At 51.6% G+C, this 116,161-nt stretch overlaps 4 protein-coding genes across 12 annotated transcripts; all 4 read right to left on the bottom strand.

Annotated features, from left to right (window-relative positions):
• Positions 1-1,922: 1,922 nt before the first annotated feature.
• On the bottom strand, positions 1,923-7,529 carry EPHX3 (epoxide hydrolase 3). Of its 2 annotated transcripts, none has more exons than XM_068421765.1 (7): positions 7,487-7,529; positions 5,535-5,806; positions 4,669-4,754; positions 4,213-4,550; positions 3,427-3,530; positions 3,060-3,208; positions 1,923-2,205 (listed from the first exon to the last, which is right to left on the bottom strand). In XM_068421765.1, exons 2-7 carry the CDS (start codon positions 5,778-5,780, stop codon positions 1,977-1,979), a joined length of 1,152 nt encoding a protein of 383 aa, XP_068277866.1. In that variant the 5' UTR covers positions 5,781-5,806; positions 7,487-7,529; the 3' UTR covers positions 1,923-1,976. The 2 variants fall into 2 exon arrangements, with proteins under 2 accessions (XP_068277866.1, XP_068277867.1); XM_068421766.1 differs by lacking the exon at positions 7,487-7,529 and adding an exon at positions 6,780-7,174.
• A 3,074-nt stretch (positions 7,530-10,603) lies between these two features.
• BRD4 (bromodomain containing 4) lies at positions 10,604-74,769 on the bottom strand. Of its 6 annotated transcripts, none has more exons than XM_068421753.1 (23): positions 74,550-74,769; positions 54,290-54,414; positions 52,873-52,966; positions 51,382-51,493; positions 49,144-49,462; positions 48,112-48,249; positions 45,197-45,332; positions 43,559-43,842; positions 42,178-42,537; positions 40,078-40,206; positions 37,141-37,350; positions 35,583-35,782; positions 33,240-33,541; positions 30,851-30,961; positions 22,812-22,864; positions 21,800-22,187; positions 20,946-21,485; positions 17,167-17,279; positions 16,802-16,961; positions 16,056-16,186; positions 14,722-14,933; positions 13,227-13,452; positions 10,604-11,283 (listed from the first exon to the last, which is right to left on the bottom strand). In XM_068421753.1, exons 4-23 carry the CDS (start codon positions 51,399-51,401, stop codon positions 11,215-11,217), a joined length of 4,101 nt encoding a protein of 1,366 aa, XP_068277854.1. In that variant the 5' UTR covers positions 51,402-51,493; positions 52,873-52,966; positions 54,290-54,414; positions 74,550-74,769; the 3' UTR covers positions 10,604-11,214. The 6 variants fall into 6 exon arrangements, 5 of the variants coding, with proteins under 5 accessions (XP_068277854.1, XP_068277853.1, XP_068277852.1 ...); XM_068421752.1 differs by lacking the exon at positions 74,550-74,769 and adding an exon at positions 73,744-73,805; XM_068421751.1 differs by lacking the exon at positions 54,290-54,414.
• Positions 74,770-75,599: 830 nt separating this feature from the next.
• AKAP8 (A-kinase anchoring protein 8) lies at positions 75,600-98,092 on the bottom strand. Of its 3 annotated transcripts, XM_068421712.1 has the most exons (15): positions 98,002-98,092; positions 93,259-93,297; positions 92,571-92,603; positions 91,334-91,616; positions 89,369-89,957; positions 88,499-88,640; positions 86,976-87,023; positions 84,143-84,239; positions 82,837-82,978; positions 81,821-81,914; positions 80,883-81,013; positions 79,570-79,665; positions 76,309-76,420; positions 75,855-76,227; positions 75,600-75,674 (listed from the first exon to the last, which is right to left on the bottom strand). In XM_068421712.1, the coding sequence occupies exons 1-14, from the start codon at positions 98,018-98,020 to the stop codon at positions 75,875-75,877; spliced, it is 2,178 nt and encodes a 725-aa protein (XP_068277813.1). In that variant the 5' UTR covers positions 98,021-98,092; the 3' UTR covers positions 75,600-75,674; positions 75,855-75,874. The 3 variants fall into 3 exon arrangements, with proteins under 3 accessions (XP_068277813.1, XP_068277810.1, XP_068277812.1); XM_068421709.1 differs by having other exon boundaries at positions 75,855-76,420; XM_068421711.1 differs by having other exon boundaries at positions 75,855-76,420; positions 86,976-87,020.
• A 1,427-nt stretch (positions 98,093-99,519) lies between these two features.
• AKAP8L (A-kinase anchoring protein 8 like) lies at positions 99,520-115,427 on the bottom strand. Its single transcript, XM_068421713.1, has 13 exons — positions 115,358-115,427; positions 113,904-113,936; positions 112,644-112,857; positions 109,263-109,731; positions 108,079-108,202; positions 107,914-107,969; positions 107,426-107,462; positions 106,009-106,117; positions 104,524-104,665; positions 103,940-104,045; positions 103,411-103,541; positions 101,787-101,882; positions 99,520-100,718 (listed from the first exon to the last, which is right to left on the bottom strand). Exons 1-13 carry the CDS (start codon positions 115,368-115,370, stop codon positions 100,155-100,157), a joined length of 2,094 nt encoding a protein of 697 aa, XP_068277814.1. The 5' UTR covers positions 115,371-115,427; the 3' UTR covers positions 99,520-100,154.
• Positions 115,428-116,161: the final 734 nt, after the last annotated feature.

Below are 116,161 nucleotides of genomic sequence, written 5' to 3'. Positions count from 1 at the left end.
ATGCCGTACTTGATCATGGTGGGGCTGGTGTAGGAGAGGAGGGGTCAGCGGGGCCCCCTCCCCACCCCAGGGACCCCCTCCCCACCCTAGGGACCCCCACCCACCCCGGCCACCCCCCCACTCACCGCTCCAGCGAGAGCCCCCAGGCGATGACGGAGACGTTCTCGGGCAGCCCCATGGGCAGCAGCAGCTCGGGGCGGAAGACCCCCGAGTTCCCCACCTCCACCCACTTCTTCAGCCCTGGGGGGGCGGTGAGGTGGGGGTCCCACGGGGGGGGAGGTGAGACAGGGGCACCCCAGAGACCCCCCACCTCAGAGAGACTGTGACCAGGCCACCCCCGAGAGACCCCCCCCCCCCACCCTCCAGGGGAGAGGCTATGGCTCACCCCCTGCACCCACCCCCCTCTATGGGCACCCCCCCTCCCCCCCCAGCACCCATCTCCCTCGGCTGGGGGCTGGCACCCATGGGTGCTGCAATGTCACCCAGGACATGGCACTGGCACCCATGGGTGCTGGGAATAGGACCTGGGTGCTGGCACTGTCACCCTGGACCTGGCACTGGCACCCATGGGGACTGGCAATGGCACCCAAGGTCTGGTATAGCACCCATGGGTGCTGGGAATGGGACCTGGGGGCTGGCACTGTCACCCTGGGGCTGGGAATTGTCACCCATGGGTGCTGGCTCTGCCACCCTGAGGCTGGGAATTGTCACCCATGGGTGCTGGCTCTGGCACCCTGGGGCTGATCTTGGCACCCAGGACATGGCCATGTCACCTATGGGTGCTGGTACTGTCACCATGGGGCTGGGCACTGTCACCCATGGGTGCTGCAATGGCACTTGGGGACTGGCAATGGCACCCAAGGTCTGGTATAGCACCCATGGGTGCTGGGAATGGGACCTGGGTGCTGGCTCTGCCACCCTGGGGCTGACCTTGGCACCCAGGACATGGCCATGGCACCCATGGGTGCTGCAATGGCACCCAGGGACCCGGCCCTGTCACCCATGGGTCCCCACTCTCACGCTGGCCCTGCAGGTGCAGCACCCACCTCCCCCCCCTCCCATCTCCTCGGGTCCCCTCCCCCAACAGCACCCACCTGCTGCCGCCACCCAACTTTATTAAGGCACTTGGGAGCCGAAGGGGGGAGGGTCCCCTCCAGATGTTGAGGGTCCCCATACAGATGTTGGGGTCCCCATCCCACCCCCAGGGTCCCACCCAGATATTGGGGTCCCCGCCCAGAGCTTGGGCACCACATCCAGATGTTGGGCCCGTCACCCATTGGGGTCCTCACACGACCACCGCTGACATCATCCAGATGTTGGGGGTCCCCATCCAGATGTTGGAGTCCCCACCCAGATGTTGAGGGCCATCACCCAATGACCATGGTCCTCACCCAGATGTTGGTGTCCCCACTCTGACTCCAGGGCCCCCACCCAGATGTGGATGGATCCACCCAGATGTTGGTTCTCCACCTCGACCTTGGTGCCCCCATCCAGATGTTGAGGGTCATCACCCAATGACCATGGTCCTCACCCAGATGTTGGAGCCCCCATCCAGATGTTGGGTCCCACCCTGACTTGGGGACCTCACCCAACCCCCATCCAGATGTTAGAGCCCTCACCCAAAGACCACTAACCCCCAACCAGATGTTGGGTCCCCACCCTGCCACTAGGCCCTCACCCAACCACCACCGTCCCCATCCAGATGTTGGGGTCATCACCCAGCTCTTGGGGTCCCCACCCGTCCCCATCCAGATGTTGGGGTCATCACCCAGCTCTTGGGGTCCCCACCCAACCCCACCCAGATGTTGAGGTCCCACCAACCCCCAGGGTCCCCACCTCAGTGTCCAGCTCCTCATCCAGATGTTGGAGCCCCGCCCAGATGTTGGCTCCACCCCCCCCACCCCACCCCAGCTCCCCTCCGCCTCCCCAACCTGCCCCCCCCTCCACCCAAAGGTGGGGAGCACCCATGGGTGCCCCTAGGGGTGCGGGTGCTCGCCCTCCAGGAAGTTGTGCAGTAGGTGGGCGAGGGGGCGGGGCTGGTCCTCGGGCAGCCAATGGCTGGCGCCGGGCAGCAGGCAGAGGCGGGCCGTGGGGCGCAGGCAGTGGTGCAGGCAGGGCGCCAGGCGGGCGTCCAGGAAGGCATCGTGGGTGCCCCAGAGCAGGAGGGTGGGGGGTGGGGGGGGCTCGCGGGGGATCGGGGTGTCCCTGGGGGGGGAGAGGGGAAGGGGTCAAGGGGGTGGGGGGGTAGGGCACCCAAGTGGGAGCACCCACCAGGAGAACCCAACCCAAGAGCACCCAACTGGGATCATCTCAAATGAGAGCACCTCAATGGGATCCCACCAACCCCAACCAGGAGCACCCACCAGGAGCACCCAACTGGCACCACCTCAAGTGGGAGCACCTCAATGGGAACCTCCAACCCCAGACCCCCATCCAGGAGCACCCAACCCAAGAGCACCCAACTGGCACCATCTCAAATGGGAGCACCTCAATGGGATCCCACCAACCCCACCCAGGAGCACCCAACCCAAGAGCACCCAACTGGGATCATCTCAAGTGGGAGCACCTCAGTGGGTTCCCACCAACACCAGAACCCCAACCAGGAGCACCCAACCCAAGAGCACCCAACTGGGATCATCTCAAGTGGGAGTCCCTCAATGGGATCCCACCAACCCATCCAAGAGCACCCAACCCACGAGCACCCAACTGGCACCACCTCAAGTGGGAGCACCTCAATGGGAACCTCCAACCCCAGACCTCCATCCAGGAGCACCCAACCCAAGAGCACCCAACTGGCACCATCTCAAATGGGAGCACCTCAGTGGGTTCCCACCAACACCAGAACCCCATCCAGGAGCACCCAACCCAAGAGCACCCAAGTGGGATCATCCCAAGTGAGAGCACCTCAATGGGATCCCACCACCAGCACCACCCCAACCCAAGAGCACCCAACTGGCACCATCTCAAATGGGAGCACCTTGATGGGATCCCACCAACCCCAACCAGGAGCACCCAACCCACAGCACCCAATTTTGACCCCCCCCCTAAACCCCACCCACCGGAAGAGGTTCCGGTAGTAGTTGATGGGGGGACTCAACCCCCCGGGCTGGGCGAGGCCGTAGATGTAGGCCTCCACCTCGTCCTCCGTCAGCCGCCGCGCCGGGTTCTGGATCCCCGTCCAAGGGCTCGTCAAGAGGATCCTCACGAACTACGAGGCCACCAAAGAGGTGACAGGATGAGGCCACCAAAGAGGTGACAGGATGAGCCCCCCCCCCGCCCCGGGTGACGATGAGACTCTGCTCCCCACCGTTGTTCCTCCTCAAGTAGTTCTTGAGGAGCTTCTTGGGGTTAAGGAGGTGGAGAAGGTGACACGGAGCATGCGAGGGGACAAGGAGGGGACAAGGGGACGTGGGGATGGGGTCCCACCTCGAAGTCGGCCAAGGAGAGGAGGAGCTCAGGCAGCCAGGGCAGCTGGAAGAGGAAGATGTAGCTGGAGCGGAGGAGCTGGGTGGGGTGGCAGGCGGTGAAACCTGCGCCGGGAGAGGGACACGGGGGTCAGTGGCCCCTGGGACCACCACAAGAGGTGGCACCTGATGGTATGGTCATGAGATGGCACTTGACGGCATGGCCATGAGATGGCACCCAACAGCCTGGTCATGAGATGGCACCCAATGACATGGCCATGAGCAATGTCACCCAATAGCACCGTGGTCATGAGCGACGTCACCCAATGGCACCATGGTGGCATGGCATGGCCATGAGATGGCACCCAATGGCATGGCCATGAGATGGCACCTGATGGCATGGACAGGAGAGATGGCACCCAACAGCCTGGTCATAACAGATGGCACCCAATGACATGGCCATGAGAGATGGCACCCAACGACACGGCCATGAGATGGCACCCAACGACATGGCCATGAGATGGCACCCAATGGCATGGCCATGAGATGGCACCCAACAGCCTGGTCATAAGTGTTGGCACCCAATGGCATGGCCATGAGATGGCACCCAATGACACGGCCATGAGAGACGTCACCCAACGCTGCCACGCCCCAGCCACGAGACCTGTGCCACACCACGCCATGCCACCACACGAGGTGCAACCCCACCGCACCCAGCACCCACCCACGGCCACAAGAGGTGCCACCCGATGACCTGATCCACCCCCCCCCGGGTGCCCCACCCTGTCCCCAAGCAGCCACCCGGTACCTGCCATGACGGCTCGGTGAGGAGCGTCCATGATGACCAACTTGTCCACCAGGGCCGGGTGGCTGGAGGCCAACTCCCACGCCAGCACCCCGCCCCAGTCGTGTCCCACCAAGATACACTTGGGTGACGCTGAGGTGGCACTGGTGGCTGTTGTCACCTCGCCCTGGCCCTCTGGTGTCCCCAGGAGCTCGATGACCTGGCGGACGTCCTCCAGGAGGAGCTCCAGGCGATAGTTGTCCTTCCCTGGTGGCTTCTCAGAAGCTCCGTAACCGCGAAGGTCCAAAGCCACCACCCGGTACCTCGCCCCGAACTCCTCCAGAAGGTGCCTCCAGCAGAACCTGGGGAGGAAGAAGATGATGGTGACGGTGACACGATGGTGACACGGTGGGGGGGGGGGAGGTGGCTTTGGGTGGGGGGGGGGTCACCTCTTGACCCCCCCCTTGGTGACCCACCCACCAGTTCTGGGGGAAGCCGTGGAGAAGCAACATCAAAGGCGCCGTGGTGGGACCTCGGGTGACGTAGTGGAGCCGCAGCCCCGACTCCTGGGGGTGGGGGTGGGTGGTGGGTGGGGGGTCAGTAGGGTGCGCCCACCCCAAAACTCAACCCCCCCCACCCATACCCCCACCCCGGGACCCCCAAATCCCACCCCCCCACGTCACATGGAGCCCCCCAAGTTGTCCCACCAGCAGGTCCTTGCTGAGCACCTTGGGCCCCACCAGGGCCCCCCCCAACCCCCCCAGGGCCTCCCAAGACCCCCCCGAACCCCCCTCAAATCCTGAGACCCCCCCCAACCCCCCCCTGAGCCCCCCCAAAGCCCCCCAACCCCCCCCTCAGGACCCCCTAAGTCCCCCCAGGGACCCCCTCAACCCCCACCCCCTGACCCTCCACCCCCCACCCCGGGCACCCCAAGACACACCCAGGACCCCCCCACGACCCTCCAAACCCCCCCCCGGGCACCCCAACCCCCCCCGGGCCCCCCAAGTCCCCCCCCAGAGCACCCCAAACCCCCCCAGGGCCCCCCTAGTCCCTCCCTGAGCACCCCAACGCCCCCCCAGGACCCCCTAAGCCCCCCCAGGGATCCCCTCAAACCCCCCCCAGACCCTCCAAACCCCCCCCCGGGCACCCCAAGACACACCCAGGACCCCCCCCCACCAACGACCCTCCAAACCCCCCCCCGGGCACCCCAAACCCCCCCAGGGCCCCCCCAGTCCCCGCCCAGAGCACCCCAACCCCCCCCAGAGCACCCCAAGACACCCCCAGGACCCCCCCCCCCCCCGGGCACCCCAACCCCCCCCCCCCAGGGCACCCAACCCCCCCCCCACCTTGAGGTGCAGGTATCGGTGCTCCCCAAAGGTGCCATCGGCCAAGCCCGGGGGGGGCCGGTCCCTCCTCCGCGCCCCGAAGGTCCCTCGGGGTCCCCGACGCAGCAGCACCCCCACCCCCCACAGCCCGTAGGCCACCCCCGCAGCCACCGTGGCCACCGTCACCACCAGCCGGGCCACCATGCGCCGCAGGGCCAGCAGGAGGCGGGTGGGGGCCAGCAGCAGCGTGCAGAGGGACAGGAGCATGGCGGGGGCAGGGGGGGACGTGTCACCTGGAGGGGGGACGTTGTGTCACCTGGGTGGCCATGGCACCAGGGTGGCCCAGAACCATGGTGGCCCCATCCCCAAGGTGTCCCATCCCTTTGGTGGCCCCATCACCAGGGTCCCATGTCCCCAGGGTGCCATGTCCCCACGGTGGCCCAGCACCAGGTGGCTCCATCCCCATGGTGGCCATGTCCCCAAGGTGCCGTGTCACCAGGGTGGCCCAGCACCAGGGTGGCCCTTTCACCAGGGTCCCACATCACCAGGGTGGCCATGTCCCCATGGTGACCCCATCACCAGGGTCCTATGTCCCCAGGGTGCCACGTCCCCACGGTGGCCCATCACCAGGTGGCCCTATGCCCATGGTGGCCATGTCCCCATGGTGGCCCCATCACCAGGGTCCTATGTCCCCAGGGTGCCACGTCCCCACGGTGCCCCATCACCAAGTGGCCCCATGCCCATGGTGGCCACATCCCCACGGTGGCCCAGCACCAGGTGGCCCCATGCCCATGGTGGCCATGCCCCAAGGTACCATGTCACCTTGGTGACCCATCCCCACCGTGGCCCATCCCCAGGGTGGCCCCATTGTCCTCATCATACCCGTGGTGGCCCCAATGTCCCCATGGTGGCCCCCTTGTCCCCAACGTCCCCAGGGTGGCCCCATTGTCCCCATGGTGGCCCCCTTGTCCCCATCATCCCTGTGGTGGCCCCATTGTCCCCATGGTGGCCTCCTTGTCCCCATGGTGGCCCCCTTGTCCCCATCATCCCCGTGGTGGCCCCATTGTCCCCGTGGTGGCCCATTCCCAGCTGCCGTGTCACCAGGCTGCCCCATCATTAGGGTCTGACCATCAGGGTGTCACCGTCACCACGGTGGCCCTGTCACCACCACGTCCCATTCCTGGGCTGCCACGTCACCGGGGTGGCCCCGTTTATCCGAGTGTCCCTGTCACCAGCATGTCCCCACCCCTGCGGTGGCCCTGTCACCTTGGTGGCCCTGTCACCGGGGTCCCTGTCCTTGGGGTGTCCCGACATGGGGGTGTCCCTGTCACCAGTCACCACCCTGTCATGACACGAGGGTGTCCCTGTCACCTGGGGGCCCGTGTCACGGGGTGTCCCTGTCACCTCAGTGTCACCGGGGTCCCTGTCCTTGGGGTGTCCCGACATGGGGGTGTCCCTGCCCTCTGTCACCACCCTGTCGTGACACGGGGGTGTCCCTGTCACCGGGGTGTCCTGTCACCTCCGTGTCCCCGTCACCGCAGTGTCCCTGTCACCGTGGTCCCCGTCCTTGGGCTGTCCCGACATGGGGGTGTCCCTGTCACCTCCGTGTCCCCGTCACCGGGGTGTCCCTCAGGTGTCCCTGTCACCAGTCACCCCGCGACACAGCGGGGGGGGGGGGAGGGTGTGTGTGTCCCGTGTCCCTGTCACCGCACGAGGGTTCCCTGTCACGAGGAGGGGGGGAGCATGTCGCGACACGGGGGTGTCCCTGTCATGGGGGTGTCCCTGTCACGGGGGTGTCCCTGTCACGGGGGTGTCCGGTCACCAAAGGTTTCCCTGTCCCCAAGGGGGGTGTGGGGGGGGTCCCTGTCCGCGCGCTATCGCGACACGACGGTCCCTGTCCCCGCGCTATCGCGACACCGGGGGGTCCCTGTCACCGCCCCCCCTCCCCTCCCGCTCCCCCCCCCCCGCCCGACCTTCTCGCGCCGCTTCCTCCGCCGCCTCGGCCCCGCCCCCTCCCGCCCATTGGTCGGCGCCGGGGAGCGGGGGCAGGGGGCGGGGCCTGCGCGGGCGACGTCCAATGGGAGCGCGGGGGGGGGGGGCCGGAGGTCACGGGGCGGGGGGGGGAGGGAACCGGCGGGGTTCGGGGTTCGCCCTTTTTGGGGCCATTTTCCCTTTTTCCCCTTTTTTTTTAAACTCTTTTCACCTTTTTTTGGGCCTTTTTTGTATTTTTTGGTGTTTTGGCCTTTTCCCTCATTTTTTCCCTTCCTTTCCTTGCCTTTTCTGGGACCTTTTTGGCCATTTTCCCCTTTTTTTGGCCTTTTAAACTTTGTTTACTTTTACCTTTTTTTTCCCACTTTTTTTTTCCTTTTTTCCCCTTTTTTTTCCCCTTTCCCCCCCCCCTTTTGTCTTTTCACTTTTGCCTTTTTTCTTTGGCTTTTCCCTTTCCCCCCCCTTTTTTCCTCCTTTTTTGCACTTTTCCCCCTTTTTTTTGCCTTTTATTTTCCCTTTTTTCCCCCTTTTATTTTCCCTTTTCCTTTTCCCCTTTTTTTAACCTTTTCTCCCCCATTTTTAACCCTTTTTAAACCTTTTTTGCTTTTTCCCCCTTTTTAACCTTTTCTCCCCAGTTTTTAACCATTTTTTTAAACCTTTTTTACCTTCCCACCTTTTTTTTCCCCTTTTTTAACCTTTTTCCCCATTTTTTTAACCAATATTTTAACTTTTTTTTAACCTTTCCACCTTTTCTTGGCCTTTTTTAATCTTTTTCCCCTTTTTGACCCTTTCCCCCCCCCTTTTTCCTTTTTCCCCTTTTATTTTCCCTTTTCCCCTTTTCCCTTTTTCCCCTTTTTTAACCTTTTCCCCCCATTTTTTAACATTTTTAAAACCTTTTACTTTTTTCCATTTTAAATTTTCCCATTTTTTAACATTTTTTTAAAAAATGGAATATTTCCAACATTAAAGTGAAAATTTTTAACATCAACTTCAAATGTAAAATTTAACTTTTAATATTTTTTAAAATTGAAATTTTCAACTTGTTTTCAAGTTAAAATTAGATTTAAAAAATCTCAATTAAAATTAAATTTAAAATTAAAACTAGATTTAAAAATCTCAATTAAAATAAAAATAAAAATTAAAATTAGATTTAAAAATATCAACTTTCAATGTAATATTTAAATTTTGATTTAATATGGATTTAAAAAACGGCTGATTTTCATTTTTCAAGTTAAAATTTTAAAAATCTCTGCTTTCAATGTCTAAATTATCTTTCAATATTGTTTAAAATCAAGGATTTAATGATTTAATAATTCTTAATGAATTTTTAAAGATTTGATTATTCAATTTTAAAACTTAAAATGTTAAAAATATCAAATGTAAGTGTAAAATTTAACTTTTAATATGATTTTTTTAAAATTTGGTATTTTATTTTCGATTTCAAAGTTAAAAGGTATAAAATGTCAAATATATGATTTTATCTTTTATTTTTTTTGGGGAAAATTCACGATTTTTCCCATTTTCCAGTTAAAATTCACTTTCTAACCCCCATTTTTCTCCCCCCCGGGTTTTTTCCAACCTCAAAATCCATTTTTCCAACTAAATTTTTCCATTTTTCATTTTCCAAGTTTAATATAAAAATTATAATTTTCATTTTTTTATATTAATTCCCAGGGCGGGAGCGCGGCGGGAGCCCCCCCCTCCCCCACCCCACAGTCCTTCCCGGCGAGTGACGTCACTGAGGGGGGGAAGAAATGGGGCAAAAAATGGCGTTTTTGGTTAACCCCCCCCCCGAGCTGCGTTTATTCCCGGATCGGCGACGCCCAAGTGCAGGAAGGGGAAAAACCCCCCAAAAAACCCGGTGCGGGGGGGGAGGGGCTATGGCACATTAAATTCTTAATTAAGAAAATTAATAATAACAATAAAAAAAATAATAATAATAAACCTCCAGCCCAGGGAAGGGGGAAAAGACCAAAAAATAGTAAAAGGGGGAAAAAGGGGGAAAAAAAAAAGGAAAAAAAAAGGAAAAAAAAAAGGAAAAAAAAGGAAAAAAAAAAAAGGAAAAAGGAAAAAGGAAAAAAAGAAAAAAGAAAAAAGAAAAAAGAAAAAAGAAAAAAGAAAAAAGAAAAAAGAAAAAAGAAAAAAGAAAAAAGAAAAAAGAAAAAAGAAAAAAAATGGAAAAATGGGAAAATAAAGAGGGAAAAGGAGGAAAAAAGAAAAAATAGGAGAAAAAAAGAGAAAAACTAGGAAAAGAGAAAAATAAGGAAAAGAGAAATAAAGAAAAAAGGAGGAAAAAAGAAATGAGAAAAACAAGGAGAAAAAAAAATTTGGGAGAAAAAATCTGGGAGAAAAAATTTAGGAAAAAGAAAGTATGTGGGGAAAAAGAAAAATTAGGAAAAAAATGGGGAAAAGAAAAAAATTGGGGAAAAAATAAAAAAGGAGAAAAACTTGGGGAAAGAGGAAAAAATGGGGAAAAAAGGAGAAAAAATTGGGGAAAAAAAGAGAAAAAATGGGGAAAAAAGGAGAAAAATGGGGAAAAAAGGAGAAAAATGGGGAAAAAAGGAGAAAAAAATGGGGAAAATGGGAGAAAAAATTGGGGAAAAAAGGCAAAAAAATTTGTTTAAAAAGGAGAAAAAATGGGGAAAAAGGAGAAAAAATTTATTTAAAAAGGAGAAAAAATGGGGAAAAAAAGGAGAAAGATGGGGAAAAAAAGGAGAAAAAATGGGGAAAAAAGGAGCAAAAATGGGGAAAAAAGGAGCAAAAATTTGGGAAAAAAACTTTGGGAAAAAAGGAGAGAAATGAGAAAAAGACAAAAGAGAAAAAAAGGAGAAAAAAGAGGAAAAAGCTGAGAAAGGTAAAAAGGAGAAAAAATTGGGGAAAAAAAGGAAAAAATCAGGAGGAAAAAAATGTAAAAAGGATAAAAAAGAAAAATGGTGAAAGAACAAAGGGGAAAAAATTAAGAAGAAAAAAATTTTATAAAAGTAGAAAAAAAGGAGAAAACTTCCGCGCCCCCCCCGCCCCTCCCCCCTTCCCACACCCCTCCCCCTCCCCCCGCCCCATTTTCTCCCCCAAAAACTTACTAATAATTATAATAATAATAATAAAAGAACCATCCGAAAGCGGGGGTTTATTTGGAGCCGCCCCAGTCGCCGCCGCCCCCTTTATTTTCCCGCGAAACCCCCCCAAATCGGTGCAAAAAAAAAAAAAAAAAAAATCAAGAAACAACCAAAAAAAAATTAATAATATACAGTGAGGAGGGGGGAGGGGGGGATTTTTCCCGGCGGAGCCGCGGCCGGTCGCGGGGTTTATAATTTTTTTTTTTTTTTTAATTTTTTTGGTGTGAAAACAACAAAAAAAAGGGAAAATAAGGGGAAAAAAAATTAAAAATAATAAGTCCTGGGGAGGGGGGGGAGGGGCAGCGCCCACCCCACCCCCCCCACATCCCGCTCCTGGATTTTTAATTTTTTTAATACTTTTCCAGAGAGTCCGAAGGGGTTTTTTTTGCCTTTTTTGTGTTTTTTTTATGGCTGGGGGAGGGGGGAAAAAAAAAGAAGAAAAATAATAAAATAAAAAGGCGATTTTTTTTTTTTCTGGTGAATTTTTTTTTTTTTTTTTGGTTTTTTTTTTTTGGAAAGAGTCAAATCGGGAGGAAAAGAACCCAAAAAAACCCGCCCCCCCCCCCACCCCTCAACCCCGTCGTCTCCGGGCGCCGCTAGAAAAGATTTTCCTCGAAAATGGCCAATAAATCGCTCTGGAAATTCATGTCGATCGTCGCCGCCATCTGCCGAGAGAGCGAGAAGGGCGTCAGGGTTTGTGGCATTTCCACGGTTTTTACCATTCCCAGGATTTTTTTTTTTGAATTCTTGGGATTTTTTAATATTCCCAGGGATTTTTTTTTGAATTTCTGGGTTTTTTTGGCATTTCTGGGTTTTTTTTGGCATTTCTGGGATTTTTTTTTTTAGCATTTCTGGGATTTTTTTTGGATTTCTGGGATTTTTTTGGCATTTCTGGGGTTTTTTTTGGCATTTCTGGGTTTTTTTTTGGCATTTCTGGGGGGTTTTTTTTGGCATTTCTGGGAATTTTTTTTCGGCATTTCTGGGAATTTTTTTTTGGCATTTCTGGGATTTTTTTGGGGCATTCCTGGGACTTTTTGGCATCCTCAGGTACTTTTTTGTTGGCCTCAGGAATTTTTGTGGAATCCCAGAGAATCCCTGGGGATTTTTTTGCCATTCCCAGAATTATTTTTGGCATTTCTGGGATTTTTTTTTTGAATTTCTGGGATTTTTTTTTCGGCATTTCTGGGTTTTTTTTTTCTGCATTTCTGGGGGTTTTTTTTGGCATTTCTGGGATTTTTTTGGCATTTCTGGGATTTTTTTGGCATCCTCAGGCATTTTTTTGTGTGGTATCAGCGATTGTTTTGCCATTCCCAGGATTAGTTTTGGCATTTCTATATTTTTTTTGGCATTCCAGGGGTTTTTTTGGCATTTCAGCGTTTTTTTTTGGCATCCCCAGGTATTTTTTCGGTGGTATCAGCGATTTTTTTCCCATTCCTGGAATTTTTTTTGGCATTTCTGGGAATTTTTTGGCATTTCTGGGTTTTTTTGGCATCCTCAGGCATTTTTTTGTGTGCTATCAGGGATTGTTTTGCCATTCCCAGGATTATTTTTGCCATTTCTATATTTTTTTTCCCATTCCTGGGATTTTTTTGGCATTTCTGGGATTTTTTTGGCATTTCTGGGATTTTTTTCGGCATTTCAGGGGTTTTTTTGGCATCCTTGGGCAATTTTTTGGTGGTATCAGTGATTTTTTTTTGGCATTTCTGGGATTTTTTTTGGCATTTCAGGGATTTTTTTGGGGTATTCCTGGGAATTTTTGGCATTCTCAGGTACTTTTTTGTTGGCCTCAGGAAGTTTTGTGGAATCCCAGAGAATCCCTGGGGATTTTTTTGCCATTCCCAGAATTATTTTTGGCATTTCTGGGATTTTTTTTTGGCATTTCAGTGTTTTTTTTTGCATCCTAGGACATTTTTTTGGTGGGATCAACGACTGTTTTGGCAGCCCTGAGGATTTTTCGGCACTCCCACCATATTTTTTGCCATTCCCAGGATTTTTTTTTGGCATTTCAGGGTTTTTTTTTTGCCTTCCCAGGTATTTTTTTGGTGGCATCAGCATTTTTGGGGCAGCCCTGAAGATTTTTGGGCACTCCTGGGTTTTTTACCCTTCCCAGGAATTCTTTTTTTGGCATTTCAGGAGATTTTTTGGTGTCCCCGGAGATTTTTTTTGCCTTCTCAGGAGATTGTTTGGCTTCCCCAAGGAGGGCGACCAAGGTGGGGAAGGGTCTGGAGGGTCTGAGCTGCGAGGAGCGGCTGAGGGAGCTGGGGGGGTTTAGCCTGGAGAAGAGGAGGCTCAGAGGGGACCTTAGTGCAGTCTGCAACTGCCTGAAGGGAGGGTGTAGGGTCAAGGTTGGCCAGAGGAGGGTCAGGTTGGCCATGAGGAAGCATTTCTTCTCAGCAAGGGTCACCAGACACTGGAAGGGGCTGCCCAGGGAGGTGGTGGAGTCACCATCTCTGGAGGGGTTTAAGACAAGACTGGCCATGGCACTTAGTGCCCTGGGCTAGTTGCCATGGTGGTGTCAAGGCCATGGTTGGACTCAATGAGCCCAGAAGCTCTTCCAACCTCGTTGACTCTGGGATTGACCCTGGGATTTGGGGCAGGCGCCACTCACCGCCTCCCGGCGCCTCCGTTCCTGCTCCCGTTTCCTGGCCATCTCCCGTTGCTGATCCAACATGGACTGGGAGGACTGGGGCTGCGAGCTCTGGGCTTGGGGCGCCGCCGCCGCTGCCGCCGCCGCCGACACCTGCTGCTGCTGCTGCTGCTGCTGCTCCTGGCGCCGCCGCACCTCCTCGTGCACCCGCCGCGCCTGCTCCAGGGCGTCCTCATCCTCCCGGCTCCTGCCAAAAAACGGGAGACGCCGTCGGGCAAAGCCAGGGCCCGTCAGCTCCCCGCCACGGTGGCACCCACACGGGTGCCGAAATAGCCCGGGCAGGGGTGTCTCCGGCGCACGGCACCCGGTTTTGGCACGGCACGGCGGGGGAGCGGGGCTGCTGGGGGGGTGTTGTGGCACGAGATCGGATCATGTTTGTGCCACGAGACAGGGTCGGCTTTGTGCCGTGAGGTGGGATCGTGCCACGAGATGGGATCAGATTCGTGCCATGAGGTGGGATCGGATTCGGGCCACGAGACGGGATTCATTCCACGAGACTGGGTCGTGCCACAGACTGGATCGTGCCACGGACCAGATCGGATTCGTGCCACGAGACTGGGTTGTGCCACGGACTGGATTGTGCCACGGGCCAGATCAGGTTCCTGCCACGAGACTGGATTAATTCCATGAGATCGGGTGGGATTTGTGCCACGAGACTGGATAGTGGCACGGACCAGATCGGATTCGTGCCACAACATCGGATCAGTTCTACGCCACGAGATCAATCATGCCACGGACCGGATCAGATTTGTGCCACGGACCAGATCGGATTCGTGCCATGAAATCGGATCAGTTTTATGTCGGGAGATCAGATTCGTGCCTGACTGGACTGTGCCACGGGTCAGATCGCATCCATGGGACGAGATGGGAGCACGGCAGGGGTCAGCGTGGTGTGGATCGTGCCATGGATCGGATCGTGCCACGGGTCAGATCGGACTCATGGCAAGACATCGGATCGTGCCACGGATCAGATTCGTGCCACAAGAGCAGATCATGCCCCTAGAGCACCATCACCACACACACCCCTCCCCATGCCCTTGGCCAAGGTGAGGACGCCCCAAAACGTCTTCATCATGGTAGCGGATCACCACCATCAGATGGTGGTGATGGTGGTGGTGCTGGTGGATCACCACCATCAAATAGTGGTGGTGATGGTCATGGTGGATGACCACCATCAGATGGTGGTGGTAATGGTCGTGGTGGATGACCACCATCAGATGGTGGTGGTGATGGTCGTGGTGGATGATGACCACCATCAGATGGTGGTGGTGATGGTCGTGGTGGATGATGACCATCAGATGGTGGTGGTGATGGTCATGGTGGATGACCACCATCAGATGGTGGTGGTGGTGGTTAGCGTGATGGTGATCATGAATGGTGGTGGAGCATCTCCATCATCAGATGGTGGTGGTCATGGGGGATCACCATCATCAGACAGTGGTGGTGATGGTCTCACCTCATCCGCTCCTGCTCCCGCCTCAGCCGCTCCTTCTCCCTTTCCACCTGCTCCGCCTGAGCCTTCAGCGCCTTCTCCCGCTCCTCCTTCTCCCGCGCCGCCCTCTTGAACTGCTCAAAGCTGTCGCTGGAGGACTTGGCCGTGGAGGACGGCGTGGTGGGGTGTTTCTGGACCAAACTCGCCCAGGAACCCATGTTCTTGATTTTTAGGTCCTACAAAGAGAAGAACGGATGGGTTAGGGTGAGCCAAGCTGGGGAGGGGGACGCCTGGCCGGCAAATGCCCGTCCTGCTGCTGCCCATCACCGCGTCATCCCACCGCCTCCTCCGGCACCTCACGTTTTCATGGTGTGGGTTGGGTTGGAAGCGACCTTTGAAGGTCATCTAGTCCAACCTTCTTGACATGAGCTGGGACATCTTAACTGCATCAGGTTGCTCAGAGCCCCGTCCAACCTGAACTTGATTATCTCCAGGGATCGGGCACCGCCCACCTCTCTGGGCAACCTGGGCCAGCATCTCGCCACCCTCAACGTAGAACATCTCTTCCTTACGTCCAACCTCAATCTCCCCTCTTGCAGTGTAAAACCGTTGCCCCTTGTCCTCTAGGTCTTGGTCAAAAAGTCCTTCTCCATCTTTCTTCTACGTGGAAAGGCCACAGGGTTTCCCTGGAGCCTTCTCCAGGCTGAAGAACCTCAAGTCTCTCAGCTTGTCCTCATAGCAGAGGTGCTCCAGCTCTTGGATCATCGTCACGGCCTCTTCTAGACCCGCTCCAACAGCTCCATGTCCTTGTCCTGATGACCCCAGAGCTGGACGCAGCACTGCAGGGGGGTCTCAGGAGAGCAAAGGGGGACCATCACCTCCCTCGACCTTCTGGCCACGCTTCTTCTGATGCAGCCCAGGACACGGTTGGCTTTCTGGGCTGCGAGCGCATGTTGCCACCTCACATCCATCTTTCCATCCATCAACACCCTGAAGTCCTGCTCTACAGGGCTGCTTCTCCATCCCTTCATCCCCCACCCTGTATTGATCCCAACCCAGGTGTAGGACCTCACACTTGACCTTGGAGAACCTCATGAGGTTCTCACAGGCTCACTTCTGGAGCTTGTCCAGGTCCCTCTCGATGACATCCCGTCCCTCAGCTTGGTGGGGTCCCATCTCCACCTCTCAAACCTCCCTCGGGTGCTTTCCACCTCCAAATGTCTTCTTTGGAGGTGGAAAACCACCAAATCTTGGCCACACACCAAGGTTCAGGTGACTGCCACCATCCTGCTTCATTTTGGGAGGTGGAATTCTGAATTTGGGGAGGTTTTCCCCCGATTTTGGCTGGGGTCTGTTACCTTTTTGGGGGCGACGGGTGTTTTTGGCTCCTGTTTCTGCCGTTCCTTCTCCTGCACGCCCGGAGGTGGGGGGTTCTGCTCCGGGGGTCTGATGACGGGGCGTCCCCCTTCCATGGGTTTCATCTCCGTCCCTAAAAACCAGCGGTTCCCGTCAGAGGTTGTGGGGGTCCCCCAGGAGCTCACCAAAATGGGGGGTGATGGGGGTCTCAGCCACCAAAACAAGGGGTGATGGGGGTCTTGGCCACCAAAACTGGGGGTGATGGGGGTCTTGGCCACCAAAACTGGGGGTGATGGTGTCTCGGCCACCAAAATGGGGGGTGATAGTGTCTCAGCCACCAAAACAAGGGGTGATGGGGGTCTTGGCCACCAAAAAGGGGGGTGATGGAGGTCTTGGCCACCAAAACAGGGGGTGATGATGTCTCAGCCACCAAAACGGGGGTGATGGTGTCTCGGCCACCAAAACGGGGGGTGATGAGGGTCTTGGCCACCAAAATGGGGGGTGATGGGGGTCTTGGCCACCAAAACGGGGGGTGATGGTGTCTCAGCCACCAAAACGGGGGGTGATGGTGTCTCAGCCACCAAAACGGGGGGTGATGGGGTCTCAGCCACCAAAATGGGGGGTGATGGGGGTCTTGGCCACCAAAACGGGGGGTGATGGAGGTCTTGGCCACCAAAACGGGGGGTGATGGAGGGTCTCGGCCACCAAAACTGGGGGGACACCTGACCCGGCGTGTCCCCGGACTCACGCTGGGGGATGTGGGCGGGCGGTTTGATGTTCTCGGGGTGTTTCGGCGGCTCTTGCCGTAACGGGGGACTGAAGGTCTCGTTACGGACGACGGGCGAATGCATCTTCTCCTCCTTCACCACCATGGGCTGCGATTGGACGACGGAGGCCGCTCGCATCTCCTGCCACGGGGCAAGAAAAAAGGGTCACGAAAGGTTGGGTGATGCCCTTCCCTCATCTCCACCAGCCTCTTTGTCTTCAAACTGATGCAAACCGTTGGCCAACGGCCTTGGGCTTCCGGCGCTGGCTCCCGAGCCGGCGGTGGGCGGGTGGTGGTCCCCGTTGGCCGGGACCCCCCGCGGTTGGGTGCTCTGCTCCCCTTTTTACCTGTTTTTTTGGCTGGATGGTTTGTTGAGGTGGCGACTGGTGGACCATGCCCTGGAACGGCGGCATCTGTGGGGAATGCATCATGAGAGGGGAAGGGGCTTCCCTCAAGTGACCTGGGAACAGTTCGGCACCAATCAGTTACACCGTCGTCACCATCATCACGCCAAACATCACCCGTAACGACAACCGAACGAGCCACCCATCGCCCCACGGGACAATCCCTCCTCCTGGTTGAAGCGTGGTGGCCCTGGGATGTCCCCAACGGACTCCAATCACCTCCTCCCAACCGGCACCTTCCAAATTGGGTGCTGCCGTGAGCGAACACCACAGAGCAGAAGATGCTCTGAGGCTGCGCCGTGGCTCGTCCTGCCTCGGTGATGCTCCTTTGTGGTGGCCCCCCATAATTTGATCCCTTCTGCTTGTTCTCCTGATGTTCCATCAACATTCCTGGCTATAAAACTGCTCTCCTGGGGACACCTAAGCACCAGCACTTCCCTGCCAGCACTTCTCCCTGCCTGCACTTCTCTCTGCCCAGAGCCACACCTCGGCTCCACGAGCCAACGGGAGGTTTTTGGGAGCCACCAGGCTCCATCTCAGGCATCACGTCCAAGTTCACCATCTCAGGCATCACGTCTGAGGCAGGAGAAGCAGCCCCAAGCGCTGCCTGCCCTCACCTGGCTCCATCCCTTTGTGTCCGGGGATTTTTGTCCTACCTACGCCCATGGGGACAACTCCAGGAGCAAAGACCCAACGGGCCACAACCTGAGGAACCACGCGGCCGAGCAAAAGCAGGCGCAAGACTTCCCCGAAGCGCAGAGGGTTTATGGGTGCTTGGTCCCGAAAGCACAACGCTGCCAGAGTTATCCCGGCCGGAGACGTTCTCCATCGGGAACGTCGGTGGTGACACCACCAAGTCTATGGATGTCATGGAGATCTGGGATCTCCCAAGTCAACCTTGAAGGCTGAGCCCCGTGGTGGCACCACCAAGCCCACGGCTGTCATGGAGATCTGGGATCTCCCAAGTCAACCTCGAAGGCTGAGCCCCGTGGTGGCACCACCGAGCCAATGGCCATCATGGAGACCTGCGATCTCCCAAGTCAACCTTGAAGGCTGAGCCGCATGGTGGCACCACTGAGCCCATGGCTATCGTGGAGATCTGGGATCTCCCAAGTCAACCTTGAAGGCTGAGCCCCGTGGTGGCACCACCAAGCTGATGGCCACCATGGAGATCTGGGATCTCCCAAGTCAACCTCAAAGGCTGAGTCGCGTGGTGGCACCACCGAGCCCACGGCCGCCGTGGAGATCTGGGATCTCACACGTCAACCTTGAAGGCTGAGCCCCGTGGTGGCACCACTGAGCCCATGGCTATCGTGGAGATCTGGGATCTCCCAAGTCAACCTTGAAGGCTGAGTCGTGTGGTGGCACCACCGAGCCCACGGCCGCTGTGGAGATCTGGGATCTCCCAAGTCAACCTTGAAGGCTGAGCCCTGTGGTGGCACCACTGAGCCCATGGCTATCGTGGAGATCTGGGATCTCCCAAGTCAACCTTGAAGGCTGAGCCGCATGGTGGCACCACCAAGCCCACGGCTGTTGTGGAGATCTGGGATCTCCCAAGTCAACCTTGGAGGCTGAGCCCCATGGTGGCGCCACCAAGTCTATGGCCATCATGGAGACCTGCGATCTCCCAAGTCAACCTTGAAGGCTGAGCCACATGGTGGCACCACCAAGCCCACGGCCGCCGTGGAGATCTGGGATCTCCCAAGTCAACCTTGAAGGCTGAGCCCCGTGGTGGCACCACTGAGCCCACGGCTGTTGTGGAGATCTGGGATCTCCCAAGTCAACCTTGAAGGCTGAGCCACATGGTGGCACCACCAAGCCCACGGCTGTTGTGGAGATCTGGGATCTCCCAAGTCAACCTTGAAGGCTGAGCCCCGTGGTGGCACCACCAAGCCCACGGCTGTTGTGGAGATCTGGGATCTCCCAAGTCAACCTTGGAGGCTGAGACCCGTGGTGGCGCCACCAAGTCTATGGCCATCATGGAGACCTGCGATCTCCCAAGTCAACCTTGAAGGCTGAGCTGCATGGTGGCACCACCAAGCCCACGGCTGTTGTGGAGATCTGGGATCTCCCAAGTTAACCTTGAAGGCTGAGCTCCGTGGTGGCACCACCGAGCTCATGGCCCCCATGGAGATCTGGGATTTCCCAAGTCAACCTTGAAGGGTGAGTCGCGTGGTGGCACCACTGAGCCCATGGCTATCGTGGAGATCTGGGATCTCCCAAGTCAACCTTGAAAGCTGAGCCCCATGGCCACGTTATCTCAGCTGCTTCCTGCCATTTCTGGGACGGCTGGAGGTCATCGCACCGGATTTCCCCCCCAGATCACCCCTTCGCCTCCAGCCAAGCAGCTGCGTTATCGGAGGTCGCGCTTCGAAAAAGACCAGGAGACCCCCATGGGGCATCCACAGCCCTGATCTCCTCTAAGAGTGGGGAGCAGACCTCCTGCCGCCTCAAGAGAGGCCACCCAATGCTGGCACACAGCTGGGACTGTGAGGAACACCAGGCCAGCGCTCTCCAACATCAGAGCTGCACTGAGACTTGAAAAATATGAGATCCCCGAGATCCTCAAAGATTTGAGAGCCTCTTTCCTTAAAAATCTGAGAACCTGGAGCTCCTCAAACACTTTTGATCCTCAGGATCCTCAAAACTTTGAGGTCCTTTTTCCTCAAAAAACTGGTATCCTTGAGATTCTCAAAACCTTGAGATCCTTGAGTTCCTCAAAATCTCAGAGATCCTCGAGATCTTCAAAGATTTGAGATCAAGATCCTCAAAAACTCGAGATCCTCAAGATCCTCCAAAATCTGAAACCAAGATCCTCAAAAACGAGATCCTTGAGCTCCCCAAAAACTTGAGATCCTCGAGATCCTGAAACACTTCAGATCGAGATCCTCAAAGATTTGAAATCCTCTAAATCCTCAAATATGAGACCCCTGAGTTCCCCAAAAACTTGAGTTCCCTGAGATCCTCAAAACCTTGAGAACCTCGAGAGCCTCAAAATTTTTGAGATCCTGGAAAGCTTGAGACACTTGAGATCCTCATAAATGAGGTCCTTGAGTTCCTCAATAACTTGAGACCCTCAAAAATTTGAGATCGAGCTCCTCAAAGATTTGAGATCCTTAAGTTCCCCGAAAACTTGAGATCCTCAAGATCCTCAAACACTTAAGATTGAGATCCTCAAACAGCTGAGATCCTCTAAATCCTCAGATATGAGATCCTTGAGTTCCTCAAAACCTTGAGACCCTTGAGAGCCTCAGAATTTTTGAGATCCTGAAAAATTTGAGGCACTCGAGATCCTCAAAAATGAGGTCCTTGAGTTACTGAGGAACTTGAGATCCTCAAAAATTTGAGATCCTCGAGAGCTCCCCAAAAACTTGAGATCCTCGAGAGCTCCCCAAAAACTTGAGATCCTCGAGAGCTCCCCAAACACTTAAGATCGAGATCCTCAAAAATCTGAGATCCTCGAGTTCCTCAAAAGCTTGAGATCCTCGAGATCCTCCAACACTTGATATCCTCACATTTTTGAGGATCTGAGATTCAAAGAGGCCTCGCTGGGCGGCTCCATCAGGCTCCGGGTAACCGAGGCTTCCTCCGCACCCCGCCACTGTCTACCGACGGGTGCTGGCGGACCCCGAAGGACGCGAGGAAACCGCCCCACCGCTCATCGCGCAACGCAACTTGGCTCAAGCCGTAGACTCAACCATCATCCCCCGACTCCCGCTCACCGGTCGAGTAGGGATCGGGCTTATGGTGCCGCGGCGACGGGTGGTGTTGGATGACCTGCTGCGGTTTGGCCGGTTGCGGCGGCGGGGGCGGCGGGGGCGGCTGCGGGGGCGGATGTTGCTGAGGCGGCGGTTGGGGTTGGGGGATGTGGGATGGGAAGGGCATGGGTTGCATGTGCATGGGCCGCGGCGGCGGCTGGTGCTGCAGCTGCTGCACCGCGGGGTGAGCCGGCGGCTGCAGGGGCGGCTGCGGTTGCGACTGGACCTTCACTGAAGGGAGAAGAGGAGTCTGCGGCTGCACTTTCTGCAGCTGCTGAAGGTAGAGGTGCATCTGGCTGGTGCTCAGAGGCAGGTTGTGGTGAGGCGGAGGAGGTTCTTCGTCCTCCAGCAGGACCTGGGGAGGTTGGGGCAGAGGCGGCTGAGGAAGCATGGGTTGCTGGCTGATGGCCGGCGAGACGGCCGGCGGACGCGAAGGCTTCGGGGGTAGCGCCGCGGCTCGGTTACTGGGTCTCGAGGGCTGCTGAGGCAGAGCGTTGTGCAAAGCTGGGGAGAAAGGGAAGGAGATGGTGGCACCGCGGACATCGGGAGCGGAGAACCTCCCCGTGCCCACCCACAGAATCCCAGAATCAACCAGGTTGGAAGAGCCCTCTGGGCCCATCGAGTCCAACCATTGCCCTGACACCACCATGGCAACTAGACCAGGGCACTAAGTGCCATGTCCAGTCTTTTCACCCACCCCTCATCCATCCCGGTCGTCTCGTGGGAGGAATAAACCCCCCACCCAACGCCATCCTCTTCCTCATGGCTTGAGGAAGGATGCGCCGTGCGTTGGGTTTGACCCAAGAAGTCACACTCACCTGGAGGAGACACCACGGCATGCTGGTTGAGGTGGGGAGGAGTGCTGTGCTCGGGGGGTTGGGGCAGATGGGGCGGCATCTCCGGTTGAGGCAGATGCATGATGGGTTGGGTGAAATGCGTCATGGTGTCGAACATGTTCCCCGGCAGCGGGTGCTCCAGGACGGGGACTTGCGCGGGGACGAAAGGCGGAGGAGAAGACTTCATCGGCGGAGGAGCTTGTTGAGGGACGGGCGGGGGCGGCGGCGGGGGCTGCTGGGGCGGTAAAGGCTGCGGCGGTAAGGGCTGCGGCGGCGGCGGGGGCGGAGGGGGCTGCTGCGGTTGCGGCGGCGGGGGAGGTTGAGGCGGTGGCGGTTGCTGCTGCACCGGTTGATGGTGGTGATGGTGATGCTAAGGGAGGAAAAGACAACCAGCAGTGAGTCACCAAACCAGCTTCTCGGTCACCAAAATACCTACCTGGGCAATGAAGTGCCCTCCCAGTCACCAAAACACCTTCCCGGTCACCAAAACACCCTCCTGGTCACCAAAACACCCTCTTGGGTCACCAAAATGCCTTCCTGGTCACCAAAAGCATCCTTCTGGTCACCAAAATGCCTTCCTGGTCAATGAAGTGCCCTCCCAGTCCCCAAAACACCTTCCTGGTCACCAAAACACCCACCTGGGTCACCAAAATACCGACCTGGGCAATGAAGTGCCCTCCCAGTCACCAAAATGCCTTCCTGGTCACCAAAATGCCTTCATGGTCAACAAAGTGCCCTCCCAGTGACCAAAATGCCTACCTAGTCAATGAAGTGCCCTCTCCCAGTCACCAAAACACCTTCCTGGTATCCTTTCAACCCCATCTCCCCAAACTGGGGCTGGCTCAGGACACCTCCCAAGCAAACCAAGCGCCTCTTTGGCCAAGCAACCGGATGGTATCAACCCTGCCAAGCGCCGGTGCTGCCGGCGCTCCCGGACCTCCCCAGGGATTCAATCCCAACTCAAGCGAGACGAGAAGGACGCCGCGTCTCCTACCTTTTTTTGCTCTCGCCCCGGATGCCCTTTTTTCTTCAATTTTGGTGCGATTTCTGCCAAAAAAAAAAGGGGAACAGAGCAAATGTTAGTGACCCCACCGCTGCCGCTCAACCCCAGTGCCCCCGTAAAAACCTAACGGCACCGATTCGGTCCCAACAACGGCAAAGGGAGAAGGTTTTAGGGACATCTTGCCCGAAGGCTGGGGGTTTTCACCATCACCACCCGATAGCGGAAAGGAGAAGAAAATGAAGGTGAAGACCCCCCCCATCTCCTTCCACCGGTGTCTACGCAGTGAAAAAGAACCCAACGGCCCAAAAAATTATTGCTCAACAAGACTCAGCTATTCCAGGAATGTCGCCCGGCTCCGACGGGGAAGATAAGGCACGAGAAACTTGGCAGGAGGGATTAAAAAAAAAAAGAAGATCTCAAATATCGCGGCTCCGCAAACAGCAATTTTCCACCCCCCCCTTTTCCTCCTCCTAAATCCGGCGGGTTTGGCTTTGCCGCTTCCCGCGGGACGATCCCTCAACGCCTCCTCCCCCTCCGGAGAGATATTTTTAAAGTATCATCATCGAAAACAACTGGTTGAGGGCCGGGGCGCCGATTTCCCAGGATTTCCTCGGCAAACCGTGCCAAGAAACAGCGAAGGAACAAAAATCCGTCAGCTGAGAGAGCGTGTCCAGCCCCGAACGATCCCACGGTGGGGGGTTTTGGCCTTTATTTGGCCCAGGAAAACACGAGGGATAAAACTCTCGTGGCAACGATTCCGTGGGGGAAAAAGCTCCCGCTCCCCAGGGAATATCTTCCAAATCTGATTTTCCCTTAAATCCCTCTAGAAATTAAATTAATTTATTAAGTTTTCTTCTTCATCTGTTTTTTTTTTTAATTATAAAGCAGTACCGGTGACTGGTATGGGCACCAGAGCGTGCCCAGACGCCCGGTGATGGGCTGCACCAGTCCAGTGGCACGATTTTGCAGATTTTAAGGCTCAAGTAGATAAAAAAGTAGGGTTTTTTTTTTGAAAAACCGATCAAAAAGTGGTTGGGAAGAGGAGAAGGGGAAATCTCAGCGCCAGGCGCTCAGCTCCTGTTAATCCGCCTGGAAATGTTGGGTTTTCAATGCAAGGAGGAGTTGGGTTCGAGGTGGAAAAGACTCGAAGAGCGCGTGGTCGGTGATTCCTGACGTCACAGCCCCGATCCGGGGGATAACGGAAGAGTGGGAGAGGGGAAGAGGAAGGTCACAGGGGATGGCGGCATCCAGGGACGCGGCGAAGAGCGTGGTGGGGGTTAAAATGCCACTGGGGTATTGGGAAGAGGAGAGGTGGGATTCCTTGGAGCACCAGGATGGTGGGCTTGGGTGGTCACAGATTTGGATGGGCGTCTGTGGCTCTGGATGGGTGTCCATGGCTCCAGATGGGTGTCCAAGGATCTGGATGAGCATCCCTGGCTCCAGATGGGCTTCTGTAGCTCCCGATGGGCATCCACGGCTCCAGATGGGCATCCATGGATCTGAACGGGCGTCCACGGCTCCAGATGGGCATCTCTGGATCTGGAAGGGCATCCACAGATCCTGACAGGCATCCACAAATCCAAATGGGCATCCATGGCTCAAGATGGGTGGCCGCAGCTCCAGATGGATGTCCATGGCTCTGGATATGCATCCACGCATCCCGATTGGCATCCACAGCTCAAGATGAGTGCCCATGGATCTGGATGGATGCCAGGAGCAGACCCACCTTCCAGAAAGACCAAGACCTGATGTCTTCTTCCATCAAGAGCAAAAGAGCTTTGCAGGACTTCACTGCTCGTCCTGCTGATGCCAGAGAAGAAGCAGGGACAAGAAGTGGAGACAAGTTTCTCCGGCAAACGCTCCCTATGGATGACACAGCGTCGGCTGCTCCAAACCCCATTTTTCCTCCGGCGTTGCTCCTGCGGGGAAGATGGTTGCGCTCTTCTCCATCCATCCTCCCACGTGCCACAACCACGTGATTCTCCCAGGGAAGCTCTTTTGGCGTGGGCTTTGTCATTGCTCTTGGTACAAGTCGAACATCACCATGATGAACCGAGGCAAGACCCTGGCACAGGATGGGCAAATCCTTCCTGAATCACTCAATGGACCACGACCACAGCTGAAAGCACCCACCGGTGAACAGAGGCTTTGGGAGACCCTTCACCAAGAAGACGAAGCCAACAGAGACCGTGAGTGGCAAAGCCACGATGGTCCCGGGGGGATCACCCGGTGGCATCAGTTATTTTAGAGATGTAACGAGCTTGGCTAACCCCACTGAAGGATGGAGCTTCTTCACTGTTGAAGACGGTTGTTGGGTTACAGTCAGTACCGTGTGGTTCGGCATCTCCCCAGGGAGCAAGAGCACCAAGAAGAAGCCCTGTCCCATCTCCAACCTTGATGGTGTTTCACGTTGGCCGGAGATGTCTTCATCAAGAAGACGAAGCCAATGGAGACCACGAGCGGCAAAGCCACGATGGTCCCACAGGGACGAGCCAGTGGCATTGGTGACTTCAGAGACGCCAACCCCTCCAAAGGGTGAAGCTTCTTCACCGTTGAAGACGGTTGTTGGGTTACCGTTGGCGTCGCGCCGTTCAACATCTCTACCGGTGTCTCACCGGGAAGCAACAGCACCGAGAAGCCCCATCCCATCTCCGACCCTGACACCAGCTCACACTGGCCGGTTAAATCTCATCCGCGGTGCTAAAAATCACGGGGGTTAAAGAAAAAAGTGATTTCTGTGACGTCATTTCGAGGCGTTTTTAGAGCTGAAAGGTTAAACCGGGGCACGAGGCTCCGCTCCCGCCGGCGTGTCGGCAGCCACATGGACATATTTTTTTTCCCCCTAAATTCTCATCTTTTACTCCCCCAAAATTTACCCAAAAAGAGCAAGACACTGAGATAAGGTTCACCATCATCATAATTTCCACATTATTGGTTAAAATTCCGTGATTATACAAAAAAGTGCATTTTCCGCAGCGAGCCACTTTATTGATTTTATTATTTAAAAATAAAAATATCCAAACTATACAATTTTTCACTGGTTTTGGGGCGGAGGGGGGAAAGCTGCTAAGTTACATGGCTGCAAAATCCCGAAGCATGCAGAGAGAATATAAAAATAAACAGATTTATATCAAGTTCTTTGTAGCAGATCGAGGTTAAGTGGGGGGAAAAACCCCAAAATCTAAATAAAACGGTTACGGAAACAGTTGGTTTGTGGTTAAATCCATCCTGGTTTTCCAACAGGTTGGTGAAATCAAGAAAAAAATTGATCTAAAATTACAAGTTTGCTAAAAACATGCAGTTATACATTGCAATAAAATCATGATCGCACGGAACTCCCCGGAAAAGAACAAACTTATTGGGGGGAAATATGAGAAATGTGAAAAACGACTCGAGTTTAAAAAAAAAAACATCCGAAAAGCAACTTTTTGATATAATATTGGTTATAAATGTGATTTTTTTGATATAAAAGGGAATTTGTTGGGTTTTAGGGCAGCAGAGCTGCGGTGGGGGGTCTTCGGGGAGACCTGGCCTCGAGCAAAGCCATTGGGAAGCATTTCTAGGGTAAAACTAAAACATTTCTAGGGTAAAACTACAGGGATTTGGGTTTTTCTCGGCACCATTATCGGCACAAGAGGTGCTGCCTCCCTGTCTGCATGTCAATGACGGCCTAAGTCTTCTAAGTCAAGATTAACCGGCACGGTTGTAGCTTGTACCCATGTGGTGGCACCTTGCCATGGGCAAACGCGGCTAAACCGAGCCTAACAGATCTCTGTCCTCTCCTGCCAAGCATAAAAGGTGGCAATGAGCTGGGGCAAGACTCAACAAGGGACTCAAGTCCTTCCTATCGCACACGTTTAAGCTGCGGGTTAAACCCAAGTACCCGGATTTAAAACTTGAAATGAAAAAGAGATACGTGTGACTTAAAACTTTAAATTAAACCCAGGTGCCTGTGAATTAAACCCAGGTAATTCTGAATTAAACCTGTGTGCCTCTGAGTTAAACCCACGTGCCTGCGAATTAAACCCAGGTAACTTTGAATTAAATCCAGGTACCTTTGAATTAAAGCCAGGTGCCTGTAAATTAAACCTGGCTGCCTGCAAATTTTGGGTACCTTTGAACTAAATTCAGGTACCTGCGATTTAAAACCTGGGCACCTCTGAATTAAACCCGGGTACCTGCGATTTAAACCCAGCCAGGTCTGAATTAAACCCAGCCAGGTCTGAATTAAACCCAGCCAGGTCTGAATTAAACCCAGGTACTTTTACATTTAAATTTAAACAAGCACCTGGGATTTAAACTCAGGTATTTTGGAATTAAACCCAAGGGATCTTCGAGACCCACCAAGTGCCAGCCTGCTGCTAACCCAGCCTTACGTTAACACCTCCCCTCCTAAAGCCAACACCTAGAACTCGTTAGCAGAAGCAATTAAAAGCTTTGCTCAAAGCAGTTCCGCAACCCCAGAAACGAGTTTCACAGCATTGCTAAGCCAGACCTAACCCCGATTTTTAATCCTTAATAAAATGCAACCGCGCTGCTGAAGCCTTGAGCAAGCGGCAAAGCCTTTAACTGCGTAAAACGCGCCGATAAATGTAATTTTCCTTCGGGAAATTTCAGCAGAAAAGCAAAATTAGCAACCGCCAACTAATTGAGCCTCAGATTTAATCGCTACAGTTTTAATCACTGCTATTAATTAGGGCGGCTGGGTGATTTCTCGCCCCCAACCCCTCTTTCAGGGCTCCTGGGAAGCATCTCCTGAAATATCTGGGGGAGAAAATAACCCCGCTCAGCTGAGCAGTGACAACAAACAGGCAGAACGTGTCCAGTTTACTGTTAAATAACCCCAAATTTGGCGTCTACTAAAAAATAAGCCAGGTTTTAAGTTGCCCAAGCACCAACCACGGTCCAGCCCAGGCACCGATGCTTGAAGCCGGGAGAAGCATCCGAGCTGCTCGGGAGAGCTCGATCCCGGCCGTTTGCAAGCAAAAATTCCTCCCTAGATGCTTCACGGATGGAGTTTGGGGTCATTTGCATCTACTAATTGCTAATTACAACAAGTTAAACCGGAATAACCCTCTCGCTTGGCACCTCTGGTTTCCCAGAGCTCGAGGCAAAGGCTCAGTCCCATCTCCTACGCTATAAAACCGGTATTAGCATTATTTTTCTTCCCTTTGAAACCTCCTATTTTCAGAGTTTCAGCAGATTTTCAGCAAAACACTCCTGATTTAATCAATTAACGCGTTTAATTGCTGGCTACGCGGAGGGACAGAGATGTCGCGTGGATACCAGTGGGGAAAATAAAAATAATTACAATTTTCAAAGCTCTGGATTGCCAAAAGGCAAGAAGCAGCTCGTGGGAGATGCTGCCGAGCAACAAACCCGCACTTTAACGAGAATAAAACGGAGCTGTCGTTAATTCTAGTTTATATTCGTTAGCGTTCACCGCCTCGTGGTTTTTTTAACGATAAACCCAAGCAAAAACAAAAACCGAGGTAAAAAAATCCACGTAAAACTGCAAATACCTATTGCACAAAGTAACCCCCCCATGCGGCGGCTCAGGGCGGGAACAAAAGCCTCGTTAATAGAAAATAAGATCACTAAGATGCCAGAGCTTATTAAAAATTCCAGGGCAAATTTTGAAGCTTATCAGCAAGTTTAAAATCTAATTCTCCGCTTAAACCAGGGCTGGTGTTGCCACTATTGTCCTCCCAGAAGAAAAAAAGAGATCTATGAATATTTGACAACAGCAAAACAGCCCCGTCCCGCTCGGGGGTCGTTAAAAGAACGTCATCGTAAGCTACAAGGACAATGCACGGTGTGAAAAATATGTCTTAAAGTGCCTTAAATGCCTTAAAATGTCTTAAACCATCTTAAAAGAAGGTCTTAAAAAGCCTTAAACCATCTTTAAAAGGTCTTAAAACATCTTAAAAGTCTCAAAAAGTCTTAAAAGATCTTAAAAGGTCTTTAAAACGTCTTAAAAGGTCTTAAAACATCTTAAAAGGTCTTAAAACATCTTAAAAGGTCTTAAAACGTCTTAAAAGGTCTTAAAACGTCTTAAAAGGTCTTAAAACGTCTTAAAAGGTCTTTAAAACGTCTTAAAAGGTCTTAAAACATCTTAAAAGGTCTTTAAAACATCTTAAAAGCTCTTAAACAGTCTTTAAAAGTCTCAAAACATCTTAAAAGGTCTTAAAACATCTTAAAAGGTCTTAAACAGTCTTTAAAAGTCTCAAAACATCTTAAAAAGTCTTAAAACATCTTTTATAAGGTCTCAAAAAGTCTTAAACCATCTTAAAAGGTCTTAAAAAGTCTTGGAACATCTTAAACAGTCTTTAAAAGTCTTAAAACATCCTAAAAGGTCTTAGAACATCTTAAAAGGTCTTAAAAAGTCTTAAAAGGTCTTTTATAAGCTCTCAAAAAGTCTTAAAACATCCTAAAAGGTCTTAAGAGGTCTTAAACGGTCTTAAGAGGTCTTTAAACGGTCTTCGGGCTATCGGGCAATCCCTGCGGGGGAGGGCTTTCACCGCGTACTTTCTCAGAAAGAGGAGGAAAAAAGGGGTTTGAAGACCAAAAACCCATCGGCATTGGAAATTAGTTGACTAAAAGAGATTAATTATCCTAATTAAGCTCCTACGCAAAGAGTTACGGGTTGGATTCACCCCCGACGGTGCCAAGGCCGGCGCAGACCGAGGGCATCCGCGCCGCGACGGCGTCGGTTAAGCCTTTCCCAAGCGCCGAAGCGGGAGCTCAGCCTGGATGATGTCGGTCTACGTTGGCCAAATGAATCCCAACGCTCAACAACCGGGATGGCAAATACCGGCAAGACATTGGATTTGGGGAAAAAGCAGCCAAAAAAGGGCAAAAGCATGTAAAAACTCAACGGCAAGAGCACCCCGCGCTCCTCCGCGGGCACCGTTTGGGGAGAAACACCCAAAAAAGAGCGTTTTCCGCTCCATCGCAAGCCGGTTTTGCCAGCGCGAGAGGAGGTTTTGGGGCCTTTTTAGGTTTTTAATTAGTGCTGCTCATTGAAATGAGCCGAGTTTGGCACTGGCACATCCCGAAAATTCCCATCTTACACTGCACAACCCCACCGCCGCGCTCCGGAGCGATCCCCGGGGTTAAAAAAAAAGAGAATTTTAAATAAAATGCGATTTTGGGATTTGTTGCAGGTGGGTTTAGCGGGTAAATTTTATGGGATTGGTTCCGTTTAGAAAGGGGAAGCCAGGATTAAGGCTCTGGATTTGGGATGAGTTGACGTCGGCCAAGATTAACGCGACACGCTAAGGCAGGTCGCGATAAAACTTGCTCGCTCCGGTTTAATTTGGTTGATGTGCACGTAAGCTGGGCACAAATCAAGATAAACCGGATAAAACCACGTTTAAGAGTGTAAATATGACAGGTTTTGACTTTCCCTTGAGCCAGGGCAGAATTTAGCACCAAATAATTGAATTTTTTGGAGATGCGTTAAGTCTTAGTGTCGATTTAAGTGGTGGGATAAGCCCAGCTTAACCACCGGAGTCCAAGTTGAGTTAGGAGGTAAAACCAGCTTTAAGTGACGGCACAAGCTTTGCTTCCCTAAAACCAAGGGGGGAACGCTAGCAAGGAAAACGGAAGAATTAAGAAAAATACAAAACCAGCCTAATTTCAGCCTAATTTCAGCCTAATCTCAGCCTAATTTCTCCTTTTAGGGAAAAATGCGGCTTTTTTCTAAAAATACCCATCTAGGGCGTTAAGCGGACAACGAGCTACCACGGCGCACGCTGGTTTTTAGCTCCCGCACTCGGGTTCAAGTTTGGTGAGGAAAAAGCTTATGAAAAATCGTGTCGAGCTTAAGAAAGGCCAGAGACAACATCGCTACCGCCAAGTTGTCCACGTCGAGCCCCAAAACGGGCAACGTGCGGCCACGTAATTGGGATTTTTTTGTTGTAAAGATCAAAAAAAATAATTAAAAGACGGAGCCAGGACTGAAAAGATATTTATTTATACAGAAACCAGGTCTAAAACTTGAGTCGTTTAAATAAGCTGCGTCTAACCTGTTTCTGAATCTTCGCTGTCGGAGGAGCTGGACTCGCTGGTGCTCTCCGACTCGGAGGAGGAGAACCCCTTCATCTTGGAGGAACCAGCAATGACATCCACTTTCTCCGCTGCACGAAGAGAACAGTAAGACGTTGTTAACGCTTAATTAGGCCTAAAAAGTCCCGCCTAGTCCTCCTAAACCTGTGTGGCTCCTCCTAAACCTGCATGACTCCTCCCAATCCTGCCCAGTTCCTCCCCTGCCACCACCACCAGCCATGCTGGGAGCTCTCCAAGACCCTGTGGCGTCCAGCCAGTCTTAAGCCAAGCTTTAATCCTGCTTCTTGGCTTATTTCTGTCGCTGATTTGAACTAGGTGGGATGCAGAGGGGGGCTTAGGATTTAAGCCCATCCCAGCATGTCTGGCTGCACAACGTGCCCCGGGGTTGTTCTTCATCCTCCTAAACCCCTCCGGGGTAGAAAGGTCTGGCTTTACCCAGCCGCTTTAGGCTGGCCTAAGACCACGAGGGTCTCCTCCACCCTGCTCGTGCCCAGCCAGGTGCTTAATCCCGCGCAGGTGCATGATACGGGGCTGAAAACTCACTTTTAAAACTCAGTTCGCTGGTCTAAGGAGGTGGGAGGAGGCGGAAACGGTGGAAAAGTCTAAAATTGCCTTTTTTTTAATTGCTTAAATGAGAATAAAATAGATTTAAAATAAAAATGGGTATAAAATAAATATTTAAATGGCATTTACGGATATAGCAAAGGAATATTAAAGACATGTTTAAAACAGATTTAAAATAGATTCAAAATAAATTCAAAATAGATTTTAAATAGATTTAAACCAGATTGAAACCAGATTCAAAATAGATTCAAATAGATTGAAAATAGAATTAAAAGATTCAAAATAGACTTAAAATAGATCTGAAATAGATTAAAAATAGATTGAAAATAGATTCAAAATAGACTGAAAATAGATTCAAAATAAATAGATTCAAAATAGACTTAAAATAGATGCAAAATAGATTTAAAATATTAAAAATGATTAAAATAGATGGAAAATCGTTTCGAAACAAACTTAAAATGATTCAAAATAGGTTCAAAAGATTGAAAATAGACTTAAACTAGACTTAAAGTAGACTTAAACTAGATTCAATAGACTTATGTTCAAAATAGGTTCTAAATAGATGGAAAATAGATTCAAAATAGATTGAAAATCGATTTAAAATAGATTCAAAATAGGTTCAAAATAGATTTAATGTATTAAAAGAGATTAAAATCCTCGTCTCTGCTCCGTCTCTCCTTGTCTCTAAAAAGGAATTTTAGAATTCCATTTAAAAAACAAATCTAAAAGAATAAATTTAAAAATGAAATAAAATTTAAATTAAATTTTAAAAGGAGATCGAATCTTAAGAATTAAAAGATTAGATTTTAAAAATCAAATCTAAAAAATGTAATAAAATTGTAAAAAGTTTAAAAATGAAATATTTTTAAATTAAATTTTAAAATTAAATAAAAAATTAAATTAAAAAAAGTTAAATATTTAGAAAAGTAAATTTTAAAAGGAACTCAAATCTAAAAAATTAAATTTTAGTAATTTTAAAATCAAATTTAAAAAATCAGATTTAAGTGAAATAAAATTTAAAACTGAAATTTTAAAATGTAATAAAAATTTAAAAAAATCAAGTCTAAAAATCTAAAAATAAAAAAAAAATAAATCCAAAAACAAAATAAATTTTTAAATTAAATTTTAAAATTAAAAAAATTTTTCGAAAAGTAAATTTAAAAGGAACTCAAATCTAAAAAATTAAATTTTAGTAATTTTAAAATAAAATTTAAAAAATAGATTTAAAAGTGAAAATTTAAAAATTACATTTTAAAATGTAATAAGAAATTAAAAAATTCAAATCTAAAAATTAAATAAAATTTTAAAAATTAAATTCAAAGATGAAATAAATTTTTAAATTAATTTTAAAAAATTTAAAAATTAAATATTTAGAAAATCAAATTTAAAAAGGAACTCAAATCTAAAAAATTACATTTTAGAAATTAATTTTAAATTCAAATTTAAAAAATCAGATTTAAAAGTGAAATAAAATTTTAAAATGAAATTTTAAAATGTACATTTTTAAAAAAATCAAATCTAAAAATTAAATTTAAAAATTAAATAAAATTTTAAAAATTAAATTCAAAAATGAAATAAATTTTAAAAATTAAATTCAAAAATAAATTTAAAAGCTTAAATACAATTCAAAAGATTAGATTTCAGAAATTAAATCCAACCCTCATTTTCACCGGACCAGGGCACTGAGCACCTAAACACCTGCCCCCATCTCTTTCTCCTCCCCATCCTCACTGGGCAGCGCTGGCCTAAGGAGTAAAGCCGGGTCTAAGGCTAAACCAAAGGTACCTTGCGGTTTCCTCTTCTTCCGCAAACAGGACGTGACGTATCGCTCCAGCTCCCGCAGGGTGGAGGGCTTCAACGTCTCGAAGTCGATCTCGATCTCGTCGGGGTTGGAGTTCTTGAGCGAGGGCTCCCGCGACTGGATGATGTGCACGACGCGGCCCAGCTTCTCCCCGGGGAGTTTGTTGATGTCCAGGCTCAGCTGCCTCTTCTCCTCGTAGGACATGGGCTTGCACTTGTCCTCCTCCTCCGACTCGTAGGCTGGAGGGGGCTTGCTGCTCTTCACCGGCACGGGCTCCTTCTTACTACTTAACAACAAGTAGAAAATGTTATTACGGAACACACCGGAACGCCAAAACGCTGCCGCTCGGGTCTAACCTCTTAAACCCGACCCCAAAACCACGCCAGGTCTAAGATTGGGACTTTCTGTCCTGGAAACGGGCATCGTTTTCATTTAGAGCTTGAGCTTGAAGCTCAACCACAAGGCTGGGGTGCAGAAAGCTGAGCTCAACCTGCTCTTAAGACACCCACAGCTGAGCTCAACCTGCTCTTAGACACCCAAGGTTGAGTTCAACCTGATATTAGACACCCAAGGCTATGTTCAACCTGCTCATAGACACCCAAGGTTGAGTTCAACCTCCTCTTAGACACCCAAAGCTGAGCTCAACTCACTGTCAGATACCCAAGACTGAGCTCAACCTGACGTTGGACACCCAAAGCCGACTCAATCTGCTCTTAGCCATCCAAAGCTGAGTTCAACCTGCTCTTAAGACACCCAAAGCCGAGTTCAACCTGTTCATAGACACCCAAAGCCGAGTTCAACCTGCTCGTAGACACCCAAAGCCGAGTTCAACCTGCTCGTAGACACCCAAAGCTGAGTTCAACCTGCTATTAAGACACCCTAGGATGAGTTCAACCTGCTCTTAGACACCCAGAGCTGAGTTCAACCTGCTATTAGACACCCAAGGCTGAGTTCAACCTGCTCATAGACACCGAAGGCTGAGTTCAACCTGCTCATAGACACCCAAGGTTGAGTTCAACCTGCTCATAGACACCCAAAGCTGAGTTCAGCCTCCTCTTAGACACCCAAAGCTGAGCTCAACCTGCTCTTAAGACACCCAAGGTCAAGCTCAACTCACTGTCAGACAAGATAGCTGAGATCAACCTGCTGTTAAGACACCCAAGGTTGAGCTCAACCTGCTGTTAATAGACCCAAGGTTGAGCTCAACTCACTGTTAGACAAGAAGGCTGAGCTCAACCTGACGTTGGACACCCAAAGCCGAGCTCAATCTGCTGTCAAACACCCAAGGCTGAGCTCAACCTGCTCTTAGCCACCCAAAGCCGAGCTCAACCTGCTCTTAGCCACCCAAAGCCGAGCTCAACCTGCTCTTAGCCACCCAAAGCCGAGCTAGCCGTCCCAACACGGCTCCAGGAGATCGTTCAGAGCAGCCGGAGTGGCTCCGGAGCACAATTCCTTCCGTCCACACTTGGCCAGACCAAGGCTCAACTGCTGCTGCCCGTTTCTTGCCAGGAAAGGCACGAGGTTGGGCTGTTCCAGAGCGGGACAGACCGGACGGAGAAGTTAAACCCAGCATTAGTAAGAAGGGAAAAAAATCCCAACTCCGGGGACTCCTTGACATCACCGTTGGGGTTACCTACTCCCCAAACCCGGCGGGAGGGAGGGTGGGAGATCTTTATCCCACCGTTCGCAGCGGATTTAGTACCAACGCAGTTAAGGAATTAAGTTTGGGTAGAAAATCACCCCAGAATTAGTCAAGGCTGAGGTTAACGCCACCACGGACGGTCCGTTTCCCTCAACCTCTTGCCGTGTCCGTTGGGGTTTAGTCACACTAAACGCGTGACAGAGCCAAGCTCCAAGTTCTTGCTTATTTTTTTCTCCTGTGTTATTTCCTTCTTTCTTAATTTCATCTCCTTAAACGTGCCCAACGACCCCTTTTCACCTCAGGTTTAACACCGAGATCTCGCCTCCTCTTCGAGCCAGCAGCTGTTAAGCAGCAGAGACTGGGCTCTCGGCAGCTTATCTCTTAAATTTAAACCGTACAGCTTGCAAAAAAGGGAGATGGAGGAAAATTTAAGAGGATTCGAGGGTTTGAGATGCAACAGAGTGATTTTTTTCCCCACTTTCTCCCGTACTCGGCACATTCCCAGCAGCATCAGCCCTGAAAAACGACACTGAACTCATGGGTGGAGCCTTGACCTTGAGCCAACGCCTCGGCTTTGCCGCGTTCCTCATCAAGAATCTTCCGTATCGCTAATTAGCAAAAAAGGATTAAAAAAAGAGATAAATAGCGGTAAAAGGGCAGGTGATGGAAGAGGGACGGGGCCGACCTGGAGGTACTGGTGGTGCTGTTGCTCTTCTTGGTCTTCTTGGGCGGCGGTTCCTTGGCTTTGCTTTTCTTGGCGTCTTCCAGCTCTTCCTTCTTTTTGTGCTTCTCTTTCTTCTTCTCCTTCTTGTCTTTCTCTTTTTTCTTTGGTTTGTTCTGCTGCGGCTGGGACAAGGCTGCGAGCTGCTCGTGCACGGCTTTGAGCTGAGAGACACAGACAAAAAAAATCAAGATACTTTCACCCTAATATTTTTTTCCCTAATAATTAATTTCTTTTCCTCTACTAACGTTTTCTTATTAATTAAATTAAGTCAGTTCTTCCACCCTGATTTCTGTATATCAAAGTGTCGACGGCTGCAAGAGGATGGAGACCTCTTCATGGGTATTTCTCCCTGCTAAGGCTCCCTTCGTCAGCACTAGGGACGCTTTAATTACTGGCGCTAACGATGCCATGAATGGGGAAGATGCGGGAGATAAGGCAAGGGATTGGAGCATCACTCGTTATCTCACAGGCTTTCCTCACACCAGGGAAATCCTCGCTCCAGCCCATGAGTTCAGGCTGTCCTGGAGTGTCCTCTGCCTGCTCAGGACCATCCAGCTCAGCTGGAAAGCTGCCCGGGGGAAAAGGACCTGGGCGTGTTGGTTGATGGCCGCTGAATATAAGCCAGCGGCGTGCTCAGGTGGCCAAGAAGGCCACCAGCATCCTGGCTTGGATCAGCACTGGTGTGGCCAGCAGGACTAGGGCAGGGATCGTCCCCCTGGACTCGGCACTGGGGAGGCCGCACCTCGAATCCTGGGTGCAGTTTTGGGCCCCTCATGACAAGAAAGACCTTGAGGTGCTGGAGCGAGTCCAGAGAGGGCAACGAGGGTGGTGAAGGGTCTGGAGCCCGAGGAGAAGGGTCTGGAGAAGTTGTGAGGAGCAGCTGAGGGAGCTGGGGTGGGTCAGTATGGAGAAAAGGACGCTCAGGGGAGACCTTCTCGCTCTCTACAATGACCTGAGAGGTTGTAGTGAGGTCGGTCTCTTCTCCCAAGTATGAGAGGAAACGGCCTCCAGTTGCCCCAGGGGAGGTTTAGGTTGGAGATCAGGGACAATTTCTTCCCCCAAAGGGTTGTCAAGCACTGGCACAGGCTGCCCAGGGCAGTGGTGGAGTCCCCATCCCTGGGGGGACCTAAAAGCCGTGGAGATGTGGTGCTGAGGGACATGGGTTAGTGGTGGGCTGGGCAGTGCTGGGTTATGGTTGGACTCGATGATCTTAAAGGTCCTTCCCAATCCAAACGATTCCATGATTCTCTGCCTGCTCAGGAGTGTCCTGCCTGCTCAGAAGCCACCACCCAGGTGCAGGCAGCAAACCCCTGCGGTTGGGGACCATCCTGCATGTCCTAACAGGAACCAGAAGGATCATCCTGAAAAGCTCCACATCCTCCGTGCTTCACTTTTAACAATTTTGGGGCGCTTTGCAGCTGATGGTCACTACTGTGCCTTCAGAAAGACCCCGAAGCCCCCAAGTTCAAGAAGAAGGGACACGTTGGACACCCCTAACCCATCACGACGGAGGCGGTACCTGTTCCTGGAGCTCCGCTAACCGCTGAGCTCGCTCTTCCTCGGAATCATCCGACGAGCTGTCGCTGTCGGAAGAGCTGTCACTGCTGCTGTCACTAGATGAAGGGGGAACCACCTTGGTGGGAGGTGGCACCACCACGGGAGAAGAAGCTGGAATCACAGGTTCCTCCGGTTCATCCGGCATCTTGGCGAAGCGCATCTCAAACACGTCCTGAAAAGAGAAGGAAAAACAACGTAAGGTTTGAGAGTCGGATACTACAAGTGTGGTTGTGATCTCCAGGCTGTTCCCTACAGACTCGTGGTCTCTACCCAACGAATCACCACACCGTGTGTCGCAGACAAGATAATTTCCTGAAAGCTTCAAGTCCACTTGGAATTTTAACCATCTCCAAGATTGTTTTGGGGGGAAAATTTACCGGCAAGAAGGACAGGACTCATTTAAAAGTCGCATTGTCCAGGTTCTTGAGATCTTCTACAGGTTCTTGAGATCTTCTACAGGTTCTTCTGCAATGGATTCGTGCTTGCAACTCCACTTCTCGTCAGCCCGCCTGGATTTTCCCAACCCACATCCCGTGAAAACCACCTCGATTCTACCCAAACACTTGCACAAGGACATTTCCCGTTACCCTCCAGAGCGATGGGTGCGAAGCTGGTTTAATTCCCGTCATCCCAACGACGGGAAAGTCCTTTTTTTCTCCTAAAGCCTGCGAGGAAAATCCGTTTTCACTTAAACCCAAGACAAGGCAGGTAAGGTGGGACACCCTGGTTGTGTTTAGAGCCTAGTTTTATTTCTCAGTGCCTGCTGACATCGTTTGAAGGTTTTTGATGTGTTTTTTTAGTTTCCCAGAAGAGGAATGAGTGCCACTTCCATCCAAAAAGACATTTTCTTCCCCCAAGGTGCCACCTTGCGAAGGGTGAAGCACTCGCAAACAAAACATGCCATTTTTTTGCATCTCCTAGAAGGCGAGACCCCAAAACAGGCTCGATTCACCTGCTTTGAGGTGTTTTGAAGTCAGGCATTTACTTCTGAGCGTAGCGACTCCCAGAAGACTCAAGTGATGGTGGGAAGGAGAACCCAAAGACAGCACAAGCGTCGGCGGCCACCTCTTCAACACAGAGTCGTAACAAAAGATCATTTCTCCTCCTACCCAAAAGTTTGACTTTCAGCCTCTAATTCCTATTTATTTTTCTTACTCTCCACGTCCCGGGTGCAGCCGCTTTGACCCCAAACCCACCAGAACAGCTCTGCAGCTTCTTTCTAAAACCCAACGGACTATAAATGCGCGTTCGTATAGATTCAGACTTTGCCAAAAACCCTTCAGCAAATCAAACACCCCATGACATCAAATCACGTTGATTTAACTCATCCTCTCCAGCGCAGGAGCGACGTTTTCCTTCTCGAAGGCTTCCAGCTCTTCTAGTTCCGGCTCATCCTCATGATCTGAAGGACCTGTTGGGTTCTCCTCTACCTCGACAGACGTTATTTTTCCACCCTCTTTCTTAAACGTGAGGAGACGAAGCGCTGCTGGACGGCATTTCTCCATCCTCAGCCTCCTCGTGCCTTTATTCCGAGGGTTTTTTGCAGCAGCCATGGCTTTTCCAGGCACTGTAGACGTTGCTTTGCTGCTTCCATCTGCTGGCAGAAATGCCCTCGGCTTCGTTCACGTGCTCAGGCTCAAATTGCAGGAGAAGGAGAAGAAAATGCTGGAGGAAAAGAGACTTCCCAGCTCCTCCAGCAATGGCATCGCTTGTGGGACATAAACTTGTCACTGATTCACTACACTTAATGAGTGTTTATAATCTAATTAGTGTTCTCCATGAACCAGAAAGTCCAGTCCTCGATTATTACCAGCAGGCAACGCTACACCACCGTATATATTCCATTTTTAAATTCTCTAGGGTCAGAAATAAAACCTTCCTCGCTTTTTTGTACACTGATCTAGTCTTCTAATTAACAGGAAAGCTCATTTAAAGTTACTTTGTGTGAAATTAAAAAGCAATCTGTCAATTTGGAAGGATCCAGGTGATGAGACGCTCTCGGTGTCCGAAGGATCCTTAGGAATCCACCCAGGAATGGAGGAAGGTCCTACGGAGGGATCTGGCCAGGTTGGATCGATGGGTCGAGATCAACGGCGTGAGGTTCAACAAGAACAAGGGCCGGGTCTGACACTTGGGCCACCACAAGCCCACGCACTTCAAGAGAGATGTTGAGGTGTTGGAGCGAGTGCAGAGGAGGGCGACCAAGCTGGGGAAGGGTCTGGAGGGTCTGACCTGCGAGGAGCGGCTGAGGGAGCTGGGGGGGTTTAGCCTGGAGAAGAGGAGGCTCAGAGGTGACCTTAGTGCAGTCTACAACTACCTGAAGGGAGGCTGGAGCGGACAGTCGGCCTCTTCTCCCAGGCAACCAGCAACAGGACAAGAGGACACAGCCTCAAGCTTCGCCAGGGGAGGGTCAGGTTGGCCATGAGGAAGCATTTCTTCTCAGCAAGGGTCATTAGACATTGGAAGGGGCTGCCCAGGGAGGTGGTGGAGTCACCATCTCTGGAGGGGTTGAAGACAAGACTGGACATAGCACTTAGTGCTCTGGGCTAGTTGCCATGGTGGTGTCAGGGCAATGGTTGGACTCGTTGAGCCCAGAGGGCTCTTCCAACCTCATTGATTCTGGGATTCTCTGCGCCTGCTGGAGCTCGGTCTCTCCCAGATCCACTCCTCCTTCCATTTCAGCCAGGTGAGCCGGCGCAGCAGCACGTAATTACCGAGAAACGAGGGAATCGAGGTGGTTTTGTGGAGCGTGGGCTTCACTCAAGACGTGGGGCTGCTTTAGCAGCTCATTCACTAATTACAAACTCATCAGGAACGAGCAGAGAGCAGAAAACTCCACCGTAAGAACGACGGAAGAGGTCATCAAAAAAAGCACAATCAAGCAAGTACTGTCACTTACCTGCAGTTTCCGTGCCATGGCCACCACCTCGTGGTCGGCGGGGTTGTACTTATAGCAGTTGGAGAACATCAATCGTACGTCCGCCGCGAATTCCTGAGCGTCTCGGTATTCCCGGTTCTCCAGTTTGGACTAGAAAGGTGAGAAGAGGGAAAAAAACCCAACAAAACTCTCTATTAATAGTGCAAACACATCAAATCGATCGATCGAGACGATCGAAGCTCCGCGGGACCCATGGATTTCGCACACCCGTTTTCTCCCTACGTTGGAACAACTAATTTTGGTCAAAACGACTAATTTTGGTCTAACAAAGGATTGTGGCTGGTTTATAGAAAATTAAGAGCTGACTACAGGCATCCTCAGTGATGCTCAGGACTACGTGCTCTCCAAGCCACCTTCTCACTGTCTACGTGGTTGACAGCAGCTCCATGGTTCGAATGAAGAACCAAGTGGGGATGCTGCGTTGAAGAGTGGTGTTGAAAACGAGGAGTATGAACCCTGTCTCTCCTTGACCTTGACCAAGAAGGGCTGAACCTCCATGTGCGCCCAAGATCATGTGTTAGCAGAATAATCTGGTGAGCTTTGCTCACATCGTTCCCTTAGGAGGATCTCAAGAGTTGGTTTAACGGCATTGAGAGGGACAGAGGACACCAGGACGGTCCTTCCACCCAACGATGGAAGACGACGACGGGCTTTGTTGACGCAGGGGACAGGATTCAACCATCTCACCTGCTTTCCATCATCCACCTTTCCTCCAGGAACCATGCTGGTGTCTCTAGAGCTTGGACACCTCCACCTCAGCAGGACACAGACCTGCTCCTGTCCCAAGCCTACGTGGAGCCTAGTGGAGTGATGCCAGTGGAGAAAGCCTTGAGATGACCCCTCATCCCCCTGCGAAGGCTGCATCCAGCTGCGGCAACACCAGCTGAGCCAAGAGAAGCTTCACACTTCCTTCTCTGGGAAAGCAGGGTTGAGTTGGACAACTGGAAGATGGAGAACGCTCAACAGCTGTCTTGGCAACATCTGCCAAGGGTGACCTCAGAGACGCAACCCTGCCAGACAGTTGGGTAGCGAGATGTACAGGCAACTACAGACGTGCAAGACCTAACGCTCATCGCCGGCCAGTCCAGAGGAGAAAGGAGAAAGCCAAAGCCAAGAATTTAATTTGGCATCTCCAAGGGTTTGGCCCACCGAGATCCTACAGATCCAAAACACCGTGACGAAGGAAGAGCCGCGATCCTCGTTGGCTTCAGCCCTGGTGTAACCTCGGCAAGGAGCGGGCTGAGGAAAACCTCACTCCTCTGGTTTTACAACGCGGACCCAAACTGGGTGAAGCAGGAGTTAAAGCCCAGCTTAAACTGCCTGCATGGGAGCTCATCGCTTAGCTAAAAAGTTAGAGACTTCTAAATCATTAATTAAGGTTTGATAATGAAGAAGTCGAAGACTTCTAAATCATGAATTAAGTTTGATACTAAAAAGTTAAAAGCCTTTAAGTTCTGAATTAAGTTTGATACTACGAAGTTAAAACACTTCTAAATAAGGAATTAAGGTTTCCCAGAGACTTGTAAATCATGAATTAACATTTAAAAGGAGAAACACAGGTGACTTCACAGTCGCCTGTTAAAATTAAACAACTCCAATGATTAATTAACGTTTCAAGGGGAAACGTGAATGAATTTGCAGTTGCTCCTTAAAAGGAAGCAATTTTCAACTGAAGGGAACTACCTGCGCTTAAGAGAAGTTGGATTTAGACAGACAACTGCAGAAAGACGGGCCTGTATGTTAAAAAGAATCGAAAATGGGGTTGGTTTAAATTAAATCTTCTTATTCTTGGGATTTATGCTCTCTGAGGCCACCTCCTGGGCTAAAAAACAAAGCGGAGAGTTCTACAGGAACGGAAATTTTCTATAAAAAACCCCATGCGAGCGTTTCCGAAGAGCCTCTAACAGCAAGAAGAGAAGGGGAGAGACGGAATGTACCAGAAACCCACGGCCCAAAAATATCTGGCAGATGCCTGAAGACGCCTTGTGTAAGCACACGGGGAGAAAATGATATTTTTTCTGCTCAGACCCCCGCTTCCCCCTCCTAAAAACCTGAGCTTACTTTGATCGTGCTCAGATCCATGGGATGTTTAATGATATCGCAATAATCGTGCAGTCCCAGCGCTTCCACATCCACGGGTTTGTAGAAGGGCCAGGCGTAGGCAGCGTGTTTCTTGGCGAACATCTCCTTGATGATCCCGCTGCAGTATTTTAACTGCTCGGATATTTTACTACTCTTTTCTACTACGTGTTGTTGAGAGTCGGGTACGTCCTTCTTTGGAGGTTTCACCGGGCGGCTGCTTTCCCGGCGCGGACCCACTTTGGTAGGTTTGGGTTCGGCGGGCAGCGATGATGAGTCGTGAATTGGGTCGATGGTCGTTGGTGTCGTGGTGTCTGCTTTCCTCTTCACTCCTTTTTTTGTCTAGAACCGAGCAAATAAAACAATATTATTTTCAGCATCATGTTTTTGGCTTCAATTGAGTTGTGTTTCTTGTAGCATTTGACTCGGATTCACCATTGCTATGACTCAAGACTCACGGCAACGCTCCAAGAAGGACACTGGAAGCCCTTCTAAAAATATTCAGGTATTGTTGACCTGTACCAAGCTCTAGAGAAAAATATATGGGTTATCTCCATCATACCACTAAAGGTCAAGGGCACGAGTCACTTCAGCAAGTCAAGATTGTCTTCCTGAGTCACACAAAGCTCAAGGAAGGAAGGTTTTAAGAGGATGAACGGGGTTTCCAGGGTGGAATTCATCACCTCTAACTTTAACTGGTGTTTAACTGGTCACCGTAAGCTCTTCGTGTTCCTCAAAACATGAATTTTTGGACCAAACTGTGGCCGTTCGCCCTAAAACGCGACTCCAGCGGCAAAGCTAAGGGCGACCCGCTTGACCTGCTTTTAGCTTCGCCAGGGGAGGGTCAGGTTGGACATCAGGAAGCATTTCTTCTCAGCAAGGGTCATTAGACACTGGAAGGGGCTGCCCAGGGCAGTGGTGGAGTCACCGTCTCTGGAGGGATCTAAAAGCCGTGGAGATGTGGTGCTGAGGGACATGGTTAGTGGTGGCCTTGGCAGTGTTGGGTTAACGGTTGGACTTGATGGTCTTAAAGGTCCCAACCAAAGGTCCCAACCTTAAAGGTTCCCAACCAAAAGCTCCTTTCCAAGCATTTCTTTTCAGAAAAGGTCATTAGACACTGGAAGGGGCTGCCCAGGGAGGTGGTGGAGTCACCATCTCTGGGGGGGTTTAAGACAAGACTGGACATGGCACTTAGTGCCACGGTCTAAGTTGCCATGGTGGTGTCAGGGCAATGGTTGGACTCGATGAGCCCAGAGGGCTCTTCCAACCTCACTGATTCTGGGGTTCTGTGACCGACCACTGTGTTTCTACGCTGTGAGGACAATTTCAGCAGTCACGTTAAGATAATTAAGGAACCACTCACCTTCACGGGCTGGGCGGGTGTCGGGATAACGGGAGGATGAGGCTGGATGGGCTGGGGAGCCGGGGCTGGCGGCGCGGGGGCCTGGGGAGCAGGCGGAGGCGGCGCGGGAGGTTGAGGAGGCACCATCGTCATTACCGGGGCCTGAACGATGAGGTCGGGGGTGACGGAAGGGAAGGAATGAGTCGTCTGCGCAGACGGGAGGTTCTGCTGCGGCGCCGGCGTCTGCGCCGGGGACGACGCTTGGGTGGCGTTCGGTACCGTGGATGATCCTGGTTTGGATGACACTGTCGAGAGAACAGAAAGGAAGGGTTGCTTCTCTCTTCCAATTTTATTGTTTTAATGGGAAAAACAATTAATGCTCTGTAATAACACCATTTAAAGAACATTCTTCATTAGATAATTAATATCTCGCAGTTCTCCTTCTTGAGCAACGAGGCGGGGACAAACATCAGCTACGTTTGCCTTCACGAGGATTATTCCCCCACCTCGGGGGGAATAACCCCACACACCAGTATGGGCTGGGGGTTGACCTGCTGGAAAGCAGCTCTGCGGAGAAGGACCTGGGAGTTGTGGTGGACACCAAGTTCCCCATGAGCCAACAATGTGAACCAAGATTGGCCAGGAAGGCCAATGGTGTCCTGGGGTGCGTGAGGAAGAGTGTGGGCAGCATGTCAAGGGAGGTTCTCCTCCCCCTCTACACCGCCTTGGTGAGGCCACACCTGGAGTAACTGTGGGCAGTTCTGGGCCCCCCAGTTCAAGAAAGACAAGGAGCTACTAGAGAGAGTCCAGCAGAGGGGTACAGAGATGGTCAGAGGGCTGGAGCATCTCTGCTGCGAGGAGAGGCTGAGGGAGCTGGGGCTGTTCAGCTGGAGAAGAGCAGACTGAGGGGGGATCTTGTCAACGGTCACAAATACCTCGGGGGGGTGTCACGGGGATGAGGCCAGACTCTTCTCAGTGGTGCCCAGCGCCAGGACAAGGGGCAACGGACACAAACTGAGACACGGGAAGTTCCATCTGAATATGAGGAGGAACTTCTTGACTTTGAGGTTGCCAGAGCCCTGGCACAGGCTGCCCAGGGAGGGGGGGAGTCTCCTTCTCTGGAGATATTGAAACCCGCCTGGACACGACCCTGTGCGACGTGCTCTGGGTGACCCTGCTTTGGCCGGGGTTGGGCTCGATGATCTCCAGAGGCCCCTTCCAACTCTGACCAGTCTGCGACTCTGTGATTCCATGAAAAGCCAGGAACGACAACGTTCCACCAGCACCAGCACGACACGTGCCTCGGCAGCACCTTATTTACTGCAAAGTCTGTCCCCAACACTCCCCCCTGCCAAAAACAACGCCCAGAAGCCACAGACGAGGGATTTTAAGACTTCACTTAGTCCTGCCTTTTAGCTAAGCAAGAGCACGAGGCAGCCGTCCTCCTTCCCATCCAATTTTAGACTCAATTTTAGATTCTTGACACAATCAAGTGAGGCACCGAGAACACCGACGACCACAGCGACCCTGTGGAAGGTTTAATTAACACCCCAATTAACCAACCCCATTTCCGTAGGATGAAACCGGGACCAGGGCTTGCAGTCAAGTCGCTGCATGAAACTGAGAACAGCTCGAACGTGGTACGAATAAGCCTCATACCTGCTTCCTTCCTCGCGCGTCCTCTCCCCTTCGTCTGGGCTATAACGATTTCCGTTTCCTCCTGGGTCATTTCGGAGATTTTTTGCAGGAAAAGCTTTTCCAGAGCTTCTGCCATTAAGACTATGTCATCCCCTGGCTGGAGGAAAAACACATACCATAAATTAGGCAAGACTTATACGGAAATATATGCCTTTATATCAATATATCTATAAAATTTCTTGATGGAAATGCTTCCAGAGAGAGGATTTTGTATTCTAGACGTAGGGATGGAGTGCACCCTCAGCAAATGTGCAGCTGACCCCAAGCTGGGTGGGAGTGTCGATCTGCTGGAGGGCAGGAAGGGTCTGCAGAGGGGTCTGGCCAGGTTGGATTGATGGGCCGAGACCAACAGCATGAGGTTCAACAAGAACAAGGGCCAGGTCTGACACTTGGGCCACACCAACCCCTCGCAGCGCTACGGGCTGGGGAAGAGTGGTGAGAAAGCGGCCTGGCGGAAAGAGCCCTGGGGGTGCTGATCGACAGCCGGCTAAACACGAGCCAGCAGTGTGCCCAGGTGGCCAAGAAGTCCAAAGGCATCCTGGCCTCTATGAGGACTAGTGTGGCCAGCTGGTCTAGGGAAGGGATTGTCCCTCTGTGCTTGGCACTGGTGAGGCCGCACCTTGAATCCTGTGTCCAGTTGTGGGTCCCGCACTTCAAGGAAGATGTTGAGGCGCTGGAGCGAGTGCAGAGGAGGGCGACCAAGGTGGGGAAGGGTCTGGAGGGTCTGACCTGCGAGGAGCGGCTGAGGGAGCTGGGGGGGTTTAGCCTGGAGAAGAGGAGGCTCAGAGGGGACCTTAGTGCAGTCTACAACTACCTGAAGGGAGGCTGGAGCGGACAGTCAGCCTCTTCTCCCAGGCAACCAGCGCTAGGACAAGAGGACACAGCCTCAAGCTTGGCCAGGGGAGGGTCAGGTTGGACATCAGAATAATTTCTTTTCAGCAAGGGTCATTAGATATTGGAAGGGGCTGCCCAGGGAGGTGGTGGAGTCATCATCTCTGGGGGGTTTAAGAAAAGACTGGACACGGCACTCAGTGCCCTGGTCTAGTTGCCATGGTGGTGTCAGGGCAACGGTTGGACTCGATGATCCCAGAGGGCTCTTCCAACCTCATTGATTCTGGGATTCTGTATTTTCACCCTCCTCAGCGCTGTTATTTCCATGATGGGACAGAGGAAAAGCGCACGGGATGCCGTCGCAAGCACCGAATACACGGTTAAATCCTCGCCCTAAAGGTCTTATATTTTATAGGTAAAACCAGATGCTGGGCAGGGCCATCACCAAGGAGATACATCAGAGGATAAACCCACATAAGATGTTCCCTGCGTGCGGCAAAGGCTCTTTTCCGAATGAAGGGAGGAGGGAAAACCGAGGGAAAGAAGGGAAGAGCTGGACTGATGCCAGTCAGTGCTTTCCACCGTGTGAGACACCCCCTGATGGTGGGTCTCGTGGAGGAGATCTCTCTGTAGAGCATCGGGGTAGGGGATAAAGAGCTCGGCACGGGCTTGGCAAGGAGATTCCCTCCCCCAAAAAGAAGATTTTTAATGAAGTTGATTATTGGGATCCTTTAGTTGTTGCTGAAGGAGAGGAGGGCACTAAGCAGGGCTCACAGATCCTGGGGGAGACGCCCGTGTTTGCGAAGGTCAAGGAGAGCAGAAGGGAGGACACCGAGAGGATGAGATCTTCTACCCAGAGGCGCCCTGCAGCACCGCAGGTGAGGAGAGCCGAGAGATACGAGGCTTTGAAGTCATTCATGGACAATAAAACCTGGCACAGAGGGAAGGGCAGGCAGCACCAGAACGTGAGTCGGGATCGATGCGAAGACAATAAACCAACGGCCATCGCTGTCACGACACGGCGACGCCAAGAGAAGGCAGCTCCGGCTCTGCCGTCGCCACGAGGCCGCTTAAAACCACGCTCACCCATCGGACGGCGTGCACAAACCTGCCCTGCCCACGGTTTGGAGGTTCCATAGAGATGTTTCTTTAGCTTAGATGATTTTTTTTTCTGCCTTCCAGCCCAGAGGGGACCAAGGAGGACACGGAAGCTCAAGGAGAAAGCTGGCAGGGGGAAACACCATGGTGGGAGAACGCTGCAGAAGACTTTAAGGTGTATATAAACAATTTGAAGCCTTTACGAGCCTTTACTTGTTCCAGTTGCATCATGATGGCTCAACCCAGAAAGGGCAACGGCCAAGGACATGGTTTTGAAGGACCAAAAGTGCTAATGATTGTTTCTTTGGAACCAACTAGGAAGATGTTGTGGAATATTTCTGAGAGGAGGAGGAAAAAAAGGTGATGGTGAAGCAACGGGGACGGAGAGAAAAGACCTGTGAGAAATGAACAGCAGAAACCAAACGGGAACAGAACCAAGCGGTGGAAAGGGCAGAGGTGGTCGGGGAAGGCCAAGGCTGGAGGCTCTGACCACGTCTCGCTGACTTTGAGGACGGCCGTAACCCCTTCGTTTGTTATTCACTGTCCTCTTGTTACTTAAGATAACAAACGAGCATCTTGTACTCAATTACAGCCTGGTGCCACCTCTGAGAGCCTTCTCCAACCCTCCAAGCTCCACCGTCACCCCCAGGTTTCGGTGGACACAGGCCGCTGTCCCACCACCACCGTCCGTGGAAACGCTCGGGGATGCTCCTCATCCGTCTGGATATTCATTCCCACGCCCCAGGCAGTTCCACTACCGGTTATAAAACCGTTTCTGGGGGATGTTTCTCACTGTCCAGAGGGGAATCTTCTACAAGGAGGTCAAGGTCAGGCACAGAAACTCAACGCATTGCTCCGTCCATCCCTGGTTTTTCCCTACCAGATTTTATAGGTTCAAATTTCAAGTTTTCCCTTGGAAAAAACGTCGATTCGGGCACTTTTCGTACCTTATTGTAGATGTAGCAGTTTGTAAACATCGTGTTAAAATCCTGGATACATTCTTGAGCGTTCCAGTAGTAGTTATTCTCCAAGCGTTTCTTTATTGTTCCCATATCCATCGGCGTTTTAATTATCTTATAATAATCCTGCAAAGGGCAAAGAGGGAGATGTCAGTGTGGGAACTGAAACATCCGCCGAGTTTAAGGGTCGGGGATTCCTCTGTCTCGTCCCCCGACCCACCTGGGTGAGATCTTCCAAGCCCAGCAGATACTGAGCTGCCAGACTTAGGCCTCCTCAGCCTCTTAAATTGGGATTTTTAATGAAACACAAGGACAAACCTCTGGTAGAGTAGTAATTTAACCCCAGAGGCATCAAAATTTCCCCATTTTGGGTTTTTGGTTGGCGACAGTGCCAGATAATTCCTAAAAATCTTACAGGAAATGAATGACCCTTCGTTGATGTGATGGACTAGAATAAACGAGCCCTAAATTATGCTTCGATCTCTGGCAGCTCCTTGGGTTTTACTCGAACTCCTCAGGGGGAGGGTGGCCTGCTCAAGGCAGGGAGTGGGCAATGGGAAGGGCTGCACCGTTCCCTTTCCCACCCGTGATGGGCCAGGCAGGACACAGGCGGGCAGCGACACAACCCTTGTGCAGCTGGAGAAGGGTTCTATGTCCATTAGAATCATGGAACCGTTTGGGTGGGGAAGGACCTTTAATGTCATCAAGTCCAACCATAACCCAACACTGCCAAGGCCACCACTAACCATGTCCCTCAACACCACATCTCCACGGCTTTTAGATCCCCCCAGGGATGGGGACTCCACCACTGCTCTGGGCAGCCTGTTCCAACACTTCACAACCCTTTGGGACCATTGAGCCCACCCATCAGACCATCGAGTCCACCCGTCAAGACCATCAAGTCCAACCATTAAAGATGGATTCTATGATTTCAGCAGAAGGGTGAACGCAGGCGCCAGGCCCCAACGGTCTCACTCCTTCCACCAAGAACCATCGTCTGGTCTTTTGATCTCTACTTACGGGGAGGTTCAGCTTGACGGCGTCTACAGGCTGCTGAAAAGGCCACGCAAACTGGTGCTTCCATAACGTCTTCAGCACCACCTTGAGCAGATACTGCAGCTGGTTGGTCTGTCGTTTGGGTTTGTTGGGGTTGGAGGTCTCCGGCGGAGGGGGATTAACGCCTACAGCAATGCCTTGTTGGGGTTGAGCCTGTGACTGCGTCGTAGACATCTGGGTGGTTTCTAGTCCATCCCCCATCACCGGCAAATTTCTCAGTCTCGTTCCAGGGCCGCTCTCTGCCGACATGTTATTGATCCCATTGCATTCCTCACCGGACACCCTGCAAAACAAGGCGGAGGGAGAAGAGGTCACTTCCACCCCAGGCTTTGGGGACAAGGGAGTGGCTTCAAAATAAAACCAGATCTCTGCCAGACTAGCTCAGGCCCCACTCGCTTAGTGACAGCGTTGGGTTGTCCCAACAAATGTCAACATTCCGTATCCCGGGGTAACACAGGACATCCCAAGGCCTTCCACGCTGCCTCTCCGCTCCTTAGCGAGCATTTTATCCCTGTTCTTGCCTAATCCGGTCAACGAGGACTCCAATGTTCTCCATAAAGAACCTTCGGTAACTCTAAACGAGGCTCTAACGAGCAAAACCCTGCTCGCTCTCGGCAGGTACCAGCTTCAGCTCCAGGGTTGGGGTTCAGCAACACCAGGAAGAGAAGTTGGTGTTGGCCAACTTTTAGCTCCAGCTAAGGGAGCACAGGGTGACACCTTTATCTCCTGTGAGCTCCTCAGGAGCACCCATCCCACCACCACGGGGTCAGCTAAGCCCAATTTCATGCCAAAAGATTGTCTTTTAGGTGAACGTTGAGCTTTGGCAGGATGACCTTCAGCTGAACCATGCAGTGGACAGACCCACATTTAATTCACACTATCTGCTTTCGGTAGATGATTTAGGTAGAAACTTGAGGGAGTTAATTTAAGTAGATAATCTTTAGGTAGATCATTTAGGTAGATAATCTTTAGGTAGATAATGGAGGTAGATAATTTAGGTAGATCATCTAGATAGACTATCTTTAGGTAGGTAACTTAGGTAGATCATCTAGCTAGATAATCTTTAGGTAGATAATCTTAAAAGTGGATAACCTAAGTAGATAATGTAGGTAGATAATTTAGATAATCTTTAGCTAAAGATGATCTACCTAAAGATTATCTACCTACCTAAAGATTATCTACCATGTCCATGTCCAGTCTTGTCTTAAACCCCTCCAGAGATGGTGACTCCACCACCTCCCTGGACAGCCCCTTCCAGTGTCTAATGACCCTTGCTGAGAAGAAATGCTTCCTCATGGCCAACCTGACCCTCCCCTGGCCAAGCTTGAGGCTGTGTCCTCTTGTCCTGTCGCTGGTTGCCTGGGACAAGAGGCCGACTGTCCGCTCCAACCTCCCTTCAGGCAGTTGTAGACTGCACTAAGGTCCCCTCTGAGCCTCCTCTTCTCCAGGCTAAACCCCCCCAGCTCCCTCAGCCGCTCCTCGCAGGTCAGACCCTCCAGACCCTTCCCCACCTTGGTCGCCCTCCTCTGCGCTCGCTCCAACACCTCAACGTTGAGGGGTGTTGATGTGGCCCAAGTGTCAGACCCGGCCCTTGTCCTTGTTGAACCTCACGCCGTTGGCCCATCGATCCAACCTGGCCAGATCCCTCTGCAGACCCTTCCTGCCCTCCAGCAGATCGACACTCCCACCCAGCTTGGGGTCAGCTGCACATTTACTGAGGGTGCACTCCATCCCTACGTCTAGATCATCTATAAAGATACTGAACAGCACCGGCCCCAGAACTGAGCCCTGGGGGACACCGCTAGTGACCGGCCGCCAGTTGGACTTTGCCCCATTCCCCACCACTCTCTGGGCCAGTTTTTAACCCATCCAAGAGTCCACCCAGCCAAGCCCCGGGCAGCCAGTTTGTCTGGGAGGATGCTGTGGGAGACAGTGTCAAATGCCTTGCTGAAGTCCAGACAGACTCCATGGTAGCAGGGAATCCGCCCGCTCTCCACCAGGGCAGACTGAACTCAAACCCAACATGATTTAAAAGCAATTTGACTCTCTCTCTCTTTTACCAAATTCCTTGAATTTTGCTTCGGGGCCGTGCTGATTCCTCTTCATATCAAAAGAGAAGCTCTCAAGTGATAAACCTGCTCGTAACGAGCGGCGGCCAAGCAAAAGGAATCCCCTTCTACTCACTGTGAGGGGCCACGTTACCTTGTAGGATACATCGCCATAAATTTTTGCCCCCAGAAAACGATGCGGAGTCAGAAGTCGCTTGGCTCGTCCATCGATCTTCCGTGGCTTCAGGCACAAACGCCTTTAGATACTGGAGTGGATGAAACAAAGCGATTAACCCAAAGCATCGATCCCAAAGCATCCAAAATGAAGGCCACACCTCCAGAAAATTAATGATTTTTAACGTGTATCAGTAATTCCAGAGAATCAAAGGTGCCTATGGACAAACCTACGGAAAACCGAGGAACCGGTATCCCCATTTCCATTTTTCCCAGGGATTTTTTTTCCACCTTTAGGGCAAACTCCTACATGATATTCAGCATTTCAAGGGCTGTGACAGACTCATTTCCCTTCCCAAAAGCTCTCCCAGATCCGGCCGTTAAGAGGAAACCGAGGAGCTGTGGTTTATTTTTTAAAAAAGAAGGGAAAATGTTTTGTCATCGGTTTAATTTCTTCCCCTTCCATTTTAAAAGTGAAGGCTCTAACCCCTCCTCCAGGTGGTTTTGTATCACATTTACTCGTTTATTTTCACTGCTTTAATTTCTCTTTTCCTCTCGTCCTGTCACTTGGGAGAAGAGACCAACCCCCACCTCGCTACAACCTCCTCTCAGGTTGTCACAAAGCCACAAGGTCTCCCCTCAGCCTCCTTTTCTCCACACTGACCCACCCCAGCTCCCTCAGCTGCTCCTCACAACTTCTCCAGACCCTTCTCAGGCTCCAGACCCTTCACCACCTTTGTTGCCCTTCTCTGGACTCGCTCCAGCACCTCAAGGTCTTTCTTGTCATGAGGGGCCCAAAACTGACCCCAGCATTCGAGGTGCGGCCTCCCCAGTGCCGAGTCCAGGGGGACCATCCCTGCGCTAGTCCTGCTGGCCACACTAGTGCTGATCCAAGCCAGGATGCTGGTGGCCTTCTTGGCTACCTGGGCACGCTGCTGGCTCATATTCAGCGGCCATCGACCAACACCCCCAGGTCCTTTTCCCCTGGGCAGCTTTCCAGCCGCTCTTCCCCCAGCCTGGAGCGGTGTGTGGGGTCGTTGTGCCCCAAGGGCAGGACCCGACACTTGCTGACCCTCACACAGCGGCCTCAGCCCATCGATCCAGCCTGGCCAGACCCCTCTGCAGACCCTTCCTGCCCTCCAGCAGATCGACGCTCCCACCCAGCTTGGGGTCAGCTGCACATTTACTGAGGGTGCAGTTCTGAGGGTGGGTTCTACCCACTCGCATCGGCAAACGCCTATCGGGAAATCCGGCAAAACCCGGGACATGTTCGTTGCAGCTTGTAGGAGATTTACTTAATCCAAAGCACTCGAGAAGGTAACGAGCGCTGTAATTAATTCCTGGAGTCCTGTTTTACATCATGTTCTCTCCGCTGACACCCCTGAAAGAGCCATAACCACCGCAAAATGCTAAATAAACAAGCCACACCCCCATAAATCAGGCACCGACGGGTAAAATTCAGGAGAATTACCTGAAATTCGAGTTGACCCTTCGAGGTTTTCGGTTCTTCTTCACCAGCTGAACCCTCTGACCTTCATTTTCAAAGCTACTATTGAGAGAAAGATCTGTAAGGAAAAGAAACGCACATTAATTCGGAATTATGGCCAAAACACGGTGTTAACTTGTATCCTTCGCCCCTTTGCTCTCCAGATTTTTGATTTTGATTTCTAGAAAATGACACGTGTGAGGCAGAAAAACCAGCAACTCTTGATGGTGAAGAGCAGCGTGAGGCAGGTGGGGGTGGGTGAAGGGATCCAAGTCAACGGGCCAGCTTCAAAATTTAAATATTCTGAGAAGAAATGATTTAATTGGAGCTAAACAACCCAACACACCCCTCTCGGAGAGCTCCACCAAGCACAGGGCCGCTCCCTCGTGTTGAGCTTTTCCCCAAACAAGAGAAAATAACCCGTAGATTAGTCAAAAAAAGTCTTTCCAGCCCAAAAAGTCCTTCAAGCCAGTTCCAAGACCTGGGTTTAACCCAATGCCTGGGACTGCTGCCCAGCTTAGGCCCCTCAAAGCCTGGCTTAGCAGCGACATGAGGTCTCAAACACATTTGCAAGCCCCAGAACCAGAACAGCGACGCTCACGCTGCGGCTTTGCACAGGAATTAGCTAAAAACAAGGCACCAAACACAAGATTTAAGCTCCAAACACCAAGACGATCTCTACGAAGATGACCACAACCACAACCGACGCCTTTTTAACATCGGTGTCGCCCGCGAAATACCCACCACGCCTCCGGCGCCAGCTCACCGGATCTTAGAGCCAATAAATTAATTAAATTATTAACAAAAAACCCCTTTAATTTCATTTTCAGAGGCAGGACAGACCATAAAGGATACGAGAGACGCGAGACTTTTTTCCTCCCCAAAGGGAATTCAGCCCATAGTAACACACACAAAACCCAAGAGGCCAAAGGACCGGCTTAACAGCTCGGACTAACTTTAAGCTCAGCCCTAGTAAGCGGGTGTGGAAAATTTAAGTGAAGGTAAAGCCAAGACTCACCTACTCCTCCCCGGGGCGAGAAATACTAAAGGTTGAAAGAGATGTCTGGAGGTCTCCTGCTCGCAGGAGGACTGACTCCCGAAGTACAAACAGGTTGCTCAGGGCTTTGTCACCCCATAGTAATTACCACCGAGTTTTAATTAATATTTCAGTGCTGTTTTTGCAGAGGTGAAGGGTTACAAGCATGTACTCACTCTTTACTCGCAGTTTGCTGCCCGTTTGGCTTCCTGACGAAGTCCACCCCGGAGGATGGTGGACACCAAAGCCTGAAACACCTCCCGAAGGCTGCACCCAGCCTCAACGAGCTCCTTGAACACCCACTTCCCAGAGCCGACCCAGCAGCCCCCCAGTTGCAGAAGGGACTTTTTTAAGAACATAATTTACCTTCTGCGCATTCAGTGGCTTTTAAATCTCCTCTGGAGGGGGAAAAAAAAGGAATAACTCCCAAGAGTGACTCTTCAACAGCAGAATTCACCAGTTTCCTACAAAAACACTCCCACAGCGAAGTCCTGAAATCAATAAATCAATATTTTCAGTCTTCTACACCATTTGTAACATCTATAATTTAACTTTTCTGACTCATTTAAGGGAGTCCTTTCTCCTCCGTACGGTTCCAGCCGTTAAACTCTCTGAGAACGGCACGCGGGGAAGACGCCAGATCTCCTGGTAAGGTTTGTAACTCCAAAAAAAACCTAAAAATCAGTGATTTAAAAGGTTTATGTTACCAATCTTTGCTATTTCCCCCCTACAGGGATCAATCTGAAAGAGCTGGTACCATTTACAGGTTGAAAATCACGTTAACTTGGGGGAAAAATGTCTCAATGCTGATTAATGCATGAATTTAAGTCAAGATGTGAGGAGTACAGGGTGGAAGGGATGGCAGAAAAAGTCCAGAAACGGTGAAAATGAGGATTTTTCCCTAAAAAAAAAAGGGTAAGAGCAAGAAAAAACACATCGCAACACTGGCAAATTATTCATGTAGTATCTGGAAATAGTTATATTAACCCCAAAAAGTTGGCATTTGGAATTTCCATCACTATTAAATTACAGATTCTTCTATAAATTCCCTTTTTTTCCAGCAGATCGTGGTGTTTTAATACTGAATTAGTGAAATCGAGGAATCGTACAAACCCCCCGGTCACCTGCTCTTCGGAAAGAGGCATTTGGATATTAAAAAAATGCCCCAAACTCGGCAGTTTTATGTTTGCTCAAGGACAGGAACCACCAGAGACAAGATTTTAGACTCGAAATGTTAACACAAGCACGTGATGAACCTCAGAGCCTCACAGCTTTATTAAACAAAATTATTTGACGGATGTTTTAAGCATTCTTTTATTTTTCCACTAAAATTCACCCCTCAGCCCCTCCTAAGACTCTCCCAAATTATCCAGCAGCACATTTGCTAACGAGGAACCTGCTGATATTGGTCCTAAAAAGCATTTAAGTGCTTCTCCTCACCTGGAAGCTCCTATTTTAAGCCGATTTAGTTGCTATAAATCCATCGAGGTCCCATTTCTGTTCCCCTAAAGGAGGAAAATCGTCTTGGAGAAGGTGAGACAGCACGGAGAGGAGCTTCAAACTCTCGCAGGAAAGCAAAAAAAACCCTTGGCAGATACACCAAGGTGATAAATAAGGTGGCAAAAAGGCAGATTTAGGTAAGGCCGAGGCTCGCTGCTCCCTCTGCGTTGGATCTGCAGAGCAGGTGAGGCCTTGGGTCCTCTCCCAACGACGTGTCCACCTCCAAGAGCTCTCCAAGCTCCGCGGTCCCCCAAGACCATCTGTACATCTCAGGTTTGGGTCAACCTCAGAAGATTCTGAGGCCAACTGTACAAGGCTCAACAAGGCCAAGCGTCAGGTGCTGCCCTTGGGGCACAACGACCCCACGCACCGCTCCAGGCTGGGAGAAGAGCGGCTGGAAAGCTGCCCGGGGGAAAAGGACCTGGGGGTGTTGGTCGATGGCCGCTGAATATAAGCCAGCAGCGTGGCCAGGTGGCCAAGAAGGCCACCAGCATCCTGGCTTGGATCAGCACTGGTGTGGCCAGCAGGACTAGCGCAGGGATGGTCCCCCTGGACTCGGCACTGGGGAGGCCGCACCTCGACTCCTGGGGTCAGTTTTGGGCCCCTCATGACAAGAAAGACCTTGAGGTGCTGGAGCGAGTCCAGAGAAGGGCAACGGAGGTGGTGAAGGGTCTGGAGCCCGAGGAGAAGGGTCTGGAGAAGTTGTGAGGAGCGGCTGAGGGAGCTGGGGTGGGTCAGTGTGGAGAAGAGGAGGCTCAGGGGAGACCTTCTCGCTCTCTACAATGACCTGAGAGGAGGTTGGTTGTAGCGAGGTGGGGGTCGGTCTCTTCTCCCAAGCAACAGGACGAGAGGAAACGGCCTCAAGTTGCCCCAGGGGAGGTTTAGGTTGGAGATCAGGAACAATTTCTTCATCCAAAGGGTCATCAAGCGTTGGAACAGGCTGCCCAGGGCAGTGGTGGAGTCCCCATCCCTGGGGGGACCTAAAAGCCGTGTAGATGTGGTGCTGAGGGACATGGTTAGTGGTGGCCTTGGCAGTGCTGGGTTAAGGGTTGGACTCGATGATCTTAAAGGTCCTGAACATCTCACCGTGTCACCAAAAAGGCTCTAAGAGACGCAGAAGACCCTCAAAAAGATGTTGTCTTCCAGCTAGTGCATCACGTCCAGCCTGGAGACCGTTTTTTACCCCTCCACTTTGCGTCTCTTCTCCATTTAAGCGGCTGAACAATCATCAGCTAAGTGGAGGTCACCACCACCGAGAGAGATCCCCGGCTTCAACGTCTCACCTCGGTGGGACAGGTCAGCTCCATGCACAAGGCCACCCGAATCTGCACCCGCCAAAAAATATCAACACCGAGAGCATTTATCTTGCCAAACCCACTTATTTTGTCTGGGGACATCTTATCTCCACGAAGGCCGTCGGAACAACCGAAGGCTGCGCTCTGTGGGGTTCGTCCAGCTCCGGGATAAAAAGATAATTCAGTTGAAAACAGTCACAAAATTCATTATTTTCTACGTGCTGCAGTTGGATTTTGCTCACCTCAAGGTACCACTAACACGCAAGAGATGCTCTACCACCAAGATGCCGAGCTAGGATTTCAAAGCGCATCTGAAATCTGAAAGCACTAGGACAAGAGGACACAGCCTCAAGCTGCGCCAGGAGAGGGTCAGGTTGGACATCAGGAAGCATTTCTTCTCAGCAAGGGTCATCAGACACTGGAAGGGGCTGCCCAGGGCAGTGGTGGAGTCACCATCTCTGGAGGGATCTAAAAGCCGTGGAGATGTGGTGCTGAGGGACATGGGTTAGTGGTGGCCTTGGCAGTGTTGGGTTAACGGTTGGACTTGATGGTCTTAAAGGTCCTTCCCACCCAAAAGCTCCTTTCCAGGCATTTCTTCTCAGCAAGGGTCATTAGCCATTGGAAGGGGCTGCCCAGGGAGGTGGTGGAGTCACCATCTCTGGAGGGGTTTAAGACAAGACTGGACATGGCACTTAGTGCCCTGGTCTAGTTGCCATGGTGGTGTCAGGGCGATGGTTGGACTCGATGAGCCCAGAGGGCTCTGCCAACCTCAGTGATTCTGATTCTGTAAATTAGCATCAAAATCTCTGTTTCCCAGAACACCGGGTGGGGAAACCCCCCCCAGAAGGGAGAACAGTCAACATACACGTCCAAAAAAAAAACCGCATCTCAATTTGCCGTAATCATCACAAAATATATTCGAAATTTGGGTCCAAACCTTTGTGCGAGGAGAGAAAACGGCTCCAGGAGGCCCCACGGGGTCCGGCGGTCACCGATTTCTTCCGGCAAGCGCCCTGTGATATTCCAAGAGCCACGAGAGCCCACGCCAGCGGGAAGCTGAATTTCCATTCCAGACGGCCATACGTACCTCTTCTAGATGTTTCCTCAGCTCATAGCCACGTGCTTTATCTGCCGACGCTCAGCGCTGGCACCGGGGTATCTCAGCCCTCCAGATCTGAATTAATTCCTCCACCTAACGAGCCTCATTCCAGAGGCTCCAACGCTTCCAAATCAGATTTTTCTATTAATTAATGCTTCCCAACTTCTCCATGTGGCCTTTTTTTTTTAATTTTAATCGTCGTGGTTTATATTCCAAGCACAATTTCTTTCAACATCAGCGCTCCTTCACTCACACCACTCGCGTGAGAAGCGGCGCCCGAGGGATTGTTGATCCAAGAGCCCTCCCCGACAGGGCAAACAAAGTTAAAAATAGGAATTTGATCCAGGAATTTAAATTTGAAAGCTTCAGTGCAAGACAGTTTGTTCGTAGGGTCACTGCTGGCTTGGTCCTGGAGACTGATTGAATGAGAAGAGTTGACTTCAGGAAAAATAAACCCATTTTTGCTCAATATCCCACTTTTTTTACTCCTTTTTTTACTCCACGACCATGAAAACAGCCACCACACCGATAAAGGCACAAGCTTGCGCCAACGTGAAGCAGCTTTATCTCTCTCCGTTTGCCTCCTTAAACCCCGTCAATGTCAAACGGAGAAGAGACACAGAAGGAAACGAGGAGGATTCAACTACACCCATCGCTGTCGTGGTCCAGGACGGCCGCTCTCACGCTGGTTTGTGCAGAGAAATTAAAACCAAGCACTTTTGGTACCTGATTCACCTGGTTTTCGGAGTTTTCACACCAGCATTTAAACCAACGGCGGCCACGGAGTCGGACACGATCCCAGGGATGTTATTTTGATGCTCCAAAGTCCGTACGTTGGATGTTGCTGCGTGGGGTGAACCTGAGGAGAAGGCTTTTCCTAGGAAAAGCTACAAAATAGCGGATAATTAAATAAAATACAGAGTTATCGGTGTTTTGGGATCCCGGGCGAGGTTTTTCTCCTCCTTACCCTCATCTCTGATTCCTCCTGCGCTCACAGAGCGTCGCCAGACACCAGCACAAAGCACTTTTTAAGCGTTTAAAGAAATCCGTGCCCGGATGAAGCCTAAACAGGAGTGAACACGGCCCAAATTGTGCCTCTGATTTCTGTCCTACGATGCTCCAAGCTGCGCAATAGCGAACAGCTGCCAAAAAAACAGTCACTCCAGGCAATAACCCCAGGGCCGGCCCCAAAAACCCGTCAGCCTTTTTATTGGAGGGTAAACCCCGTAATTTTCTACGGCAGGAAAACCTTAATCCCTCCGCAAGAGCTGCTCTGATTTTACAAAGCAAGAAAATAGAGAAAAATCAGTTGTTTTAACAAAACCAAGGGGAAATGAGGACAAATTTGACCCCGCTGTTTGCTCAGCAAACTGGTTTGGCTTCGCCGAGCGGAGGATTCCTGATATTTAAGGGAGGAGGACACGGGTGAGCAACATCCCACAACCAGGGGCAGAGGTGAAGGTAAAACTGTTGTTAAACCCAGCAGAACCTACCCCAAAAATCAATATTTTTGGTCGTACAGGCAACGGAGTAGGTTATTAGAGAGAAAATAACAGGAATTTTTGTCCACGAGAAGCAAATATAGATGTTCAATACATCAAAATATATGAAGCCAAGAATTTTGCACAAATAAGGGGCAAACATCATGTAAAATACATTTTCAGAAAGTATTTTGCTTAAATTTCTCCTGCTTTTAGTATTCCCTAATTTCCTTTACACCCTACAGGTAAATTCCCGTTGGAATTTGCACATCTCCTGGCCCCACTATCAGATTTTTCCCCGCTTTTCCAGCGAGTTACATACAGATACTCCAAGTTTTTGCAAAAGCAGAGACTAAATTTCTCATTCTTGAGACAAACAGAACAAACTTCACCCCGTCCCGTCCACCAGAAGCATAATTTTAATTAATAACATCGATTTAATAGAGAATAAACTGCTTCAGCGTGCCAGGTACGAGGTTTAACTCGGGTCACCGACCAGCTACACGCCGCAAGCACGCGTTAGCGCTCCGTAGGCTGGAAAAAAGGTTTCCAACAAACTCAATTTAGCCTCAAATCCTTTAATTAGCAGTTGGAGAAGTGGAGTATCCAGCTACAAAGAGAGACACGCAATTAAGCCCCAGGGATGGAAGAAAAGTCGCAAGGTTTCCTGGTCAGGAGCTGCAGGTTGATGAGGTTTTACCTCGAGAATTAAATATTTCGTATCCAAGAAGGGTTTGTGTCCCCAAAATTGTTCTTCCTCAACCCAAATCAGCACCCACCTCCCTCCAAGCATCCTCATTCTTTAATTTGTTTTAATATTGTTGCTATCAAAAGGCTCAGAAACAGCACAAGTTGATCTAAGATCGATTCAGGGTGCCAAGCGATCGGACCCGAATCCTCAACGCACGCGAGCCTCAACCACAAAGCCGAGCTCACAAATCTATCTCAAAAATTTCTGATTAACGAGCAGACGACGCAATTAAAAAGCAAAGCCAACGCATGGCCAACATCGCGCTTTGGTCTCCTCCAAGCAGCTCAGGGCACCCAAAGTCCTGCACACGTTGGTATTTTAAGGGTGCTGACGCCAGTGGCACCCAACCTCGGTGACGAGCTTTAGGCCAGCCCGTGGCCACGGGGTCTTTCCAGGCCGTCTGAAAGCATCTCGACTCCTCGTGCTTTCCCCAAAACGGGTATTTTTACCCTGCATATAGTAACGGAAACGTGGTTTGGACTTAGAGCACGAGGCTGAGTCTGCAACAACCCAACTGCGACGTGATCGAGACTTTGCTTTCAAAGATTAAGACACAAAACCAACTCTCAGAGCTGTGAAAGGAAAATCAGGGGCAAAGATTCCGGTCAAAAAACCACCAGAGGTGGGTTTATATTCAAATTTCTGTCTGGTCAAGAGACTCAGTGTCTAAGAGATCACAGAATCACAGAATTAACGAGGTTGGAAGAGCCCTCTGGGCTCATCGAGTCCAACCATGGCCCTGACACCACCATGGCAACTAGACCAGGGCACTAAGTGCCATGTCCAGGCTTGTCTTAAACCCCTCCAGAGATGGTGACTCCACCACCTCCCTGGGCAGCCCCTTCCAATGGCTAATGACCCTTGCTGAGAAGAAATGCTTCCTCATGGCCAACCTGACCCTCCCCTGGAGAAGCTTGAGGCTGTGTCCTCTTGTCCTAGCGCTAGTTGCCTGGGAGAAGAGGCCGACTCCCACGGCGCTACAACCTCCCTTCAGGTAGTTGTAGACTGCAATAAGGTCACCTCTGAGCCTCCTCTTCTCCAGGCTAAACCCCCCCAGCTCCCTCAGCCATTCCTCGCAGGTCAGACCCTCCAGACCCTTCACCAGCTTGGTCTCCCTCCTCTGCACTCGCTCCAACACCTCAACATCTTTCTTGAAGAAGAAGATGGATCTTCATCTTTCTGGGATCTTGAAGATCCCAGAACCAGCCATTTCCTTCCTCTGAACTGCAGAGACAGCCCTGAAAGACCTGAAAATCACAAGTGTAGAAGGTCCGAGCAGCTGGTGGGTTTGGTATCAGAACAAGTCTGACACGGAGCCGTTAGAGGAGCGGGACTTTCTCCCCCTCCCCTCCCTTGGCGCCTCACCCACGACCACAAGCTATCTTTAGCACGCGGCAGCAGCCAGGAAAGCCAACTTTTACTTTGTTAACCGAGAATTCAGTAGCGACGACTCTCGACAGAGTTGAACGTATGAAGACACCGCACTTTATAAACCACGTAAATATTAATTCTAGAGTTTCCAGCCAAAACAACCGATACCAACCTCAACATTTATCCAGAAGGGAAGGTATTTTGCACACCAAGAAGCTGCGGTGCCGGTGGCGCGATTAACGCCCGGAGGAGTCGAGCGGCGGAACATGGAGAGCACGTTTCTACTCCCACTTCAATTAAAATGGGAGCGAGCGACTCGGCAGAGAAGAAAACCCAATGATCCGCTTCGGGGTCAGCGTGCCCCAGGCACGAGCGTGCTGTTATGAGAGCTGGGGCTGCACGACAGCTCCGAGCTCCTTGTAAATTAAACAGGGGTTCTTTAAACAGTCGTCAGGCTAACGAGCAACTCGCACTCACTTGTAAATTGTTGCCGACAATAAAATAAACTCACTCTGGTGAGGCAAGGAAGGAGGCGTCCTCCTGGGCAGGCTCGGAGCTGCAGGAAGGTTTGGCGCTGAGATGCTCCTGCTAATCCTCACCACGGAGTAAGTTACTCGTTTCAGCGTAAATTAACTCGTAGGTGAGGTGAGACAACTCGGACGTCGCGCAGCAAAAGCCCTGAGCTCACGTTAACGGCGCTGAAGAGCATCAGAAAACCTCCCCGAGGTCTCAAGCTCGGGTTCACCAGGTCTCGGATCAACCCCAGCATCTCCTCCACGGAGCTGCCTCATCTTCCAGCCGCCGGGAATATTCCAGAATATCAAGTTTTAAGTTCAAAAAGCGATTTCTTAATGGTGGAGAACAAGGCAACGGGCTTCTAAAGACTCATCCAGCGGGTGCTAAAGGCCGTCTCCAGCCCGGTGAGAGGAGATAAGGAGACAGGAGGAGGAGCGGCCACACGGGAGCACATCAAACATCTACCGTCCCACCTCCGGTAAATACAGCGAGCGACCCCTCGCAAATCCATGCTCCACACATCCAAACCACGCTCAGGGACGCTTCTTATCCCAAAATAATTCAACAACTCTGTCTTTAGCAGGGACTTAGTTTAAGTTGCTGCCCGTTCGCCTTCCCTCTACCATTAAAGAGTCGTTCCTGATGAGCCTCGCATCTTTTCTGGACCTTTTCTGGTTTTTTTTTTTGCCATCAGTGAGATATTCACCCCTCCTCTGGGTTAATTTTTACCATCAGTGAGACATCCATCCCTTCTCCTACACATTTTTCAAGCTGACTCAAAAAACACTGGGGTAAACAGATGGATCTTCCTCCACTACAAGCTGCCGCACGTTCCTACCTTGAGTTTCTTAATAAATCGTTAATCCATGGTGGGGTTCTCCACCTCCTTAAGCTTAGTTTTAAGAGAAAACAGTTAAACTTAAGCTCTTGAAGGACGCCTCAGCATATCTTATCAAGAACCAGGCTTAAAATGAACACCTAAAAGACAAGTTCCTTCTAAAAAAAAGTCACATTGACTGGATTACAATCCTATGCTGAGTCTAAATTAATCTCACCTTTAGGCCAGGCTTTTTTAGGAACACATTTTAGGCTCCAAACCTTTCAGTATCAGCCTCGCCATAACAACTACCGCTTTGCCCCGTAGCTCGAGCTGAATTCACGTTCCTCTCCAGCCCACGGTCGTAGCGACCGAGACCACAACCGCTCAGTGGCGCATTTTTCAGGCGTTATTAACAGTCAGCAAGAACACAGGGCTCCCGAATAAGCCACATTTCCTGGAGAAACCTCCCTGGAAGCTGAGGTGACAAAGGACAAGCCAAGGTCAGAGCAAAAAGAGCTGATATTAAAAGAAAAAAAAAAAAAAGAAGGCAAGAAAAATGTTTTTTAAATGGGGAAAATGCAGCGCCCATAAGTGGTTAAGTGTCTCCTGAGATATTAAAAAAATATATTAAAACTAGCAGGGTAGTTAAAGCAGGTACAAGCAAAGCTGCCAGGCTGAAGAGGAGGACGTTAGATCACATCTAAGACCTAAAAGTCACTCTGCGTCCCGTTAAGAGTAATATCTGTTAAGCAAAGACCTGTTTTCACAACCGTTTACAAACCTTTACGCAGTTTTACGTCTCTAAAAAATAAAAAATTGCCAAAAAATCGCTGCTGAGTAACGATACATCCCTCTTGGCGCTCCGATCTTAAAAAGGGGTGTCGGAGGACACCAAAATGCTCCCAAAATTCACCTTTTTACTGTTTTTCCCCCCCTAGGACTAGGGGAGGGAGCAGCAGCTCTGCAAACAAACACCCGTCATCAGGCACAAGGTCGGCCCCAGCCGTAAATACGTCGTCTCCGACCCAGAGGCAGAAAAAAATGGCAATTGTGGGGTTTTTCTTGTCACCTGATGTGGTTTTTAGAGGGAATTCTTCTCTCCACGACAGCTTCCAGCCCTAAATACAGGCAGAGAGAAGCAGTACAAGGCTTGTCGCTCCCTTTATTCTCCAAACAGACCCCGCTTCGCCATCGCCTCTGCGCTCTGAGACGTCTTAAAAGCAACACCACACCTTTCCCCTTTGCTCTTCCCCTGGGGGAACAGGATCGTGCCCAAATTACCTCTAATTACACCCCGATTCAGCAGGAAAAAATCCCGCCGGGGGTTTGGGAGCAGCATCAAGCTGGGAATCGTCTCCTTAAACACATTGAAAAGCAGCGTGATGTTGAGTTTTGAGCCAGCGGCGAAGCTCAAACCTTATTTTTAGCGTTCAGCCCGTTTAACCCATCACCAAATTCCTCCCGAGCTCCCTAAACCGGAGCGAGACGGCGCATATCGAGCGCGCCCGGGCTCGGGTTTTTGCCGGCGCGTACACCGATGTGCTGGAAATCCACCTAAAATTCAAAATAAATCCAAGCGTAAACATCTCGGGTGACCTTCGGACCAGCCGTTTGCACTCTAATCCCGGCCTCCCCGCGCCGGGATTAAACTCTGGACTCTGCAAAGCGACTTTCCCGGCGCCGTAATAAAGACGCGGTTTTGCCGCTCGCACCGTAAAACCCAAATATCTTCGGCGCTGCGGGCAGAGGGTTTGAGATCTTGCTATTTCAGTAGATAAATACGAGTGTTTTACCACCTAAATCTTGCCAAATGGGGAAATAAATATTGGACAGGAATTAAAAACGCTTTATAAAAGCAAATATAACACGACCTGAGGCGATAATTTATATTGACGGTGATTTTTGTGCTGGTAAAGAACCCGCCGCTGGCGCCGAAACCTTTCACTTCAGCACCAGCTTTGGTGGAATGAATATTCCTTGTGCTAAATTTAAGAAAATTATCCCTGACAGCTCGCTCTGGATTTTTTTTTTCCCCTCCCTTAGGAGGGGATGAGAGAGAGGGGAGAGCTGTGAGCACCGGGACTCAAAGGATTAGGTCAAGTGATTTAAAAGCGAGTGATTTAAATTGATTTTCTTCTGATTTTCTTTCTTTAAGGGGAAAATTAGCACCTACTTGGCTGCGGGCAGAGTCATTCTGGCCCTTGGAGTGGGGGAAAACCTCACGTGAGACACGGAGAACCCTCCAAAACTGCAGCTGGGCTCTCTGGGTTGGATTTATTATTGCTTTACCTTCCAAAAAAAGCAAATTAGAGACAGTTTAAGCACAAATCTCACTCCCAACTACGCTGCAATCCATATACACACACATAATTCATGAAGAGACACCAGGAGCAGCCCAAATTCCTCATTTCGAGGCAGAAATTTGTTTTAAATTGAACACGAGGAGCACGTTGGGGTTCTAAAAACGACGGGGAACCGAGTTGGACGGCAGCGACGGCGATTTCCAACGAGAGCGAGAGAGATGCAAGCTCCCAGGTTGATTTTCAACGCAGCCATTTTCAACCCTAATCAGCAACTCCAAGAACTTAAAAATTAAACCCAAAATCTGGATTAAAATTAAACCGAAAATCTTGATTCTTCAAAAAAAAAAAAAATCAAGGTTTTACGTACAAAATATGATGGTTTTAAGGATTTCTGTCACTGGAAGAGGTGGCAGAAGAGCTTTTATAAGGAGATTAATTTAATTTGGAACCTTGTGACAAGGCTGACGTCCACACCTAGCCGACCTATCCACATCTAGCTCATTAAAAAATAAAGGAACCGAGTAATTTAGTGTTTTCCTTATTTTTTGTAATGACAATCAAGACCTGCCAGGCAAAACCAAACCCCAAAGCTCCTATAAATTATGCTCCTTCCAAATTCTCCTCTTCCAAGCCAACATTTCAGATGTAAAAGACAAAGAATGACTGTTTTTAGGTAGTTTAGGAAAAAAAAGAGCTGTGCTAAGCTCAGGAAAGCTGGACCTAGGAGGACAATCAGCTCACAGCAGTTACTTAGTACTGGTTTTTAGAAAGCCCGCAGCCTAACACAATTTTATTGAGTATCTTCTCGTTGATTGATCCCCACTAATTAATTAAAGACAACCCTTGGGGTCTGATTTCCCAGTGCTCCGGTCTTACCCAAGTAAAGGGTCTAAAAGGGACTTTGCAACGTGGAACTTTAAGCTGAGCTTAAAGCTTGAGGAGCAAATCAGGTGAGTCGAGCTGTCCCGTGTCACTCTCCGTTCCCACTGTCGCTCAGCCGAGACAAACTCCCTGCCCCAAGGATACGCTTTTTTAAGGGTTCTTCTCCTCACTTTAATACCTCTTCAGCTCATCAAATTAGCATAAATAAGAGCGACTGGGTGATTAAGCAGCGTCTCATGACTTTCCAAGAAGGAAAGTGCTTCAGGAAGGTGGCTTGGGCCGTCCTGCTCGATGGTTTAATTCGCTGCACCGTGTGTTCTCTGGAAAAACGCCGAAAAATAAAGGAGCTCTGGAACCCAAAGACTAAAATTTGAACAACGTAAACGCTAAATTTTCACTCTGGTTTTGCAAATGGAAAATACAGCTCAAGAGAGGATGGGTGCAGGGCAAATATTCCAGGATAAAAAGGAATTTGTTTTGAGGGTATTCCCAGGAAAAACGGCTCCACGAGTCCTTCCCGCAGGACGAGTGGCCGCGGGGGTTAAGCCAAGGCTGACTCCCCTTCACTTAAGCCAAGCTCAAAGGAGGTGAGACCACAGCGTCACGTCTCTACGAGGCACCTGGAGACCGTGGAAGAAGAGCTGCGCCCATCGGATCGCATCCTCACTGGGTCCGTAGCGGCCAGAAGCGGGGAGGAAGATCTTACAGCACCAGAAATGACGAAGAAATTATGAGGAAGAAATTATTAGAGGAAGAAATAATGAACCCACGCTTATTTCCACAAGTTTTTGGGCCACTAAAGCTTCTTTTTCTGGCATGACGGAGCTGCTGTGGAAGAACAACCAGCCCCTCTACCAGATATCACAAGAACTTCAGGGTTGGAGCTGAGGAAGAGGAAGGAGAAGCATTCAAAACCCGACCCGTAACCATCAACCCAGGATCTTTCTCCTAAACCAAGACTCCTACCCCACACACACAGTTCCCCGTGCAACAAACGCATCCTCATAGTCTCCTTTTGTCACAAAAATAAATGACATAAACCCAAAAGAGGGTGAAAACAAAACTTTCTCCTCGCTTGCCCCCAAATAATTCAAAATAAAAAATAAAGACGCCGTTATTTGCCTGGCTGCGGTGCTGACCGGCCGCCCCGCTCCTCTCCCAGCCCCAAAAATCACCCCTCAGCGCAGAATTCAACAATAAAAATCTATTTCCCACCGTGGCTGCGGGGTTTTGGAGCAAGAGGGGTAAAGAGCACGTTACCGTCGGGCAAGCCCAGAGCAGGAGGAGATGCTTTAGACCAGGAAACCTCCTTCGGTATCCGAGTCCTGACACCCCACAGCTCGGGCCGGAGGGGAATGAGCCGAGTTTTGGGGCGATAATGTCTGTGGAGATGATTAGCGAGGCTGGATTTGCCGTAGACACCCCCCTCTCGGGCTGAGAGCGCCTGTATTTCACTCAAATTAAGTATTTTTAGGGTTCAATTGATCTTACCTAAAGCTGAGCTCTACCCGAAGATGAACCGAGTAGGATAAAAAGGATTAAAAAGCAACGCTCGCTTTGCACCACTTCTGCTTCTTTTTAACCCAAAACTTCCCCACCAGCAGCACCTGCAAACTCCTTCCCTACGGAGCTGGGGCTCGAGGTTAAGTCTTGAGGTGGGAACACACCCCAGCGCCAACACCTGCGGGCTGAGCGTCCCTATAAACACAAGTTTTATTAGAAAAATCCATCAAATTCCACATTCCTGAGCCAAATAGCAGCTCCTTTTGCTCACGGGGTAGAAAAAAAGCTGCAAAATATTCCATTTTTAACAAATACTCTATTTTTTCCCCCCTCAGAAGCTGCAGCATCCTTCCCACTTCGCAACTCTCATTATCATTAATTTTTTATTCTCCTCTCGAGAAGCAGCTGAGGAAAAAAAACCCAACTCCAATCGCGAATGTTTCGACAGCCCGCGAGATCCCAGCTCGTTAGAGCTCATTTATTGCCCTTCGTTTCCTATAATTCATTTATTATAAACTTACGGATTATTTTTTCAATCACCTGTAACCCCGCTCACTCCAAACGCGAATCTCCGGGGATAAATCACCTCGGAAAAGCTCAAATCAGCTTTAAACATTAATTTAATTAGCAGGTATGACAGAATTCAAGTTTCTAAACTTGTTTTTCTTTCGTATTTTAAAGCCTGGCAAAGAATAATTAAACTAAACCGACACGATACTCTCAAAGACTATTTAATTGTTGAAGTACCCCAGTTCGTTTAAACATATAATTGCTTAATTACGCGTGGATTCATTTAACATTAGGCCGATTTTAAGCGCGCTGCTCGTCCTGTAAATAAGGCAAACCCCCCCGATCTATAAATCTCTGGTTTTAATTTAATCCGGCGCCCGTCCCAATCAAACCCAAAGCGCTTCGTTAGCGCCCGTCTGCCCCCCTCGAGCTCGCTAAGCCTCGTCATCCAGCCGTCCTAACGAGGAGCCGCGCGACCGAAGCACAACTTGATGCTTTTTAAGGCAAATAAATCGATTTTTAGGTCGGGTGACGGCGCTTTTGCTCCAACAACCCCCCCTAGACGTCACACGGTGAGTTCACACCAGGCTAAAATGCGACATATTCCAATTATCTTTCTGTTAATCACTAATTTTCCCAGATTTAGAGAGTTTTGGATAAGCCGGAGACGCGCCACGCGCCAGCCGCCTCTAGATCTGGGAGGAAAACCACCCCAAAAGTCCATTTTTCAGCGATTTGCTAAAGTCTCAGGTTTTAGCTGAAAACCACAAGAATCTCATGGCACAGTCAGTTAAAATATTACTGAAAAAAAGCAAAATAATTCGATTTTGGGGAATACAGTCCCAGGAGATTCTTATTGCTCCCGGCCCGGCGTGGACCACATTTGCTCTGCAGGCACCGAGACCCCTTCGCTTCCCACTTCAACACCAAGTTTTGGGGGATTTTGCCTTCAAAACATGAATTTTTTTACCTTGTAGGTTGATGTTGTCATTACAGGAACGCTCCTGAGCTGCGTTAGAAGCTTTCAAAGCCTAATTAGGCTTGAAATAAGCTATAACAACAATTTAATTGAATAAAAATCAGCGTTTGGGCTAAGCCCTGACTAAACCCGCGTGCCCTCGGCGCCCTCCTTTTCCTAAACCGAGAATATTTCTTCGGAAAATAACAAACCAACATGAAATCCCTCAAAATTTCAAACCAATTCCCTATTTCCCATTTCCAGGCTATGGCTTACGGGAGTTTCTGGTTTCAGGATGTTTGCTCAAGTCCTCGCTGCTACCCAACAGTTCCTGTTTCCTGTTGGGTTTATTTATTTTTTAATTTTTTTTTTTAAGGTTGTTTTATGTTTCTCTGGATCGGCGCCATCCCCCTCCTCCTTCTGTCTGATCCCGAGCCTTTTGGAAAAGTTATAATTAGTAACTCTCCTCCCCGCTCGCAGTTAACGACGGGACAAAATTCCTCCCCAAAAATACGAGGAACGTAACGAAGCTGCTTCATCCCGCTAAAACAGGGATTAAAAAATAAATCCCAGAGGCCAGTTTTGCTCCTCAAACACTTCCCAAATACTTTAGTCTCAATGATTTCAGCTAAAAACTCCCTATTTTCCCCCAGTTTCAGGCGAAGGCAACGCACAGCATCAAGTTCCTGCGGTAGAAGCTCAGAAATATCATAAAAGAGGTACAAAAAGCGCCTAAAAGGAAGAATTTTGGGTCTCGGGGGGTTTGGATCCTCCTCCCCAGCTCCCAGCTGGGAATTTCAGTCTCACTTGGAGGTATTTCACATCCCGACACCCTCCCCTCGACGCTCCAAGCGATCCCGACAGAAAGCTGCTCATCCCAACAGAGCTTTCCCCGCACCGAGGCAGCCGTTGTGATGCACGAGATGTGAATTAAGACCCCACAAGTTTGTCAGACACCAAAAATACTCTTAAATCCTTTCGGTCGTTGAAGTCGGAGAGGAACGCAACGCTGTTTTTTTTTTCCCTGACTCCTTCCCCGAATACCACCCAGGTTGCCAGAGGCGTCGCCGCTCGGAGGAGAAAAGCCCCGCGCTGGAATTTCACTCTTGACCCTAAACGACCTTTCGGTCTTCTCTCCCAACCGTTATTTAATTAATATCAAACCTTGCTGAGCTATTTAATAAAAATCTGAGGTTGCAGAGCGCTCGCTTGAAACTCAAACCAGGGGTTTTGGGAGCAAAACGTCCCAACTCGCTGGCTGGGAGCTCACAAGCGACGACGATAAATCCTTCACCCTTCCCCGGCGCTGATGTGATACTGATAAATTGATTTATTTGCGGGGACAGCATAATCCTGGTTCCTTTTTCCATCGCTGGGAATTAGCTTTTAACTCGGTTCTGGAAGTTTTAGAGCAAGATGACGACTCCTTCGTGGCTTGGGTACGACCAGGATGTCTTAATCCTGCCTACGAGAAATTATTTGGATATTTTGCTTTGAAACAACCGCAAGGCAGAGGCTCAAAGCAGGCGGGGGACTTATCCCGGAGAGGAAGAGGGATGGAGAAGCACCACGGGAGCTTCTCCGCGTCGGGATTCCCTTGGCTCCGCCGGGCAGCTTCCCCTTTCACATCCGCTCCACAGAGCCGCTCTTTGAATCACACTAATCCCAACTCAAAAAAACCCAACCCCAAACCCCAGCGACGCTGCCAATATTTCTCCAAAAGCTTTCGGATTTAGATGTCAGAGAGCTTCAAGATATCTATTATTCTATTACACCCCCCAAAAACCCCTACCAATTCCCTCGTAAGCTCAACGACTTCGTCTTCCTCTTTTTCATAGCAACAAAGCTCAAAAACCAGACTAAAACCTGGCCTCAAACCCTTCCTCCAGCGCGATCGGCGACAGATTTCTTCCCCGCTCGCTGCTTCGGCCGGGAAATTCATCCCGGAATTTAACGCGGACAGCGCAGGACGAGCCAAGAGGTGACACAAACCCCCTCATCGCTTGGTTTTCCCCTTCCCCGCGCACGTTAACATCCCTGATCCGTCACTTTCTGGGAGGAACGAGGCTTTGTAGGACCCCCCCAAGCAAGACGTGGTGGGGTTACGGCGATCCACCCCAAAACGAGATGCCACCCTAACCCCAAACCCCCGCTCTGTTTAGGAAGGCAACGACCCCGCTGCTTTAACGAGGAGAAAATCTTAATTCATCACTACAAAGTAGTAACGTGGCCGGGATGAGCCTTTATTCGCTGCCAGATCCAGGAACGCCGACATTTATCAATTCCCCCCCAATTTCACCCCGGCAGAGCTGCGCCTGGGTCCCTCCTCGGCGGAGCAGTCGGGATTTCGTGTGGGGGTTAAGGTAAAACAGCTTCCTGCAAAGAAATGGTTGGCATTCCTGAACCGGCTCCAACCGCTCGTTTGCCAGGAGATAATTACCCGACTATAGAGTTGACTTGGGAGAAATTATTCCAAAATATTAAGAAATCACAACGAGGGGCATTTAATTACATATATTCAATTACGACTGAAGCGCAAAAGACCAAAATAACTTAATAAAAAGTAATTAGAAGCACGGGAGTGACCGGCAGGTCGTTGGCCTGGGTGAGATCGATTCCTACCTGTCTCCGACCCAACCACGACTCCCAATTCCTCGTAAAACAGAAACGGCCTTTACGCTAACGAGGCCTTTGCGGTGATTTAGCTAATAACTGGTCACCTCCACCCAAGTCCTGCTCAGGGATCTCATCAGATAACGCCGCAACAACAGTTATTCAGCTTTAAGTCATTAACGTAGTCGAGAGGGAATAAAATAATCAGGAAAATCGTGTTTTACTGCTTTGAAATGAGGAATCCCGTCCTCTGCCAAGGTGCAAAGATTAGAGGCCGGGTGGGAAGAACCGGCCCAGCGTGGGTGGTTATTCCCCCCCCCTCCCCGTACATCACGTTTATTTACAGTCGCTATCGCGGTTCCTCGAGTTCAGATGCGGAGAATTCAAATATTTTCTTTCGCCTCGTGTTTTGGAACACCGAGGGGCCCCGGCGTAACACCAGAGAACGGCCGAGGGCGATTGTTAACTCACCCGGCCTTAAATTAAATACCAGGAACTCGTAAATTCGATTTACATTAATCTCTGCAAACACTTATATTAGTAATAAATCCCACCGACGATGAATTACTTATGCAGTAAAGTTACAGCAGCTTTCTAAGGGTTTGCAAGGTTAAAATCTGGTTGCCCAAAGGTTGAAATCCTCAATATTTTGGTTGTCCAAAGCAGTTTGGTTTGTTTTCTCGCCTAAATCGAGCTCAACTTCGCCACGAGAAACTTAAACAGAGCTTAAAGACAGCACTTAAGCTTAACCTCAAGTTGCCGCACCACAAACAAATAAAACCAAACCTCCGTAAAACGACGACGAGGGTTTCAAGTGGCTCAAACGACCCCAAAACTTCTGACAGGACGACGCAAACACGAAAAGCAGAAGCTAATCCAAGCTCAGTAAAGCTGCGGCACCTCACACAACCCTTCGCCACCTCGTAAAGCTACCGGGCAACACAAATTCGTTACCGACTTAATTACCGGCTTCATTCTTTATGTTATAACACACGGCGCTGCCTGTTATTTATTTTTAAAACCAGGCTGTGAACTGTTTGATGGACCCACAGAATAACGGGGCTTTGAGGAGTTTGCTTGGGAAAACTTCTGAGGAGAGTGGGGAAACTTGAACCTTATCCGGACTAAAAACTATTTGTGTTTTTTTCAAGTTTGAAAATAGTGAAAATAAAAACCAGCCGAGGGAAGCACTGAGGGGGGGATGAAGAAGCGCTCGTTAATAAAGGTGAGAGCAGCTTCAGTTTATAACAGACTTTTACTCCCTGCTGTTAATTAGCGGCATAAAGCTGTATCTCTTACTGCCAACAGGCCCTCGAAGCGAGCAGCAACAGACTTCACTTTCACGCCGGCGGCTAATTACTGCGTCAAACGAGCGCAGGAACTGAGCGTCCGTGTGAACCGACATCCCAACAGTGAGAAGGGAACCTCACTCCTCCGGCATTTCACCCCCAAAACCCACCCTGGGAAAGAGCCGTCGCTCCCCGACCAGCTCCGGCTTCCAACAGCACCGAGGTTTTGCCAATTCCCACCCAAAAACGCACGAGAGCAGCTCAAGAATTCCCCCTCTCCCAGAGCTGAGCCCCCCCCTCCAGCTTTCTAGTTTCCAAACAACTTCTACAAAGTGTCCCTGCCCACGGCAGGGGGGTTGGAAGGAGCCGATCTTCAAGGCCCCTTCCAACCCAAACCATTCTATGATAAGCAGAAAATAATCTGGTGAAAAAAGGGAAAATTTAACTTGAAAATTTAATGCAACCAACCAGCTGTACGAGCTAAAAACCAGGCGAGCAAAACGCCCTGGTGAAAGCTTAAAAGGAGCTCAAGGAGCAGCTGAGTGACCGTGGAAGGGGTGTTATGGCGGGGGAGCGGCGGGCGGGCGGTTCGGTACCTCAGGGCTGCCCGGGAAGGCACCACCTCTCCCCGCCAAGGGCACCGGGCCGCCGGTCACACACACACCCCGCTCCCGGCCCTGCCTGGCTCCTCTCCGCGTCTCCCACCACCCTCCGCTGTGTCCGTCCCCCCTTCGCCTCAGCTCCAGGCCTGAGGCCCGCCGGGCCTGGCTGCAGGGCGGGGGCGGGCGGCCTAGGCCTAACGGCAACGGCGGGAGGGCCCTCCCCCCCGCTCCATCGCCTCGCTGGGCTCGGTTCGGTCGTTGCCAGCCCGGTGAGGGCTCCCCGGGTGAGGGGGGAGGCGGGGGGAAGGCGGAGGCGGCGTCACTCACCGCGGGCCGCGGGGCCGGGCCCGGCCGTCGCCTCCGCGCAGGAGCCGCCGCTTCCTCCTCCCGTCCGCCGACAAAATGGCGGCGGCAGGAAGTGCCCCCGCGCCGCCCCGCCCCACCGCACGCACTCTGCGTACCGGCCCACTAACGGCGTAACCCGCCCCGCACCGCTCCTACGACAACGGCGCTACTCATCCCCCCAGCGCCCCCGGATCTACGCTAACGGCGCAGCGGGGAAGTGCGAGGGGAGCGCCGCGCGCGTTACGCCGCTCCCACTTTCCCCCCCCGCACGGAAACGCCGTAGCTCCGCGCCGGACTTACGCAAGAGGCGTAACGCAGGGAACGCGGGCGGGAGGGCGCTCCCCGCTCTCCCCCCGCCGCCCCGCTGACTCAGCGCCCCCCCCCCCCCCCCCGCCCCGATCCGTACCGGCCGCGGGACCTCGCCTCCCCCCCTCCAAACAGCCCGGCCGGCGATTGCGCAAAATGCGTACGGCGCAGAGAACACCGCCCCCCCCCTCCTCTCCCCTCCCCTTGCGCAGCGGCCTACGCAGCCGGCGCGTGACCGCCGCTACGCCAACGGCGGCCCCGCACCTCCGCCTTTACGCCGTTAGCGCAACAGGCCTCAAACCCTCCCGAGCGGGTTACCGCGCCGCAGTTTACGTAGCCCTCCCTGACGCAGCGGCTGCATTACGCAATGCGGGTTACGCCGGCGGGGCGACGTAAGAGGCATTAGTGAATCCCCGCACCCCCCCGAACCCCCTCCTCCCGCCATTTCCCTCCCTCCTCACCCGCCGCGGCCCGGCTCTTACCTCAGGCGGCGGCGGGACGGGACCGGGCCGGGCCGGGCCGGACGAGCCGCCCTCCCGCCGGGGCCGTGTCCCGCGGGGCCGTGAGGGACGGGGGAGGCGTCACGGAGCGGCGGAGGGAGGAGGAGGAAGAGGAGGGAAGGGGAAGGGGGGGAAGGCGGAGGGGAAGGGGAGGGGGAGGAGACGGGCACCGAGGGGCAACGGGGTCCGGCAGCGGCGCCGCACTGACCTCACCGCGCTGCGCCTGACGTCACGGCGCCGCCGGACCCCGCCCACCCGCGCCGTGACGTCACGGGGCGAGGGGCGGGAAAGGCGCGGGGTTTAGGGGGAAATACACCGGCTGGTGCGCGGGATGTGACGTCACACACAAGGGGACACGCTGTGGGGGGTGACATCACACAGGCCACGCCCCCCGTTGCCCCGCCCATCCCCGCGCTGAGGGAGGCTGAGGCCTGGGCAGAGCTCAGCGCACGAGTGGGCCTCGAACCCTGCCCGGAGGGTGGTTTTTTGGGGCAAAAAAAGGGGGTTTTGGCCAAAAAGGGAAGGTTTGACTCCGCATCCAACCTCAGCAGCTGCAGACGGTGTTTGTTTGGTGAATCTGTTAGGAAAAGGTGTGGGAGACGGAGGCCCCGAGCTGTGAATTTTGCCGGAAAAGGGGTTTTTGGGGGAAAATTTAATGATTTTCTTCGTTAGAGTGAATCCCCGCAAGATAATCAAGCTTAAAAAAAAATAAAAATTAATTACCAACTTAATTCTGGTCGATGAAAATAAATGCCGTTCCAAAATGAAAAACAAATCCCCTTTTTTGGGAAATAACGCAATAAAAATTCCCTAAATGGTTAATTTGAGGCGATGAGGGGGATGACGAAGGACGAAGGCTCCGTCCCGCCGCCGTCAGCGCCTCGCTCAAACCCAACGAGCCGCCGGGATGGAATCGATGCTTTTATTCATTTTTGCCAAACCTCAGCTTTTTGGTTTGTTTTTTTAATTGCCTTTTTCTTTCTAAAATTCCCCCCCCCCCCAAAAAAAACAAACCCCAACCCCCTCCCTCAAGGACCCCCCACGCGGAGCCGCAGCCGGAGGGTTGCTGAGGAAGAAGAGGCTTTTCCTCTTCCTGCGCTCTTCCTCCTAAAACAAGAAGTGGCAAGAAACGAAGCGAAATTAATCTCAATTAAGCTCATTAAAGAGCCCAAAGCTGCTCCTTAATGAAGCAGCCGAATCCCTCCCCTTCATTAAACCCCCCAAATTAGCCGCTATGCTCCAAAAATTATAATCAATCAAGGAAAAAATCATTGATTATACCCTCACCTTCATGTAAATATTCACAGTTATTCCGGCTGCGGCTCCGCGGCCGCCGCTGGAGCTTCTTCCTCCTCCTCCTCCTCCTCTTCCTCGCCGCAGCTGGCCACCGCCGCGCTCCCGTCCTCCTCCTCTTCCTCCTCCTCTTTCCCCACACAACCCTCAGTTTCATTTTGGGGCGAAACGGTCGATTCTTGGGGATTTTTGGGAAGCGCCGGCGGCTCTTCCGTCGCTTCCGGAGGCGCCGCTGCCGCCGTCACCTCTGATGTCACCTCCGCCGTCACCTCTGACGTCATCTCTGACGTCGCCTCCTCCGCTTCCAGCTCGTCGTCTTGCAGGAACGGCGGCATCAGCAACGGTTTCAGGAGTTGATTCTGCTCCCCTAAATTTTTAAGGAATTCCTCAGGTTTGGAAAATTCTTGGGAAGTTTCCGGCGCTTCCGGAGTTTCAGCGATTTCTTCACCTTCCTGGAGAACGGCGACGGTTTCGGTCGCTCCTTCGCCGGCGCCGTCACCACCTTCCAAAGCTTCATCCACTTCTTGATCCGTGATTTCATCCGTAAAAGGATCTTCTCCCTACGGGAAAATTAAAAAAAAAAAAGAGGAGACGGGAGAGAGAGACGAAGAGTCATCGAGCTGGAAAAGGAATTTCCACCGTGAGAACGCGGGAGAAAGGAAGTTGGTTGGATTTTGTTTGGCAAGAGAAAATCAGCTCGGCGAAAGCCGGTGCTTAAAAAGGTGGAAAAATCACAGAATCCATCGTGGAAAATCCCGAAGGGTTTGTAGCGAGAGGTGAAACCCCCGAGAAAAAACGATCCAGGAGTGGAAAGAATCGGTAAAATAATACTAAAGCTCCGGCGCGGCTGGGTCGTACGCTAAGAACCGTGTTGCCGTGGAAGCGTGCCGGGGTTTTTAGGGGCTCCGCTCCTCATCCGGGAGGAATTTGGGTTTAAAACAGACGATTAAAAGAAAAAAAATAAATAAATAAAGGAATTTCTCAGCTTTCCGGCGCCGGTTTCAAGCCGCCAGCAGCCACGTCCCCCTTCCCTCGCCGGGAAGAGCCGCGACGCTTCCAGCTTTTCATCTCGCCTCCGTTATTTTGTCAGGAGATGGAAGACTCCAGACGCAGCCCCCGCGCTCGCTACGTGCCACCGGGGAGGGATCTCCTGGGGCCACCAAACCCCTCCAGCTTTTAGGGTGAGTTTTGGCTTTTTTTTTAGGTTTTATGTTGGTTTTTAAGTCCGATTTTTGACCTCGTTACCTTTCATTCAGGCCGCCAGCGGATCCCAGCGCCGCGGCGAGGCGGCGGACGCTCCGCTTACGTTTCCACGCTTAACGAGATGCTCGTCGCTGCCCTATAACCTTGACCTTGCCAACGAGATGTCCCACACGCGCACACACACCCCGTGGCGTGATCCGAGGACGAACCCTCCTTCAAGAATCCCCCCCCATTTTTTTTTTTACACCATCTCACGGCGAAAGGGCGAGCGGCACATCGACACCTCGCCTGAAATCTCGCCGACCGCGGCGCGGGCGTGAAGAGGTTTGGCTTTTTCGGGAAGGAGGGAAGCTCTCCGGCTTTTTCCTCCTGGGTTTTTTTCTTTCTGCCTCCCCCCCCGCCTCACCCTGGGGTTAATTATCTGCTTCGCTCAGAGATTCAGCCCAGCTCGGCTGCCTCCACGCGAGAAGATGGATGAAGATGGAGGAGAAACCTCAACGTTCGTCTTCTCCGGTTGAGGATCACAAGCTACGGAGCTCACGGAAGACGAGGGGGGGTATCAAACTATCGGGCGATCTGGACCCCAACGTCCTGTTATCGCCGGTAAAAAAATACATCTCCCAGAGGGGTGGGGACATGTGAAGTCCACTCGTGGTGGAGACTGTCACGGCTTCCCTTGGGGAAAGGCGAGATGGCCCCCGCCAGCCCTCCGAGGAGGAATCGTTAGGCCTTTGGTCAAGAAACCAGCTCTTGATGCGGCCAAAGTCTTGGTTTTAATCAATCGCCCTGCGTCTCCGACCTTCCTTTCGGAGGGGAAGGTTTGCCGAGAGGCGGCTCTCGTTGGCATTACCTGAAATCCTCAAGATTTTCCTTCTCCACCCCTTTTCAGTCTGGTTTTGCACCTGGGGAATGATACGGAGCCGGTGCTGGGATGGAGCCGAAGATCTCCTCCTGCCGATGGCCAAAGGTCAGGCGCCCGTAACCGATTCATTTAGATCTGCCGGCAGCCTTTGATACCGTTGATCATGAGGAGATGTGGACGTGCCTGCGGACCCTGGCAGGGGTAGACGGGAGTTGCACTTGAGTGGTTCCGGTCTCTTTTTTTTGGGGGGTTATTTTTATTGTTTTTTTTAAAAAATTTCTCAGAGAGATCCCCGAGGTTTGCACCTCGTCTGCCCCGAGGGCTCGCTCACTCTCTCATCTTTATTTCTCTCTCCTGTGGGGTACCGCAGGGTTTTAATCTCACCCTCCTGTTCAACGTGTATGAGAGGCCGGTGTGAGGAGGAGAGACGGCCACGCTACGCCGACAAACTCTCAGCTCCGAGGCTCTTTTCACTGGACCCAAAAGGTGGAGTCGCAGTTTTTAAAAGTATTTTAATTTTGCTACAGTTCAGCAAAGACTGGGCTTGACCAGAGCTAGCTCAGTCCGGGTTTAGACCCAAAATAAAACCACGGCGAGGGGAAACATGCTCCCCCGTGGCGGGGGGGGGGGTGCAGGCATCTGCCTGCCCTCGTTTGCAAACGAGGGCTCCTCTCCTGCCGCATCCAGGGCTGTCCCCACGTTCTCAGGGAACAAAGTAAGTAGCCAAAAGCGCTTCTTTTCATCTTCTTTCCGATGTAGACCTCGCCCGTTAAACCCAACGCGCTTTAAGCCGGGCTTAATCACTCGCTCAGCAGCCGGGGTTAACCCCCCGCGCTCTGAAGACCGCGCTTGCCTTCTGGGCTTCCTTCTTTTAATTCCGAACGCTGGTTTTGAGCTTAAACCAAACCCTACCCTGCCCTTTCCTCGGGCTCCATCTCAGCTCTGAAGATCAGCTCGGGCTGTTCTCTGCCACTTCCCAAGGGAAGAGGAGGGGGAAAAAAACGGGGGGGGGCTAACGAGGGTGTTCCAGGTAACAAGAATTGGGTGCACTGGGTGCACCCCACCTCCTCGGGGTGCTCTGTTATTTGGTTGAGCTGCCGGGAGCGTCACAGAGCCCGGCTCGTTACAGGGTCAAAATTATCCCCCCGGTGCAGGGTCAGCGGGTGAGGCAGGAGCCGTGTCCACGGCAGATTCAATCCCGGCGGCTTCCCAACCCACACGCTCGCTTCCCTGCACCGGGAGGGGGGGGAACGTGTTGTGTGTCCCCCTCAACTCAAGGTGAGGGCTCGAGGGGTGGCTTTGGGGAACTGGAGCTCCTTTTGCTCGTTTAGTTTCTTTAATTACGTTTCCGTTTCAGGATAGTTTTGTGAATTGATTTACAGGCGCCTGGGAATGACGGTAGGTAGAGGCTGCGAGTTAAATAAATTAAAATAAAAAACCAAACCCACACAAGAAGTGGGAAACCGCCTACGGAGAAAAAAGAAACCAGATCTAAGATTTCAAGATAAAAAAGCAGCGGAGTGGAACCTACGCTCGTCCCCAGCGTACGCAGCAAAGCGTCCAGTCACCGACACGCAGCCAGACGCGGGTCCAGGCCGCTCCGGGAGCTCGGCGGGAGCTGTCGGTTCTCTCTCGGTCACTCACCTTGAGGTATTTTTCCAACATCTTGACGATGTGTTTGTTATTCAGGACGCTCTTGGCGACGTGTAAGCTGGTTTTCTTGAATTGTTCCGCAGCCATCTGCAAAGGAAGCGAACGTGGGGGGTCAGTTCGAACGGGGAAGAGTTCAAATGAGGAGTTTGGCTCCACAGTTGATATTCCTGCCTCCTCCGCAGAGCTCAGGAAGCCTGATCTCAGCTCCCAGAAACAGTCACAAAAAGGGGATGTGAGGGAGCACCCGCCTCTGCCGCTGGCACGAGCCCTGGGGAAAGATACGTTTCAGCATCAGCAGCTGGAACATAGAACCACCGAACGGTTTGGGTTGGGAGGGACCTTAAAGACCATCTTGCTCCAACCCCCTGCCACGGGCAGGGACACCTTCCACCAGACCAGGTTGCTCCAAGCCCCATCCAACCTGGCCTTGAACACTGCCAGGGAGGGGGCAGCCACAGCTTCTCTGGGCAGCCTGGGCCAGGGTCTCACCATTCTCACAGCAAAGAATTTCTTCCTCAGATCTCATCTCAATCTCCCCTCTTGCAGTTTAAAACTGTTCCCCCTCGTCCTGTCACTCCATGCCCTTGTCAGAAGTTCCTCTCCCACTTTCCTGTAGTCCCTTCAGGCACTGGAAGGTGCTAGAAGGTCTCCCCGGAGCCTTCTCTACAACAGCCCCAGCTCTCTCAGCCTGTCTCCAGAGCAGAGGGGCTCCAGCCCTCTGAGCATCTTCGTGGCCTCCTCTGGACTCGCTCCAACAGCTCCGTGTCCTTCTGTTGGGGCACCCAGAGCTGGACACAGCACTGCAGGGGGGGTCTCACGAGAGCGGAGCAGAGGGGCAGAATCCCCTCCCTCGCCCTGCTGGCCACGCTGCTGGGGATGCAGCCCAGGATGTGGTTGGCTGCTGGGCTGCGAGTGCACGTTGCCGGCTCATGGTGAGCTTCTCCTTGACCATCACCCCCAAGTCCTTCTCCTCAGGGCTGCTCTCAACCCATTCTCCACCCAGCCTGTGTTTGTGCTTGGGATCGCCCCGACCCATGTGCAGGACCTTGCACTTGGCCTTGTTGAACTTCATGCGGTTTGCATGGGCCCAGCTCTCCAGCCTGTCCAGGTCCCTCTGGATGGCAACATCCCACCAAAACCCCAAGATTGAGTCCAGGACAGCAACGTTCACATCAAATGCTAAACCCCCAGCGCACAAGAGGGGCAGAGAAGCTGCAAATAAACCTCGAGCACCTGGGACCGACATTCCCCTCATCCCGGCGGAGCCAGAACGCTCCCGTTGGGCAGCGAGCGGCGTTACTCACCCTCCGGTTTCTGTTGTGATCGGCCGATCGCAGGTGCCTCTGGAGCAGGTGGTTCTGCGCGGGGATGAGCATGTCGCAGGCCATGCAGTGAGCTGCCTCGATCTTCTTGAAGAAGTGTTCTTGGCCGATACCTACAGCGACGACGAGGCATCAGCCAAAAATCCCCCACAAAGGAGACGTTCGGCCGGTTAACGTTGCCTTTCCGCCCCCTCTACCCACCCCACCTCAAATTCAGCACCTGTATTGCTTCCAGTTTCTGCTTTCAGCAATAAAACAATCACACACGTTGCTTTAAGATGGGGAGGAGAGTTAATTCTGCTCGAAAACACGTCGTACCAACACAGGACCCAAGCGTAGGAGGAAGAGAGACGGGGAGAACAGCCCGAGGTGTGAAGAAATCAACTTATTATTTCCCTTGGGCCTACCCCAAACCAGCCCACCGCTCCAAAATCCATTTAATAAAGGTGGAAGGGACAACTCACGCTTCCCCCAGCTCCAGGTTCCTTCCTCCTCTCTATTTAGGCTCAAGTTTTTTGCCTGCAAGATTTTATAGCTGACGCGCAGCTTAACTAGACTCTGCTCGTCGCTCCCAGTACAGACGGGGACGGGTGTTGCAGGCACGTTGACGGAGCTAAAGCGGATTTATTCCCCCGTCACGCTTGTTGCCACAACTTCATTAACCAAACAGCCACAAAAATCAACTCCTGGGAGTTTTTCCTGGCTCTGACATCGCACGAGCCTCGTGAATCTGCTGCTTGAGAGACAGCAGTGAGGACGGGCATCCCCCCCTTCCCTACCCAAACGATTTATTACACAAAGTTGGCAAAAAACCCTCGAGTCTGAGTTAAAACGGCACCAATTCAAAGTACAAAGCCCCTCTGGGAGCGATATTTATTTGTTTTCTGAGCGTAAGAGAGCGTGCAAGAAGGGACACTTACCCTTAAAAGGATCCGGCTTCTGTTTCGGGCCTTCTTTCTCGGTCAGCTCCTGGCGTCGCTTCTCGATTTTCTTATTCCTGTTGACGATGTATTCCTAGAGGGGAAGAGAAGAGCTGGAAAGATCCAAACCGGAGCCAAACAAAAGCCTGCTCCCATTATCACCATCAAACTCCCTGTGGGAAACCCCAAATCCTTGAAAAACGTCCCCAGAACACAAACCCTGGTCATCGGGTGATGCGTTAACAAGGGGTGACACGAGGTAACCAAGGAGGGGGCCGCAGGGGGATGGATTTGTGACCCCTTCCACTCTCCATGTAAGCGTGAAATCCCAAATTCAAGACAGGAAATCCCAAATTTTAGCCCCAAGATCCCAAATTCAAACTGGAAGTCTCAAATTCAAGCATGGAAAGGCCAAATTCAAGCCTCAAAACTCCGAACTGAGCCTCAAAACCCCAAATTCAAGCCTCAAAATACCAAACTGAGCCCTGAAATTCCAAATTCAAGCCTCGAAATCCCAAACTGAGCCCCAAAATCCCAAATTCAAGCCCCAAAATCTCAAATTCAAGCCTAGAAAACCCAAACTGAGTCTGGAAAAACCAAACTGAATGCAGAAATCCCAAATTCAAGACCAGAAATCCCAAATTGAGCCTCGAAACCCCAAACCCAAGCCCCAAAATCCCTATTTAGGCCTGGAAATCCCACATTCAAGCCTGGAAATCCCAAATTGAGCCTCAAAATACCCAATTCAAGCCCCAAAATCCCATATTGAGCCAGGAAATCTCAAATCCAAGCCCCAAAATCCCAAGTTGAGCCCCAAAATGCCAAACCGAAGCCTCAAAACCCCAAACCCAAGCCCCACAATCCCTATTTAGGCCTGGAAATCCCAAATTGAGCCCCAAAATACCGAAATTCAAGCCCCCAAATCCCATATTGAGCCCGGAAATCTCAAATCCAAGCCCCAAAATGCCAGCATGGACACAGGGAAGGGTTGAGCTAACACCAACCAACCCACCTACCTGCAAAAACTCGACCGTTTTATCCGGGAGTTTGGTCCCAATGTAGCGCAAAGTCTCTTTGTGGAACTTGCTCTGGAGATGTTTCTGGATCTCCTCCTCCTCGAAACTGCGGAACTTGCAGACGGAGCAGGCGAACTGGATCCTGAAGGGAGCAAACACACGGGAAATGAGGAACGAGCTCAACTTAACAACAACATCAAGACAATCAAGACCATTACCACCCCCATTGCCGTTTTCTCCCTCATTATTTTTCCCCCAAGTGCCACCCCACACAATTTTACTCTATGTTGGACCTTCATAATCACTGTAGAACCCACATGGATTAAACAGCATCTACAGCTCCATGAAATTTTACGCTACGGGAGCGGACACTAAAATCCTGCACGAGTTTCAAAGCAACAGGAGAAATTCCGAGAGCAGGAGGCGAATGACAGAATCACAGAATCAACCAGGTTGGCAGAGCCCTCTGGGCTCATCGAGTCCAACCATTGCCCTGACACCACCATGGCAACTAGACCAGGGCACTAAGTGCCATGGCCAGGCTTGTCTTAAACCCCTCCAGAGATGGTGACTCCACCACCTCCCTGGGCAGCCCCTTCCAGTGTCTGATGACACTTGCTGAGAAGAAATGCTTCCTCATGTCCAACTTAACCCTCCCCTGGCCAAGCTTGAGGCTGTGTCCTCTTGTCCTAGCGCTGGTTGCCTGGGAGAAGAGGCCGACTGTCCGCTCCACCCTCCCTTCAGGTAGTTGTAGACTGCACTAAGGTCACCTCTGAGCCTCCTCTTCTCCAGGCTAAACCCCCCCAGCTCCCTCAGCCGTTCCTCGTAGGTCAGACCCTCCAGACCCTTCCCCACCTTGGCTGCCCTCCTCTGCACTCGCTCCAACACCTCAACGTCTCTCTTGAAGTGCGGGGCCCACTTCAGCGCTCTTCGACGGGATAAAACTCTCCCCGGTGCGGGAAAGCGCCAAGATACAGAAACGCTGATGCACTTGCACTGGTCAGTCTGTCTTTAGATCACTTATTATATTGTTTTAATCACAAGGCTGCATATAGAGTCACTAAACACCCTTCTGAACTTATAACTCTACACTGATCTATGGATTAAACACCACAGCGTTCTCCTCATCTTGAAACAGCAGCGAAACGCGCCCAACGGGCGACCCAACGCACAAAAAGGGCAAAAATCCCTGCTGAAATCAGAAAGCAGAGCCCCAAAACATGATCCCCCGCAGATTCCTCCCACGTTTGTGCCAAGGAATAACCAGGGTCCGTGTTCTCGGCGGAAGGCTCGGCGCTCCCCTCACCTGTCCATAGCGCGATCGCGCATCCGATCCCTTCTCCGCTGCTTCTCCCTCTTCTTCTTCACCTCCTCATCGTCATCTTCACAGCCGTCTCCAGATGCTGGGGAACGGGGGGCGGGGAGAATAAAAAAAATCAGAATTATTGTGTTCACAAGCACCTGCTTTGCTGGCTGAGGGATTTGGGGACCTGAACCCCCTTGGTTTCCTTTTTTCCACTCAGCTTCAGGAAGTCACGATGACTTTTGCTCTCTGGAAGCTCTTCCTCTCCCACATCAGCTTCCGACCACAGGGAAGCAGCAGCTTCTTTCCAAGATCTCCAGCAGTTGTTGTAAAACCCAAACCCTTCTCCACCTCCCTGAACTCCTACGACGCTGCCAAGACACCTCTCTCCCTCCCTTCCTTGGGACAAGCTGCTACTTTCTCCCCATATTTTCATTTTTTCCCTGTTTATCTATTTTTCCCAAGGCTGAAAAAACTCCTCGTGAAGGTTAAGTGCCAACAGCCAGCAGAGATGCCGTGCTCGAGCAGCAGTTCTCCTTCCTCGGGATGGTTTTGGGTATATTCCTTGTGTCATGTTTCCAATAATTATCAAGGAATTCTTGGGAAAGCAAAAAAAAGAACTAAAGATTCAGCTGACGTCATCTCTGCGGCGTTTGGGGGCAGAAAGCTGCGAGTCAGAGCTTTGTCAGCCTCACGGGACTCGGGTAATAAAGATCTTTTTCAACCAAAACGATTCTTAGATCATCAAATCCAACTGTTTAATTAATTCGCCTGCAACACCTGGGGGTAAAGGAGCCCAGAAACCAGACAGAGGCGTTGGGAGAGGGGCTTAAATGGGAATTTAACAACGAGCTACAGCGGTTTGAAACCTGAAAACAACCTAAAAACGGCAAGAAAAGTCCTACACGTGGGTTTCCCCAAGTCACTCGAAGGCAAGAGGCACAATGTTGGGGTGTCTTTACCAAAAAAGTACAATTCCAAACCAACCGAAGTGGTTTCAGCGACTTCAGACCAAGGTTTTTAAATTAATGTTCTAATATACCTTGATATAACCTCACTTATCTGAAAAAAAAAGCCAAACCAAGCAAGGTTTAGCCCAGGGACCGAAGCCTCCACTGAAAAATCATTTCGTTTACGATATTTTTTGCGTCCTTCTGGGCCACGAGAGGCAGCGCCGGAGCCTTGCGTTGGTTAACGTGTCAGGGCTGGAGCTGTGTTGGCTTTTAACCGAAAAAAATCAAGCTCTGGATAGTGCCCTGAGGTGAAGCAGAAGGATTGGGAGTAGATTTAATCCCAGAGGATTGCGTGAGGTGGGGGGTAACACTCTACCTTCTTCCACCAAATCGCCCCCATTACACAGAATCCCAGAATCACTGAGGTTGGAAGAGCCCCCTGGGCTCATCGAGGCCAACCATGGCCCTGACACCACCATGGCAACTAGCCCAGGGCACTAAGTGCCATGTCCAGTCTTGTCTTAAACCCCTCCAGAGATGGTGACTCCACCACCTCCCTGGGCAGCCCCTTCCAGTGTCTGATGACCCTTGCTGAGAAGAAATGCTTGGAAAGGAGCTTTTGGTTGGGAAGGACCTTGAAGACCATCAAAGTCAAACCATTAACCCAGCACTGCCAAGGTCACCACTAACCATGTCCCTCAGCACCACATCTACACGGCTTTTAGATCCCCCCAGAGATGGTGACTCCACCACCTCCCTGGACAGTCCCTTCCAGTGTCTAATGACCCTTGCTGAGAAGAAATGCTTCCTCATGTCCAACCTGAGCCTCCCCTGGAGAAGCTTGAGGCTGTGTCCTCTTGTCCTGTCGCTGGTTGCCTGGGAGAAGAGGCTGACTGTCTGCTCCACCCTCCCTTCAGGTAGTTGTAGACTGCACTAAGGTCACCTCGGAGCCTCCTCTTCTCCAGGCTAAACCCCCCCAGCTCCCTCAGCCGCTCCTCGCAGCTCAGACCCTCCAGACCCTTCCCCACCTTGGTCGCCCTCCTCTGCGCTCGCTCCAACACCTCAACATCTCTCTTGCAGTGCGGGGCCCACAACTGGACACAGGATTCGAGGTGTCCCCTCACCAGTGCCGAGCACAGAGGGGCGATCCCTTCCCCAGACCGGCTGGCCACACTAGTCCTCATAGAGGCCAGGACGCCATTGGCCTCCTTGGCCACCTGGGCACGCTGCTGGCTCACGTTCAGCCAGTGTCCATCAGCACCCCCAGGGCTCTTTCTCACCACTCTTCCCCCAGCCCGTAGCGCTGCGGGGGGTTGGTGTGGCCCAAGTGTCAGACCCGGCCCTTGTTCTTGTTGAAATTCCCGGTCTCCTGGAAAAGAGAAACACAACAAGACGTCGGCGTTACTTACAGAGGTTTGGAGGCTTTGCCAGATCACAGAGCGGGCGAAGGGTTGTGTCAGTTTGGATTTAAATGTCCCTTTTTATACATGTTTACAAAATTCATCGCTAAGAATCGCTTCTCGCTATCAAAATTTCAAGACTCAGCAGCCAAATCGCTGCACCGGTCACACAAGTGAAACGAACGGCAACGACCTCCACCCACCCGCCGAGGAAAGAAACCCCCCACTAATTGGAACCGAGCCCTAACGAGCCCTGCCAGGAGCAGAAGGACCGGCGCAGGATCCGACCCTTTCCACTACAAGGGCATGGGGAAATTATTAGGAGCAAATCCCTTCACAATATACGGGCTCAAAATGCCTTTTCTGGGTGATTTTAAATATTCTGAGCCTTGGCGTGGTCAAAAGAGCAGAGGAAATTGCTCGAGCGCTTAAATATTCCCACATTTACCTCAAAGATTGATCAAAAAACCAGATTACTTACACCTTTGTCAGCTTCATCTCCTGATTTTTCCTCTCCTTCGCCCTCATCTGCTGCACAAAAGCAAAAAAAGCATTTAGCTGGTGTTGGGGAAGGGTCTTTTCTCCCATTTAACCCTCCAAGAGGCCCCGGATAAATCCCCAACTGCCACGATAACGGCTCAAAACACCAGTGAAGGTCGCCAATAGCTCACTGGGTTCTCCTTGCCCATCAACTGTCTGCTGAAAACTCGGTCCTTACCCTTCACAACGCTCAGCTCAGGCGTTAAATTTTATCCCAGGCCGTTAAATTTTCAGAGAATCACAGAATCGTCTTGGTTGGGAAGGACCTTTAATGTCATGGAGTCCAACCATAACCCAGCACTGCCAAGGCCACCACTAACCATGTCCCTCAGCACCACATCTACACGGCTTTTAGATCCCCCCAGGGATGGGGACTCCACCACTGCCCTGGGCAGCCTGTTCCAACGCTTGACAACCCTTTGGGGGAAGAAATTGTCCCTGATCTCCAGCCTAAACCTCCCCTGGGGCAACTTGAGGCCGTTTCCTCTCGTCCTGTTGCTTGGGAGAAGAGACCGACCCCCACCTCACTACACCTCCTGTCAGGTCATTGTAGAGAGCAAGAAGTTCTCCCCTCAGCCTCCTTTTCTCCACACTAACCCACCCCAGCTCCCTCAGCTGCTCCTCACAAGCTCTCCAGACCCTTCACCACCTTTGTTGCCCTTCTCTGGACTCGCTCCAGCACCTCAAGGTCTTTCTTGTCGTGAGGGGCCCAAAACTGACCCCAGGAGTCGAGGTGCGGCCTCCCCAGTGCCGAGTCCAGGGGGACAATCCCTGCCCTAGTCCTGCTGGCCACACCAGTGCTGATCCAAGCCAGGATGCTGGTGGCCTTCTTGGCTACCTGGCCACACTGCTGGCTCATATTCAGCTGCCATCAACCAACACCCCCAGGTCCTTTTCCCCGGGCAGCTTTCCAGCCACTCTTCCCCCAGCCTGTAGCGGTGCGTGGGGTTGTTTTGCCCCAAGGGCAGGACCCGACACTTGTTGACCCTCACACAGCGGCCTCAGCCCATCGATCCAGCCTGTCCAGATCCCTCTGTAGAACCTTCCTGCCCTCCAGCAGATCAACAATCCACCCAACTTGGTGTCGTCTGCGAACTCACTGAGGGTGCCCTCGATCCCCTCGTCCAGATCATCGACATTGAACAGAACCGGCCCCAACACTGAGCCCTGGGGAACCCCGCTGGTGACCGGCCACCAACTGGAGGTAACTCCATTCACCAGCTCTCCCAGTACCCTTGGGTGGATCCCATCCAGTCCCATAGACTTAGAGGTCCCATAGGTTTTATCCCAGGCCACACAAGACACAGATCACAAGGCCCTGTGTGCTCACAGGAGCATTTTAACACCGCTAACAACTCAAAAAATAATACGACGGCTTTGAAACGTAACAATCATCAGTCAGAAAGAGAAAACACTTAAAAACGGGGGAAAATGGGTGATGTTGGTGGGTGAAGAGGGGCTCGTACCGTTCTCGGTGTCGTCTCCTTCGCTGTCGGTCTTCGCCTGTTTGCTGTCCGGCTCATCCCCGCTCTGCGACTGTTTCCGCTTGCGTCCTCCTTCGCCATCCGATCGCCCTCCTGAACGGTTCCGGAAACCTCTTCTCTTGGGCTAAAGCAGGAAGAAATCGGGTGTTATCCATCAACCCCAGGCACCAAAAAAGCTTAAAAAAATCAAAGTTTTCCACCCATCTGCTACATCTTCTACAAAAGTTTACATTTTTGTGACCCTGCAGACAGTTTTGGCTATAAACGGATTTTCTAGCTGGGTTAGAGGCCCTAGAGAGCAGATTTGGGCTCTATTTTATGTGGAAATGGTGTTGGTGACACTCATCTCTATCCTGATTTAAATTACTCCGTGGCGGAAGCAACGTGAATTAAGACGCCGCTTCTCCAGTCCAGCCCAACAGCAAAGTTTACCCAAAAATCGCAAAGAAACACCTTCACAATAAAAAAGATGATGGTGATGACTTACCATGAGGCACCAAAACAGCTTAAAAAAAAAAAATAATCAAAGTTTTCCACCCATCTGCTACATCTTCTACAAAAGTTTACATTTTTGGGAGCCTGTAGACCTACTTTTGGCTACAAAAGGATTTTCTAGCTGGGTTAGTGGCCCCAGAGAGTGGATTTGGGACGGGGAAAGCATTCAGAGGATCTATTTTGCGTGCAAATGGGGGTGGAGAAGCTCGGTGACGCTCTGCTCTATCCAGATCTCAATTACTCCGTGGTGGAAACAACGTGAATTAAGACGCTGCTTCTCCAGCGCGTCCCAACAGCGAAGTTCACCCAAAAATCGCAAAAAAAACAACTTTACAAGAAAAAATGGTGATGACTTACCATGAGCATGTTGGCGTGCCAGGGCGCCGTCCCCATCCTGTCCCTGTTCCGTTGCCTCCCCATCCCGTACGGCGCGTTCCCGTAGCGTCCCATCCCCATGCCCGACATCCCCATCATGCCGTAGTCGTAGTCGCCGTAGTCGCCGTAATCCCCGTAGTCGCCGTAATCCCCGTAGTCGCCGTAATCCCCGTAGTCGCCGTAATCCCCGTAGTCGGGGACGAGGGCTTGGGAGAAGAGGGAAGGGAGCCTGTTGGAGCCGGCCCCCCCCATCCCGCGCCCGCCCATGTAGTTCAGCTCGTTCCACCGCGCCGAGAGGCGCTCGGAGCTGGAGGAGGGCACGAAGGGCTCGGCGCGGTTGAACGCGCTCAGGCGCCCGCGGTTCTGGGCGCGGTTCTGCGCGCGGCCTCGCACGAGGCCGTAGTTGTTCCCCCGGTGACGGGACTGATCGCGGCGGTTGTCGAACTGGCTGCCGAAGGAGTCGTTGCGATCGGCGGCGACGTCGCCGTAATCGTAGCCGGATCGGTACATGTCGCGGTCGTTCATGGAAGATCTCGAGTCGTAGGAGTCGAAAGATTCGAATCGGAAAGAGCTGCGGGGAGGAGACAGCAGTCAGCAGCCGGAATAACGTTTCCACGCGTAATACAGGCGATGGCATCCGTTTTTATCACAACCCAAATGGGTTTTGGCCAGAAAAAATGAATAAATTTGGCCAAAAAAAATGAATAAAAACATTTTTGGCCAGAAAAATTGAATTAAAATATGTTTGAGCAGAAAAATGGCATATTTTTGGCCAGATAAATTGAATAAAAAAATATTTTTGGCCAAATTGAATAAAAAAAAAAAATACTTTTAAACCCTGCGTGCCAATCACTTTCTGTACCCACTCCACCTCTTCCTTAGTCTCGGGGAAAATAAATAAGTGTCAAAGAACTGTGGTTTTCTGCACAAGTATGTGAACAGAAATCCTTCGGAGATGTCATCACCTCACTGATTTTGTAGCACAAAACTCCGCGGAATTATGTTTTGCCAGTGGAAAAGCAGATCCTAAAAGCTTCCCCCCGTAAAAGACGGTTCTTGTTGTCTCTTCGCTGCGCCTCCGGGTGCGAATTAAGGCAGATAAACCCCTTGGCATCGTGTCCCCAACCTAAACCTGCCCTGGGGCAACTTGAGGCCGTTTCCTCTCATACTTGCGAGACCAACCTCACTACAACCTCTAAGGTCGTTGTAGAGAGAGAGGAGGTCTCCCCTCAGCCTCCTTTTCTCCACACTGACCCACCCCAGCTCCCTCAGCTGCTCCTCACAAGCTCTCCAGACCCTTCTCCTCGGGCTCCAGACCCTTCACCACCTTCGTTGCCCTTCTCTGGACTCGCTCCAGCACCTCAGGGTCTTTCTTGGGGCCTAAAAGTGCACCCAGGATTTGAGGTGTGGCCTCACCAGTGCCCTAGTGACCATCCCTGCCCTAGTCCTGCTGGCCACACCAGTGCTGATCCAAGCCAGGATGCTGGTGGCCTTCTTGGCCACCTGGCCACGCTGCTGGCTCATATTCAGCCACCATCGACCAACACCCCCAGGTCCTTTTCCAGCCGCTCTTCCCCCAGTCTGGAGCGGTGCGTGGGGTCGTTGTGCCCCAAGGGCAGGACCCGACACTTGTTGACCCTCACACAGAGGCCTCAGCCCATCGATCCAACCTGTCCAGATCCCTCTGTAGAACCTTCCTGCCCTCCAGCAGATCAACAATCCACCCAACTTGGTGTCGTCTGCGAACTCACTGAGGGTGCCCTCGATCCCCTCGTCCAGATCATTGATAAAGACATTGAACAGAACCGGCCCCAACACTGAGCCCTGGGGAACCCCACTGGTGACCGGCTGCTAACTGGAGTTAACTCCATTCACCACATTTGAACTTCTCGTGATGAAAAGTCATGATTTGTTTACTATGAAAAACAATTAAGAAGCAGAAGTCACCTCTCCTGGTCTTCCATGCCCTCCCCTGTGCCTCCGCTGCCTTCCTTCGACAACATATCCAACCGCTGGTTGATTTTGGCGATGATGGAATCCGAGTTCTCGTTGGCCGACGTCTCGGCGCCGTAGGAGGCCCCGGGCATGGCGGCGTTGACCTCGGCAGTCATGCTCATATCCGAAGGTTTAGGGGTTTCCCAGCTGCTGGAAGAGGCTGCGGCGTAGTTGTACGTGGCCGCTGTATTAGCAGCGGTGGTTTGGGTGTTGTAATAGTCGTAGCCTTCATAGCCTGGCAGGAAAGGAAAATAAAATTGATATTAATACAATATTATAAAGAAAAGGGTATCAGGAGGAAGAGTTTAGATGCGAGTGGATCCTACCAGGCAAGGTTGAAGTGGATTTAACCTCGTTTAAAAGCAAACTGCTTTCTTAAAGTGAGAAATATCAAAGATTCTTGTTGCCCAACCCTAAAAGCACAAGGATCTTCCTCCTCCGGGCGATTTTATCGGGCAGATTTTTATATCCGAGTGTATTTGCAATTTCTGAACGGGACTCCGAGGCGTCTGCGTCACACAAAACGACGCAAGAAAACCCAAAGGGGATGCACTGCCAGGCACGTTGTCATCTATCCATCCAAAAAGGACCACGATGGAATAAATTAATCAGCAAATCAAAGCAGTGAGTTGATTCACAGTTGTATTCTTGCCACTTTCTGGCAAGACACCGACGACACGGTGGGAAAACCTCGGGGAGCTGCCAACACAGCCTTGTTGTGTCCTTGTATTCCCTCATCTTGTGTTTTTGTTTAGATTATAAATAAACAGATGATATTCCGGAGCAGGAACGGCCTTTCTGCTCTGCGTCAGCACAAAACCCAGCCCAACAGGGTGCAAGTCCCTGACGGGAGCGCTCAGGCTTTACAAAAAAAAAGAGGAATAAGAGAAAAAAAAACCCTCTTCTTTTCACCAAGGACTTGAACTGGGAGGTTTGAATCCACAGCCCAACGTGCAGCGATCAATTTGATATTGCGAGGACCAAAGGAATAATATTTTCTAACAGAATCTCAGGCTTTTGCTGTGGAATCCATTAAGACCGGCTTAAACCAGTTGTAGGATCCAAATCAAGGCCAATTAATTAATTGCTGCGAGAGGAAAAGTTTATTAGCGAAAGCAAATCATGTTTTAGTGAGGAAGCGCCAGCTCGCACGCGGAGAACCAGAATTACAAGGGTTTTTAGCACCTACCTTGCCAACTCGTCGCATTCGTGGCGTAGGTACCTGAAGGGGACAGAAAGAAAAGAGTTTCAGCTCTAAAAAGCACCAAAGTTAAAAGTTCAGGGATTAAATTGATATAAAATTCAGTTTAATTGCAGTTAAAACGATGGATCCTTTTGCACAGAACGGGAAAGAAAGAAGCTGGGATTTCTAGAGCTAATTATGGAAATTAAATGGATCATATATACTTTTTTAAACGTTTTTTGAAATCCTTTCAACTATTTGCCCTTGAAAACATCTCAAATGACTCAATAAAACCCCTCAAGTAGCAGTAAAACCACAGGTAAAGCAAATATGTTCGTTCTAATGATCAGTTTTCAGGAGCATCTTGCTGGAAAGGAGTTCAAAGGCTCCCAAACACCCCAGGACGCGCTTCGTTTTGCGGCGCTAATAAGTCTCAGGAGATAAAGCAAAGCCCGTTATTGATCGTACACAAGATTGTGAGCGGTTCCTCCAGCGCACGACGCCGGGAATCGGAGCGTTATCACGATATGGCAGAGGAAGCTTGTACCAAAAACCAAGTCAAAAGGTGCTAAAATGGGTAGAAGAGGAGCAAGGCTGGAAAAAAATGTTTCTATATTACGCTATTCTGGCTAAAAAGAAGAAAAAAATCTCAAATTCCACTTCCTCAGGTGCATTTTTATAGAATAAAACTCACCTTGAGCGTTGGTGGCTCCAGTATTCCAGGTGCCATAACCTGCAAGGAAAAGAAAGGAGCTATTAGGATCGCCTCTGCTGTCATCACGGGGCTTAATTGACCCTAGAACCGATAAAACCTTTAATTACAGCTGAATTTCTGCTTTTTAATTCTTCAGGAAACACCCCCAAGGTTTGCCCGATGCTTTATTTCAGATCGTTTCAGCCATCTAAAGGTCAACGAGTTGTTTTGAATTCAAAAACCTCACTGTGTTTTGAAAGAGAAAATGGTTTTAAAAGCTCCTTGACACAACGACGGCGCGAAGTGACGTTGAATTCAGGAGAAAATTCGCAGGATAAATTGTCTCAAGAACCCAACCAGCGTCTTGGTTGCTGCTTCGCTGCGGGAAAATGATTTTTTAATCTTTATTTATTAGATTAGATTTAATATTTATTATTTTCAGATCAGAAAAATAAGTTGGTCCACAAGCTGCCGCACAGCTTCCTACGGATCCGAATTATTTCGAAATCCACTGTATTACCCCAAACTTCTCCCCGTTTCTGCGCCTTAGCCACCAATTCCACCCGATTTTTATATTTTTGGAGGTGGCCACCAATTTGGCAAAGCTTTTCCATTTTTGGCAGCGGCTCCCAACTCCACAGAACATTTATTTTTTCAAAAGTGGCCCCAATTCTGCAAAAAACTTTCCTATTTTTTGGAGGCAGACCCCAATTTTGCAAAGCTTTTCTATTTTTGGCAGCAACCCCCGATTTTTCAAAGCTTTTGTATTTTTTTGGAGGCAACCCCAATTTTTGCCGAACTTTTATTCTTTTGCCGACAGCCCCCGATTTCGCCAAGCTTTTCAATTTTCACCAGCAGCTCCCGATTTCATGACGCTTTTCTATTTTCTAGAGGGTCCCTCGATATTTCAAAGCTTTTTATTTTTTTTTTTCCAATAACTTTTTTTGGCAACAACCCCCAATTTTGTGGAAAATTTCCTTTTCGAGACAGCCCCTGATTTCACACAACTTTTCTCTTGCAGCCCCCAGTTCCCAGCACAAACCTAACACCCACCAAGGACCACAGGTCAAGATAGAGATGCTAATGAGCACGGAAATTAAGGATAAACCTCTGATCCATCACCTGCAGCCCACTAATGAGCACAGAAATCAAGGCTAAACCTCTGATCCATCACCTGCAGTCCGCTAACGAGCACAGAAATTAAGGATAAACCTCCCATCCATCACCTACAGCCCACTAACGAGCACAGAAATTAAGGATAAACCTCCCATCCATTGCCTGCAGCCCACTAACGAGCACAGAAATTAAGGATAAACCTCCGATCCATCACCTGCAGCCCACTAACGAGCACAGAAATTAAGGATAAACCTCCCATCCATTGCCTGCAGCCCCCTAACGAGCACAGAAATTAAGGATAAACCTCCCATCCATCGCCTGCAGCCCCCCCAAAGCCCGACTTTAAATCCCACAGCTCAATTTTACCACTTGAAAACAAACCGCCGAGCGCCCACGATCGTCTCGAGTGACACCAAGTGACAGCAAATCCCTGGTTGTCACAGGCATCATCCCAGCTCGACGCCTACCTCTGGGTACGCTCGTAGCCGGAGAAAAGCCGGGAAGAGGAAGCCAAGTCAGCGCGGGGAAGCTTTTCCCCGGGAGGTCGCTCGGTTTCTCACCCGGCGACGCCAAAAATAGCAGCAGCCTTCGCGCTTTCGACCGCAGGCAGCCGCCGGATCAAAAGCGAGCTCCTCTCCTTCCATTTTTAAGCCGTCTTTGATTAAAACCTTGGGTATATTAATTCAGGAGGCAAAAATAGCTTGACCCCAGCACAAAACCTCGAGGAAAACGGAGGCTGCTTGGCCCCAAACGCAGCGTTTTTGAGCCAAAGAAGAGTCCCGGCTCTTTGTACCTCCAGATTCCATAGGATAAAGCTTTCAGCTTTTAAGTTCCGTGCGCATACGTTGGCGTCTGGCTTGTTGGGACGTAGGACACGTCATCTTCACGCGGGTATTACCATGATTATCGTGTTCTTTCAAGGAATGAAGACATCTGGGTTAAGCAAAGACCTCGAGCTTTCAAAGCAAAGACCTCGAGCTCTCGGTACAACTTAAGATCGTGGTAATTAGGAGCTCAACATCTAATTTTGAAATTAATATTACGTAAAAAAAAAAACCACTAGATGAGACACTCGGGCGTTCAGGACTCGGTACCAAGGAGCAGAGGTTGTATCCATCAGCCCCGCAGCACGCTCATAAACATCCTCAGGAGGGGAAAAAAAATCAGCGGAATAAATTGTCATCGCCTTTTCTTGCGATAATAAACATGAAATAAAGCGCAGAGCAGGAAAAAAAACAACTCAGAAGGGACCAAGCGGTGAATTTTACTGAGCTGAGTGTGTCACGTGTCCTGGTTCCTGGTTTATTCCCAAGTCAGCGCTCCCTGAGCTGGAGGAAAGCTTGGGAGTTGTTTTTCCCCGCACACGTGTACAAGCAGAGCGTGAATCCAGAGATTTATGTCAAGAGATTGACGTCGCTTGGTCTAGGTGAAGCACTGAGAAATGACGTTTAACACCCACAGGAAAAAAAAAGCCGGGGCCCAGGAGGCAATTCCTGCCGAAAAAGCAGAGGTCCGAGGTTCTCCCGCTGGTTTCAACAAAGGACTTTACAAAGTTTGTCTTCTGCTGGAATTATTTAAATTAAATCGCTACATCACACGCTCCTACGCGAGGCTCGACCGTAAAGGATGCTCTTCCCAAAAACCCCTCTCGCCTGGAACCGTGCGATTCTCGACAGGCAGAGAAATAAAAATCAAGGGGCTGGTTCTAAGCTGAGCTGACAACGCCTGAGGTTGATTTATAAAACCCCAAATACGTGAGAACTGCGAGAACACTTTCATTTGGATACCACGTAACGGTAAAAATCCACGACAAAACTTCCCTAAAGCCGCGACACGCTCGGGGGATTTTAATCTATTAATAGTTCTGCAAGGCCAAGGGAAGATCCCAGCTTTAAGCAGCTCGTTAACATCACGAAGCAAACGAAATCCTTCTCTGGAGTAATTTCCAGCTGCTTAAACTCTTCCTGAATTGTTTATCCAGACTCACTGGGTCGTCCGTAGAGAGAAACAAGCTCTCGTAGAGGATGATTCAACACACATTTAAGGTGTTTTTAATCCTGTCGTAGTTTCTCACCTCGTTTTTATGCCCAAAGAACAAGTAAAACACTTAAAAAATATATAAAAACATGATAAAAGAGATGCCAGGCATGTCCACTAAGCTGAAAGCGGAGCCAGAGGGAACCTGGAAAGAGCAACTTGTCAACAGGTCTGTACCAACACGATGTCGCGATGAATTATGACCGATCTCAGGAGGAAAAGTGCCGTGGGGGGTATTCGGAACTTGATAAAACACACGCAGAAATGGCATCGCCGCCGTGTTATTTATAAAATCCCACCGCAGTCGTAATTATGTTATAAAAACCAAAGAAGCGTTTTCAACGGCGAAGTAAAAATCGCCTCCACGTCCCCGAAGGCAAAGCGAAGCGTGAATTCAAGGCGGGAAGAGGACGGAGGGCTTCAAACGGGCGCAGGGGGAAAGGATTCGGGTTGTCGGGTTCAAATCTGGGAGCACTCACCCACGTGCCGCCCTCTCACATCCAAAAAAACTTCATTGAGAGGCTTCAAACAACGGAAATTCATCTGTTACCTTTGATTTAAGCGATTTTCTTTCAGTTTCCACCTCCGCGAGCCTCGTTTCATCGTTTCAAGAGACTTTAAAAACCAGCAGAAGCCGGGAGAGCGCGCCGACGCTGACAAACCCAACGCCGTTTGGTGCTTTGATGAAGGAGGACGGGGTTTTTTTCCCCCTCACAAATCACTTCCCCAACGCCGGCGAACAAACCTTAACGACATTAACAGCCTTTCCTTGCCGCTTCGATGCTAGCTGGCATTTCACAAGGGTCTCACCCGCTTTCTTGCGCTTTTTTGATGCCTTTTTGCCTGTTGCCGTTAAACCTGTGAGGTGGAAAACACCTCAGGGGGCAAAGCCCCCCCTGGACGGCTTGAGGCGGGTACCCCAGGGGGGTACCCAAGGGGGACAAGCCGTCACGGCAGGGTTTATGCTTGTGACAGCTGCCTGGCTCGCACCCCCGCTCCCCACCGGTCGCTTCTGCTTCTCCCCGGGGGTAACGGCGGGGGGATTTTCGGTGCCGCCTGGGGTGAAGCCGGTGCCGGTGGTGGTGGTGGGAGGTGGCTGAGATGCTCCAGCTGAGCCCACACACACACACACGCGTCGCCTCTACGGGGAGCGGACGGGGATCCCTGGGGGGGGGTGGTCGAAACCCGGGGGGGGGGAGGATCTGGAAGGGGGCGGGGAGGGGGGGGGGGAGGACCGGAGCGCACGCGGCGGGGGGGCGTGGCGGCGCGGCCGCCATTTTGTGTCGTCTTTAGAAATGGGCCCGGCTCCATTTCCGCCCCCCCACACAGGCCGGCCGGGTGCGAGGAACTGCCCCCCTCCCCCTTGAATTGCACCCACCCACCAATCGGCGGCGCCGTAGCGCGGAACGACGCGCCGCTCAGCCAATCAGTGGCGGATCCCCTCACGGGAGGGCGGGTACAAAGCCTCCCGCAGGGGCTGAGACCCCCTCCCCACCCCAACCCACCGCTACCGGGAGCCGCCGTCCCGGGGGAGGGGAAAAGCCGGTCCCCACCGGTTCCCGCCGCGCCCCGGGGCCGCCGCGCACGTACCGCCGTAGCCCTGCTCCATCTCTGCCCTCCGCCTCCCGCCTCAGCCGCGACGCCGCACTGTCCGCCCGAGCAACCCCTTGCGCAGGCGCGCCGCGCCCGCCCCCCTATTGGGCCCCGCTGCCGCGCTGGCCCGCCCACGAAGCTCTCCCATTGGCCACGCTCCAGGAGCCCGCCCCCGCGTCCGCCATTGGCCGAGCTCACCTAGAGGCGCGACCCTCCTGTCTCTTCCATTGGCCAGCGCGCCCTTGTCTGCCCCATCCTATTGGCGGAGACCTTTCCTCCGTGGGCCGACGGCGGGGCTCCCTCCTGTCAATCACAGCCATTCCATCTCCTGATTGGCCAGTTCGCTCCCTCACGCTGCATCATGGGAGTCGCCATGGCGCCCGCGGGCCCGCTGCCACACTGAGGGCCCTCACCCGGCCTTTGACCCCTCGTCTGTGCCCTTAACCCTTCACCTTTGCCCCTCCGCTCACAAGCTGACCCTTGACCCTTCCCTGAGGCCCCACCCGTGACACCGGGCCCTTCCCCAGCCCCTCATCAACGGCCTCCCCCACCCCCGGCCTACAAGGGGCATCAAACCCCCCACAACCCTTCGCCTCGCGCAGCCGAAGGATCCCTAAAGCTGCCTCCGCGCCACCATCAAGGCACGGCCCAAGAAGCGTCGACAAAGGCTTCAGTCCAACGAGACGGAGGTTTTTTTAGAATCACAGACTGGTTCGGGTTGGAAAACCTTAAAGCTCATCCAGTTCCAACCCCCTGCCCCGGGCAGGGACACCTTCCACCAGCCCAGGCTGCTCCAAGCCCCATCCAACCTGGCCTTGAACCCTGCCAGGGAGGGGGCAGCCACAGCTTCTCTAGGCAGCCTGGGCCAGTGCACAAATAACCGTACGCTTCCGATTTTTGGGACTAGAAACCCCTCATTCAGCCATATCGGTGTGTGGGAGCTGGTGGCTGAGGAGGAAATTATTCTGTATGGAAGCAAAATAAATCATATAAATGCAGAATGCTGAGAGGAAAGGAAAGGGGAAAAGGGGGGAAGGGGGAAAGGAAAAAGGAAAGGGAAGGAGGAGGGAAGGAAGGGGAGAAGGAGGAGGGAAGGAAGGGGAGAAGGAGGAGGGAAGGAATGGGAGAAGGAGGAAAGGAAAAAGGTGGAAAGGGGAAAAAGGAAAAGGAAAGGAAAAAGGGTAAAAATGCTAACTAGGAGAAATGAGCAGGATAACGAGCAGATCCTCCATCCGTTGCCTATTCCTAACTAAAAGAGCTGACCTTGACACTGAAAATCTTTAAATTTGGAAATAAAAAGTGATGGAAAGGGGAAAAATGGGACAACGCTTTGAGGGAAGGAGCGATAAAACTGTGTTTTTCCCAGGTAACGCTTATACGTATGAGATCCTGAGCTCTTCCTCCGCGTTTAACAGCAGAATTTCCCAAATCAGCAAACGCTTTTTAGAAGTGATGTTGCATTGTCTGTTCTGTTTCTGGTGCCAGGGGCACCAGAAATTAAGGCAGAATCACAGATCATCTCAGGACAGTCCTTTTTATCTCCACCCACCAAAACATCCACCTTCAAAACGAAAGCATTTTACAAACAATACAACGTCGACACCACTTAGTTTCGCTCCAAAAGGAAGAATAAAACATCGGGGGGGGGAATATTACAGTCACGTGGAAGTTACGCAGAACCTTAACGGCTCACACGGCAGAAATTAAAACACCGGAGCTGAATTTCAGATGTTTCCAGACAAACAGGCTAAAGGGGACAAACCACATCTTTGTTAAATAGAGAAAAGTTTCGATTCAAGAGGAAGAGAAGAGGTTTCGTTCGCCAGATCGTGGAGTAGCGCTGGTTTCGCTCGCATGCTTGAAAGGAAATTTCTCCTAGTACAAAGCCATCTAAAACAAAAAACCAGAGACCGCACAAAACCTAGCTACTAAAATGAAGAGCTGGTAAAAAAAAAAATCCCTCTATTTTCCAAAAAAATCACTTTACAGGTCAAGGCTTTCACTGCCTAAGTGAGTTTAGTAGAATGAGAACTCAAAACACGTGCTATGAAGTTCACAGAGACAGTTATTGTTTAAAAAAAAATAACAAAACCCCAAACAACCAACAAAATACGTCAGGTCCTTCACACATCAGCTTCCCCCTCCAGAGTTTACTCCGCATCCTCATCCTCTCGCGCCGCGGCGGCTTCCTCGCTTTCTTCCTCCTCATCTTCTACCTCCACACCTTCTAGCGGCTGTTGCTCTTCTTCCTCGGGAAGAGATTCCTCTGCAGGTGGGGAATTCTGCTCCTCGGCATGTTCTGCCGCCGGCTCCACCTCTATTTGTGCTTGTGCCTCAGTTTCTGTCTCTGTTTCCTCACGCTCCCCCTCATTTTCAGCTCCTTCCAGCTGCTCTTTGGGATCCTTGTTTTCCTCATCGAGATTTTCCTCCTCTGGATTTTCTTCTTCCTCCGCTGGATTTTCCTCTTCCAGATTTTCTTCCTCTGGATTTTCTTCTGCATTTTCCTCCTCTGGATTTTCTTCTTCTGCGTTTTCCTCCTCAGGATTTTCTTCTGCATTTTCCTCCTCAGGATTTTCTTCTTCTGCATTTTCCTCCTCATCCTTGTTTTCATCTCCTCCTTCTGCTGTTCCTTCCTCTACATTTCCGCTGCCTCCCCCTTCTCCTTCCTCGTGCTCCTCTTTTTCTTCTGGGTCATCCGTGAAAGGATTCTCACCCTGAAAAGAGAAGACAAATATTAATCCGCTGCGAGTTTCTCTCTCGCCACTTCGAGGAATTCATGCCAAACCCTCCCGAGAAGTTCAGCGTTACGGTTGCACCAAAGCAGTCAAGCGAGCGGCTCCTGAAAGCAGACGCCACCTCGAGAATTCAAATCAAGGCTAATGCCAGCGGCGACAGCACGATGGTCACGTTGAAGCTGGAGGCCTTGCTCATCCTGTTCGCTCAAGGTTCAGTGTAACGTGTGGGGCAGGAGATGACAGATCATAAAACCATGGAACCGTTTGGGTTGGGAAGGACCTTTAATGTCATCGAGTCCAACCCTTAACCCAGCGCTGCCAAGGCCACCACTAACCATGTCCCTCAGCACCACATCTACATGGCTTTTAGATCCCCCCAGGGATGGGGACTCCACCACTGCCCTGGGCAGCCTGTTCCAACACTTCACAACCCTTTGGGGGAAGAAATTGTTCCTTATCTCCAGGCTAAACCTCCCCTGGGGCAACTTGAGGCCGTTTCCTCTCGTCCTGTTGCTTGGGAGAAGAGACCGACCCCCACCTTGCTACAACCAACCTCCTTTTCAGGTCGTTGTAGAGAGCGAGAAGGTCTTCCCCGAGCCTCCTCTTCTCCACACTGACCCACCCCAGCTCCCTCAGCCGCTCCTCACAACTTCTCCAGACCCTTCTCCTCGGGCTCCAGACCCTTCACCACCTTCGTTGCCCTTCTCTGGACTCGCTCCAGCACCTCAAGGTCTTTCTTGTCGTGAGGGGCACAAAACTGCACCCAGGATTCGAGGTGCGGCCTCCCCAGTGCTGAGTCCAGGGGGACGATACCTGCCCTAGTCCTGATGGCCACACCAGTGCTGATCCAAGCCAGGATGCTGGTGGCCTTCTTGGCCACCTGGCCACACTGCTGGCTCATATTCAGCAGCCATCGACCAACACCCCCAGGTCCTTTCCCCCCAGGTCCTTTTCCAGCCGCTCTTCCCCCAGCCTGGAGCGGTGCGTGAGGTCGTTGGGCCCCAAGGGCAGCACCCGACACTTGGCCTTGTTGAACCTCATACCTACCTTCAGATACTGCTCCAGCTTCTTACTGATGACTTTGTTGTTGAGAATACTCCTCGCAACTATTAGCGACGATTTCTTGGACTGCTCCATCATGGCCTGTACGGGAGGATTAAAAAAAATGCACTTAGATTTTGTCCTGAATTAATTTACGAGGTCAGTAATTAGATACAGCTCAGCAGTGGAAGATAGTAAAGCTTGTAGGGGGAAGCGAGGAAGTCACAAAGCCATTTATTTTGCAAGAAACTGAGCAAGAGACGCGAGATCTTAATTTTCAGATTTGCACGAGGCTTTGCTGAAGGTGCTTGAATCCCACCAACGTCTCGCTCGCCAGCTTTGGTAACGGGAAACTTTCTGGGGACACAAGAACGTCAAAATTAACTGCAAAGACTGTGGAGAGAAGCACTGAAGAGGACAAATCACAGAATCACAGACTGGTTTGGGTTCGAAGGGACCTTAAAGACCATCTCGTTCCAACCCCCTGCCATGGGCAGGGACACCTTCCACCAGACCAGGTTGCTCCAAGCCCCATCCAACCTGGCCTTGAACCCTGCCAGGGAGGGGGCAGCCACAGCTTCTCTGGGCAACCTGGGCCAGGGTCTCACCACCCTCGCAGCAAAGAATTTCTTCCTCAGATCTCATCTCAATCTCCCCTCTTGTGGTGTAAAACCATTGCTCCTTGTCCTCTAGGTCTTGGTCAAAAAGTCTTTCTCCATCTTTCTTCTATACGGAAAGGCCACAGGGTCTCCCTGGAGCCTTCTCCAGGCTGAAGAACCTCAAGTCTCTCAGCTTGTCCTCATAGCAGAGGTGCTCCAGCTCTTCGATCATCGTCACGGCCTCTTCTAGACCCGCTCCAACAGCTCCATGTCCTTGTCCTGATGACCCCAGAGCTGGACGCAGCCCTGCAGGGGGGTCTCAGGAGAGCGGAGCAGAGGGGCAGAATCCCCTCCCTCGCCCTGCTGGCCACGCTGCTGGGGATGCAGCCCAGGACACGGTCGGCTTTTGGGCTGTGAGCGCACGGTGCCGGCTCATGGTGAGCTTCTCATCAACCATCACCCCCAAGTCCTTCTCGACCGTCACCCCCAGGTCCTTCTCCTCAGGGCTGCTCTCAATCCATTCTCCGCCCAGCCTGTGTTTGTGCTTGGGATTGCCCCGACCCACGTGCAGGACCTTGCACTTGGCCTCGTTGAACTTCACGCAGTTCGCATGGGCCCAGCTCTCCAGCCTGTCCAGGTCCCTCTGGGTGACATCCCTTCCCTCCACCTTGGTGACCGCACCACCCAGCTCGGTGTCATCCCAAACTTGCTGAGGGCGCACTCAGTCCCACTGTCCATGTCACCGATGAAGACGTTGAACAGCCCCGGTCCCAATCCCAACCCCTGAGGAACGCCGCTCCTCACTGGTCCCCACTTGGCCATCGAGCCATTGACCACAACCCTTTGAGTGTGACCATCCAGTCGATTCCTTCTCCACCGAGTGCTCCCTCCACCAAGTCCACAAAAGTCCATGAAGAAAACTCCTCCCCAGTTTCAGGAACCACATGAACTAAACCCATCCAAATTCGCGCTCCTGTTGTAGCCGCAGCCCGCAAGAACCCCCCCGAGGTGCCCAGCTGCCCCCCACTCACCCGGCGGTTGTGGTTGTGGTCGAGGGACTTCAGGTGTTTCTGGATGATGCCGTACTGCATGGGGATGAAGAGGTCGCAGGCGGTGCAGTGAGCTGCCTCCACCTTCTTAATAAAATGCTCCATGCCGACATCTGAAAAGGAAGAGAAAAACACTGTTACCCGGAAAATAATCTGGGGATTTGGCTGTGTTCCGGATTTTACTCTAGCCTGCACGAGCAGCTCCTTTCCAGCCCCCCCAAACTCCTCTCCGACTCCCTCAAGCTCCTCTCCCACCCCCCCAAACCCCTCTCCCACCCCCCCAAACTCCTCTCCCACCCCAACAAACTCCCCTCCCACCCCCCCAAACCCCTCTCCCACCCCCCCAAACTCCTGAGTGGCTGACGGTGCACTTGAACTTACAATAGGTTTTACTTTTCAGCAACACCCCCCTCCCCTTTTTACTATCTTTTTACTCCTTTACTATTTAAAGCTGATGAGGCGGCCGATACGCACGACAAAGGAGCTCTCTTGCACGGGTGGCAACTCCTACCTTGTGTAAGATCTTGGTCCCTATAAATCTGCTGAATAACGGCGTTAATGTCTTCAACTGCTTTACGACGCTCTTCAGTCTTCCTGGTTTTATTAGCGACGTATTCCTGTACGGCAGAATAGTTCCTATTTTATTTTTATTAATATTTCATATTAATATTTCATATTAATCTCATTTTTCCCCCTCATTTTTAGGCGCATCTCTAACGTGCTCATCCTAAAGGTCCTACAAGTCCCACCACGCATCGTCCTGCGCGTAGCGCTGCCTTTCAGCGCTTAAATCACCCACTCTGGCCACCAAAATCTGTGGTGGGCAAGTACTTGACTTCCTACCAGTGCAACCAGTAAGAACAGAGGTTAAGCGACCTGCTCAAAAGAAGAGGGCAGGGTCAAGGCAGAGCTGGAGTAGCACCTCTGATGCTTTAGCCTAACTTTACTCCACCTTCTCTAGCGGTTTCCAACGCAGTTACTTAGAGGAGCAGTTTAGGAGCTTTACAGCATCTCCAAAATAATAATATTAATAATAATAATCAAACAACCCAAAATTCTTAAACCCAGGGGACAGAACTACAGCCAGAGGCTCACCTGGAGGAAGTCAGCTGTTTGTTGAGGCAACTTGGTTCCAACGAACTTGAAATGTTCCTTGTGGAATTTACTCTCCAGGTGACCGTTCATCTCGTCGTCGTAGAACGTCCGATATTTGCATAACGAACAAACAAACTGGATCCTGTGGAGACAGGCGAAGGGATTCAAACCGCTCCGTTCCAGCTCGACACGGCACAGCTTTCTCACCGGATCTACTCCTACTTAAGGGGTGGCAGATACTTGGGGAAGTCTCCAACCCTTGAGGAATTAACGGGCTGTTTCCCAGAGGTTTTCACATTTCTATTTCTCTTTTAAGCACAGAGGGCAAAGACTGGCAGGAAAGCACAGCAGCTTCTACGAGGAACAGACAAAACACTGGGACAACAGAGTTGTGGTCAACGGCTCGATGGCCAAGTGGGGACCAGTGAGGAGTGGCGTTCCTCAGGGGTCGGGATTGGGACCGGGGCTGTTCAACGTCTTCATCGGTGACATGGACAGTGGGATTGAGTGCGCCCTCAGCAAGTTTGCTGATGACACGGAGCTGGGTGGTGCGGTCACCACGCGGGAGGGAAGGGATGTCATCCAGAGGGACCTGGACAGGCTGGAGAGCTGGGCCCGTGCAAACCACATGAAGTTCAACAAGGCCAAGTGCAAGGTCCTGCATGTGGGTCGGGGCAATCCCAAGCACAAACACAGGCTGGGTGGAGAATGGGTTGAAAGCAGCCCTGAGGAGAAGGACTTGGGGGTGGTGGTCAAGGAGAAGCTCACCACGAGCCGGCAATGTGCGCTCGCAGCCCAGAAGCCAACCATGTCCTGGGCTGCATCCCCAGCAGCGTGGCCAGCAGGGTGAGGGAGGGGATTCTGCCCCTCTGCTTTGCTCTCGTGAGACCCCCCCTGCAGTGCTGCGGCCAGCTCTGGGGCCCCAACACAAGAAGGACACGGAGCTGTTGGAGCGAGTCCAGAGGAGGCCATGGAGATGCTCCGAGGGCTGGAGCCCCTCTGCTCTGGAGACAGGCTGAGAGAGTTGGGGCTGTTCAGCCTGGAGAAGAGAAGGCTCCGGGGAGACCTTCTAGCACCTTCCAGCACCTGAAGGGGCTACAGGAAAGCGGGAGAGGAACTTCTGACAAGGGCATGGAGTGATGGGACGAGGGGGAACGGTTTTAAACTGCAAGAGGGGAGATTGAGATGAGATCTGAGGAAGAAATTCTTTGCTGTGAGGGTGGTGAGACCCTGGCCCAGGTTGCCCAGAGAAGCTGTGGCTGCCCCCTCCCTGGCAGGGTTCAAGGCCAGGCTGGATGGGGCTTGGAGCAACCTGGGCTGGTGGAAGGTGTCCCTGCCTGTGGCAGGGGGTTGGAACAAGATGAGCTTTAAGGTCCCTTCCAACGCACATTCACTGATCCTATAGACAACTGGGAACAGAAATGATGGAGCTCGGCTGGGAGAAGAAAACAACATCACTTTAAAAATTAACATAATTTACGTTACCTCTCCACCATGCGATCCCGATGCCTCTTCTTTTGCCTGTCTTGAGTTTTCTTGCCCGCCTGCAATTTGCGTTTGATTTGACTGATCTCTTCTTGAATGGTTAAAGCACCTAAGTGGTTAAAGCAGGTTGTATTTCAGGGCACTACTTGAGGACATCACCTGATTAAAGAGACTTTCCCTCGACAAGTTCAGTCGCCCGGCCTGACCAACCCGCACAAACTAGACATCGTAACAGCAAGAAGCTGCTCCCACCAGCCAACTACAGATAAACCTCTCGTTTACATGAGTGCCATCCATCCCTAATTAGGTTTTTCCAATTAAAAAAGCTCCACTGGGACAGGCTTGGTGGGTGGAGGGCAGTGGGAAGAACCACAGCAGAAAGACTCACCGTGGGTTCCCAGCCCTTTATTTTAATTACTGTTTGCTACCACTGGGTTTTATGAGGTTTTAAGTATTAATTAGTTTAAAAAATGACACTTTGAAGTACCACCCGCTCCGATTTGTGCAGCCTCGAAGCGAACACCAGCGATGCAATAAAGCTGGGGAAGGGGGATGAATTTACACCGCTTATTTTGGGGATGGAAAAGCTGCTTCTCTGTCCACCCGCCCTGGCACACGCATGGGCACGTGCCGGGATCCAATTCGGGTGGGACGGGCAGCGAGGACGCCCCACGCACCTCGCCAAGAGGTTTCTGTCCAGCCCTCCTGCTCCTCTAAGCTCCCGACGGGTGCGTCTCCGACCGGCCTCGTCTCTCCAAGCCGGGCAGCTCCATCCCGTTTCACAGCCCAAACAAACTTACCCAAAGTCAAAGTTTACGACCCAGCGTGAAATTAAACCTGGTTCCCTACGCCCCAGGCCAGCAGCTTCACCGACCTACCTTGACCAAGGGATCCAGCTCCTCCCTAGCAGGGCTTTTACAGCATTTCCTTATCCCTGAGCAGACACAAAGGATGGGATTCATCTGACTAAATGCAGACATTAGAGCTGAGCTAGTCCCCTGTCCCCCCGTCAGCGGAGATCTGACAGGTCTCATCCTGAAGAACAACTGAATTGTGGCCATGGGATGGGCCCCCCCAGTTTCCCTCCACCGGCTGCGGCGCTGGAATCCCACCAGAGCCTTGACTGCTCTCGCTTGTAGGACCCCACCTCCACTATCTATCACAGCACCAGAGCAGCATCCCCAGGGGACTTGGGGGACAAATCGTGGAGAAGGCGCAGAGTCAAGCTCAGGTCACCAAGACGCAACGGACCAGACAGGACAGCGAAGCCACGAGGCAAACGGAGCGAGAACCAAAGGAGCCTCAATAAACCCACTGGATTTCATTGGAAATCTCTCCTCTGGCCACCTCGGAGCCCTCGACTGGAGGAGGGTTACGCTCCACACGGAGCTCAAACGAGCCATCGTGCCCAACTCACCTTTCTCCGAATCTTTTCCTTCTTCATCTTCCCCTTCCTAAAAAAAAAAGCAACGTTGGGAAGTTAAACCATCTAGAGAACATCAGTCCGGAGGCTGGTTGACACCTTCTCCAATGCTTGCAGGTCTCACAGCCGCAAGGGGTGCCTTCAGTCCCCGTCTGGAGCGACGCAACGTAATCCCACCCTTGGGACCCTCCACATTTTGGGGTTTCCTTACTGAAATTGGCTGTTTTCCTGCATCCCGACACCGTAAAGCGTCTCGCAGCGACGCTGCAGCCGGCGGGTGGAGCTGCGGAGCCCCCGTAACCTCCACGCTTCCCTCGATGGAGCATTTTTCCTTCCATCCTCTCCCCAAAAACTTGGCTGAGCCTCTGCCACCCGACTCGCTTTGGGAAGAACACGGGAACCCAGGGCTCTGCCCTCACCAGCTCCACCACCTCCAACTACAGCTTTTAATCGCGATAAAGTAGTTTTCAAGAGCGACTTACGCCTCTGGAGCCTTCTTTCTCCTCTTTTTCTCCCGATTCTCCTTCTGTTCCCTCCTCTAAAAAGAAACAACACAATCAGCAAAACGACAAGCAACCCAGAGCGACACCAACAATTCTGCCACCGCGTCAAACGTCAAACTCCCTGCGAGGCCGCCCCGCTCTCACCGTTGTCCGAGTCGGAGTTATCGGAGCCGTCCGTCTTCGCCGCCTTGCTGTCGGGTTCATCGGAGCTGTTTGTTTGCTTCCGCTTCTTGGCCGTGGGATCTTTCTTGAGTTTCTTTTTCTGGGGCTAGGAGAGAAGGGAAAGGTTCGCACCGACGATACGAGCAGCTGCCCTCTGCCACCAGCGACGTCTGATTTGACTCATTTTTAGCAAGTTAAAGCTCCTGCGTTAAGTTTCTGACAGGCAGAGCTGGTCGGGAAGACACAATCCACCACACCTCTAACCCATCATATAGGAGAATAAGCCATAAAGGACCATGATATTCTCCTACCTTCAGAAAAACAAAGTTTTTAGGATTAAAATATCGCACATATCAATACTGCTCTGTAACTGAGCACAGCCTCCTCGCTCTGCGTAGGAAAAAACACGCTACAAAGTCATTAACACACGGAATTAGGTAGGCCAACGGCATCCTGGGCTGCATCCCCAGCAGCGTGGCCAGCAGGGCGAGGGAGGGGATTCTGCCCCTCTGCTCCGCTCTCCTGAGACCCCCCCTGCAGTGCTGCGTCCAGCTCTGGGCCCCAACACAAGAAGGACACGGAGCTGTTGGAGCGAGTCCAGAGGAGGCCACGAAGATGCTCAGAGGGCTGGAGCCCCTCTGCTCTGGAGACAGGCTGGGAGAGTTGGGGCTGTTCAGCCTGGAGAAGAGAAGGCTCCAGGGAGACCTTCTAGCACCTTCCAGCGCCTGAAGGGGCTAAAGGAAAGCGGGAGAGGAACTTCTGACAAGGGCACAGAGTGACAGGACGAGGGGGCACAGTTTTAAACTGCAAGAGGGGAGATTGAGATGAGATCTGAGGAAGAAATTCTTTGCTGTGAGGGTGGTGAGACCCTGGCCCAGGTTGCCCAGAGAAGCTGTGGCTGCCCCCTCCCTGGCAGTGTTCAAGGCCAGGTTGGATGGGGCTGGGAGCAACCTGGGCTGGTGGAAGGTGTCCCTGCCCGTGGCAGGGGGGGTGGAACGAGATGGTCTCTAAGGTCCCTCCCAACCCAAACCATTCGCTGATCCTGTAATTATCTATTATCACTTCCCAGAGCGTTTTGTGGAGCCCCTCGCTGCAGGGTACGTGGGTCTGTCGGGAAATAAATCTCTTATTTCGAGCAGGTGGGAGGATATCGCATCGGTACTTACTTTAAAATCCGAATCCCACGTTCTCCAGTTCCTCCTCATTCGTTGTTTCATCATTCCTCCTCCGTACCGCATGTTTCCCGAGAACCCTCGCATTCCCTGGAACATGCCGTGTTCTGGGAGAATATTGTGGGAGAAGAGAGAAGGAAGCCTGGAAGAACCCGGGGGCCCGAGACCTCGCGATCCCATCGATGGCGGAGGCTCGTTCCACTGTCCGCCCATGCGCCCGGGATAGGAGGGCGTCATGGGTCTGTTATTGCGTCCGTCTCTCCCCCAGTTCTGACCCCGTTGACCAAAGTTATCCCGCGTTCTGTTCTGGTATTGATCCCGGCGGTTCCCGTAGAAGTTGTCGTAGTGACCTTCGTAGGCGTTGTCGTTGTCGTGTTCGGGCTCGTTGTAGTCGTAGCCGGATCGGTACATGTCGCGGTCGTTCATGGAAGATCTCGAGTCGTAGGATTCGTACGAGTCGTACCTGCGAGAGACGCGCGGGCGAGACGCTGCTGAGAGACGTTAAGCAAACAAAACCCACCCGCGCTTCAAGAGAGATGTTGAGGTGTTGGAGCGAGTGCAGAGGAGGGCGACCAAGGTGGGGAAGGGTCTGGAGGGTCTGAGCTGCGAGGAACGGCTGAGGGAGCTGGGGGGGTTTAGCCTGGAGAAGAGGAGGCTCAGAGGGGACCTCAGTGAAGTCTACAACTGCCCGAAGGGAGGGTGGAGCGGACAGTCGGCCTCTTCTCCCAGGCAACCAGCGCCAGGACAAGAGGACACGGCCTCAAGCTTGGCCAGGGGAGGGTCAGGTTGGCCATGAGGAAGCATTTCTTCTCAGCAAGGGTCATCAGACACTGGAAGGGGCTGCCCAGGGAGGTGGTGGAGTCACCATCTCTGGGGGGTTTAAGACAAGACTGGCCATGGCACTTAGTGCCCTGGTCTAGTTGCCATGGTGATGTCAGGGTAATGGTTGGACTCGATGAGCCCAGAGGGCTCTGCCAACCTCAGTGAGTCTGTGATGATCTTAAAGGTCATCAGACACTGGAAGGGGCTGCCCAGGGAGGTGGTGGAGTCACCATCTCTGGGGGGATCTAAAAGCCGTGGAGATGTGGTGCTGAGGGACATGGTTAGGGGTGGCCTTGGCAGTGTTGGGTTAACGGTTGGACTTACAGAATCCCAGAATCAATGAGGTTGGAAGAGCCCTCGGGGCTCATCGAGTCCAACCATTGCCCTGACACCACCATGGCAACATGACTTGATGGTCTTCAAGGTCCTTCCCAACCCAAAGCTCCTTTCCAAGCATTTCTTCTCAGCAAGGGTCATCAGACACTGGAAGGGGCTGCCCAGGGAGGTGGTGGAGTCACCATCTCTGGGGGGGTTTAAGACAAGACTAGACATGGCACTTAGTGCCCTGGTCTACTTGCCATGGTGGTGTCAGGGCCATGGTTGGACTTGATGAGCCCAGAGGGCTCTGCCAACCTCAGTGATTCTGTGAAATAGATTTTTAGGTTGATTTTTTTTAGCAGGCAGATGCGTCGCTCAACACAGGACACGTGTCGCTGCGTGGTGGGACAGGACACGGAGCAGCCGGAGCTGGTGACCGAGCTTCAAGGTTGCAGTTCCAGCGGTGGAGGAACCAGAGAGCTTTAGATAAGGGAAAACCCTGATGCCAGGGACCCCTTGAATCATCCATTTCTTTCAGGATGACCAAAATGTTTTTAAAAAATAATAACAATATAATAACTACGTTGAGAAAAGGTTCCCCAGCTGAGGCCGGGGGTTATCGCTTTGTCCTTGCTCCCAACCATCTGCTTCTAAATAAGCTTCAGGAGCGGCCGAAGCAAACCAAGAGCTGCTCGTCCTCACAGCGACTTCCCCCTTTTCCAGAAATACTTCCAGGAACAGCGAGATTTACTCCTCAGTTACTCTAGGAACACCTTGGCACAACCACACACCTATTCCACGCCCGTCCTTCCTCACTCCTCGTACTCAACCCATCCCTAACGAACTGTTTTCCCCAACTAAAAAGCCAACACATGCCCCAAATTATTTAAATTATATTTTTTTTCCTCCTGGAAACGAGGCCACGGAGGATTTTTAACTGTATTCTGCGATACTAAAGCCATGGCACACGCTGCAGACTGGAATTTAAGGCTTTATAGCGAGGCCTCAAGAGCGCGGGGATCAGCGGGGAGGGGAAACGATGTTGTCGTGGCTCCAAGGTCAGAAGAAAGTCACCCCGCTGATACAAGGAGTTGGGGCTAAAAAATCAGGTCAGGCACCGACGGAGGAGCTGCCAGTGTCCGGTTACGCGTAAGCTGGAGCAGCTGGGGGGTGAGCAGCTCCTTTTCCGCTCCGCTACAGCACGGAGCCGACCTCTCCAAGTGATTTCTCTTCCTCTTAGTGTATTTCTCATTATTTCTTGCACGGAACGGGAATTTTTTGGCCTTTTAATAAAGCCAAACTGCTGTGGCGGCGCCGAATCGGTGGCACCACGGGAGCACGTCTGCGAGCAGGCGACCGCCGGCACACGAGAGCGAAGTGGAGAAGCCCAAAACCACGTTTGAAGGGACAAGAATCCAGGGAACGATTAAGAAACCCCTTTCCAGCACGGTTAAAACGAGCAAGCGACCGAAATAAAATCGATTTGATATAATAATAGGGACGTGTCATTTCATAGCAGTGTCAGACTTATCGTTTCACAGGAGCTTTGCTCTTCTGGAAGCGTGGGAGCGGAGTAGAAAACACTCACACCCCATTTATTAATATCTACTCCTGACTTTTACTTTGTCCAACGTACTTGTACTTCTTTAAGGCATTAAAACCCTGGAGTGAGTAGTTACCCTGCAAAAATACCAAGCCCTGGCTCAAAACTCCCAGTGCACGTTAATAAATAGGAAATCTTTGGGGTACGAACCCCATTTATTAGTACTTAAATATTAATAAAGATCACCGAGGAGTTAATTGTGTCATAGAGACGAGCACCTACTGCGACACTGGCTACAAAAACCTTGCTGTGGCAGCAGCAATCGCTATTAATTAAAATTAGTAAATTAAACTCAAGATTAAGTATGAAATAGTGACTCGTTTTCCTTAGCGCTGCCCTAGGAGTATGTAAGCAAGCTCAGAACGTTCCTGATCGTTATTATTTCACTGAAGAACCCTAAATTTTAGCAATTGCTGGAAATGCTGCACGGTAAGCCCCAAATTTGGATCTGTTTTTGCAAGAAATGGATGAAAACTTAGTGTAAAATCCTATTTTACGTTACAGGAGATGAGAGGAGGACGGCTGAGCCAGCTCTGGACACTCGCTCGAGCCACGACGCCGGATAAAGGCCAGAACAACACCCCAGAGGGACCAACCAGAGCAGCAGATCGTCCCTGTGTCCCCTCACTCACCTGTCCCCGTAGTGTCCCCCTTGCATCGTGTCAGAGTCCATGTGCGACGCCATGTCCAAGCGCTGGTTCATTTCGTTGCCGCCGCCCGCCCCGTCGGGGTTCATGTCGACGTCGGAATTGGCCATTTCCCAGGAGTTGGCCGTGGCCACGCCGTATCCGTAATTACCCGAGTTATCCTGCCCGTAGCCATAGCCGTAACCGTACCCCTCGTAACCTGGGACGACAAAAAAGAGAAGAATTGGGTTTATTTCCACTTATCCGGCTTCGCTACTATTTTAATTCAAATTAAGATGCCCCAAGGAATCGCCACGGGGAGTTAAAATTAAAGAAAAAGCTCCAATTTCTATTTAAGTCACCTAGAAACTTCGAAGCGTCGCGCTCACAAAGCTTTAAGGGAATAATTTGCTCTTCTAAGCCCCATAACACACAGCCACGGCCTAGAGCTTCCTCCACCTAACCTGATCAGGAGAGGAATTAGCACAGCCAAGGCAGAAGCTCTATAAAAACCCATTTTGGGTTAACCCAGTGGTACCAAAGCACCATTTTAAGCTGGTTTTTTAGTTTGATACGAAGCCGTCGGCAGCCAGACGAACACACCCAGGACACACCTTCACCAGGACCTACATAAGCTGCTTTATAACCCCTTAAATCCGAAGGGATGACGCTACCGCGCGTACCCATCCTCTGCTGAGCGCCGGCAGCAAAAACCCTTCCAGCCCCCTGTTTCCTGCACATTTTATATCAGAAAATTACAAGAGTGGCTTCTCCTTTTGCTAAAGAAGCCAAAATTGTTATAAACAGGGAAAAAACCACCATAGGAATAACACACAAAGCCAATTAAAAGCCTGTTGAGGCTTAAAATTTAAGTTTTTCTTTTCTCAGCTCTTTTATTTGGCCGCTGGAGAGGGAGTTTGGATTTCTGCCGTCTCCTCAAGCCTCGAGTGACTTCAGTCCGCTTTTCCAAGTAGCAGAAATGTGGTTTTTTTGGAGAAAACAACCCCAAAAAACCAAATATTCTGCCTAGAATAGCTTTCTGTGCAACCAGTTACAGCAACAAAGTTTTCTGTCAGCTTCAAGGCGAAGTTTGAAAAGAAAAAGAGGAAAACGGTCGCACAGGGGAAGGGTAAGAGGCTACGTGGGGTCTGGACGGCGGTCGGTCCTCCCCGACCTCAGCGCGTCTCCCTCAGGCTCAGGAAATGGATCTGACGGTAAGAATCCAACCTGGCAAAAAAATTACTCTGTTTTTTTGACTGTACTTACCTCTGTTTGTCCCAGAGTTCCAGTCTCCGTAGCCTAGAAAAGAGCAAAAAGCAATTAGAGAGGAGTTGATCGTTAAGAAACTCTCGGCGTCAAAACGACGCCCCGAATAATCCACGGGTCCTGCACCAAAGAGTGAAGAAATCGGGACCTTAATGTCGCCCCAGCGATGAGACGGCCCCGCAGGAGCAACGTCCTTCGCTCCTCGTGCACAAAAAATAGGGTTGAATTTTAAGCTGAGCTTGTGGTAACGATTTCCACGACTGAGTATTGTAGGAGGAGAGGTGAAGCGTTCGGGGAAGCGAGAGGGATCTCGCACGGAGTAAACCCCGCTCCAATAAACGCCAAAAAAAAAGGAGATCGGGACACGTTGGGGAAGTTTTAATCCCGGCGTCCGCCAACACGCAGCCTCCCGGCACCGACACTCAGACACCCCTTGGGGCGAAACGACACCGACACCCCACGCTCCCCGGGCGAGAAACCGTTACCCCAGGGTTAATTTTTAAAGCAATTACAGCCTCATTAACCAGGGTACGTACACACACGGCTTCTGTGATTCCCTTCGTATCAACCCACCCGTGCTATGGGACAGCTGTGTTACTTCACAAGTTCTTGTTGCGTTTGCCCCCTTAATTAGAAACTCCTCCTCCCAGGAAAAAAAAAGCTAATTTATTAATTTTCTTTTTCTTTTCCCCTTCGGTTACAGCCAGCGCCACTTCAGGCCAAACCAGCTGACACCAAAGAGAGCCACAAATCCCTTCCTGCACCCACCGGACTCCACAGGTGAGGCGAGACGCTGCTCCAGGGGCCAGGGAAGGAATAAAAACAATCAAGATTAAAAGGAAGAAAAGGCAAAATTGCGATTAAATCGGGTGAGAAGGAGAGTTACGGCCACAACCGGGTGAGTGACAGCCATAACCAGGTGAGTTACAGCCATAACCAGGCGAGTTATGGCCACCACCAGGTGAGTTACGGCCTTAACGAGGTGAGTTATGGCCTTAACCAGAAGTTACGGCCACAACCGGGCGAGTTACGGCCACAACCGGGCGAGTTATGGCCACAACCCGAGCGAGGATGAGGAACTCCTGTCAGCCGCCACTAGGCACAAAGCGGCGGGAACCTAATTAACCTTAATTAAAAACCAAATCAATTTCCCGTCAGAACTAAGAGCCCGACTCGCTGCTTCCACCGCCCGCAGCGGGGCTCGAAGCTCCCCCGGGCCGAGGGTGGGAACCGCAGGGGCGGAGGCCCCGGGGCCGGACTGAGGCACCTCAGGCCCTGCTGACACCGAGGGGGCGGCAGCGCCCGTCACCCCTCGGGGCCCCGCCCGGCCGCAGCGCCCGCAGGCTCCGGCCTCCCCCCCGCCACCCCGAGGCCCCGCGGCAGCCCCGGCCGCCCCCCGGTTCCCCGCCGCGGGGCCGCCCCCGCCGCCATCTTGCGCCGCCGCCGCCCCTCACCTGAGTAGCTCATGATGGCGGCGCCGCCGCCTCCTCCTGCGCCAGACGGTACCGGCGGCGCGCGGGCCCCGCCCCCGCGCCCCATTGGCCGCGCCGCTCCGCCTTCTCCGCTCTCATTGGTCATCTCGTTGGTTCCCGCCCCTCCGCCCGATCCGCTGTTCTCATTGGCTGCGGGTGGATGTCGCTCAGCGCCTTCCTCGCGTGCCATTGGCGGGCGCTGGTGTCAATGGCGGCGCGGCGGGCGCCTCGCTCAATGGGGATCCGCAAGGGCGAGCGCTGATTGGTCGAGGGGGCCGTCACAAGGCGTGACAGCCACCGCTCTGTTTCCTCATTGGTCAGCTCGGCTGACCCACCCCCCTCCCTGCACCAATTGGCACGGCAGCCCCGCCCCCCCCGCTGCCATTGGCTGCGGCCGCGGAGGCTCCGCCCCGCCAGGGCCCCGCGTGCCGGGAGCGGGTGCGTGGGCGCCCCCTGGCGGCCGCCTGGGGTGCGGGGCGGGGGGGGGTGGCGGCGCCCCGGGCCGGGGCCGGGGCCGGTGTCCGAGAGGGGCGACCCCACCCTGACCCCGGTGTGACCCCGCCCCGGGGTCAAGGCCAGACCCTGACCTCGGTGTCCCCTTTCCCTGGGGTCACGGGTGACCCGTGTCCCCCTTCCATGGGGACAAGGCCACGTCCTGACCCCACTGTCCCCTTATCCCAGGACGTGGCCTCATCCTGACCCCAGTGTCCCCCTTCCCTAGAGGTCAAGGCCAGATCCTGACCCCAGTGTCCCCCTTCCTTGGGGTCAAGGCCAGATCCTGAGCCC

This window comes from Nyctibius grandis, chromosome 35 (genome assembly GCF_013368605.1).
Source record: "Nyctibius grandis isolate bNycGra1 chromosome 35, bNycGra1.pri, whole genome shotgun sequence".
Taxonomy (NCBI): Eukaryota; Metazoa; Chordata; class Aves; order Nyctibiiformes; family Nyctibiidae; genus Nyctibius; species Nyctibius grandis.
This window is presented reverse-complemented; position numbering and strand designations above follow the sequence as displayed.

Coding starts and splice junctions, on each gene's coding strand:
- EPHX3 (XM_068421765.1), bottom strand. CDS start 5,780: ATGCTCCTGTCCCTCTGCACGCTGCTGCTGGCCCCCACCCGCCTCCTG. Junction 4,755..5,534: donor ACCGATACCTGCACCTCAAG/GTGGGGGGGGGG, acceptor CCCCACCCCCAG/GAGTCGGGGCTGCGGCTCCA. Junction 2,206..3,059: donor TACTACCGGAACCTCTTCCG/GTGGGTGGGGTT, acceptor CTCCCCCCCCAG/GGACACCCCGATCCCCCGCG.
- BRD4 (XM_068421753.1), bottom strand. CDS start 51,401: ATGGCGATGTATCCTACAAG. Junction 49,463..51,381: donor ATGGCGATGTATCCTACAAG/GTAACGTGGCCC, acceptor CTTGTTTTGCAG/GGTGTCCGGTGAGGAATGCA. Junction 30,962..33,239: donor GAAGAAGAGGAAACCGCAAG/GTACCTTTGGTT, acceptor CTCTTCGTGCAG/CGGAGAAAGTGGATGTCATT.
- AKAP8 (XM_068421709.1), bottom strand. Junction 81,014..81,820: donor GAAGCCGGATCCTTTTAAGG/GTAAGTGTCCCT, acceptor TCGTCGCTGTAG/GTATCGGCCAAGAACACTTC. Junction 76,421..79,569: donor TGTTGGAAAAATACCTCAAG/GTGAGTGACCGA, acceptor ATTTTCCCGTAG/GGAGAAGATCCTTTTACGGA.
- AKAP8L (XM_068421713.1), bottom strand. Junction 108,203..109,262: donor CGTGGGATTCGGATTTTAAA/GTAAGTACCGAT, acceptor CTTCTCTCCTAG/CCCCAGAAAAAGAAACTCAA. Junction 101,883..103,410: donor ACCACAACCACAACCGCCGG/GTGAGTGGGGGG, acceptor CCTCCCGTACAG/GCCATGATGGAGCAGTCCAA.